This window comes from Schistocerca serialis, chromosome 2, assembly GCF_023864345.2.
Source record: "Schistocerca serialis cubense isolate TAMUIC-IGC-003099 chromosome 2, iqSchSeri2.2, whole genome shotgun sequence".
NCBI classification, from domain to species: Eukaryota; Metazoa; Arthropoda; class Insecta; order Orthoptera; family Acrididae; genus Schistocerca; species Schistocerca serialis.
The window spans coordinates 1040916582-1041060760 of record NC_064639.1 but is presented as its reverse complement, the minus strand read 5'-3'; the positions used below and the strand labels follow the sequence as shown (position 1 = coordinate 1041060760).

Here is a 144179-nt window from a genome sequence, read left to right as displayed (position 1 = left end):
TTGTCTACTCGAGGACTGAGAGAACCAATTATAATCTCTCTTATCAGGAATTCAGTATTTCATGGAAGACTTTCCTGAGATGTTTGTGATACACTTAAATGGACAGAATGACATAAACAACAAACACGTATTAAAAGCGGTAGCCTATACTCATCTTTCACTATTTTAAAGGGACTGTTATTGATCCACATATCACTGGTGCATTATCTGAACGAACACCAATAACATTAGCAAATTTCATTTTTTCTCAATTAGTGCAACTGACACATCAGCAATGCTTCTTGCCTTTGCGTTTTCCAAACTAATTAATCAAGGAAATGTTGATATAATGTAATTTTGTTTTTCGCTGAAATAGCACACTACAATTTCTAAATACACTCCTGGAAATTGAAATAAGAACACCGTGAATTCATTGTCCCAGGAAGGGGAAACTTTATTGACACATTCCTGGGGTCAGATACATCACATGATCACACTGACAGAACCACAGGCACATAGACACAGGCAACAGAGCATGCACAATAGGGCACTAGTACAGTGTATATCCACCTTTCGTAGCAATGCAGGCTGCTATTCTCCGATGGAGACGATCGTAGAGATGCTGGATGTAGTCCTGTGGAACGGCTTGCCATGCCATTTCCACCTGGCGCCTCAGTTGGACCAGCGTTCGTGCTGGACGTGCAGACCGCGTGAGACGACGCTTCATCCAGTCCCAAACATGCTCAATGGGGGACAGATCCGAAGATCTTGCTGGCCAGGGTAGTTGACTTACACCTTCTAGAGCACGTTGGGTGGCACGGGATACATGCGGACGTGCATTGTCCTGTTGGAACAGCAAGTTCCCTTGCCGGTCTAGGAATGGTAGAACGATGGGTTCGATGACGGTTTGGATGTACCGTGCACTATTCAGTGTCCCTTCGACGATCACCAGTGGTGTACGGCCAGTGTAGCAGATCGCTCCCCACACCATGATGCCGGGTGTTGGCCCTGTGTGCCTCGGTCGTATGCAGTCCTGATTGTGGCGCTCACCTGCACGGCGCCAAACACGCATACGACCATCATTGGCACCAAGGCAGAAGCGACTCTCATCGCTGAAGACGACACGTCTCCATTCGTCCCTCCATTCACGCCTGTCGCGACACCACTGGAGGCGGGCTGCACGATGTTGGGGCGTGAGCGGAAGACGGCCTAACGGTGTGCGGGACCGTAGCCCAGCTTCATGGAGACGGTTGCGAATGGTCCTCGCCGATACCCCAGGAGCAACAGTGTCCCTAATTTGCTGGGAAGTGGCGGTGCGGTCCCCTACGGCACTGCGTAGGATCCTACGGTCTTGGCGTGCATCCGTGCGTCGCTGCGGTCCGGTCCCAGGTCGACGGGCACGTGCACCTTCCGCCGACCACTGGCGACAACATCGATGTACTGTGGAGACCTCACGCCCCACGTGTTGAGCAATTCGGCGGTACGTCCACCCGGCCTCCCGCATGCCCGCTATACGCCCTCGCTCAAAGTCCGTCAACTGCACATACGGTTCACGTCCACACTGTCGCGGCATGCTACCAGTGTTAAAGACTGCGATGGAGCTCCGTATGCCACAGCAAACTGGCTGACACTGACGGCGGCGGTGCACAAATGCTGCGCAGCTAGCGCCATTCGACGGCCAACACCGCGGTTCCTGGGGTGTCCGCTGTGCCGTGCGTGTGATCATTGCTTGTACAGCCCTCTCGCAGTGTCCGGAGCAAGTATGGTGGGTCTGACACACCGGTGTCAATGTGTTCTTTTTTCCATTTCCAGGAGTGTATTTATGGTCACTGGTATCTGTAGATTCGTACAGAATTACACGAAATTTTTTTTCTGCAATATCTTTATGTAGTTCATCTTGAAGTGTGGTTTCAAAACAGTTTTTATTATTTCTGTGCACTTTATACTATGCAATTTCAAACCAACAGCAGATTTGGAATAACAAAATGTCCCTTTACACAATCCACCAAGATGATCGGATGTAACAATGGAACAATGTTCTGCAATGAACAACGATAATGTTCCTTTCACCTTGAGCACAGCTTCTAATTTTTGATCAGCACTACACGGCTTAAAATCTAATAGCTTTTGCTACTGAGAAACAACCTATGCCTGAACTTTCTAAGGATGGTTTTTTGTAACATTGAAGCTTCTCAATTTAAGATGGAGAAAATTCCACAGTATTTAATTCTGAAACTGCTGAGTGAAACTGAACGTACTGAGCCTAATTCCGGTTAATTCATTAAAATAGTGACCAAGGGCTGTTTTCTTTCAATTGGAACAATTGGAGTAACACAAAATGAAAGGACAGGGTTTGTTTTCAGTGTAATATTTAGTACTGCAATAGTTGTGGTACTTCATTCCCAGTCAAAACTACGTTTTCCCACAGATCTTTCTTCTTATTTCAACATTTGTTCCCAAGAAAAGTCTTATCTATCTGTATTTATACTTTCATAACTTTCTTATGTCATCACCTGTTTCCTCATCATTTGTTTCCAAGAAAGCCCAGTCCTACCTAAACCTGTTGTCACTATTCCCTACATCTCTTTATTTCCTCTATCAAAATAATTATTCCTCATTGAACAATACTCTTTGGCCAAACCTTTTTCATATAGCTTCTCAATGCATTTCTTCCCAACTCATCATAACCCATTTTGTTGTATAACATACCCCCTCTTAAACTAACTTAAATCTACTGAGCTCAGATATATAAACTAGAGAATGAGGTAATGCAGCAGCACGAAACAATTAACATAAACAACAACAAGAAAAATGCAAAGTAGTAAAGCAAGCAGCAGCATATTTAAATTAGCAAATCAAATGCAACATTATAACTAGTATAAGGCAATACACAGCAAACGAAAAAGATAAATCAGCGGTAAAACTGGCTTATCAGAGTAATACAAGGTAAAATTCAGTAGGACAATGTCTGACAGGTAGCAGCAGCAAATGCAATAACTTATACCTAAATATAAGAAAGCACAAGCAGAAAAAATATTACAGTAAAGGCAGCAATGCAGATAAGGGAAATGTCTATTCACATCTTAATGTCTATGTCACATGTTGACACTAGAGTGGTGCACCCAACAACTTATCAAAAAAAAAATTACCAAGTCCTTGAAATATCCTTTCAAGTGCTCTTTCTTATTGATCTTTCCTTTCCAAGTGCTCTTTTTTAAGAAGGTGGATTACAAAATTATTATTTAATGGATCTGTTGAGAGAAAGTGTTCGCATTAGCATATTTATGAATTTTATTTTATGAAACCAATGCTGCAGCGCAACTAGAAACCAAATATCAAATAAAATAAACAAATAAGTACAAAAAAAGCATAAAAACATCATTCACCAGCCAAATGCCATTTCATAAATCAGTTAAAATTGTCTCAACTCTCGTACAAAGACACATGTCATAATCAGGTGTGTAGACATAAACATATTTCTCATCACTGAGTAAGCATTTCAGTAAGCAGCACAAAGTATGAGTTCCACAGTGGTTGGGTGGTTGGTTGTTTCGGGGAAGGAGACCAGACAGCGAGGTCATCGGTCTCATCGGATTAGGGAAGGACGGGGAAGGAAGTCGGCCATGCCCTTTGAAAGGAACCATCCCGGCATTTGCCTGGAGCGATTTAGGGAAATCACGGAAAACCTAAACCTAAACCAGGATGGCTGGATGCGGGATTGAACTGTGAGTCCAGTGTCTAACCACTGCGTCACCTCGCTTGGTAGTTCCACAGTGTAATCATATGTTTTCAAGTAGTAGTGTGTCATGTTTGTGGTGCATTCTGCAAAGAAATGTCAATGGCGACGTCAATGGCATCTTTTTTTCTGCAGCTATTCGAGTGCTTGCGAGATTGCAGCGGGCTTCAGAGTGGCACAAGTAAAGTTGAAAGTCCACACAAAAATAGGTATTTTTCAAAGTGGCTAGCATACAGCTGGGCACAGCAGAGCATTACGTCAAGGTCACATATACTCTTTACCGAAATATTTACAAGAACAGTTTGAGCTGGAATAACAGTTTCATACCAATAAAAAAATCTCACAGGTTGGTAATTTACAAGAGAAGTGTTTAGAAACGAATTCTCATGAATAAAGTGTCCGAAAATTTCCGTCGGCATTGTGGTATTCACATTCACATATCTACTCCATTTCATAATGATCATAACCATATCTTGACATCATAATACACATCTTCGTTGTAATAACATCATCATAACAGATCAATCAAATCTCAAAATCGTTGTAGCTTCTTTCGATAATCTCAAAACCTCTAAAAAAAATTCTCTGCTCCTTTCAGTAGTGTCATCTACCTCAAGCGTACTTCAAAAATCATGAACCCATACAAAATACATCTCTCAAAGTTCTCACTGTATCACAATGGTTCCGAAAATATATGAACAATTCCCAAAATGCAGATAATTTACGATTTCATAAGTGTGAAGTAATCCAACTGTGCAATTACCTAGACATATGACAGTGACATAGTAAAAAAAAAGTTTGTCTCTTTCAGTTAAAAGATCAGATAGCTGTGTAATTCTGAGTTACAGAAATATGGTACTGATGTGTAAAACGGTATAAGCAAATACCATATTAGCAAGGGCTCCTTGTGCTTGCCACACACATGGTACACAAAGTAGGTGTACCCCCATGAGGGATAATGTAATTATACCCTCAGATGTTACAGATTTAAACTGCGGAATGAAATCTATCGCCGAAAACCATCTTTGTATCATAGTAGTTAAAAAATATTTCTAAAAAATGTTCCAAGTACGAAAGGTAATCACTCAAATGCGTGTCATGTAGTGCAAAACTATAGTTCTTGCTGTAAGACTATGTCTCTCATTGGCTAAAGGTAAAAAACATACCAAGTGTCGTAGTTGTCGTCGTTCATAAGCAAAGTTCCTCAAAAATCAGTGTACTTACCTTTGTCATATTCAGAAGTAAAGAGCTGTGCGTGTAAATGTCATAGTTATTACGCTCATTGCCATGACCTTGAAAGTATTATACTGTGACGTTTTGTTGTGTTACGAAAAATACCTGTCTCATTGTAGCTATGCAGCAAAAGTTATTACCAAAACATGTTGTACTTTCCAGAAAAACTGTCCAGACATAATACAGATACAGCGCAAAAGCAATAATGAGAATTATGTCACTCATTAGTAGCATCGTAGTATAATCGTGCAGCTGTTAAACAAACCAAATGCTGTGTCATCTCTGACCTCTCAGAAAGTACTTTTAATAAAAATATCTTTTCAAGTAAACCAAAACGTTGCAGTTAAATCTCATAATTAGTATATCTTCCAAGAATGTAGACTTTACAGTCTTGACATAATCGTGCAACTAACATGCATGATGTACACTCAATGAGACTGTGTCGTCCATTCCCCATAAAAGTGGACTCATAAAATTACTGTCTTAATATATTCCATAGGTTCTTGACTGGATAGTTGAGCCAGCCGGTCTGGCCATGCGGTTCTAGGCGCTTCAGACTGGAACCAAGTGACCGCTACAGTCCCAGGTTTGAATCCTGCCCCGGGCATGGATGTGTGTGATGTCCTTAGATTAGTTAGGTTTAAGTAGTTCTAGGTTCTAGGGGACTGATGACCACAGCTGATAAGTCCCATAGTGCTCAGAGCCATTTGAACCATTTTTTTTTTTTTTGGGTAGTTGACTTCAAAACATCACTGCATGCGAAATGTGACAAAGCGTGATAGTAATTTCAAGTGGAAGATTTAATGGTAAGGACTGAGTCAAAGAGCAAATTATTTATCAATAAACGGTTTTTACACGAGAAATATGGTGTAATCTTTTGTTAATTTTTTTGTGTGTGCACTCTAATAACCAATTAGGAGGAAAGCAATAAGAAAATTGATGAAGCCAAGCCTTTGGATATGTATCATTATTAGAATTCTTGAATGTTCTGAATTTATGCATTGTTATGAAGAGCTTATCGTGAAAGTCATCATTTCACAGAGTCGCAAATCTTGGTTGTGAATAATCAGTAGTGATGGAGGTTATAGGTCTTGTCTGCAGTTCCATGTCACGGTTTGGTGCACCTTACTGACTCCTTTAAAGATCTCCGAAATAACGTGTATTATTTATTGCTTTGTGAATTTTGTGTCCTAATTGTATCTACTGTTTCCTTAATGTTTTCCTGATTTTTTACATGTTGCATATTGGTAGATGCAACTGAGACAATTTTAGCCTACAAGGTGTCGTGATTTTCGTGCACAATGATCTGCAGTTCCTTTATGTCAGCTTCATGATTCTGTAATGTGTCTTCATGTTGCGAAAAGATAGGCTGAAAATGTTCAGAAGTTTGTGTTTTTATATCTCCAGAAACTATTTGATATTTCGATTCGATTTCGAGTGTCTCAGCGGTTAAATCTTACGTGTTTGTTCAAGCGTTTGATTCAATTGTGTCTTATTTTTGGGGCTCTTGCAGTATTCGTTCCTGATTTTGTACTGTTGCGTCTAACTTTTGAAGCTTCTTGTTTATTTGTTTCTGAATTTGAATTAATTGCAATAGCAATGCACGAGTGATTGAAACATGTTCTGTTGTGTCTTTCGTCAGTACACTTGCACCGGCAACATTCGTATTTTGAAAAGCAGAGAGTGTGTCTTGACTTAATTGAGGAAAGTGTAATGGAGCAAAACCTGAACCTACGGTGTTTGCAAGGTTGTGTTCTGTTATTTCATGTTCCTTTGGCAAACAGTTACCGACCGATCGATCGACAATAGTTTCCTGTTCACTGCTTGTTTCTCTTTCTACACTTTCATTTACTGTCTGGTCCATGTCCCTACGCACAATTATCAAATTACTGTCTTAAACATTAGTCTATTCGTGACAATAACACACTACTCTCATCTTCACTGAAATTTCTCAATTTCTTTTCAGCCTAGTGTTAGGCTTTTCGCACATCATGATTATTACACTATTTTGCACAATAACACACAAAAAACACAATCTGAACAAAAATTGAAAGACAATAAAATAGCATTCAAAATAACCAATAACTAATTAGTTGCAAACGTGACTTCGAAATATTTGGTGTAAATCCTTGTGCATGCCACAACTGCTTTGCTTATTACAATACAGCACATCAATAAGAGACTACAACTACAAAGGAAATTCTATAAACAATTAAGCACTAGCAGTAAGCAATAACTAATTTCTAATCATGCACTAATTATTCAAACTATGAGAAAATCAGAATATTCCAGTGAGGTAACCTGGCAGGGTCGCCAGGTGAAACTTCTTAATTAAGTTTTTACTTAAATTGCAATAACTAAGATGGAGAAACATCTACGTTATTTAATTCTGAAACTTTTGAGTGAAACTGAACGTATTGAGCCTACTTTCTCTTTACTTATTCTTATCATCTCAAAACTGACCCGCAATATCCTGGTGCAAAGCAATCTGACTGCTCAAAAAATGATAGACTGACTTCAAATAATTAATACAAAAGAATGGCCCTAAATTAGAAGAAATACTTACAATAACCCATACATTTCATAAGTCACTTACCTCACAGAAAATCTTCATTACACGAACTACATCAATGATGCAAGCACCAATACTGCAGCTAAATAAAAGATTCTGACTACTGAAGGCTCTCTAATAGGCATGTGGTTAGCAAAGGAAAGATTTTGTTGCAGAGCAAACAATGTATTTACCAGATTTTACAGTAATCAACTGACAACCAGTTCAAAAAAATTATATAATGATCAGTTATAAATGTTAATGACAGATACACATTCAGACCACTTGCTCACGCTAATACTGGAAACCTCCAACACTGCTAATTATTAACCTCTAACCTCCATCACTGCTGACTTATGACAACCAACTTCCATCACTGCTAGCTGTTCACCTCCAACCGCTAGTCCGACCAGCTACAGATTCTCTTACAGAGTGCACACAGCGCTGTCAGAGTTATTAATGCAGAGCGCTACATATTGCTGCCAACATAAAAAGACAGGCTACTTACAACATACGTCATCTGACATCTTTTAACCTGGCGTAATGTTCAGGATGGCAGAAAATGCACTGAGCTTTGATATCACTGGCTGCAACAGGTTTCAGCCAATATTTAAAAGCTTTGATTGATTTCCACTCACATTTATATCACTGAATGCAACTTTTCTAAATTTTCTACTTCTCACAGCCTCAATAGTTTACTTAAAAGCATATCCTATACAATGAGCTGACTGAACAACATTCCCAGTCTTTGGCATAGAATCAATACAGAGCACAGGTGCCTAGTATAGGTGGCCATGTACAGAGTTGTTACACAGGCAGGGCCCTCGCCCTAACAACAAAATATATTCAACTTCATAAAAATAAGGAGAATATCTGTAATTTTAAAAAAAATGTTACAAATCTTTAGATCTTTAGTAAGAGCTACAATCTGTAGAAGGTCATCAATTTGTGGGCAGGACAACTGCATACAGTTTAAAATTAGTTGGCCACAAAAGACGCACAAAAATGGATAACAATCTGGATATAGTAACAAACGTGAGTACGAATTAAATTTGGACTGAGGCCTGCTTGATAGTTTTGACATGACATGCCACTTGCCGCATGCAGGTGAAGTCTGTACTTTAAAAAATCGTCTTCAGTCTCTTAAATTATATGTAAAGCGTAAGCTATACTTACAATGACAAACATAATAAAAATACAGTTATTAGATGGTCAAACTAATTACAATTACAGTAAAGAATATTCCAATGTTGTACACATGATACAGTGCCTCTAGTCTGTGAGAGAGGAATGTTAGAAGGCCTGAGTTCCACCCACACAAATCAATAAAAATTAGGTTTGAACTTAAAACTCAAGTGTAATAAGAGTTATAAATAGGTATACAAAATAAGATCAGAAGACTAAAAATTATTGAGATATATTTCATTCTCCCTTTTTCCATGCCAGACCCTTGCAGCTGAATGAAGAACATAGACTACCTTGTTGCATAGAACATCTTTTTTCCTGTGTAACATGTGAGCATGGAAAAGACATCCTAGCAACATTTAAATCACTTACTCATTCATTGCAGTAAGTTTTTGTATGTGCATGAAATTTCCACATCAGTTTAAATATTTCACTATGGGAATTTTTAACTGTATGTTTCAACCAGCTACATAATTTGATATGCCATTTCTGTACAATGATATTTAGATGCTTATTCTGCTCTTAATTCCGTTTAATCTGAGAACAAAATATAAAACAGATATCCCTTGACGATAGGGCTACTGTCAATAAATGTAAGTGTAGCACAGACAACATACGAGTCTACCATGATGTTCTGAGATTGCAGCAGGAAGATGTCGACTTTATTACACGATATTTCGATTGACAACTAGGCCAACTTCAGGTGAGTAATATATAGCTCATCCTACTGTCAGTTTTGGAATTAAGAATTTGCATAAAACTTCGTGGCAAATTAAAACTGTGTGCTGTGTGCTAGACCAGTACTTTAACCTGGGACCTTGGCCTTTCATGGAGAAGACCTGGTCCAGCTGCCCTATTATTAATTCCTCACTGATATATTTATCTTAATAATCCCCTTATTCTTACCAATTTCGATATTGAAAAAAAAACGTTAGAATCCATTTGGGTATCGAACATAGGTGGTCCCTACCCAGCCAGATGCCTACGGCAGATGCTGACGTGATCGGTATAGGAAGCAGAAACTCACTGATACCAATATTCGAATGCAGGTCCCTCTTAACAAAATCTATATTTATATTTTACTCATATATACAAACATCTATTTGGTTCCGTTTGTACAAAGTGTGTTCAAAATGAAACTAGATTTCCGCTATAACATCTTCATTACTTATTGCACATTTTAAGGATTGTCCTCCTAAAAACAGTGCCCTCTACTTGCAATACAACATTCCCATAGTTTTCTCCACTTTTCTAAAGAATCGTGGAATGTATTTTCTGGGATGGCATGCAGGTCCTGAGTCTTCTCTGCTGTTTTAAAAAGACGCCTAGGTCCGGAAAATACCATATATGGGGCACAATGGGAATGTGATTTTTTGCTAGACAGCTGTGCGCAAGGAGTGTCTTGTGAGCCAGTGCATTGTCATGATGCAATATCGAAGTCTGGTTTTTGCACAATTCAGGCTGCTTCCTGCACACAGCATCCCTCAAATGTACTAAATTCCCTGAGAGACATCCTTGTTTAAGATCTGAACAGGTGGTATAAGCTTCTGATGGACAATGCTTTTAAGTCAAAAAACACAAAATCGACGAACCAAACATCATACTGATCTTTGACCGTCCCGTGACTGTTTTTTTTTTTTGGACAAATAGATCATTTGCGCACTCACTGCGACGACTGACTGTGCCATCAAAAGTCTCAGTAAACGTTTTGGTATGTTTGTAGCAAAATTTTACAGACACGTTATTCTTTCAAGCTCTTTCATTGTCATTTTGGCATTAATCTGGCGACTAAGAGTCAGAGCGAAATGCGGCAAATGGCAGTCTATTATCTAAGCCTGTCGTTAAGTGCGCTCAGCAGCAGCAGCATGTGCCATCCACTCGTTGTCGGGCTGTATCAAAAGATCGGTTTCTTTTTGAAGATGCCTCGTATTTAATATTCTGTACCATCTTTTCTGGCTAGAGTACACAGGCACACCACATGTTCTAAACAGAAGTTCAATTAGGTATGAAAATTATATACTCTGCATGTCTATGAAATATACTCGATTATTATATACTGTGTATGTCTATGAAATATATTGGATTACTTTACTATTGCATTTGTATTGCCTGTTTGTATTTTACTATACAACATTTGTATTTACTGTTTTGTTAAAGATAGATAATTTCCTCATTACAAAATAATGTAAAATCAATTTATTAAAAATTACTTGCAAATACATTCTCTTGACCTGTCCAATATCATATGTACAACAGTACAATTCTATGATTTGTATTGACTGTTTTGTTTAAGATAGATAATTTTCTCGCTACAAATATGTTAAAATCAATTCGTAAAAATTGCTTGTAAATATGCTCTCTTGACCTGTCCAATATCATATGTACAACTGTACAATACTATGATTGCCTGGATCAATACAATACAATAAAATACAATACATTATAAACACACTTACGATAATATAATGATTTTGTTATTTTGTTTTGTTTCTTTATAGCGTTTGGTACCATTTCTTGGCCATCACCATAACCATACAGGTGGTGTTACATTTCTTTAGTACATACAGGTGGAAGCCCTCAGACGCAACCAAGTGATCTTGCTGATATTTGTAGCCAGCTTGTGTACAGCCTGAAAAGAAGTATTCTGAAATATTTTGGCTCTTGTCCTACCCCTCTAGTTCATGTTGCACAATTGACTCAAAACTCAAGGGATCGATAGATAACTGAAAAATGATCATTTTTCATCGTAATGGTGTCTGCAAATGCTTATTTCCCTAGAAATGAAGGAAGAAACTTTTATGACTGCTGCTTATAGACCCATAAGGTAAACACTATACAATGGAAGCACTGATGGCATAGTGAACAAGGTATATGGCTGGGGACCAGAGAACTCGTCTTCACTTCCCAAATGCATTCTACAGTTTTTAAAATTTATATATTTTTTTGTATCGAAACTGGTAAGGTATGTAAATCAATAAGGTATAAACACAAGGTAGACCAATAAATTTGTCAAACGATTTGAATTAGTAAAGAATTAAAATTTTAAGTTTTGTACTACGAAAACAGTTCCAAGTAAGGCTACTGTGAATTTGTCACTATGGATCACAGATTGCCGACTGTGCGAGGGTTTGTTTACAATGAGGCATGGGACAGAATGCACTCATGGACCGTCCTGTTATCCTCGTTGCCTATTCGTTATATCGTATTTTGGTACTCTGAAAAGTGATTTCCTCTCGATACAAAGCCAATTTTCGTTTTGTCGTGATTTTTGTGGTTGACATCAGCTGTGTGTTGCTTGTTACTTTCGTTATTTACGATAAATTATTTCGTTTCGTTATTTCTTTTGTTAAAATTTCTAATTTCGTAATAAATGACGAAAGATTTAGTGAAGAAATGGGGCAACAGTGTGAACTGCGTGACATGAGCGTACTAAATTATTTGCCCTCTACTACATTCATAAAATTCATTTTCATACATACTGTTACCATGTTTAATATTTTGCAATGAGATACTTTGCACTGTAGCTGCAACTTGAAGTGAAAAAAATACTTTTGATAGAATCAGATTGATTACTAAGTGGAATTTGTTTGTAGGTTGTCACACATTTGTGATGTTTGATAAAGAAATGGACAACTTCCAGGCAATTAAACAGTGGCCAAACGCCTTTGTTTGTGCAGTATGCATCAACTAATGTATTAGAGTTGTTTATTGAAATATATTTTGTGGCAGGTTAATGTATTGTTTAGTAGGTCTGTGGCCTGTGTTTGAAACAGTTCTGCAAGCATCAGTGGTCAATATTTACGTCGTTTCGCTAGCTAAACCCAGTACAGGTAAGGTACTTGAACAATACGAGATCGAAGTACAAGATCGAAAAGAACCCTTCATATCTTGAAGGAAAAGGTATTGTGGGAGATATGACTATTGCACAAAACTCTGTACTCGACTGGGATCTAAACTTAACCCTACACAAACTAGTTTTTCAGGGGATGTGATGACAGCACATAACACTGTGTTCTTTATAGTAACTCTGGGTGCTATCTGGTGTAAAAAAAATGTCTGATGCTCTCACTTTCTAAAACACTTAAAAAATTCATATTATCTTCCCCAAGCTCCTTGTATAGTATGTGAAATTCCCTTTCTGTACCACATAATGATATTTTTTGACACAAATTCTTTTTGTGTTATTTTGCACTTCTGTCTTTCTTCTCTAATATACAAGCTGTACCTCCAAACTACACTTCACATCTTGTGAATATCGCAATTCTCGAGAAAAAAACACTTGAGTATAGCCATAAGAGGTGAGATCACACGATCTGAATTGACTTGACGTTCCTTGACGTGACAGACAGTGTGATTGATTGGTTGATTTATTTTGGCAGGGAAGCTAAAACAGCGTTGGTCTAACGCACCAATGCCGCACCAAAACCGAGCTTATTGTGCGGTATCTAGTAAAGCCAACCAATGCCCTTAAATGGAGCAAGGAGCCCCTTTACCAGTTTTTTGTTATACACAATTTCTTCAGGTCTAGATGGGGGCAAAGACTCCCTTCATAGGGCCAGAACCTGTCCTGACAATCACCAAGGCTATGATCAAACTAGAACTATGGAACTGGCTTAGAAAACAGCACGTAGAATACTTGACCTCGGCCTATAAACAGAAACATGGTAAGGTAATAATGCCCTAGCCATGTTTTAAAAGAAGTTCTGTATTCATGGGATTGAACAGGAAAGAGATTAAACTCATGACTGGACTGATGACCGGCCATGGGAATTTAAAAAAACACCTACATACAATGGGTATAACGGAAGAAGACCCTAAATGAGGGATCTGTGATGAGAGTGAAGAAACTGCATCACACATAATCTTCGAAAGCATGGCATTGAAGAGTAAGAGATACAGAATTTTCGGGACGGACAGTGTGATTACATATCGATGTGACAGTGGTGTGATGTGACAGTGCCCTGACAGCGATTGCCAATTGGCCTTAAGTCTCAACGCAATGGTGCCATGATGGCCAATATGAATTGGCCTATATTGTTAAAGGAGAGACAAGATATGACAAGTGCCAGACGAAAGTTAAACTGACATATGTTCGATTTGTCGAATCTCGTCCGTGTAACAAGAAGGTGACAACGAGCATGCTCCAGCAGAGGACTCCAGTTGCAGAAGTTCCATGTACATCCAATATGTATTTTACGTGTGCTACATCATTATCTTGGGCAAATTAGGGCGTAAAATTCATCAGTGGCACACCACGAAATACATCTCACGAAAGGGGGTAGAAAATAAAGAAGATATACCGAAACTGGCTGGTAGGAAAGAAGGACCAAGACTAACAGGTCTGCCCATATTCACACTGGACGACCAGATTAAAGATAAGAATAATATAATAAATGTCGGTAACACTAGAGAGAAATATAGCAGTAATTACGATTGCCCCCGTAAAAAAAATTACTCACCAACTTTGTCTTTCAAGATAGGTTATCTCAATATTGAAAGTATAAGTGGAAAACACGTTATTTTAAACGAATTTGCAAATGAAAACTTATTTGATGCATTATACTTAAGTGAGCACTGGTGTAAAGGAAATGAAATATCTTTTCATGTACTAGATGATTTCCAAATAGCAAAGAGCTTTAGCAGAGAGCAGCATATTCATGGGGGTGTATCAATTTACATTAAGAAATGGTTAATAAATTGTAGTAATGAACTAGATCTAGGATTTCTGTGCAGTGAGATACATTTTGAAGCTACGGGTACCATATATATCTGGATCATTTAAAAACTGGTATTGTATCTCTTTATAGATCACCAGATGGAAGTTCACTAATATTTTTAGAAAAACTTGAGACTTAACTAAATTTCTTTCTTAGTTCTCAGTGGAAGAAATATGGTATAGTGATTGGTGGTGACATCAATGCCGCATTTGATGTAAACAAAGACGTGCACACTGTAAATGAATTTAAAAACCTGTTATGGCAATTCATCTTCATTTTTACGAACTGCAAACCCAGAAGACAGTCCACTTGTCTCGACAACATACAAATGTCAATACAGATTTACTGTCTTCACATGTAGCTGTCTTCGATTTCTCAGACCATGAATCAGTTTTGGTAAAAATAGGTACAAATAGGCCTAATATGGACTATAAGGAGTTTAAAGAGCATAAAATAGTCATCACAAGACCAATAACGTAAGAAAAATTGTCCAATTTCATCGTCTCACTCAGTAATTATGACTGGTCACATATGTTTAACAATAATGCTCAGGGCTCTGTCAATACATTGTTCAATAGATTTTTTCATTCTTACTTAAATATATTCGAGACCAACTGCCCTCAATACAAGTGTAAAGTTAGCCCTAAAAGTAATAGTAATAGACATAGGGATAAGAATCCATGGTATACCACTCAACTAGCCAATATTAAAAGGAGGAGGTTGTTGTATCGCGATTCTTACAGACTTCAAAAAACTGATATGGCTAAATAAAGGTACTCAAGAGCACAAAAGGAATATAAGTACTCTTTAAATGGGGCCTAAAAAACCACATAACCTTGTCAGCACTGAGTCATCAAAAAATAAATGCAGAAAAGCATGGACTATAATAAATTCAGTGGCCAAAAGCAAGCAGAAAGCTGACGTAGAAATTTCAGCAGATGAATTTAATAACTACTGTATAAAATCTGATAACCAAATTAGGGAAAGCATTGGGAGGCCGCAAGAAATTGTAGCTGATCTCATTAAATATCATAATGTAGACTACACCCTGAAAGATAAATTCCTTTTAACAGAGGTCACATCAGATGTTGTTTTAACAATTGTAAATAATTTTAGGCCCTTTGATAGTGAAGATATATATGGTATTTCGTGTAATATGTTAAAAAAGATAATTGGGCACATAGTATCCTCTTACTAAATTATAAACAGATCTAATTGAAGGAGTATTCCCAGATGTATTAAAATTATACAGGGTAGTGCCCATTTACAAGAAAGGAGACAAAAATTGCCCATCTAGCTATCGCCAAATATCTCTGACACCTCTTTTATCTAAAGTTTTGGAATCCATCATCAACTCCCAGTTGTGTGATTATCTGACATGTAATAACATTATTACTGTGGTACAGTTTGGCTTTAGGAAGGGCAAATGCCATTCTCTCCCTGATTAAAAAAGTGCTTAATGCTTACGAGGGAAAAATTTTGCTCTGGCTGCCTTTTGTGATCTTAGCAAAGCCTTCGATTGTGTGGAGCATATTTCACTGCTCAACAAACTAGTTTATTATGGAATCACAAACAGTGAATTTGACAACATTCTGGAATCTTTTCTCAGCAACCGCAAACAAATTGTTTGTATTGGTAAAGAGAAATCACAGATAGCTGAAGTTAAGTGTAGTGTGCCACAAGGCTCAGTATTAGGACCTCTGCTATTTATCCTAATGACAAACGATCTACCATCTTACATAAATACTCACTCCATTCTCTATGCAGATGATACGACTTTTTCAGTATGAGCTCAGACATGGATATGCTCCAAACTGTGGCAAATGACACAATATCACAGGCATCAGTCTGGTTTCGAGGTAATGGGTTCCTGCTTAATGAGAGTAAAACGCAAAAGATTGTATTTAGTTTAAGAGATCTGCCAGTAGAAGACTTCATGGATAGTGTTAAGTTCTTAGGTATTGTTATAGATAGTAAATTGACTTGGGAGCCACATATTAAATACATTAGTGCGAGGCTGTGTAGAGTGGTATATTTGTTAAGGAATTTAAAAAACCGTGTACCTGCGGCCTATGTAAGATCGGCCTACTTTGCTTTTTTTTTCAAAGCATTATATCTTATGGGCTTTTAATATGGGGCAATAGCTCACACCTTCAGGACATTTTGGTACTTCAGAAGAAAGTTATTCGAATTATCACAAGCAGTGATGAACTGGCCCACTGCAAACCACTGTTTATCAACTTAAAAACATTAACTGTTATAAACATGTATGTTTACACTGCCCTAATGCATATAAAGAGCAACTTATTAGAATATCAGTGTAGAACAGATGTACACTCTCGTGGAACCAGAAATAGTAGCCTTACTACAGATTATCCAAGTCACTGAACAGCTACGAAGTGGTGGGTATGAATATCTTTAACAAACTGCCATTAGAATGAGTAGAAGCTCTATTTGATTTATTTAAAGACAAATTATTCAGTTGGTTAGCTGCAAATCTTTGCTACTAACTTCAGGAATTTCATGACTGTAAAATATCATAGTGGTACTGGTTTGGAGAGTGCTGCATAATTTCTTTAACTGAGCAATTTATGATGCAATGTTTTCATATTATTTCATTTTAAATATTGTATTTTATGGAAAACCAATAGTGACATATTGATCTTCAACCCATGTATACAGGGTGAGTCGCGTAAGATGTAACACCCCCATTATTCCGTTGGCAATTGCACGTATCGACAAGCGGTGTTCGGCGAATCATAGCCGATTATGGTGCACACACTTTGGTACATGCAGAATAATCACACCGTTTATATTGACCGAGATAATAAAGCAAGTACATGTTTTTTAAATGGGACGCTATACTTTTTTTTTACCATCATTCGAACGCTCTGGAAAAGACGCGTATAGCGATGTAACACATGTTGCTATTATGATTCAAACTTCGCTTAAAAGATGCTGGGAAATATTGTACGATTGAAGATCGAGGCGATCGGAAGCAGCTGCAGACTGTAAACGCGCCTCGCGCGACCCGCAGGCAGAGTTGCCGTGCTCTATGCAGCATGCACGGCCTACGCTACGTAGGTAAATCCTCATCCGCCCTGTTTTAAGCAAAGTTTGAATCACTATAGCAACATGTGTTACATCACTATCCGCTTCTTTTCCAGAGCGTTCGAATGATGGTAAAAAAAGTATAGCGCCCCATGTAAAAAACATGTACTGGCCTCATTATCTCGGTCAATATAAACGTTGTGATTATTGTGCACGTACCGACGTATGTGCACCATAATCCGCTATGATTCGCCGAAAACCGCATGCCAATACGTGCAATCGCCCCCGGAATAAAGGGGGTGTTACGTCTTATGCGACTCACTCTGTATATGCTGTATAACTTGTATATATGTAACTTGACTTTGTCAATTGCTGTAATAGCCAAACGACAATAAAATTTCATTCAATTCAATTCAGTGACACAACGCTCGTAAATAGGCAAAACTTAAATAGTCTGTCATGTAGAAAGTGTCAGAAACTGGTTGTAAAAGGAATTCTGTGTGTGAAGGACAACTTCTCGCTGCAGGAAAGGTGTGTGAAAATATCTGTAAAATTTATGACAGACGATATTCACTGATCATGCCTTGACCGTTTCAGGACGGAAACACAACACTAACTTCACCAGTGATTTCGCAAGAAGAAATTATTAAAATGCTTCATAGCGACACTGACAGTTTAAAATCAATCATCAGTGCAGAAGCATGAACATTGTAACCTGAAAGATTGGAAAAAATATTTTTGCAAAGCAGCTGAGGCGAGAGTAGTTTCTGTTTACAGAGTACCAGAGAAAGCTACAAGTGAAACTTTTCCGTTGAAATTTCTTTGCCTGCTTGGAAAGCTCAACAAAAGGAAAAGATAGTAGAAGCTCCAGACTTTAATATTAAAATCATAGTTGAAAGCAATGATGTGTCCAAATTCACTGACTTAATAAAAAAACTTTGGATTCAAAGTAACCATGCAACCCAGTAGAGTAAATGCACAGTCACCGATCTGTATTGATAATATTATAACAAATTATATATTTGAAGATGTTTATAAATCTGCATAGATTTAGGAATCTGTGACCACTCTACATAATTCGTTGAACTATCAAAAATTAACAAAGATATTTCATGTAACTAAAGCCATATGAAAAGGAACTTCAATGAAAAAATTCAATATATTTAGAAATACGTTAAGTGAGGTTGAATGGCCTTACAATAGCTGCATTTCAAATAGTAGTAACTTCAACCATGTTTAAGTAACTTTATTGAAATGTCTAATGAAACTTTCCCACTTAGAACCACAAGTAACAAAACAACTAATAAACTTAAATGGATAACTCATGGTATAAGAATTTCTAATGCCAGGAAGATGAAATGCCATATTGAACTGAAATATAATGAAAACAGTATGTTCATCATTACAAAGCTATATTTAAGAAAGTAGTGAAGGCAGCCAAACAACTGGCAAACAATATGTTCATTGTACAACATAAAAGCAAGACACAAGCAGTGTGGTCGTTGTCAAATCAGAGTTAGGTGATACAGTTAGTACTAATGAATTATCAGGGATTAAACTAGATAATAGCCTTATTGCAAACCCAGCTCAGATATTAGAGTGTTTAAATGAGTTCTTCATAAATGTGGAAAAGTCAGATGTTGACGTAGCAGAGTATCAGAGCATAGTAAATCCCTTTGGATGCCACCAAGAAGCTGAGTATCTTAGGGATTTATAATAAGTCACAATACAGGGTGTAGCAAATGTTATATTATCATTAAAAAATAAACACTCCGCTGGGTGGGATGGGATACCCATTAATTAATTAAAAGAGTGTTCGGCATAATAGCACCTCCCCTAACTAAAATATTCGACTAATCTTTTGAACAGGGATGCTTTCCTGATGTGTTGAAGTATGCCAAAGTCAGTCCTCTGTTCAAGAAAGGGTCAAGCGGAGCCATGGGGAACTATAGTCCTATTTCTATCCTTCCAGTCCTGTCAGAAGTGTTAGAGAAAATAGCTGCAAACCAGATCAAAAATTTTAATGTAAAAAATTTTTATTATTATCAGTATCCAATTTGGATTTCAACCAGAAAAAACAGTCTCGATGCTGTGAATAAATTTATCAACAAGATATGCAAATCACTGAATCAGAGGTGTGAAGTCGCAGGTGTCTTCGGTGATGTCACAAAGGCATTTGACTTTGTAAACAATGACTTGCTTAACTAGAAATTAGACAAATATGGGGTTAAATGCAATGCTCTGAATTGGCTCACTTCACACTTACACAACAAAAAACAAAGTGTAACTATCACTTCAGTGCAGTAAATTATTATTCTGAATGGAGTACAGTACAATAAGGTGTGCCTCAATGGCTGATTTTGGGGCCAATCCTATTCATATTCTATGTAAATGGCTTACCCATTAATATAAATTCCCAATCAGTTCTGTTTGCAGGTGACACTTCTGATTTAATTGAAGACGATGATGCAGAAATAATTCCGAGCTCCATTGTAAGCACACTGGATACCTTATAAAACTGGTTGCAGTTAAATGGGTTGAAACTGAACATTTCAAAAACCTTTTGGTACATTTCAAAACCAAACAGTCAAAACATGTGGAACTTAAAATACAAGTTGACACATTCAAATTTCCAAGACTAAATGTGGACAAGAGCTAAAGCTACATCACACATAATGACTTCCTATCAAATAAACTAAGCAGTTTTGCATTTGCAATGCAAATACTAGCAAATTACATTGATTTGAGTACATGAAAAATTGTATATCATCGTTATTTTTAATCTGTTGTGAGGTATGCTATAATTTTCTGGGGAAGTTCAAATAGTGTATCTCAAAGACTGAAACTGCAAAAGAAAATTGTCAGAGATATGTATACTACACAGCAAACAGAGCCTTGACACCCGTTATTTCAGAAATTAAAAATCCTAACTGTTCCCTCCATATACATTTATGAAATAATAAACTCCTTACACAGCAGACAAAAATTATTTGATGAAAATCATTCCAACCACACATATAACAAGAGAAATAAAAATAATTTTATGCTATTCATGCACCAGTTGAAATTATATGCATGGACTTCACAGTGTAAGGGGATGACAATATGTAACAAGTCAATGGGCAAAGACATATTTAAATGAAGCCATAGATTTTAAAAAATAGGCTAAAACATATTCTATGGGAGAAATGCTACTATTCACTAGAAGAATTCATAGAGGGTGAAATGCTAATTTGAGTGAGGGGAATTAAGTATTAGGTTTTAGTGTGTGTACATACAGGGTGTTTCAAAATGACCAGTATATTTGAAACGGCAATAAAAACTAAACGAGCAGCGATAGAAGTACACCGTTTGTTGCAATATGCTTGGGACAACAGTACATTTTCAGGCAGACAAACTTTCGAAATTACAGTAGTTACAATTTTCAACAACAGATGGCGCTGCGGTCTGGGAAACTCTATAGTACGATATTTTCCACATATCCACCATGCGTAGCAATAATATGGCGTAGTCTCTGAATGAAATTACCCGAAACCTTTGACAACGTGTCTGGCGGAATGGCTTCACATGCAGATGAGATGTACTGCTTCAGCTGTTCAATTGTTTCTGGATTCTGGCGGTACACCTGGTCTTTCAAGTGTCCCCACAGAAAGAAGTCACAGGGGTTCATGTCTGGCGAATAGGGAGGCCAATCCACGCCGCCTCCTGTATGTTTCGGATAGCCCAAAGCAATCACACGATCATCGAAATATTCATTCAGGAAATTAAAGACGTCGGCCGTGCGATGTGGCCGGGCACCATCTTGCATAAACCACGAGGTGTTCGCAGTGTCCTCTAAGGCAGTTTGTACCGCCACAAATTCACGAAGAATGTCCAGATAGCGTGATGCAGTAATCGTTTCGGATCTGAAAAATGGGCCAATGATTCCTTTGGAAGAAATGGCGGCCCAGACCAGTACTTTTTGAGGATGCAGGGACGATGGGACTGCAACATGGGGCTTTTTGGTTCCCCATATCCGCCAGTTCTGTTTATTGACGAAGCCGTCCAGGTAAAAATAAGCTTCGTCAGTAAACCAAATGCTGCCCACATGCATATCGCCGTCATCAATCCTGTGCACTATATCGTTAGCGAATGCCTCTCGTGCAGCAATGGTAGCGGAGCTGAGGGGTTACCGCGTTTGAATTTTGTATGGATAGAGGTGTAAACTCTGGCGCATGAGACGATACGTGGACGTTGGCGTCATTTGGACCGCAGCTGCAACACGGCGAACAGAAACCCGAGGCCGCTGTTGGATCACCTGCTGCACTAGCTGCGCGTTGCCCTCTGTGGTTGCCATACGCGGTCGTCCTACCTTCCCAGCACGTTCATCCGTCACGTTCCCAGTCCGTTGAAATTTTTCAAACAGATCCTTTATTGTATCGCTTTTCGGTCCCTTGGTTACATTAAACCTCCGTTGAAAACTTCGTCTTGTTGCAACAACACTGTGTTCTAGGCGGTGGAATTCCAACACCAGAAAAATCCTCTGTTCTAAGGAAAAAACCATGTTGTCTACAGCACACTTGCACGTTGTGAACAGCACACGCTTACAGCAGAAAGACGACGTACAGAATGGCGCACCCACAGACTGTGTTGTCTTCTATATCTTTCACATCACTTGCAGCGCCATCTGTTGTTGAAAATTGTAACTACTGTAATTTCGAAAGTTTGTCCGCCTGAAAATGTACTGTTGTCCCAAGCATATTGCAACAAACGGTGTATTTCTATCGCTGCTCGTTTAGTTTTTATTGCCGTTTCAAATATACCGGTCATTTTTGAAACACCCTGTATAACAGAATTATTATTATGATGTTCTTTGTTAACATGAACTGTTCTATGTTTGTGGTGAAATTTTACTGCAATTTTGATGTGTCTCCTGTACCTGAGCGAAATGATGTACATTGTGTATGTTATGAGACTAATAAACCACAATACACAAAAAAATTCATTTTTCAACAAACAGATGCCATCTTGCTTATTACTGATTTGAATGGTGATTATGTGTTGAACACCAGCTAAACAGGATGCGAGTATTGGATGAATATTCGATGCATGTTATATCTAAAGGAAGAGAAACAAACCTTTGTTGCAATAGGTAAGACACACAAAATAAAGCATTTCAACATGGGGAAATATTCCCTCACAGTGTCAGGAAAATTGTTGCCCAAAGTCTTTCTGTGCTTACAAGAAACTAATGACAAATTTGGTCTTGGGTTATAGAAGAGGTTAATCATTTAACTCATTAAGTGTCAGTTGATCCAAATCTGGGAAATTGCCAAAAGCGTTTTTCAAAGCATATGTCGAGAATGTTCTAAACCTGTACATTGCTCATAAAAAGTTTGTTGCTCGATTCTTGGAATGGACAAAATAATACCCTTATGTATGTTACCATTTTTATAGATGAGAGACACCAACTGACTTGCGTAGTAAAGGTGAATTCACACTTGCCGGAATGTCACCATTATGTTTTTGAATGTCAATGATCAGAGGAATTCATGAGCATTCACAGTACATGACACATCAATGTCAATAGAATGTCATGATGTTACAGGTACTTTGTAAAATACTCACCAGAGGCGCTATCTTGTAATTTGTGGTAGATCGTCATAAAATGCCAAAATTTAGTTTAAAACAGTGTGAAGTTATTGTTGTTGCATTTGATGATGAGGAACAGAGAGAAAACAGAATCTAGGATACATTTATTTATTTATTTCTTGTTCCGTAGATCCAGTTAGTGAGTCAATCACAAGGATATGGAACGTGTCAAATTGTACAGGTTTCAATTTAAACTTACAATAAATACAAGGGCAATTCAATGGTAAATTGTACGTAGTTTAAGTAAGACATACTATAAATACAGTAACAGATACAATGTCAGCTAGATAACATAACAACCATTTAACAGAAAAAGGAGTTTCAAATAAAGGTTAAGGATAAGAGCACAAAGTTAAATCAGATATTAGGCCTACATGAGTAAATACATGTACAGCCAATCTGTTGTTACAAAAAGTGTGTTAATGCCAAAATGCACAATAAAATCAATTCAACTACTTCTAGACACAATAAGTTTAGTGATGGTATACATTTTCTTTCAGATATTCATCCACAGTATAATAAGATTTCTCTGTCAGGTAATCTTTGAGAACTTGTTTAAATTTTGGCAGTTCTGTATGAACACATTTGGTATGTAGTGGTAGAGCATTGAACAGCTTAATGCTGGAGTAGTAAACACCTTTTTGTACCAGAGTGAGATGTTTCATTTCGAAATGTAGATTGTTTTTGTTTCTGGTGTTATAACCATGGAATTTACTGTTGTCTTAGTAGATGGAATAATTTTTGCACACAAAGGTCAGCAAGGAAAAAATATACTGTGAGGCAGTTGTTAGGATACCTATCTTCCGAAACAAGTGCCTGCAAGAGTGTCTTTGATGGACCCCACACATTATTCTGATTGCTTTTTTTTGGATGGTGAAAACTTTTTTTGCAAGTGGTTGGTTCCCCCAGAATATGATAGCATATGACATCAATGAGTGGAAGTAGCCAAAGTAAGCAATCTTAATAGTGTCAACTTCAGCCACTGAAGAAATTACCCGTAACGCAAACGTTGCCGAGCTAAGTTTTTTGCATAGATGAAGAATGTGAACTGACCAATTACATTTACTGTCTATGTAAGCACCCAGGAATTTTGTATCTTCAACTTTTTGTATTTGTTGATCTCTACATTTTATGTTAATTTCATCGGGATTACTTTGTGATGTATGGAACCTCATATAATGAGTTTTATCTGCATTGAGTGTGAGACCATTTCAGGAGAACCAATTTAAATGTCATTAAAAACAGTATTTGTAGTTTGTTCAAGATCATGATCAATCAAATCGTCAATTGTGGTATCATTGGCAAACAGGGTAAAGTTGCTGTTTGTCTCAGAACAAAGAGGAAGATCAATAATAAAGATGAGGAAAAGCAGTGGGCCCAAAACGGAGCCTTGAGGCACACCGCACATTATCGTGCCCCATTCAGACGAGGCAGGTTCTCCTGAAGAGCCATTTAGCATTACAGTCTGCTTCCGATCCTGTAGATATGATTGTAGCCACAAGCCAACAGTACCACCTAAACCATAGTATTCTGCCCTTTTCAAAAGAATTTGGTGGTTTACACAGTCAAAGGCTTTTGTAAGATCACAAAAAATACCCACTGGAGACATTTTTTTGTTAATGGCTTCCAAAACTTGGTTGCTGAAAGAGAATATTGTCTGTTCAGTACAAAGACAGGCACGAAAACCAAACTGATTTTTGCTTAAGATACTGTGGAAGTTGAGATGGTCTACAATCCTCCTCTGCATGAGTTTTTCTAGAATTTTCGAGAAGGTAGTTAATAGGGATATTGGGTGATAGTTTGTAACAATTCTTTTATCACCTTTTTTAAAGAGAGGAATCACTACAGCAAACTTAAGTCTGTCAGGGACAATCCCATCTTGTAGGGATGCATTGTATATGTTGCATAAGACAGGACTAACAAATTTATAACAGTGTTTCAGTATTTTACTAGAAATATTGTCCACACCAGCAGAAGTTTTATTTTTTAATGATCTAATTACTCTTATGACTTCGCTTACAGTAACTGGAGGTAAGGATAACTATGGGATCCTGTTGCTAATAGCTTTCCGTAGGAGGGACAATGATTCTTCCATAGAAGCATTACAGCCTGTCTTCTCTGCTGCTCTCAAAAAGTGGTTATTAAATATTTATGCAACCAACTCAGGTTTCTTTATGATACTGTCCCCTGTTTTAATCTCTACCTGAGACATGTTCCCTGTTGTCCTGCCAGTTTTCCTCTTTATTACATTCCATATAGTTTCAATTTTATTTTCTGAGCTTTCAATTTCTGATTTTATGCACATACTTTTAGATTTATTTATAACCTTCTTGAGAATGCTACAGAAAAGTTTGTAGTGTTGTCGTTTCTTTGGATCATTACAAGTCCTGAGAGAATTGTATAACATCCTCTTTGTTCTACAAGATGTTATTATCCCTGTAGTGATCCAAGACTTCTTGGCATTGCCTATATGACTATTTCTAACTAATTTTTTTGGGAAAGATGGACTCAAATACAGACATGAATTCATTTAAAAATTAATTGTACTTTTTGTTTACATCTGTTTCCCTAGAAACTGGGCTCCAATCTATCTCTTTTAGGCTATCATTGAATTTTTTTAGGCCCTGTTCATTTATTATCCTAAAAGATTTCCAAGAATGCTCGGAACTGTTGCACACACTGATGTAATTGAGCCTAAGCAATTGACCACCATGATCAGAAAGGCCAAGGATTGGATGTACAGTGATCTCACTGCATTTAGACTTATCTATAAATATATTATCTATCAGGCTTTTACTGTTAACAGTAACCCTGGTTGGGAAATCTACTATTGCCATGAGATTATAAGACTCCATTAAATGTACTAAATCAGCTTTACTATTGCTCTCATTTAGGAAATCAACATTAAAGTCACCAGTAATTATCAAGTTCTTGGACTTTGAGTACAGTATGGATAATAAAGAATCTAAGCGCTTAAGAAATACATTCAAATTCCCTGAGGGAGATCGGGTCGACAGAAGCATCCGATCCCACGCGTCGGCTTTGACCCGTGACGTAAGGGTGTTGTCGTGTGTGACGCCATGACGGCGCGGAGTTTGGTTTGAGTGTGGCTGTCCCCAGTTCTGTTTTATCTTATTTTATTTACTTTTCTGATCTGTTCGTTATATCTTGTGAGATTTTTTTTTTTAATTTAAAAACACTTATTACTTATTTTAATTATCTGTTTCCTCGAATTTCTGTTTTAGTTTATTATATTTATCTTTCTGATCTGTTAGTTCTATCCCATGAGATTTTTTTTTTTTAAAAGACAAAAAACACTAATCAGCTACTGAAGCATCTTTATCTTCTATGGGTTGCAGGGGTTACGACCCCTGGGGAGGTGGGTGGGTATTCATGCATGGCTGTCTTCACTTACGTCTTACACGTTGTAGCTATGCAAGGCGTCTAAATTTGTTTATATTTAGTTTGCCCCCCACCCAAAACACCCCATTTCCCGCGCTTGTCCCATTAGTGTCATTAGGCTTCTTGTGGAAAGTGTGTGTGTGTGTGTGTTTTTGTTTCCGCCATATTTGTGACGTCTTGGGTCAAAGCAGACGGGTGGGATCGGACGCTTCCGTATTTCCGGGAGATCTATACAGTGCTAACACTACAGCCGTGAAGTCATTTACAGTAATCTCAACACCACATACTTCAATTTGTTGCTCTATACAATGGCTCTTTAAATCTAACGCATTGTAAGATATGTTGTTTTTTACATAAATTACCACTCCACCTTTTTCCATGATGGTTCTACAGTAATGCGCTGCCTGACAGTAACCACTTAGCTGTAACCTTTCAATATCTTTCACATGATGTTCACTAAAACATAATACATCAGTATCTTTTGTTCCTTGTGGTTCCTCTAACAGAACAGTAATGTCATTTAATTTATTACCAAGTCCTGACACATTTTGGTGAAAAATCGTCATTTCTTTGGAATTAGGGACAGATGTAAACTTTTGCGTAAAAAATTATCTGTAGCTACAGACACAGTATGTTCATTACTAACAATTTCCTGAAACATTTGAGTTTGAAACCGAGTCTGACTTGATGGCTGGAGCCATTTAAGTGCGATTGGTTCCAACTTTGGAGTACATTTGTGGACTTCTTCCAATATTTTTGTTTTTAAGAGGGTACCTAATGCTCTTTTTCCTGATCTGTTCAGGTGCATACCGTGTCTTGTAAATAATTCTCGTCCAAAACTGCTTATATCTACAACACAAGTATTGTTAAAATGCTTACACAACTTTGCTAACTTAGAGTTCGTTTGTGAGATAGCCTCATTTACACAGGACTGTGGAATTAAGTCATGTCTCTTTGGAATGTTCACAACAAATACCTTAGACTGATGAAGCGCCGATATTTTCTTCCTGAGCGACTGTATGACACCATTCCCTTCGTTGCAGGCAATGTTGTTTGAGACATCTATTATGATCACACACTCGTTTTTTACTTTTTCAGGATCACACCCCGCTACAACTTCTTGAAGTTTAGCACCTGGCTTCACAATTCCACAAACATCGGCAGCATTAAAACTGCTTTTCACTATATCAGCCATGCCTCTACCATGACTATCAGGGAAAATGTGAAAACGATTTGTTGATGTTTCACTCACAGCAGACTGGATCACACCACTGCCACTTTCATTGCTGTTAACTGAGCGTTGTGGCTTTGGAAGATCAAACCTAATCTTTTTCCGATAGTTTATCGGTACACTCTTCTTACGATTGTTTTCACTTTCTGTGAGACTATTACAAGAACAAAGTACATCAAAATTGTTTACATTCTCGAACCTCGAAACATTTGCTGTAGACGAAATTTTAGTGCCGATTGTTTGACGCTTGTTGTGTACTACCTTCCATTCTGAGGATTTATCAGCGTCATTTTGCACCAATGTAGCCATGTTCTGGCGAAAGTTTTTGTCCTTCTGTCTGTCTTGAAGCAATGGGTCCATGTTTCGCTTCGAATTCAGTTCCTATTCTTAGACTGCTGATTACACAATGTAAACTGAAAATACGCTCATTATACTTTAATAATTCACTTTTGCACCTTACACACGAATTTTTAACGGCTTCACTGTAATTTATTTTTGGAGTAAAATCGCGGATATCTACGCACGCCGCCATCTTGAAAATGAAAAAAAATGAAAAATGTTAAAAAATTGAGACTGTGAAGGAGAGTCCCACACTCTTTACAAGGAGCTGCTAGAGTAGGAGTCATTGTTCTATAAATATTTCAGAATGTCTAAACGAAGGTTTTTCTTACCTATTAAGTAAGATACAAATAAAAATTAGGAAGAGAAATCCAAGATTTAGGCATCCAATATCACCTCAACAGAAGCTGATGGTTTGCCTATGGTATTTCTAGATGGGCCATTTTAGTGTAGGAGAGGATGGGGAGGGTTGGAACACTTTTTCTTTTAATCTATTTGAGGCAATCCTTTTAACTGTTTTCAAATTTTTTATTTCAAATATTGTTCTTTATTTATTTCTAAACTAAATATGTTTTTTATTTTTGTATGAAACTTTATATTGGTAGTAAATACAAACAAATTTATGATACCCTGAATTCTGTCTCAAGCCTCCCCTAGAGAGGGAGACTTGGGACAGTGGGATGGAAGGGTTGGGACATGTACAAATAGACATATGAAAATATACAATAATCACTTATAAATTAATGAAATAAACTGCATTGATACAAATTACAATGATCATTTTCTGAGTGAGTTCTTATCATCCATTCTGAAATCTATTCAAATTTTTTTCTGGAAAAAACAGTTGCAGTCCTCTTCTTTCAGATTCTCCTTTTTTTTCAGTGGTTCTGAAAGACATGAACAGTATCATCCTTGTTGACATTTGAAATGTCATCTACATCACGATACATAAATTCACAACTAGTATGTTTTCTTCTCAAAAATTTAATTTTGCTGTCATCACTGAGAATGTTCATTATGCAACCCACATAATGAATATGATTTAATTTTGTGACACATTGAACAAGCACATACTTTCCTTAGATATTTCCTCTTCTTGTTCTGAATCTGAGGACATTTCAAAAGTAGTATCATTGCCATCATCACGTAATTCATCCAGATCTTTACTATTGCTAGAATAAGTCAGCTTTCTTCTTTTAACATTTTTCTTTGCACACTTATTTGTTTTCCTCTTCAGAAGCTCTTCTTCTATGCTGATTTTTTCTGGGGTGTCTGTCAGTATGCGACTTTCCACTCCTTTTCGATTTCTTCTCACAATTTTTCTCATTGGAGCTTTTGGAAATGGCTGTATCTGCTCAGGTGATACAAGTTCAGTGTGGTCTGAAGTGTCTGTGTCTCTTAATACTACTTGCTGTTTGCTGCTACTTGAGCTGGGAGATGGAGACTCCACAGCAGTTTCAAATGTTGATATGATGCTAAGTTCTTCATTAGGAGAGGTCAATCTGTTACACTTGAACCAAGAAAGTCTGCCTCAGAAAATCTCTCGGAGTCAAAAGGACTGAAGCCACTCTTCCTAAAGCCTGACAATATGTTTCTTGGTGAAAATGCCTGAGTGATTGCACTTGTTGATATTGCAGATATGTCATATATAGAAGTGATTATCCTGGGTTTCACAGCATCCAAGAGTCACAGCCAGTGTTATAATATTTCTTCAGGGGCTCGAATATAGATACACCTGAAGGCTGCAGTTTATGACTACAGTGAGGAGGTAGTGTGAGAATCACAATGAGCTTGTCATTGAAAAAACTTAAGGATTCAATTGAAATGTGGCTCAAATACAAGAAGTGTTGGGTTTTCTGCATTTGAGAAGAACATTTCTTGAAATGATGCAAGTAGTCTATAAAATTAGTGGCATTCATCCATCCTGAAGGATTTGCGCAGAACCTCAAGATCCGGGTAGAGAACCACTGAACATATGTTCTTTGGAGTGGATTATAGGAAAAATGTAATGTGGTGGAATGAACAATATACTGGTTGAAATCATTGCACAAAGATTTACTAATTTACCTCTTTCTGCTGATGTTGCCTGGTTCACTTACTTGCTTTCTCTTTCAGCAATTACATTTTGTGGTGCTTGCACAGTAGTTAAGGATGTCTCTTTGCAATTATAATGAAGTTTGTCTAAAAAATTTATCTTTTTAAAACAGATCTCAAGATATCAAAAAATTCTGTGACATTCTTTTTATTGAAACTTGTCCTATGAGAAAGACTAGTAACTTCTGGCTTTCGTAGTGACAATCTTTTGTTTCGTTTCATAAAACCTTCCATCCGGTCTTCTCTTGCTATTTCATTAGCTGTCCAACCTTGGGGTATAGAGTGAAATTTTCTATTTGCAACAGCAAACTCATATGCAAGCTTCCAAGTTCGTTTTAATCCATGATTTAGTTTGGCAGATGTAATTAGATACTGAGCTAGGATGGACTCTTATTTATTTGTGAAGACTTGAGAATGATTATACAGATAACTGTATTTCTCAATATGATTGAATTTACTAGAAAGATTTACTGCATACCTCACTAGAGTTGATTTAGATATTCCATATGATTTTGCTGTTCTCGCAACCCTCCATCGTTTCTGATTGCTTCTATAGCACATTGTATTGCATCCTTATACTGTGGCTGTCTGACTGCTCTTTTCTTGAAGACAGGTGGCATATTGATGATAAGCTCCCAAAATAAACTGATAACAGTAAAGGAATACCAACTTTGAATAAGGGAGGGTTGGGACACTAGGGCCCAATCCTCCTATGTTTACAATTTTTTCTATTTGACACTAAAATACTAGATTTTGTATATGTAATGACAAAAACTTTTATTACATTTAAAAGATAAACTAATGAAGAATTTATAATAATACATGCATTTCTGTAAATTTAGTTACTTCACTGTGTAGCCCATTTTTTTTATTTAGATAGTGAAATTCATGTTGACTTACCTGTAGCATCGAAAATCAAGTCAGTCTGTGAAATTTCAATATGGCAATTATAAACAGGTGAGAATCAAAGATTATAGAGGTGAACTGAGCCAGAGACACCAACCACCAAGTTTTAACAGGAATGTCCCAAACACCCCCCCCCCCCCTGTCCGAACCCTTCCCGTCCTCCCCTACATGAACTGTGTTTACAGATATTTCTGGTACCTGCTGTTCATCGTCAGTTTATTACGAATCTTATTTTAAACTTATGCATGCCGCAGCAGCTTTACTTCCAGTTTTTCTTTTCGCTGTGCCACAGGAAAAATCATAAGTAAAACACATTGAACGATATATGTATTGTTTATTTTGCAATGCATTCCTTCATGTATAAAATAAAATAGCTTAACTTAGTATTGCCTTCCAGTACATATTAAGATCTTTTCGCAGTAGCAGTCAGTGGGGAATACTTTCTTATTAGTTCACACTATGTACATAGTGTAACAGTTGCTCGGCAAGTAGGCTAACTATGACCCACCAAAAAGTTCTTCCCAAGAAACCTTCATGTGGCGCTGATGTGTCAATCACGTTCCGATGATGACGTGTGTGAATGTCACCATTTGAACTACAGAGGCGAATCTTTTGACGTGACAGATGTGACGCTGACGTTCCATCGTGTGTGAATCCGTCTTAAAAGTAATATCGCCAAACTGCACACCTGTGTGTCAGCCGTGGGATGGTTATTTTTATCGCCAAGTCAAAAACTTTATTTCCAGGTTTCAAAATTGCATTGTGCTTCAGGAAATCCAGCATGAATTACTCTGTCATATGGACATGATAATAATTCATAGCATAGAGCTTATCAAACAAGTCTTTGGACTGAAGACCACAACAACAACAACAATTCACCATCAACTTTCAGCCCTGACTATTCCGGCGATGTTACCATATGAATGGCATGCGTCATAATTAATTCCCGAAAAAGCAATGTTTTTAAATGCACCAGTATACAAAGTCTGTTTTCCGCTGAATCCTCAGAAGGAACGATGTAGTTGGTGCGGAAACTGCATTCATTACCTTACCTGCTCTTGGTGCCGTGGGTATATTTGCTTCAAATATTTAAATGACATGTACTAACCATTTAGATTTTAGAAGGAAAGTGAGGAGATGTAACAGAGTGCGTGAAAGAGGCACTGTATAGCAACCAGGATTAAAATTTTTAATTATTTACTAATTTAGGTTGTTTGAGAAATTTATTTGCCTGCCCAATTATTAACTCCTCATTGATATATTTATCTTAATAATCCTCTTATTCTTACCAATTTCGATATGGAAAAAAAACTTTAGAATGCATTTGGGAATCAAACATAGGTGTTCCCTACCCAGCCAGATGCTCACAGATGATGGTTGACGTGATCGGTATAGCAAGCAGAAACCCACAGATACCAATATTCGGATGCTGGTCTCTGTTTTGACCAGAACTGAGGTGAAATCTTCCTACACCTTGGTTAGGGGCCTGAAGATGGCAAAGTAAATTGCTGAAACTGGTAGCCAAATAAAATAACTCTGGAAGCTAGACGGCTGAAAGGTGTTTGATTTGACATCCTGTATAGGACAGCCAAATCTTGGAACCATCTCAGAAAAGATGGACATACACTCTTGCTACTTGTCCTCCTTGAGTCAATCATGAGAAGAGTCACATGGGCACGAGATGAGGGATTTAATGGGTGAACATATGAAGGATTTGTATTTCGCAGACGACATAGTTTTATTAGCTTAAGGGCTTACAGAAAGTTAAATTAAACTCACTGAAAAAAAGGAGGAGAGATAGCTTGGCTCAAGATAAACATAGGTAAACCAAAGGGAATGAGAATAAATTCTGGGAACATAAAAGTGCTCCTGCTTGTAGGGGAGCATCAAGTGGAGATTGCAGTTCATTCCTGTTTCTGGGTAGTGAGATGACAGGAGATGGTGGAGCTGGAGATGATGTGAAGAACCACATTAAGAAGGCAAATGCTGCCTTCATACAACTGTATCCAATATGAAGAAACACAAACATCACATGCAAAACTAAAATTCCTATTTTTAATATAAATGTGGAGGCTGTAGTTGTGTATGCCAGTGAAAGTTAGAAAGTTGATAAAAAGATAACATCACAAAAACAGGATTCGTAAACAGCTGTTTCCGGCACATAACGAATATCTCGTGGCCAAAAAAAAAAGTACTGAGGATCTCTCGAGAAAAACAAATCAAACACCTGTGGAAGAAAACATACATGAGAGAAAGTGAAGGTGGCTGGGTCACACATTAAAAAAGCCAGATGGAGCAGTCAAAAAGAAGGCACTGGAATGGCTTCACCAAGGAACAAAGAAGACAGGTAGACCAAGAGGTACATAGAAAGGATGGTGGAAGGTGAAGCAAGGAGAGCTGGCAAGACCTGGACAGAATTGAGGGAAATGACCAAAGACAGAGATGAATGGCATGTTCTCCTGGATGCACTATGCCTTCATAGGGGCCAAAGGAATTAAGTCAAGTAAGTCGGTTTCCTAAATAAGAACAGCTCACACTCAATTCTACATTTCTCACACAGATGATGACCTTCTTTACACACTTCGCCATTTTCTCAACATGAGTGTAGGTCCTCCTCCACGGCACACCTGTCCTGCTTTTTCCATACCACATATCTCTCTCTCTCTCTCTCTCTCTCTCTCTCTCTCTCTCTCTCTCTCTCTCTCCCTACATTTATTATTTTGAGACAAACTTATTTCCACTTTACCATAAACATGTACCTATTATTTTATGTTTATCTCCTAAGTACACCTTTACACCACCTTAGCAAGTATTTGTTATAACTTGTAACTAACTTACTAGTATCTTCTTGTTGTTAGCAATTAATACCATTAATTTAATTATTCATTATAGATTTATATTAGGTTATCCAAAGGCATGCCAACTTGGATGCTCATAATATTCTTTTAACATAACACTGGAGAGTATATTCTGAATGAAATACATTGCAGCAGTGCTGGCCAAAATACAGAAGATTAATTTTTTATTTCTTGTATTTTTTTTGCATGGAGACACCAACTGGTGTCTTTTGCATTTTTTTACAAGTTTAGTACAGTCATATATACATATGTGATTACGTATACATGATACAAATATACCATTGTACCTAATAAGGCGCATATATATATATATATATATATATATATATATATATATATATATATATATATATATATATATAAAAAAAAAATAGAGGGAAACATTCCACGTGGGAAAAGGTCGATAGACACACAAACAAACACAAACATACACACAAAATTCAAGCTTTCGCAACAAAGACAAAGAGTCTTGTCTTTAAATATGTCTGCTTGTGTCTGTATGTATGGATGGATATGTGTGTGTGTGCGAGTGTATACCTGTCCTTTGTTCCCCCTAAGGTAAGTCTTTCCGCTCCCGGGATTGGAATGACTCCTTACCCTCTCCCTTAAAACCCACCTCCTTTCGTCTTTCCCTCTTTCCTGATGAGGCAACAGTTTGTTGCGAAAGCTTGAATTTTGTGTGTATGTTTGGGTTTCTTTGTGTGTCTATCGACCTGCCAGCGCTTTCGTTCGGTAAGTCACCTCATCTTTATATATATATATATATATATATGACTGAGGACAGAGCATGATCTGCTCAGTCAGAAGCTGATCAAGAAATGTGATGAACTTGAACAATACTAGAGACGCATTAATCTCAAACTGTTGGGGATTCCTGAGAACACAGAGAGAATAGAGATTAATTAGGGATCAGTCTCATCCGAGAGAAGCTAGGCCTGCGGGTGACACTGAATGCCATAGACAGAAGTCATAGAGTGGTGTGTAAGATGCCAGGATCTTCAAAACCTAGACCCATAGTAGTGAAGTTCGTGTTGTACAGGAAAAGATCTGAAATCTTAAAAGCAAAAAGAAGAAACTCACAAAGTCAAGTTGAACAATATAAGAGGATATCACTTCCGAAAGAATAAAGATTTTGAACAGTGGCATCTCAAGATTTGAGCTATAAAACATTGGCCAAATGAAGGGAGGCTAATGGTGAAGACCAAAAATTGTGGAAGATCAGTCTGAAATGCAGATGAGCTCAAATGCATGTGCCTTAGGAGCCAAAAACATACCAACACTTGCTGCCTCTAGTTTGTGTTTTATTTCTACGTCTTTACTTTGAAAGCAAACAATTTATTTTGTAATATTTTCTTAAAATAGTTTCCTGTTATTATTATTATTTGTTAGTTTAGGTGTACTTTTAGTAGTAATTAAAATTTTTCTGTTCAATTTCCACACTTCCAAAATCAATATAGTTTGTTATTTAACTGTTACTTGACTATTCTTGCAGGGCTCTGGTTTAGATGATTAATTTACTGTCTTCCTTCCATATCTGTTTACCAGTTTATCATATCACTGTTGCTGCTCATTATTAGAACCATTACTAGCACACACTATTTTTATTACATTTATCTTGCTTTCAGTACTGTTCCATACAGATTATTCTACCTTTGTTTAGCTTTCTTTCCCTGACACCAGTCAGTTGTAAAACCTTCCTTCCCCTGAAGCTACCTGCCACTTTCACTTCCAGGAACCTGCACTCCCCTGTCTCAGAGCACTCTGCTATGCGTTTTTCCCCCACCCTCACTGGTCCAGAGTCATTGATGTCCAGCAGCAGCATCCCCATGAGCTTTGTATCCCAGTGCTCTAAGCTCCATATTGCACACAAAGTATCCAGTCTCTGCCAACTCATATCAACGAGTTCTGTCATATATTTCAAGACATAGATACCCACATACTATTTCTGTTGGAGACCTGGCTCAAACCAAATATTTCCACAAATTCGATAAATCTAGATGACTACAACTTTTGAAGACATGAAAACTTAACTGAGGAAGGGGTGGTGCAGGACATACATGTGCTCTGATTTATCTTGTGGTGTGCTACACGCACCCAACAATAATAAAGACAAACAAATGGAATATATTTTCATACAGATCAAGTCCTTTAATGGAGGTTGCCTGCTTTGATACTGTTCTTTCAAGTGTCAAACAGACATACAACCATATAATTGTAGCTGGTGACACTAACATAAATTTTCTGTAAAGTACAACTTCCAGAGTGAAATTTAAGTGGATGCTTTCTTCTTCAAATGTATCACTACTTCAGCTTACTCCTACCCATCATACAAACAGTAGTCACTCTCTTACAAATATATCTGCAATGACATCGGCGAACAGAGTAATTTTTACTTCTTAAATATCTGCACCTGGCATGTCTGTTCATGACATAATTTTCATGACATACTCACTAGAATGTCCCCGAAAGAAACCACAACTGGCTGTATACTCAGATTTCAAACACTTTAGTTTTTATGTACTTGTAACTGAGGCACAAGAAATAGTGTGGGGGATGTCTTATATTCCCTTCTCAGACATAAACAAAAAACTGCATGGATTTACCGACAAACTTACTCAACTACATGAAAAATATCCTTCCATAAAAGATGGTTAAAGTAAGAAGGAAACCTTCACATTGGCTAACTGAAGAATTAAGATATGCCCCATAACTGAAAATCATGTTACAAAGGAACAGAAGTGAAACAGAGCCAAGAAAAGCAAGACTCAGGCTGACAACAGACACAGACCACCTGTCCTATGGAAAAACATGCATGGTCTGAGTGTAGGCAAAGTAGAAGCTGCAGCTGATCCCTTTGTCCCAGGTGAAGAACTGAACCAGTACTTCACATTACCTACAAACACATCTGAACCATTACAACTACAACTGAACCATCAATGAAAAAGAGGTTCATTGATTATTCAAGGGGGTAAATGACTAGTGACAAAAAATTCTATCTAAAGCATGTTACATACCCTAGAAAAAGCCATCATATGTACCAGATCAATGTCTACTGGACATGATGGCATCACGATCTAAATGATGAAGTTTATTATTGACCCACTACTGCCCACTATAACAGATATCTTCAACCACATCTTGACCACAAGTGTTTTCCCTGAGGCCTGGAAAGAGAGAATAGTTAAGCCACTACCTAAAAAGGATGTTGTCCTGGCACCCTTCAGATTACCAACCTGTTTGCATTGTTTGTGCACTGTACGAGGCCTTAGAACATGTACTATATGACCAGCTAACAAACTATCCAACTACAAACATATTTCTTGATGAATACCAGTCAGGTTTTCGTAAACATTGCAGCTCAAGATCTGCCTTGATGGAGGTAACATATGACCTGAAGCTTGCCATGGGTGCACAAGAAGCAACTGTCATGAGCTACTTAGACTTCAGCAAAGTGTTTGACACTGTTGACTTCTATATTTTACTTTCCAAACTTGGCAGCCTACATTTCTCACCAAGTGCATTGCAATCATTTCGCTCATACCTAATGTCTCACCAGCAATGTTATCATGTCCAGCACCATAAGGTCACAGTGGAGGCAGATAACATCAGGAATCCCCAGCATTCTGTATTAGGTCCTATACTCTTTTCATTGTAAGTAAATGATGTGCCATTCATTTTGTGCTATTTATGCTGATGACCTCCAGTTATATATAAGTGCAAAACCAATAAACCTGAAGACAGCTATCAAGAATCTCAGTACCAACATGTGTGCACTACAAAATGGCCACAGGATACAGGGTTAAAGTTCAACCCATCCAAAACCCAAACTGTACTGGTTGGTCATTCTAGGCTCATTAGCCGAAAATATTGGGAATTCCTATGATATTTAATCGTAAATGGGACAAGTATCAATTACTCTTCTTTAGCAAAGGATCTAGGAGTAATAATAGATGAAAATCTAAATTGGACTGAGCATGTAACTGTAGTCTGCAAGAAGGTGTGATCATCTGTCCACACCCTACAAAAATATAAAAAGCTCTTCCCTTTTGACCTGAAAAGGAAACTTGTAAAAACACTTATACTTCCAATGATTGATTACTGCAATGTTATCCTGCAACGCCTTTCTCAAGAAAGCCCACGGCGCCTGAACCTGGTTATGAAGCTCGTGTTCATTATATCTGTGATGTTCGACTCCTTTATCATATTTTACCATCATATGCACACCTATACTGGCTGCATGCAGACAAGTGCAGAGATTTCCATACCCTCTGTCTTCACTATTTTCTTATCAACATTCACTGTTCCTCATATCTCTGCTTATCCTTAAAGCTCTTGTCTGAACAACATGGCAGAAACAGCTGTTCCCATCAGAGCAAAATTCTTTTTTTTCCACTCCATCATCCAGCACTTTCTCAGTAACAGAAACCTGACTCTGGAATAACCTCCTGCATTATATTAGAGAACCAAATAACATCTCTATGCCAATGGTCTAACCATAGTGGTAACATCAGTTCCCGTCAGATCACCGAAGTTAAGCACTATCGGGCTTGGCTAGCACTTGGATGGGTCACCATCTGGGTCTGTCGAGTGCTGTTGGTAAGCGGGGTGCACTCAGGCCTTGTGAGGCCAATTGAGGAGCTACTTGACTGTGAAGTAGTGGCACCAGTCACAAAAACTTACAGTAGCTGGGAGAGCGGTGTGCTGACCACATGCCCCACTGCGTCTGCATCTGGTGACGCCTAAGGGCTGAGGATGACACAGCAGATTGTCAGTACCATTGGCACTTCAAGGCCTGTATGAATGGTGGTGGTGTTGTTGAATAACATCTCTAGCTTCAGAAGACAGTGAATGAAATATCTACTAAAATATCTACCATTGCTCCTGTAAGTGCTCATTACTTTTGTATATCTTACTTTCCAACCAGATCTTCCTCACTTTCCAGTGTTCTTAGCTGGTGCAGTATCCTTAAATTTCTTTTCTCCGGAACTTGCTCTATCAGAAGACATTTTTTTGTACACCTATAAATTCTTTTTATATTTCCACTATCAGTACTATTTTCATCATCATTATCATCATCATCGTCATCTGGTGGCAGTAGCAGCAGCAGCAGCAGCAGCAGCAGTACTGCCAGTATTAACTTCATAAGTTCATAGTCATTATTGATTACTCACATTGTCTCCATAGACACTCAAATAATTTTAATACTATCGTGTCATATTAAAATTGTTATTTCTTAGGTAACTATGATCTAAAAACAATTCTGTATGTGTGAAACCTGGTCTAACGTAAGAGAGGCCCTAATCTGCAGGTTAAATAAATAAATTTCCCAATGGCATAAAGTTAAAGATATAACATTCTTTCAAGGCATGAATGGCATCAAGAAACTATTTTTAGAGGTACAAATGAATATTACTGTTCTGACTGACTCTTTTTTATTTCAGTAAGCATTGTGATGTCTGTGGGAGAAAAGGCTATTAATTGCTGTTAAATCTGAAGCAAGGCTGCATTATATTCAATGGAGTGCTGCCACACATTCTCGAGTAAACATTTCTTTTCATGAGCTTATAATCCTGGTACATCTACATGACTGCTCTGCAATTCAAATTTAAGTGTCTGGCAGAAGGTTCATCAAACCACTTTCACACTATTTCTCGATCATTTCAGTCTTCAACAGTGCATGGGAAAAACAAAAATTTAAATCTTTCTGTGCAAACCGTGATTTATCTTATTTTATTATGATAATTATTTCTCCCTATGTAGGCATGTGTCAACAAAATACTTTTGCTTTTGGGGGAGGAAGTTGGAAACTGAAATTTCATAAAAAGATCTTGGCTCAATGAAGAATGTCTTTGTTTTAATGATTACCACCCAAACTTGCATATAATATCTATGACATACTAACCCCTATTCTGCGATAATACAGAACGAGCTCATTTAGTTGAATAGACAACCTTTAAATTTGTGGTATTTATCAGGTAAGTTTTAACCAAAATTTAATGGATTCCTTTTGTTACTCATGTAGAGGATCTCACACTTTTCAATATTTAGAGTCAATTGTCACTTTTCACACCATTTCACTTCTCCAACGATATATATTTTTAGGAAATAAAACAGATAGAAAGAAGGACGGTCCGGCTGTGAGTCTTTAATTAGGTTGCATTGTCAACAACATAACTGAAATACGAATAACACAATGTACATTCTTTAAAGGGGTATGGATAGTGACTGAGTTCATTCATAAGGGATGAGTATAAACAAGGATACACAAATTTCTTACAACAGAGTAGCTGTAAATAAGGACAATAAATTCTAAAAAACTAAATGAAAGTAATTAATGACATCTTAACAACCCCCCTCCCCTCCCCCCCCCCCCCCCCAAAAAAAAAAACACCCTCTGTCTCACCCAGGTCATTCCGTGTTGAGATGGACGTAATTTAAAAAAGTAATGAAAAAAGAAGAAAAACAACACAACACCACACACACACACACACACACACACACACACACACACACACAAACTCTGCTTTGTTTGCTCCCATCATCCCACATTATGATTCCTCAAACATCTTTCCATACTTTGTGAGTACCACTTTATACATTTACGTCTCCTCCGTAAGCCCCACTCCTCACAATAGGACTGTCAAAGAAAATTTGATAATAAAGTAGGAGGGGAGGATCAATCCACTGAAAATGAAACATGAATAAATATAACCATCAACTCATGTCCTTGAAGGTGTCACTCCACAAAATTCACAAAGAATGTGAATCCCTGAGGAAACATGACACACAATTATTACCACCCCATGCCAGTGGCATCAAAAAATGTATTCCATTAGCCATCTCTGGATACCCTGTCAACCCATGTACCTTAGTTTGGTTAATACAGGTGTGAGGCTGCCTAATTTCTACCTCCAATCTTCCTTTCCATTTCTCCATAAATATTTAAAATCCATCAAACTTACTTTGCAAATGAGTGTCACCCTTCTTTTTTTCTCTTCATCAAATGTTTGTAATAAGCTGTGATTAAAAGATTATATACAATTATATGCAAAACATGGAGTATCTACTTCATATGAATCTGTGTGTAGTTCAATACAATATTCATTCACTTCCTTTATAACTCCTGTTCAAGTACATCAGAATGTAGCTACCACATTATAGTTAAGATAGTGGCTTCTATTTCTAACAGATTTCTATTTATTTCTGGTTTTTCTTGACATGCGTCAGTAATGAGATGCTCTAATTTCTGAACCTGCTTATCTATTTTCTCATAACTCTGCATTTAAATCAGCACCATATCTTATTATTGGTTGTATGTAGCTTAGCATTCAAGTCAGTACTTGACTGCTTTACTTCACCATTGTTTTGTGCTATTTCAGCTCTCAGATCTGTATTTAACTGTCCTATCTTAGGGTATCTCAGAAATGCTTTGAATATTTCCTCCATCTTTCTGGTTACTACTGGCATACAGTTAAAAAGTAATAAATTTATAACAACTTTTTCTGCTATCAATAACTGTCAAAGCGAAGCTAACTTTGTTTAAAAAGAATTAGAAAAACAAAATCATCATAGCTGTATGAATTTCTCACTTTTTTCCTCTGGAACTGGAATATTGCTGGAAGTAAGAGGCTGTAATGCAACAACAATTCTTTTGGAATAAATACAATAAGTTTCTTCAGACACATTTTCCAACAGCACAGTTGATTCTTCCACATAAGAAATTCTTAATGCATGAACACCACAAACTATTCTCTCCAGATCTCACATAAGAATGACATGGATCAAATTTTACAATCTTCTGCTGTTTTTTCATGAATTGTTCTAGCATTCTGACACTGCAGCATTTACTTTTGTCTTACTGCATTACTGTAACCTAGGAGAATGATGCATGAAATGTGCATAAAAGGGAACTATAAAATGATGTCGTGACACACCACTCTTCCTCAGTGATATGCAACATCACAATCATTGATTTGAAGCAACTGAGTACCTGTATGCAGTGGATCCTCGATGAACAGCAATTGAATATATCAATGCATGTATATGTAACATTATAAATAAGGATAAATAAAGAAACAGTGGCATTAGTACTTGCAATGAATCACAGTACACAACAATTTTTTTTAAGGTTTGTTAATGATTTTTAGACATCACTTATACAGCCAGCCTCAGAAAGATTTTTAAACATTTAAATACAAAACAGCCTGAACCATTACAAAACAAGTCATTCATTTAATTTGAAATTACGTGAATGTTCAAACAGAATTTAAATACATTTGTTAACATAAACGCAAATCATGCTTATTCATTTTCTGATGTGTGGCACGTAGAAACACGCAACAGAAAACAATATTCACACTAGTTTTTGCTAGAGAAAGGACAAGAGTTTGACAGCTAATGTAAATACAATTCTCCGTTGCGTGTTTCTATGCACCACACATCAGTCAGCTATAGGTGAGTGGTTGCCTTTCCTTTATTTTATGTATTATTCCACCCAGGAATATCCATCATGGTTATTCATTAATGTATTATATGTATTTTTAAAAATTTCTTTTAGTATTTTTTTTATTTATACTCCTGCTTAAAAGTCAAACAGGAATTTATACACTTATGTCTTCTGTCGATAAAAGTGTCTGAAAATTCATTGGTAAAGAATGTCCAGACGACATCAGACAATGCATTAGTATCGTAGTGTCTCTATATCTTATGCCGTGGCTGAAAAAAATATGGTTAACAGATTCCTCACTTCCACATTCAAATGAAGGTATGATCATGTTGAGGAGGTAGAAGTGTTGTCAGAATCTCCCATGACTGAATTGAAGTCGTGCCACCGTCACTATAAAGTAGAAATTTTGGTGCCAAGGATATGATGAGAGGTTAGGTATCATTACAGTACAGTGTTTTTCTTTCATTTCGTAAGACCAATGGAAGTCTCCATTCCATCGGGCCGTAGTACTCCTTTTGATCAGGTGGCACTTTATGGTATTTCAATGAAATAGTGTATGTACACAGTTTCCTTCTTCTACTTCTTCACTTTCCTTTATTCCATTGTACGCCTTTACCCACAACATGATAGTCATCTTATTTAGGTAGGAAACTCTCGAAATACTTCTATGATGCAGTATACTACATAATTTTTGGTGTTGTTGACAGTGCAGCATTTTAACAGCATAAATGCTGAGTGTGAATCTGATAAAATAATGATTGTGAGTATTGATGTTACTTCTGGGAGCTTAAATTTCCCCCTCAACTAGTCTTGTCACCTACAAATGCAATTCCTGCTTTTGTCTTTTTGTTAAGTTGATATGTGTAAATCTTTCTTGAGGATGGCCATGATGTCATATTATCATCTCAAATTTCCTCAGTGTACTGTGGATGAATGTTCAGCTTCACTTAAGTGTTTGCATAGGGTGTGCTGAGGCAGTTCAAATTTGGGGAAGTGGTGGCGTATTCATACAAAGGTCAAGCAATGAAGGAAAAATCTGTTAAGGGCGGTAGTTTCTGGTAAAATTAATATCTGTCTGCCCAGCACTTAGAAGTGAGTTCTCTAATCTTTGTTAATAAACTATTGCGTAAGAAGTGGAAACATTTCAACAAGAATCTGGTGGTGTAATTCCTGTGTAGTGACTAGCACTTCATTTGCTTTCACCACCATAACATAAATTGGAGTGAATCCGAATGCTCCAATAATGACTTTGAAGGCTTTAGACTGACTCTTATCTATTTTCTCTACGCTATTTTTTTTTTTGTTGCTGAACCTTAGCGTATGTTTCTGTAGTCCATGTAAGGTCGTATTAGAGCACGATATATATTAATGAAGGTCTTGTGTCTGCTTCTCCACAATTCTGACACAGCATGAAGGACTTTTGTTGCACATTCATATTTTTGAATTACATGCTTAATGTAAACACATTAGCTTATGATTAATATAAAGCTCCCAGCTTATGATTAATATAAAGCTCCAAGTTCTTGAACCACCCTTTTACCCAATAATATAAAGTGTCCTAATCTTCTGCTTTTTATTTTCTTAAGCCTATGTCTAGTACACATGCACACAGATGCTTTATAAGGCAATTTGTCGAGGTAATTTTCATTCAGCCATTCGTTAAACATTATCATAGCTGTTTAGGAGCAGATACACCTCAAACAACAAGTTGGAAGTTGTATTCAATTTTTGAAATAACAAATGATCCAAGTTTGAAAGCTGATCTTCACTGTTCAGCATCTTATCTATGCAAGTATATAATGCACAAAGTATTTTTTATAGGAAAATAGAAGGTTGCTACTTACCGTAAAGATCATGTTGAGTTGCAGATAGGCACAATTAAAAGACACTTACATATAAACTTTCAGTCACAGCCTTCATGGGAAAAAGAGAAACACACACCATTCATTCACACAAGCAAGCACACCTCATGCACACTTGACTGGTCATATGTGTGTGGCCGAAAGTTTAATCTATCTTTTCCTATATTGTTAATATTCCTACCTCAAGTTTCCATTGTTTGACAATATAGTTTGTCTTTATAGTCAATAATTGTCTCTATTAATTCTGTCCGCCCCCAGTAGCTGAATGGTCAGCATGACGGATTGCCAATCCTCTGGGCCCAGGTTCGATTCCCGGCTAGGCCGGGGAGATTTTCTCCGCCTGGGAGTTGTGCTGTCATCATCATCATCCTATCATCCTCACTGACTGCAGGTCACCGAAGTGGCGTCAACTTGAAAGACTGGCACCCGGCGATCGGCCTGCCTGACAGGGGGCCCTAGCCATACGATTAAATAAATTATTATTAATTCTAATTTAAATGATACCTTTTAAGCAAAAATGGAACACTTTACAAAGCATATGGCTGTATACAGAAGTTGTTTCGAGTTTATAATTAAGTTTCTTAGCATTTTGCTATTCCCCCCATTTTTTTCTTTTACACAGACCTTCTGATGATATCCTACAAAGTTGAAACTGGTTACCATACCATTTATGTGACCTGATGCAGGAAAAATACAATAAAAGTATTCTGTGGATGGTAAAAACGAGAGCCAATTAATGTGAAAGGTTTCTTCATATACAGCTGTATCACATTCAAAGTATCCATCACTGGATAACTAAAACTGATTTTTATTTATTTAATCGTATGGCTAGGGCCCCCCCGTCAGGCAGACCGTTCGGCGGGTGCTGGTCTTTCAATTTGACGCCACTTCGGCAACCTGCAGTCGATGAGGATAATAGGATGATGATGACAGCACAACACCCAGTCCGCGGGTGGAGAAAATTTCCCGACCCAGCTGGAAATCGAACTTGGGCCCAGAGGATTGACAATCCGTCACGCTGACCATTCAGCTACCGGGGGCGAACACTAAAACTGATGTTTTAGTTGTAGTAAAGGTCAACAGTGACAAACATCAGTGGCACTACACATTTTAGGTAAAAGTATGAAATCTTTAGTGTAAGTGATTGAAAGTAGTGTGGAGGCCAGTGCGGGGTATCATGGTAACAACACTGACTGTTGCCTCTGGATCATGGGGTCCCATGTTTCATTCCCAGCAGAGTTGGGATTTTCTCTGCCCGGGGACAGGGTGTTTATGTTGGTCATCACCACCACCACCACCACCACCACCACCACCACCACCACCACCACCATCATCATAATCATTTGTAAGAGTGACTAGACTGGATTATGAAAAGAAAATGGACTGTGTAAAAACTGGGACTTTGTATGGGCACTGACGACCGCACAGTGGAGCACCCCACAAACCAATCATCATCATCATTAACACTGACTGTCAGCCATGCTATGTTGACATGTAGGGCATTATAACAGATGCACAAATAAGTTGTGAAGTGAGGATACCTGAGTGCAGCAGTAAACTACCCCACACAGCAAAGAACAATGTAGTAATTCTAGCCACCTCACTCAAGCAACTCTCTCTGTCATAGGCGATGTTACTAGACGCCAGATTTTGGAGAAACAAATGAACAGTAATGGAGTATGAATGAGGCTAAATTTGAGGACTGGATGTCATTCAGTTTGGGGAGTTAGTTATTCCTGAGTAGCTGCATCGTGATGCTGGAGCACTACCGGATTGCGAGATGACTGGGCAGCACCAGCAGCAGCCTCCAGTTCGAGACCAGGCTGCATCTGCTGTCGCACTGGGTCCTTCATGGGACTTGGTGCCACAGCCCCGCTGTGCCTGCCACTGATGACACTGAGGCCTAGGGAGGGACTTGGAATCACAACACCAGTCATATCCTCTCCGAGGGCGTGGGTTGAGACACACACACAGCTGCCTCTGCCACTGCAGAGCAAAGAACGGCAGGGCCACTGCTTGACATGTCATTCTGCCACGAAGTGCCACTATTGCAACTGGTTGTGCCAGAGTCCTGATGCAGCATCACTGGGTGCCGTCCTAGCAACTGATGCCACCTGCACAATCCAGAGCCGATGAGGAGAGATGTGCCTGCATCATGTGGAACTGAAGATATAATAAAGTTATATTGTTAAATTGACCACCACGTTTTCACTGGTTTCCCACCACCTATGACATCACCACATACGTACCACCCCTTACGAAACCAAATGAATCTATGGATTTGTCACAGTTTAGGAGTAACGGCAAAGACGAATGGTTAGTACCTGCATGTTGCACTGAGTGTAATTTACTCAGGCATTATGTAGCTTGCGCTGAATCAGTAGCAGAGCTCCTTTCCTTGTAACCGTTTTGGGCACATGGCTAGGCAATGAAGAGTGTCCAGGTGGCTCATGGTTAGAGAGAAGTTACTTAGTACAACACTATGGGACTAACTGCTCTGTGCGTATTGTTTTGTTGTAGTGCTATTTTTATCATGGGTAATGGATGTAGAGAGAAATCAGAAACACGAGGTGTCACCAATGAAGAAACACTGCAGTCATTAATGGATCAGGTGGTTCACTTGAGAGCAGATAATGTGGTTATGTTTAACCACTGCCTCATTATGTCTCCTGGATACTATCCCTAATTGTTCGCAAAAAAACCATGCACTGTTATGCTTCCTGTATCGTTGTTATGAACTAGCAGGAGAGAATCATGAGATAGGAATGTTGAAGTTGCAAATTCTAGGAGTGGGTCCAATTGTTGTGAATCTTGTTTCTCCAATCTCTGGTAGAGCATCTGAGGATACTTGGCATTTATCAGCCAACATAGGAGGTTTGCTAGGTAAACTGTTGTTGCAGATAACAAGGTTATTTTTGTCAGGAGAAGCAAAATTATTCATAAGGTGCACAGAAGCATTATGAAATACTGAAACTTTTGATCAGTTGAGACAGGGGGTGGAACAACGATACAGGAAGCATAACAGGGCACGGTGTTTTTGGGGACAGTTAGGGACAGTATCCAGGATACATAATGAGGCAGTAGAAGACTTTGAGGATAGAATTAAGAAAATGAATGTTAACATGTATGAGCTCCCATTGAATGAGGTGGTAATAAACCGGGCTGAAAGAGGCTGGCCAACGAACACTCAATGATTTCTTAAGGGGCCTGACACCAGAAATGCCTAGGAGAGTGCGCACAGGGGCATCAAACGATCTTCATGAAGGGGTTAGATTAGCTTTGGAATACGTAGAAATCAATAGGTCGACAGGGGTAAGAGAGTGGAAACAGGTATTGACATTGCATATTAAGTGTTTTAACTGCAGTCAAACAGAACATGTATGAAGACAGCTGGTGTGACAAGGGATGCCAACAGTTTGGTGGAAATGGTCGAGGGAATTAGTGGGCAGGATGCAGTGGAACCCTTCACGATGTGAATTACGGGGTTTAGAGGATAATGTTATACAACCATTGGGGGTCAGTAGTGATGAACAGTGACGTTGGGACAGCCATGTTTAGACAGTGTGTGGAAGTGGTGTCTCACATAAATGAGGGTACAGCATGGTCCTAGGGTTAGATTTTCTGAATCAACGCCATGCCATAATTGACCTTTGATAATGTGTAGTGGAACTGAGTGTAAAGACATTCCGACTAGGGGAAACTGTTGTCAATGTTAATCTGCTGTGAGGAGTGTCTAATATACAAGACGGTCCAGTTAAACTGAGAGCAATAGCATTGAGGCTTGACTTCCATGATCGTGTGTTGAAAGGGACCACAAAATCGCTATGGGTGATGTGGAACTGAACTTACCAGTAGGTGTGATACGTTTAATAGAACAGTTGGAAGGTAGTGAAGTATTAGACACAGCATGTAGTTTGGTGATAAAAAATATTGTACGTGTACAGGAAAGGGCTGGAGGAAAAATGGTACCTGTCAGTGTGGAAAGTTGTTGAAGTGAATATTATTAGCTACACTAGAGATTCCAAACGAGGAAGATTGCCACACGGAAGGTGTGAGCTATAAGGGGGCACAGGACACTGCTAGGACTGCATTTCATGAGAAGGTGAAGCATCTGAAAAGAGCAGAAGCAGCAAAGTTGGAGGAACTGGTGCTAGAATTCAAGGATCTGATTTTTCCAAGAGGGCCATTGCCTGCTATGGCAGTAATGCAAACAGGATTCCAGCTGAAAATGAAGCACCGGTATACCGAAGATCATTTGGAATGCCATGATTGTTGCAACCAGTTTTACAAGACTACTGCCTATTGGCTTCTGTCTCGGGTTGATGATGATGATGACTGGTTTGTGGGGCACTCAACTGAGCAGTTATCAGCACAAGTACAAATTCCCAACCTATGCTCAGTCCAATCTCACCGCTTTCATGAATGATGATGAAATGATGAAGACAACACAAACACCCAGTCATCTCGAGGTAGGTGAAAATCCCTGACCGCACCGGGAATCGAACCCAGGACCCTGTGCTCGGGAAGCGAGAACGCGACCACGAGCTGCGGACCCTGTCTCGGCTTCTTTGGCCAATGTTCATCTGGTGATTTTACTGACATTTCGCCAGCATGAGTGGCGAGTTCACTACCAGCAATGGAGGGAAAAGCTTTGACAATGCCAGCCACTCGTGCTGGCGAAATGTCAGTAAAATCATCAGATGAACGTTGGCCGAAGAACCTGAGATAGAAACCGGTAGGCAGTTTGTCAACAAGTGGCCATGAAAGCCTTAACAATTTTGTAGTTTTGGAACAGTTCATAGATCAACAGTTAGCTGATGCAATAATAGAAGAAAGTAATAGTGCATGGGGGCAGGACTTATAATTGTACCTAAGAAGTCTATGGATGGTTCACTGAAGTGTCTGTTTTGTTGCTATTATCACTACTTGAATAGCAAGACTAAAACAGATGCAATACCCTTTCCCGAATGTCACGGAGACACAGATAACCTAGGCAAAAACAAGTATTTCTCAACATTGGACTGAAAGAGTGGATGTCATCAATTAGAACTGGCTCCTGAAGATAGATCAAAATCAGCTTTTCCAGAAAATGGGGGACACTACCAATATACCAGGATGCCTTTTGGGTTGAAAAATGCACCAGTGAAATTCCAACAGGTGTTGGATGGAGTACCGAGAGGACTGAAATCACGCCAGTGCTTAGTATATCTTGATCGTATAATCATCCTTTTAAGGAATATGCAAGAACACAGACAATGCCTAAAAGAAATATTCGGCAGACTACGGGCAGCACGCCTCACACCCAACAATGAAAAATATCACTTTGCACTGGAGGAAGTTAACTATTTGGGCCACATCATAAGTAAGGGTGGTGTAACAAACAGATCCGAGGTTGGTGCATACAGTGCAAGACTTTTCAGTACAAGCTACTATGGAGTTACAACCTTTCCTTGGTCTTGCGAATTACTATAGAAGGTGTGTGAAGGGATTTGCGGACATTGCAACACTGTTTACGCAATTTTTGAAGAAAGGGGTTAACTTTGTGTGGTGGAAGGAATGTCATGGAGCATTTGACGAGTTAAAGAAGGTGTTGACATCCAGTCCAGTTTTGGTGTTTTCTGACTTTCAAAAAGAATTTATATTGACATGTGGTGTGTCAAACTATGCTCTTGGCTGCATTTTGAGCCTGGAGGTCGATTGGCAAGAACATCCTGTTGCCTTTGTTCTCAAGACAATTGAACGAAACAGGAAAAAATTACTCTACAATGGAGAGAGAGACGCTTAGTCTGGCATACGAAATAACGTATTTTCGTTAAGCTTTAAAGTGGTTACTAGGCTTGAGGGAACCGTCTAGTAGATTAATGAGATGGGCATTGAAACTCAGTGAATTTGGGTAATCCACAAGCCAGGAATGAAACACAGAAATGCAGATGGGCCAAGCAGAAAGACAGCTGTAATACAAGCACTGGGTCACGATCTTGCGGAATGGTGACCAGTACAGAACACTGACAAAGAATGTAGGCAGTATAAGAAACAGCAGCAATTTGGTATGGATGACGGATTATTGTGCAGATAGACAAAATTAGGACTGTGAGTGGCAGTTTCTGCCCTGTTAAAATTGGAAGCGTTATGTGAGATGAGTGATCACATTTTGTCAGGCCATGGCTGATGCAGGGTGATGAAAAGAAGGGTGCCAGAGAAGTATTGGTGAAAAGGAAGGAAGGATGGTATGGATCGATACATCAAGAATTGTGTGGATGGTGCATAGAGGGCCAATTTGAGTTGGAAGCAGATACTGCTATAAATATTGCCAGAAGCAGTTGAACCTTTTAGTTTCATTGGGTTGGATGTGTTAGGACCATTCAACTGAACACCAGTGCGTAATGCCTTTGCGCTGACCACAATACATCATTTTTCCTGTTATGTCAAGACGGTGCCAATGCTGGACCAACAGGCATTCACAGTCACACAGGTGTTAGTTAATAGGTGGACACTGAAGTTCGAAGTGCCACAGACAATAATTATGTACCAGGGGACGAACTTCATGTCAGAGCTGATGAAAGACTTGTGAAGAAATTGAGGACTAGCCCACTACATCTGCAAGCTAATGGAAGGACAGAGGGAGCTAATAGAACAATTGGGAAAATGCTTTGTTACTAAATAGATTCAAATCATTGAAACAGTGATCTTTGTCGTAAATGCACATTACTCTAAAGTACATACTAGCAGTGGGTTATCACCATTTGAGGTAGTGTATGGCAAAAAGATGCCATAACCTTTCGACACAATTGACCAGAAGAGTGGAAAAAAGGGAAGCAGTCCATGATTTTTCAAGAAAAGTGAAGGTGGTGTGGAACAGGGTACAAAGAGAAAATATGAAGGTTTGGAGAAATGGGAAGAGGCAGTGAGGCCTGTGGGGCATTTAACGCAGCACAAGGTGGGCCAATGGGTGACTTTGTCGAGTCCATATACGGCGAAGGTACAGTGTTTTTAACACGGTACCAGGGCCTGTACCAAACAGTTGAAACTACATCAACAATGAATGTGAAGCTGCAGTCACCAACAAGGATGACAATTGTGCATGTGGGACATCTGTGACCATTCAAGGGCACGCTAGAGGTGTGCTAGAGAAATGCAAATAAAAGCAAGGAAGGATATTAAGAGGAAAAAGCAAAATGATGAGCGCAAGAGATGGAAGTCTGGATTCCTCAGTCTCGTTAATGTCAAGAGAGTAGTTATGTGTATCAATTTTGAGCAGTTTATTTGTATGTACAGTGTAGGACATAATGTGGATAGTAGTACGTGTAGACCTATACATTTATTTGTGGTAGTCTTATCAGTAGAACAATACGATGATCACTGTTCAGAGACATCAGGCTTCTTGGGGGAGGGGAAGGGGGGAGGGGAGGAGTTGATATGGATCTCTGTCCTCAGGTTGCCACATGGAGGAGGAGAAGAACAACAATAGTTTTGGCAGTACCGTACCTCCTTGGCAGGGGCTCAAGAATGGAACTGCAACTGCATCACCTAGACAGTGAAGTGTGTTTTCCAGACAGCCAGATGTGTCACTTTCTAGCCATAAATGGTCTTTAAGTTTAGTATTTAATGAAGGGAATTACATTATTTAATGTGGCACAGCCAAAGCTGTAGTGGCCAGCCAAACAACTAGAGATCTTATGCAAACAGAATCTTACCTTTCCGAACGAAACTTGAGCCATGTCTAGACCACTCCTTAAGTGAAATGATAGAAGCCCAAGAAGGGCAGATAAGTGTGGCACAAACGCTATATTGTGTAGGGCAGTATTGGAACAGGAAATGTCAAGTAATAGTGACATTATGTGTCACAATTCCTAGCACCATGATTATTCTCATTTGATCCACATAGGATTTTTATATTTGATGCAATGTGGTATGAGGTGGTATATTGGATTTCCACAGCAAGAGACGACAGATAGATTGACTTATTTGATATAGTACTTAGGTAATAGTTAGGAACAGACTATCTGGGGTAATTGTACAGATAAAAAGTTTAGTGGTAATCAAAGTATAGCGAATAGTCGGAATAAGACCCAATGGACCGGGTCATGGAGGGAGGCAGTGTAGTGGCACTACCCAGCATTTTAGATAAAAGTTTTACATATTTAATGTGTGTTGGAAAGTGGCACAGAGATCACTGTGGAGTACTGCAATAACAGTGCTGGCCGTCAGCCACACTACGTCGACGTGTAGGACACAAACAGAAGTGAAAGTGAGTTGCAAAATGAGGATAGCTAAGCGCAGTGGTAAACTGCCCCGCACAGCAAAGAAAGATGTAGTAAGCAGTTCACTGCCAACACACTCGAGCAAGTCTCTTTGTTATCGGTGACATGACTAGACACCAGGTTTTAGAGAAAGGAATGGGCAGTAACAATATAAAAGAGGCTGAAACTGAAGACAGAATGTCATTTGATTCAGGGACTTAGTCATCGCTGGCAGCTGCACCATGACATGAGAGCACTGCCAGACCTTGAGATGACTGGGCAACACCAGCAGCAGCCTTCAGTTTGAGACCAGGCTGTGTCTGCTGCTGCACTGGGCCCTTCACGGGACTTGGTTCAATAGTGCCACCAGCTTGCTGTCAGTGATTGCTGCCACTGATGCTGAGGCCCTGGGAGGAACTTGGCATCATAATGCCAGCTGCCGTCCGCTGCCTGTCTGAGGGACGAGGGTTGAGACCCACGCACAGCCGCCTCTGTCACTGTGAAGTGAAATGCTGTGGAGGCGCCGCCTGGCGTGTTGCTCCACCGGGAAGTGTCGCTTTCGCAACCAGCCGTGGCCTTGCTTTTGCTGCTGAGCCAAAGTCCTGACACAGCATCGCCGGCTGCTGTCCTAACAGCAGACACCAGCTGTACCGTCCAGAGCTCACAAGGAGGTGTGTGCTGTCTCATGTAGAGTTGATGATATAATAAACTTATATCGTTAAGTTATCCACAGTGTTTCCATTGGTTACCCATCACCTACAGCATCACCACACACACATTACCCCTTACAGAGGTCGCCACTACAGGGTGGTCCATACAGTGTCATCCATTAAGTGACAGTTATTTTATAACATGACAGAATTCTACATCAAGAAAACTTTTATACTAAAAGAATTTGGTTTACAAGATAGTCACTGTGCTGACCTTTGGCAGTATGCCTAGTCTATGTAAAACTGCTTGTAGCAGTTTACACAAAAAATCTTCAAGATTTCAACCTGGGACACACTGCACTTGTTCCACCTTATAATTCTTAAAGAAAAAATGTTACACTAAGCAGCTACATGTACATACGGATTATGCATAAACTTTTTGCAATAAAACTGTTGTTCTCTTTTAATTCCAGTACTGTGTCTAATTCTTGTATTTGTAGAATTAAGAAACTTGAAGATGGTTTGATGACTACAGACAAAAATATTAATAAATAACAAAAATATTTCACTGATTTGGCATTTTGGAAAAAATGCCCCATTTAATGAGAAAACTTATGTACAATGTATACAGTTGTATTATAATTCCAGAACTTATACAGCAAACAACCGTAGTTGTGAAGTCCAGTTCTACAACATAGGTTCTGCCACCTCTTCATCACGGCAGCGGGCAGCTTGAAGTTCCCGCCGCACTTCGGGAGTGATACTCGGATGACTTTGATGTCGTAGCAGTCCAAGAACAGCTGCTTTTTGTTCTGAGCTTATGTCTCCTTTATAGCGCTGAACAAAAGTTAGCAGAGCTTGATGCCATAGGACTGGCAGCTCACGGCGATCACGCTCAAACCTAAAAAAGCGGAAAGGAAGGAATTTTTTGATGAGAAGTACCAGTTGTTTGGAACCCATGACATACAAGAAACAAATTTTATGCTAAACAGCACCCCATAACAGTCAAGGGTCTGGGGATACAACTCAGACTGGAAGAAAATATATTGAACAGAACTGCCAAAAATTTTGTAACCAGTGGGTTTACTTACTCCACTGTTAATATAGTTAACACTGCGATTTGTGTTGGCCTTGCAGTGGAGGTGTGTATGCTCTTATTTACAGACAGCTGTGAAACTGTCAATCTGCAAGGCCTCATCTGTTACTTGAGACATCTTGATGATTCAGGAAAACCAAATTAACAGATGATTAGGTTCCTAGTATGGAACAATATCTAGATGTCCAGAAAAAATCAAAATGGTATTTGGCATGAGTAGCTAATCTTGACTGTTTTGTGTATAGATCAATAAATGGATTCGGAAAACGATATTGAACTGTATAGTGATACCGAATGCACAAGTCATCATCGATTAAGTTGTAGATTCCAACAGTTGAAACCATAATGGTAACAAAAATAGTTGAGTAATATCCAATTTGAAGATGTGTTTCTGTTGCACAAATCTGAATACAAGTATAATGCCTGCAGCAAATGAAAATTTAAAAATAATATGACAGAAGTTAATAGGAAATATATAATGCAAACAAATCTTTAATATACATTTGGAACAATGAGGTCTCAATGAAGAAATCAAATAAATCATGTCTGAGCAAATGTCTACGTAACGCCGAGACACAGTGTTAAGAATCTTAATTACTATTTTTATTGTAAAATTTTGGTTAAACTAAATGGATGACACATGAGTACCAGCAATGCAGTATTTTATTTACATGTTCACGTGAGATTAATTCTTCCACAAACAAAAACTCCTCTACAATGCAGGTGCATTCTAGTAGAACAGGCATATAACTGAATACATAAACATAACACCTCTGCTCAGATTCAACCTTATAATAATACAGAATATATGGAATAACAGCAGAAAAAAAGATTGATATATCTGGCACTGATACATAACATGATAACAAAATCGTTCTTGAAGTATGCCATGGAAAAGAAACTAAAAAGTTAAAACCAAGAGGTTAAGAAAGACCATAACACAAACAAGAGGAGGCAGCAAGTATAAAGACTTTTAGCACAAATGTGTTAAAACAAAGAGATATGAAGTGATTAAAAGTCAATATAACCGCAGTCTGGTTTCAGTACAAGGTTTGAATAACATGTACAAATGGTAAATAACCTTTGGCTCCCTGTATTTGCCTGACCAGGAGTTAACTTCAACCTATGCATTTCCCTTTGTAAGTTCTCTAATGTCCCTAACCGAGTAAGTGATTTAACATTCCATGCTTTGGCCTTGGAAATGCCAGTTTTGTTTTTTCTGATGACAACATCCTCCTGAGTAGTTCCCACCCAGATATTGAAATGGGAGACTTTCTGCCTATGGAATATTTTATCCAAGAGGATGCCAACTTAATTAAACCATACAGTAGAGCTGCATATCCTAATGGCGTACAAAAAATTAATGGCATTGTTCATCACTGCTTTTTGCTGTTCACAGTTGCAACAAAGCAATGCCAATTTGTTTAACATTACAACAAGGCCAGATCAGTCAATCATCCAGACTGTTGTCCCTGCAACTAGTGAAAAGGCTGCTGCCCCTCATCAGGAATAGTAGGTTTGTCACGCCTCTCCACTTACACCTTTCCTGTGTTGTGCAACTACACTATGGCTATCTATCTCACTGAGGCACGTAAGCCACCCAAACTCAGAAAGGTTCACGATGTGTCACGAATTTACTTGACATAAAAAAATTAAGAATTGCACCTAGACTGAAACAGCTAAATTAAGTAGAGGTTGTGTATGAATCAAGTATAGGTTGTGTATGAGAAATTTTAGGCACTCAGCTGTTATGACTGCAAGGATAGTATAAGAAAAACTGCAAAAGTGAATGAGTGACAGTAATTTTACTTTACATGGCATGAGGAAAAGGAATCTGAGGTGGATTTAAAACGATTTTGTGAATGGATAGACAGGTTTGGTTCAATCCAAAGGCCTGAAGACCAACTGTTCTTTCAGCACCTCTGGCTCAATGTTTCATACCTAACAGGGATTTCCTAACATTTATCTTTGACAATTTTGGAATTTGAAGTTTTACTACTCATCTTCATGTAGAAGTCATAAATATGAATATCTACACAGGGACATTTGGACTAGAAGCTATACTTATGCCTGTGTGGATATTTGTATCTGATACAAAAACCATACTTCTGCCATTTGGAGGCACTTTGTGCTGATGATGACACTAACATGATTATGAAACTAATCAGTTACAAACTATTAACTGATAACTGGCACGTGAATGATTTTTTGTGCAAAATCTAGAGATTTAACTTTTTTGACAAAAGTAAGGTTTTCCATGACAATACTTCCAGCTTATCAACACTGACCCATAAAATAAAAACACAAAACTTCCAATTACAATGCATGTTGCTGTTTTGTGCAGTACTATATCAAACAGCAACATTAGCATCAATTTTAATAAATTGCCCAAGAAAAGTTTTGCACAACCTGCATACCTATGAATATATGTGGGCTTAGACAAGAGGCAAGTAAGAAATGAAGGAGAAGCCTAACGGGGGAAAAATACTGTGAAACAAAAACAAAATAAAAGGCAGTCTGTTGGAAACTGGACATCTTTGCATATTTGTGAAATTAAAATATGCTGCTGGATAATGTTCAATAACATGTTGGTCCACCCCACACAATGTAATGTGCAGATCCTCCTTGGCACACTATTTACACAGTGTCTATGCTTTTTCCACTCTCTGGTAGCAGCTCTGTGGTCATTCAGGGCACAAGTAAAGTTCCTGTAATGGTACATCCCATGGCCTAGGAGTAGCATCTTCCATTGCTAATCAAAATGTCCTCGGTCACAGGTTCAAAACCTGCCACTGCTTAAATTTTGATTAATAATCAGTAAGACTTCCAGCATAAGAAGTCACCCTCATTCTGCTAACGGCCTTGTCAAAGATGGCGGAGGAGTGGACAGAGGTTCATGGCACTCTCTTGTACTTGGGGTGGGAAACTGCTCCTAAAAGCAGAAAAATCATCAATGATAAATGACATGAGGATGCAGAAGGCAAACAGAAACTACTACATTAAAGACACACAACTTGTATCCACAAGACATGTGGCCTGTAATGTAAAAAGTATCATGATGACCTATCCACTGGCAAAAGATTCCAGAACAGTCCTCCATTTGGATCTCTGCAAGTGGACTGCCACAAGGAAGGTGACCATTAGAGAAAGCACGAGCAACCAACAAAAGGATAATGTTCTACGAGTCGGAGCGTGGAACATCAGAACCTTGAATGTGGACTGGGAAGCTACAAAATTTGAAAAGTTAAATCCAAAGGTCACTCTAGATATAGTAGGGGTCAGTGAAGTGAAATGGAAGAAGACAAGGATTTCTGGTCAGATGAGTATAAGGTAATATCAAGAGCAGCGGAAAATGGTATAACGGGAGTAGGATTTGCAATGAGTAGGAAGATAGTGCAGAGAGTGTGTTACTATTAACAGTTCAGTGATATAGTTGTTCTTACCTGAATCAACAGCAAACCAACAGTGACAATGATAGTTCAGGTATACTAGCTGACGTCGCAAGCTGACGATGAGGAGACAGAGAGAGTTTACGAGGATATTAAAAGAGTAATACAATATACGAAGAGAGATGAAAATCTAATAGTCATGGGGAACTGGAATGCAGTTGTAGGGGAAGGAGTAGAAGAAGAGGTTGGAGGATAATAAGGGATTGGGACAAGGAATGAGAGAAGAGAAAGACTAACCGAGTTCTGTAATGAATTTCAGCTAGTAACAGCAACTACTCTGTTCAAGAATCACAAGAGGAGGAGATAGACTTGGAAGAGACTGGCTGTTACCAGAAAATTTCAGTCAGATTACATCATGGTCAGGCAGAGATTCTGAAATCTGATACTTGATTATAAGGCATTCCCAGAAGCAGATACAGACTCGGACCACAATGTAGTAGTGATGAAGAGTAGGCTGAAGTTTAAGAGATTGGTTGGGAAGAATCAATGGGCAAAGAAGTGGGATACAGAAGTACTAAGGGGTGAGGAGATATGCTCGAAGTTCTCAAAGGCCATAGATACAGCAATAAGGAATAACTCAGTAGACAGTACAGTCGAAGAGGAATGGATGTCTCTACAAAGGGCAGTCGCAAAAATTGGAAAGAAAACATAGGTACAAAGAAATTAACTGTGAAGAGGACATGGGTAACAGAAGAAATACTTCACTTGATCGATGAAAGAAGGAAGTACAAAAATGTTCAGGGAAATTCAGGAATACAGAAATACAAGTCGCTGAGGAGCAAAATAAATAAGAAGTGCAGGTATGCTAAGACAAAATGGCTGCATGAAAAATGTGAAGAAATCGAAAAAGAAATGATTGTCGGAAGGCCTGACTTCTTGACTAAGCGTATAGGAAAATCAAAACAATCTTTGATGAAATTAAAAGCAAGAGTGCAATGCGTATTCCACTTGGGAAGGCAGGGGAGAGGGTGGATGGGTGGAAAGGGTATATTGAAGGCCTCCAAGAGGAGGAAAATTTGTCTGATGTGATAGAAGAAGAAACAGGAGGCAATTTAGAAGAGAGAGAGGATCCAGAATTAGAATCAGAATTTACGAGAGCTTTGAAGGACATGGTTCAAATAAGGCAGAAGGGATAGATAACATTCCATTAGAATTTCTAAAATCATAGGAGGAAGTGGCAACAAAACAACTATTCAAGTTGTTGTATAGAATTTATAAGTCTGGCGACATACCATCAGACTTTTGGAAAAATATCATCCACACAATTCTGAAGACCGCAAGAGCTGACAAGAGCGAGAATTATCGCACAGGCAACTTGACAGCTCGTGCATCCAAGTTGCTGACAAGAATAATATACAAAAGAGTGGAAACGAAAACTGAGAATGTGTTAGATGATAATCAGTTTGGCTTTAGGAAAGGTAAAGGCACCAGAGAAGCAATTCCGACATTGCAATTGATAAGGGAAGCAAAAATAAAGAAAAATCAAGACACGTTCATAGGATTTGTTGGCCTGGAAAAAGTGTTCGACAATGTAAAACGATGAAAGACGTTCAAAATTCTGAGAAAAATAGGGGTAAGCTATAGGGAGAGACAGGTAAAATACAATATGTACAAGAGCCAAGAGGGAATAATAAGAGTGGATGACCAAGAACGAAGTGCCAGGATTAGTCTTTCGGCCTCTACTGTTCAATCTGTACATTGAAGATGCAATTATGGGAATAAAAAGAAAGATTCACAAGAGGAATTAAAATTCAAGGTGAAAGGATATCCCAATGATATGATTCGCTGATGACATTGCTATCCTGAGTGAAAGTGAAGAAGAATTACATGAATTGCTGAACGGAATGAAAAGTCTAATGAGTACAGAATATGAATTGCCAATAAATCGAAGAAAGATGAAAGTAATGAGAAGTAGCGGAAATGAGAACAGCAAGAAACTTAACATCAGGATTGATGGCCATGAAGTAGATGAAGTTACAGAAATCTACTACTAGGCAGCAACATAACCAATGATGGACAGAGCAAGGAGGACATCAAAAGCAGACTAGCATTAGAAAAAATGGCATTCCTGGCTAAGAAGTCTACTAGTATCAAACATAGGCCTTAATTTGAGGAAGAAATTTCTGAGAATGTACAACTGTAGAGGACGACAGAGATTGGAATACATCCAGCAAAGAATTGAGGACATGAGTTGCAAGTGCTACTCTGGGATGAAGAGGATGGCACAAGAGAGGAATTTGCGGTGGGCTGCTCAAAAATGCTCAGAAGACTGATGATAAAAAAAGACACACTGCAAAGTCTCAACTGGTCCCAAACACACTCAGCTGAGTTTACATCAGCAAGTACCTCTGGCTGTTGCATTTGGTTGAGTCCTGCATCCTGGAGAAAGATGTCCATAAGGGGGGGTCACAGGATGCTCGTGTATTATCATTACAAGAGATAAAACCATCATATAAATGTTGACTACAGGCCTTGAAAACAGATTAGCATATCCTTTCCTGATAATATAATGTCTCCAAATTACCATCAATAGTGATGAGGAGTGTCTGAGATCTGCATGATACCAATCCAAAGCATGACAGGACCAAATCCCTTGTGAATCCATTGGACTGTGTACCTGTGAAGGACACTGGGCCCTCTAATACTTGGTGAAGAGAAGCTGATGTCAGGTTAACCCAGGCTTCATTCTAGGTGTTCCCTTGCCCACTTCCTTTGTGTAAGACAATGCTGGGGGATGTGTACCAATACTTGTAACAGACATCTGACACCCAAACCGAACAAGGCGAGACTGTTGCATACTGTTTGGGTCATCACAGCCCTCCCTACAGCCTCCTAGTGGGCAGTGCACAGTTCTGTTGCATTCTCCTCAGAGTACCTAACAACTATAATTTGCAGGTTGTTGTAACACACTTGTGATTATCTGCAGGTAACCATTATCAGACATGCATTTCGTCTCTTATGAAGAGGTTTAATGTTCAAATGCTATTGCTGACAGTCTTCTAGGGCATAAAATAACAATGCACACACAATGTAAGCTTCAGATGATCCTGAAAGGCACGTTGATAAACTGAACAGTGAACACAAGCTGTAATGTACTGCTCACAATTGGATACACAGTGCACTCTAATGAAATGCATTAAAACACACGTTCGCATTTACAGCCATTACAAAGGCCGCTGTACACAGTGAATGCCTGTGGTCATATCCTCTCAGACAAAATAATACATGTTACAGCAGTTCAAACTGGAGATAAGATAATATTAAAGCAATCCTTAGCAAAATGATAACCAAATGTGCCTGATATAATTTTACATCCTCACGTCCATTCAAGATCTACAACTTCACTGTATTGACATCACTCACATATGCTGCATGCAGCAGACCCTTCAGCCATATACCTTAATTGTCAAAAGATTGAGATCCCAACAACACCATAGATAGCATTTCCAAACATGGTACATAACAAAATAAGTAAGGAAACCATAGGATTCACACACTCCTGAAGTAGCTCTCCAGTTGTTAGTTACAGTATGGGCTGTTTTACAATGTTTCTATGATTTCAAATCTGAACAATGTGCACTAAAAACCAGATGCACTGATGGAGACACCGTCAAGTTTCATCCTGTATACAGGTCAGTAGTCATGTTGTACTGGTCAAAGCATCAGCGGGCATTTGTGGTGGAATGCTATTTATGGCATTTGTTACAAAAATGTTCCAACAAGATGGCACAACATGCTGCACACACAACAAGACCTTGCAAAGCTCTCCATGAAGTGTTTCGTGAGCACATGATTTCCAAATGTGCTTGTATCAAATTGCCGTCTTGCTCACCTGAGTTAAACATGCCAAACTTAATATGGGGTTATCTGATGGAAAGAGTGTACTCTGACCGGCTGAGAAGCTTACAATACTGAAAAGATCAAATTCACTATGAAAGTTCCAGAATTCCTCCAGCAGTTATGAAAGATGTGTTCAAAAATTGGGTTAAAAGCCTCAGGTGTAGTGTAGCTGCTAATGGTTATCTTTTGGCCAATGTAATGTTTTATAAGCAAACTCAAATAAATGTTGTGCCCTGTGTAAAACATTCAACTTTTTTCATGATTAGTTTGTGTGTTATTGAAATATGAATTCATCAAAACATTTTGAAACACCCTGTACAAGCATTTGTATACTACATACCTAGTTATCTAGAAATTACTTCAGTTATAGCTTTAGTTGTTCTTAATGGCATATATTTACGACTGGTGACTAACTGGAATCATAAAAATTACAAAAGTCTCATAGCATCAATATGAACACGCTCATTTTCACTGATTTAATAAATGTGTTTAAACACTACAAACAATTTCTCAATAATAATGCAAAAAAATCATTATCTGGATGCTTTACAGTGCATACCGTTACTGTGAAAAGACGGATTTGGAGAGCATATTAATAAACTAAGAATACATACCTTAGGAAGTGAAATACAACAGCATCAACAACTCTATATGGTAGAGCATACTTTTTATCCAAAAATATTCTTAAAAATATGGAATTGGCACCATTGTAATCCATTTCTGCAATCTTAAGAATAGCTGCTGAAGAATGCAGTATAGGTATGGAATTACGAGCTATGACAGAGCCAAATATTATGGCTTCCCTCAAGGTGCACGTTCCACTCTGCAATATAGAAAACTCATGTTAAAATTTCCTCTTTAAACCATGGAAATAAAGTGATACAAATAAATAACAAAGAATTATACTGCCAATGTTGAGTAGCATTTTAGGTACAAGCCAAGCAGAATAAACCAGTATTTATTATAATCTGTAGTGTATTTAATCACAGCCAGGTACATAAAAATGCAACCATAGTCAAGCTACGATAAAGGCTACTGCTCTTTAACACAATCAACAAAACAATTACTTAACATCTTACTCTGTTGTGAGAAACATTCTATGCTAACAAAACGAGAGGTTGAAAAGAAAGTTAATCATGAGCAGCACGCACTGTATTTGGACGCGCAATACATTTTTATATAATCTAAAATAGCAATAAGATAGTAAGCCCATTTTCTACAATATGTGTAGTTTACAGAGGTAGCTATATACAGCGGAGATTATAAACTTCCATGTCACTGGCTATTACAGTGTACATCTGAAAGCTATGAAGAGCACACATTTGAATGAAATGCAGTATGTCAGTTTTTCAGTCTATGTTGGGGACACATGAAATATTATGCAGCACACCTAGGCATATACAAAAATGACAAATCAACTTCCCTGCAAATACAATGACATCTTACTATTAATACATATAGTGAACAGTGACCGAAAATGAAATCATTTATTGATGGAGTCTAAAGCTAAATGTCATAATCAAGAAAAACAAAACTGGCACTATATGTGTAGCACCATGGAATGTTAAATCCTTTCATCAGGTAGATACGTTAGAGAATTTAAGAAAGATGGTAATGGAAAGTTCTGGTAGAATTTAGGAGTAAAGGAACAGTACAGGTGTTGAGCCTTCCCCAACACGCAAATAAACAAGCCAAATCCTTTTTTGTGCTAGAGTACATATAAATACATACGCAAACATGATCAGTGTGTTCAGTGCATGATGACATGGATGAATGGATTAGGAGGAGTTAGGATGGAACAGAGGAGAGAGAGACCTTGGGAAGAGGATGTGGTTGCAGAATGAGTATAGTTAAGGTCCAAGGACAGTGGACAGTGTGGAGATGGGTACAGGGCAGAAGGCTAGTGGAAGCTGAAAGGATAACTCCCATCTTTGTAGTTTAGAGAAGCTGGTGTTTGGGAGAGGGGGGGGGGGGGGGGGGGCAATCGAAGTGGCATGTGTTGTGAAGCAGAAACTAACTTCAAGCATGTTGTGCTTAGCAGTGTATTCTGCCACTGGGAGGTCAACTCTGCCATTTGGCCACAGTTCGGTGGTGACTGCTCATTAAGGTGAACAGCTGGTTGGTGATCACGTTGGTGTAAAATTATGTGCAGAAATTGCAGAAAGCTCACGTATGACTGCTTTCACAGATAGCCAGTGAAGGGACATGAGTAGGATCTGCTGGTTGGGTGTATTGGACAGGTCACACACCTGGCACTACCACAGGGATATGATCTGTGTGGCAAGGGGACAGGAGTGCATGTGGCACAAGGATGGGCTACAATTTTGCACAGATTAGATGGGTGATGGCGTACGACTTTGGGAGGAGTGGGAATGATTGTGGGTATGATGTTCATAATTTCTGGGCCCAATGATAAATAGTTGAAGCCCTGGTGAAGGTACAGTTCTGTTGTTCTACTGCGGGATGATACTAGGTGATAAGGGGGAAAGTACTCCTTTGCAGGTAGTTCTTGGGAAGCTGGTGGCAGGATTAGGGGTGTGTGATGATATGGTACAAGAAATCTTTCTGGGGACTAGGTTTGGGGGCGGGGGGGGGGGGGAGGGGGGGAAGCGGAGTAGTTCCTACCTGTACTTGAGAACTGAATTATTGTCAGTGTAAATTTGCTGTCCATGTGTGGCCACACTACAAGGGAGGGATTTTCTAGTGCAGATGAAAAGTAAGCTATCAAAATGCAGCCTCTGTTGTTGGTTAGTGGTCTTGAAATGGACAAAGGTATGGATGGAGCCATCAGAGAGGTGGAGGTTAACATCCATGAAGATGACATGCAGAGCTGTAAGAGGACTGGGTGAAGCAAATGATAGAAAATGTGTTGAGGCTGGGAGGAACAAAGATGGAGTATTTTCGCCCTGGTTCCAGATCATGAACATATAATCAATGAGCATGAACCAGGCAATGGGTTTGGTGTTCTGAGTGGATAGGAGGGTTTCCTCTAGATGGCCCACAAACAGGTTGACATAGGTGGTTGCCATGTAGATGCCCATCACTGCACAGTGGATTTGTTGTATATCTTTCCCTCAAAGTAGGAATTGCTACATGTAATGACATAATCAGTCGAATGAATAAGGAATGAGATGGTAGGTTTCACCTGCAAAGCACACTTACAAACTGGTGTTTTCCTCACCAAATGAGGATCCAGTACAAATATAAGGACCACAATGTATCCTCTTCAAACCCAAATACATCTGAACACCATCCTGCATTGGTCTTATGATTGATAATGTGGACCTGGATCTCTTCCTGTGGATTTGGAATGCTTCGTAGTATAGATCTTCAAATTGATGCTATCCAGTACACTCGCATTATAACTTTTGTGAGGAATTAATCTATTTCTGCAAAGTCATCACAGTGAACTGGTGTGTATTTCCCCATTGGTTGTATGAATCAGTGCACTAAGATGGGTCAATGTGGAGATACGGTAGAAATAAGCAATTGTGTTTGGAAGTGCCCATGATTGCTTCATGAATAAAGTCATTCCATTTGCTGATGTATCAATGCAGATGGTCCAACGGATATACAAGGAATGACATACTATGGTATATTGATAATTTTCACTTATGGACCGTCTGACAGCAACTGAATAAAACACAATTTTAGTGCCATACGCGTTTCGCCTTTATTTTCTGCAAGGCATCATCAGTGGCCTGGAATATGTACATATGTTAGCTATTTTATTTACATTTTTGTCACTATGCCTATAGGTTATAAACAGTTCTGGTGGTTGGTATTTCCTATTAAGTAGTAATGTTTTGAACTGTACTTATAGGTTGCGTAGACAGTTTCTTACATATTACGCTCCTGTTGCATTTTTGGTGTTGTTCTTCTTCCTATGAGCGCCAATTTGCTGTTTTTTCCGCATTCCACAGCACTATGCACTGAACGCTTGTTTTAATGCAATGTTTTGGTTTCTGTTGCCGACTGTCAAATGTTTTTGCCAAAGATCGAATATTACTGCCAAACGTATGAGTGTAACTATTGAAGTATCTGTGGTCTGTTCGTGTACGCATTTGTGTGTGCGTTTGTGTATGTATGTGTGTGTGTGTGTGTGTGTGTGTGTGTGTGTGTGTGTTTTTTTTGGTGTCGTATTAATTTAATTTTATTGTATTTATTTTTGTTTTTGTCCTGTGTGTGTGTGTGTGTGTGTGTGTGTGTGTGTGTTTTGGTGTGATATATATTTTTTTGTGCTGTGTGTGTGTGTGTGTCTGTATTTTGGTGTTATGTAATTTTTTTTTTTTTTTTTTTTTTTTTTTTTTTTTTTTTTTTTTTTTTTGGGAGGGGGGCTGTGTGTGTGCGCGTGTGTGTGTGTGTGTGTGTGTGTGTGTGTGTGTGTGTGTGTGTGTGTTTTGGTGTTATATATATATATATATATATATATATTTTTATGTTATCATTTCCTTTATTAAGTGTAGTAGGGAGCCTGTGCTGATGTGTGTTTGTTCATTTATCACATGTTTGTTTTCTGCTATGGCATTCTGGATGTGGAAGTTTTCTTGCATTTGTATAAGATGTTTGTCATGGTTGCTTATTCTCATTATTTTCATTTCTTGTTCCATGTTTGTAGGATGATGGTTGTAGTGTTTTAAATGTTCTGCAAATGTGGAATGGTTTGTTTCATACTTCCAACATCTGATATGTTCTTTGTATCTTGTTTCAAAATTCCTGCATGTCATGCCTATGTATACTGCATCACAACTTTGACATTCAAGTTTATATATTCTTGATTGTTGGAATTTGTCCCCCTTGGTAGCCGGCTGGCTTAGGTGTGATTGAAGGGTTTCCCAGGCTTATATGCTATTTTGAAGCCCTGTCTCTTTAGGATGTTTGCAACTCTGTGTGTTAGTTTATGTGTGTAGGTCATGGTGTACCATCTGGTTCTTTTCTGTGTGGTGTTGTCATTGTGTGTGTTTGTTGAGTGTGTTTGTAAGTTTTCAGCTTGTGAGTTCTTTTGTATTGTGGAAATGTTGTGTTTGTTTTTTATTTGTGTTTTTTTTTTTTTGATTGAGCCTGTGTACCACATGTGTGTCATACCCGTTGTTCCTAGCTATTTGTATGATCGTGTTCATTTCTTGTTCATAGTTTCTCTTGCTGAGTGGGATTCTGTTTAATCTATGTAACATGTGCCTTAGTGCTGCAAGTTTCTGGCTTTGGGGGTGGTTGGATGTGGAATGTATTATTGTGTCCGTGGCTGTTGGTTTTCTAAAGATGTTAAATGTATGTTTTCCATTTTCTTTTTTAATTGTAATGTCAAGAAAATTTATTTGATTTTCTTTTTCAAGTGTGAATTTTATGTTCTTATGAGCTTTGTTTATTTCTGAATGGAGTTCATCTATTTTTTCACTTGGCTCGTCTACCAGACAAATAATGTCATCCATGTATCTGTACCAATATATGATCTTGAAACTTTCATTTGTGGTTATCTTATCAAATATCTGATTTTCAAGGTGACTGATGAAAATGTTTGCTAGTGTTCCTGATATTGGGGATCCCATGGGCAGTCCATCAGTTTGTAGAAAATATTCTTCCTCAAACTGAAAGTAGTTTTGTTCCGTTGTCAGTCTGAGCATATCTGTTATTTCTTTTATTGCGTCTGTGGTGAGGTTGCTGTGGGATGAGAGATTTTGTTCTATGATTTCTATTGTTTCTGTGATAGGGATGGAGGTATACATATTTTCTAAATCGAATGAAATCAGTGATGCTGTGTGTGGTACCTGTATGTTCTGTATGTTTTCTATTAGGTTTCCTGTGTTTATCACTGTTCTGTTGTTTTCTACTTTATAGTGTTTTGTAACTAACTTTTGGAGGTGTTTGGCTATGCGGTATGTTGGGGCTTTCTTGAAGTTGATAACAGGTCTCATTGGCATTCCGTCTTTATGTACTTTCGGTTGACTGCGGAGTGTTGGTGCTTGTGTGTTTTTCTGTGTTAAGTAGTATTTCCGTTTGTCTGTGAGTGTGTGTTCAATGTTTTTCAGTGTTCGTTTCACATTTGCCTGGAATCGTGTAGTTGGATCTGACTTCAGTTTTTGTATTGCGTTGGTGTTTATGTATTCCTTGGTTTTTGTGATGTATTGCTCTTTATCCATGAGTACTGTTACATTTCCCTTGTCTGCTCTTGTTATTAATATGTTGTTGTTTGTTAACTTTTGTTTTAACCTTTTCATAGTAGCTGCTTCTGTTTGGTTGCTCTTATTGTGTGTCTGCTGTGTTTGTTTTATTATGCCTTTTATTTCTTCTTTTACTAGTTCTCTTGTCAGTCCTATGTTTATTTCACAATTGTTTTGTTGTTCTTCACGTGTAAGGATGTGTTCGGTTTCTACTATGAGATTTTCTATGTATTGATTGTTCACTTTGCTATTGGTGCAGTGTTTCAGATTAAACAGAATCCCACTCAGCAAGAGAAACTATGAACAAGAAATGAACACGATCATACAAATAGCTAGGAACAACGGGTATGACACACATATGGTACACAGGCTCAATCAAAAAATAAAAACACAAATAAAAAACAAATACAACACTTCCACAATACAAAAGAACTCACAAGCTGAAAACTTACAAACACACTCAACAAACACACACAATGACAACACCACACAGAAAAGAACCAGATGGTACACCATGACCTACACACATAAACTACACAGAGTTGCAAACATCCTGAAGAGACAGGGCTTCAAAATAGCATATAAGCCTGGGCAAACCCTTCAATCACACCTAAGCCAGCCAGCTACCAAGAGGGACAAATTCCAACAATCAGGAATATATAAACTTGAATGTCAAAGTTGTGATGTAGTATACATAGGCATGACATGCAGGAATTTTGAAACAAGATACAAAGAACATATCAGATGTTGGAAGTAGGAAACAAACCATTCCACATTTGCAGAACATTTAAAACACTACAACCATCATCCTACAAACATGTAACAAGAAATGAAAATAATGAGAATAAGCAACCACGACAAACATCTTATACAAATGCAAGAAAACTTCCACATCCAGAAAGCCATAGCAGAAAACAAACATGTGATAAATGAACAAACACACATCAGCACAGGCTCCCTACTACACTTAATAAAGGAAATGATAACATATATATATATATATATATATATATATATATATATATATATATAACACCAAAATACACACACACACACACACACACACACACACACACACACACACACACACACACAGGACAAAAACAAAAATAAATAAATAAATACAATAAAATTAAATTAAAACGACACCAAAAAACACTCACACACACACACACACACACACACACACAAATGCACACACAAATGCGTACACGAACAGACCACAGATACTTCAATAGTTACACTCATAAGTTTGGCAGTAATATTCGATCTTTGGAAAAAACATTTGACAGTCGGCAACAGAAACCAAAACATTGCATTAAAACAAGCGTTCAGTGCATAGTGCTGTGGAATGCGGAAAAAACAGCAAATTGGCGCTCATAGGAAGAAGAACAATACCAAAAATGCAACAGGAGCGTAATATGTAAGGAACTGTCTACGCAACCTATAAGTACAGTTCAAAACATTACTACTTAATAGGAAATACCAACCACCAGAACTGTTTATAACCTATAGGCATAGTGACAAAAATGTAAATAAAATAGCTAACATATGTACATATTCCAGGCCACTGATGATGCCTTGCAGAAAATAAAGGTGAAACGCGTATGGCACTAAAATTGTGTTTTATTCAGTTGCTGTCAGATGGTCCATAAGCGAAAATTATCAATATACCGTAGTATTACGCGCAACTGAGGAGGACAGGACCACAAAAGTTGAAGGAATGACATACTTGCAGCCATCTAACATGATGCAACAACAGTGCTCGTAAAAGAATCTAATTGAGAGATATCGAGGAGGCCCTGCCAGCAGCTATCACGTGCACTGGGTGCAACCGGCTGCAAGTAGCTGCACATGTTGGCACGAATATGCCTGCCGCAAGGGTTCTGAGGCCATCCTTGGCTCCTTTTCGGTGGATGGCTGATTTGGTGAAGGCAACTAGCACTGCACGTGGGATGTGACATAAGCTCACTATCTGTTGTATCATATTCATAGTTGATTGTGTTACTCTGCTTTGGAGCAGAGTGAAAGGCGTATACCAGAGGCTCAGATGGTATCCGAAGCGGATTTCTCACCCTCCACCATTGGTGCAGAATCGTAGGGTTCTAATTAATACGTCAAGTGTGAATTTCCTGTAGGAAGTGCTTACTACGGTAGCGGAGTCAGTGTGGCATGCACATGGGCATTTTTTACGTTAGAGAAACCTCCCTTGGGATCAAAAACAAACTGCCGGCCGAAATAAAACTTACAACAGCCAGTGTTATCAGAGGATCCTCATCCTCACAGACTGGATGTAGAAAAGGTTAACATGATATTTGTAAACTGCAGGAACATCCAAGAAAAGGTTCCAAAATTAGTATTGCTTACTGAAGGTTATAAAGCCCATATACGAGGTGCTATCCAAAATTTTTGGGATTGGTCCTGCCATCTGTTGAAAATCTTAACTTCAGACTAATGGTCACCATCACCCTCGAAGTAGTTCTCATCCGTATGTACACACTGGTCAAGCGCATCTGCCACTGGTCAAATGTTTTCTGGAAGTCCTGTTCTTTGAAGGTGTTTATCAGCGCCAGCAATGCTTCTTGAATCCTCTCTAGAGTGTCAAACCGACTGCCTCTGAACTTGAGTTTCAGTTTTGGGAATAGCGTGAAGTCACAAGGTGCCAAATCTGGCGAGTACGGTGGATGGGGTACAACCACCATGTTGTTTTATTGCCAAAAACATCCTGGTGAGCAAGGATGTGTGACAGGGCACGTTGTCGTGATGCAGCAGCCAGTTCCCTTGATGCCAAAGTTCGGGCCGTTGACGCCGCATGTTTTCACGGAGCTGTCACAAAATGTCACCGTGGTATATGGAATTCACTGTTTGGTTGGGTGGGATGAATTCTTTGTGCACAATTCGCTTGGTATCAAAGAAAACAATGATCATGTTCTTCAACTGTCTTGCTTTTCTGGGTTCTGGAGAGCCACTCAAATACACTCGTACGGCTCATGCTCTGTGGCCCAAACACTTGTTGAATAATTGCAAGGGGCTCTGTAGCAATTTTCCCGAGATTCGCACAGAATTTGACACACACATGCTGTTCTGTTCGCAGATCCATCGTTAAATCACCACACACCAAACACAGAGTATTTTGGAAATCACTGTGGACACGCAACCTGTCCTCCCAGCTGAATGCCACTCCGCACACTGACTCATCAGATATGCAGCTCTTGCCACCTAGCAGTGCAAAGATCTACTACTCCTACTTTCCAGATGGCAGCACAAGTACCGGAAATTTTGGATTCCACCTCGTAGTACTAGGAACAGAAAGTTGATTGAAACTTGAAGTGAATAGCAACAATATCCTAACTTTAGGCTGGAATATTTATTGTAATGATAGGTGGATCGCCAATAGTGGAGGCATATTTACTGCAGTTTTTTTTTTATTATTTTAGTCATCAGTCATCTGACTCGCTTGATGTTGCCCACCACAAATTCTTCTCCTGTGCCAACCGCTTCAGCTCGGAGTAGCACTTGCAACCTATGTGATCAATTATTTGCTGGATGTATTCCATTTTCTATCTCCCTCTATTGTTTTTGCCCTCTACAGTACCATTTAGTACCACGGAAGACATTCCCTGATGTCTTAACAGAAGTCCTCTCGTTATGTCCCTTCTCCTTGTCACGGTTTTTCACATATCCCTTTCCTCTCCAATTCTGCACAGAAACTCCTCATTCCTCACCTTATAAGTCCACCCAATTTTCAACAATTGTCCGTAGCACCACATTGCAAATGCTTTGATTCTCTTCTGTTCTGGTTTTTCCACAGTCCATGTTCAATTACCATACAATGCTGTGCTTCAAACATACATTTTCAGTAATTTCTTTCTCAGATTAAGGCCTATGTTTGACACTAGTAGAGTTCTCTTGGCCAGGAATGCCCTTTTTGCCAGTGCCAGTCTGCTTTTGATGTCGCTCCATCCATCACTGATTATTTTGCTGCCTAGGTAGCAGAATTCCTACCTGATGTTAAGTTTCTCACTGTTCTTATTTCTGTTACTTCTCATTACTTTTGTCTTTCACTGATTTACTCTCAATCCATATTCCATACTCATCAGACTGTTCATTCCATTCAGCAGATCACATAACTCTTCTTCACTTTCACTCAGGATATCAATATCATCAGTGAATCTTATCACTGGGATATCCTTTCACCTTCAATTTTAATTCCAGGCATGAATCTTTCTTTTATTCCCATCATTGCTTCTTCAATGAACAGTACGGGTGAAAGACTACATCCCTGTCTTACAATCTTTTTAATCCTAGCATTTCATTCTTGGTCATCCACTCTTATTATTTTTCCCTCTTGGCTCTTGTACACATTCTGTATTACCCGTCTCTCCCTATAGGTTACCCCTATTTTTCTCAGAATTTTGAACATCTTGCACCATTTTACATTGTTGAATGCTTTTTCCAGGTTAACAAATCTATGAACATGTCTTGATTTTTCTATAGTTATGCTTCCCTTATCAACTCCAATGTCAGAATTGCCTCTCTGGTGTCTTTACCTTTCCTAAAGCCAAATTGCTCATCATCTAACACACCCTCAATTTTTTTGTTGCCACTCTTTTGTATATTATTCTTGTCAGAAACTTGGATGCATGAGCTGTTAAGTTGTCTGTGCGATAATTCTTGCACTTGTCGGCTCTTGCGGTCTTCAGAATTGTGTGGATGTTATTTTCCCGAAAGGCATATGGTATGTCTCCAGACTCATACATTCTACACAACAACGTGATTTGTAGTTTTGTTGCCACTTCTCCCAATGATTTTAGAAATTCTGATGGAATGTTATCTATCCCTTCAGCCTTATTTGAACTTAAGTCTTTCAAAGCTCTCATAAATTCTGATCCTAATACTGGATCCCCTGTCTCTTCTAAATTTACTCCTGTTTCTTCTTCCCCCTCATAGAGACCTTCAATATACTCTTTCCACCTCGCTGCCCTTTCCTCTGCATTCAACTCTGGAATTCTCATTGCACTCTTAATGTTACCACCCTTGCTATTAATTTCTCTGAAAGTTGTTTTAACTTTCCTGTATGCTGAGTCAAGAAGTTAGTCCTTCCAACAATTATTTCTTTTTCAACTTCTTCACATTTTCCATGCAGCCATTTTTATCTTAGCTTACCTGCACTTCTTATTTATTTTGTTCCTCAGTGACTTATTTCTGCATTCCTGAATTTCCCTAAACATTTTTGTGCTTCCTTCTTTCATTGATCATGTGAAGTATTTCTTCTGTTACCCATGGTTTCTTCACAGTTACCTTCTTTGTAATTGTTTTCTTGCCGACTCCTGTGAAACTGGACTGTCTACTGAGCTATTCCTTATTGCTGTATCTATAGCCTTAGACAACTTCTCCTCACTCCTTAGTACTTCCGTATCCCACTTCTTTGCCCACTGATTCTTCCCAACTAATCTTCAGTCTACTCTTCATCACAACTACATTGTGGTTCAAATGGCTCTGAGCACTATGGGACTTAACATCTGAGGTCATCAGTCCCCTAGAACTTAGAACTAGTTAAACCTAACTAACCTAAGGACATCACACACACCCATGACCGAGGCAGGATTCGAACCAGCGAGCGTAGCAGTCTCGCAGTTGCGTACTGAAGTGCCTAGAACCACACGGCCACCGCAGCCGGCACTACATTGTGATCTGAGTCTGTATCTGCTCCTGGCTACACCTTACAATCAAGTATCTGATTTCAGAATCTCTGCCTGACCATGATGCAATCTAACTGAAATCTTCTCATATCCCCCAGTGTTTTCCACATATACTTCTTCCTCTTGTAATTCTTGAATAGTCTTTTCCTCTCTCATTCCTTGTCCCAATCCCTTATTACACTGCAACCTTTTCTTCTACTCCTTCCCCTACAACTGCATTCTAGTCCCCCTGGACTATTACACTTTCATCTCTCTTTACATACTGTATTACCCTTTCAATATCCTCATACACTTTCTCTATCTCCTCATTGTCAGCTTGCGATGTCAACTAGTATACCTGAACTATCGCTGTCGCTGTTGGTTTGCTGTTGATTCTAGTAAGAACAACTCTATCGCTGAACTATTCAAAGTAACACACTCTCTCTTCCCTACCTTCCTATTCACAACGAATCCTACTCTCACTATACCATTTTCTGTTCTCGCTGATATTACTCTACACTCGTCTCACCAGAAATCCTAGTCTTCTTTGCATTTCACTTCACTGACCCCTACTAAACTTAGAATGCAGGGTAAAGAACTCAATAATATCTTTGAGGTTGTCACAGATTCTGAATGTGAAATTAATGTGTGTGAAGGTAAGCTCCGTAAGTTGATCAAATATGGTAATCGGATGCTTTTATAGAGAGCGCAGGTCAGAAGTTGTAGTGGTAAAGCACTTCACACAGAATTTGCAGAATGCTGTTAATAATTCTTCCAGTCACGCTGTGGTATTGGGTGTGACTTCAACTAGCCAGCTACAGATTGGGGAAGTCATGGAACCAAAACTGGTGCCAGAGACAGGGAATTAAAGTAATATCACAGAACTCCTAGCAACAAACAGACCTGAATTATCAAATCAGTTAATACACAGGAAGGTATCAGTGATCATAAGGCTGTAATACCAACTATGACTAAGGGTTTTATGAGGAATGTTAAGTTGGAAGGTAGGAAGATATATTTGCTTAGCAAGAGTGACAGGATACAAACTGCAGAGAATTTGAGATGTCAGCATCAAATTTCAATGACGATGATGAAGATGTGGAGTACAAATTCAAAACCATTGTTCAATATGACTTAGACAAGTATGTTCCAACCAAGATCTTAAGGGACATGGGTGACCCACTGTGGTATAATAGGTGTGTTAGAAAACTGCTATGTAAACAAACAGAGATTCACCTCAGATTCCAAAGAAGTCAAAATCTTGTTGACAAACAAAAGCTGATTATAAGGAGAGCAATGAAACAAGTATTTTGAAACTAAAATTCTGTCCACCAATCTGAGAAAAAACCAAGTCTTATGTAAAATTAGTGAGCAATTCAAAGCCCTCCATTCATTCACTCAGTGATAGTTCTGGTACCAAAATGGAAGGTAACAGAAAGGAGTCTGAAATAGGTCTTCTGAAATTGTTTCATCGCGTAAAATTGTAGCATGGTCCCTCCTTTCAATCATCGTACAATGTCGAAATGACAGATACTGAGATAGCCAATCATGGAATAGAAAAGCAACTACAATTGTTTGATATTGAAAAGGCAACAGGACCAGATGAGATACCTAAAAGATTCTATAAAGATTATGCAAAAGAACTTGCTCCCCTACTAGCAGCAGTTTATCATAGAACATTGGAGCAATGAAGGTTACCTAGTCACTGCAAAAACAGTGCAGCTCATTTTCAAGAAGGGCTGTAGGAAAGATGCACATAATTATAGACTTATATGTTGATGTCAATCCGCTGTAGAATTATGGGACATGTTTTATGCTACAGAATTAGGACTTTTTGGAGAACGAAAATCTCCTCTATAAAAATCAACATGGATTCTGCAAACAGAGATCTTGTGAAACTCAACTTGCTCTTTGCCTCTATGAGGTCCACAGAACTGGGGACAATGGTGCTCAGGTCGATGTTCCTGGACTTCAGGAACACATTTGACACCGCCCTGCACTGCAAGTTAGGGGGAAAAAATAAGAGCTTATCGAGTATCACACCAAATTTCCATCTGGATTCAAGACTTCCTTGCAGACAGGACTCAACACATCGCCCTTAATAGAATAAAGTTGACAGATGAAAAGGTAATTTCTAGGTAAATGATCTAGCAGAAAGTGTTGGAAGCTCTTTAATACTGTTCGCAGATGATGTGGTTGTCTACAAGAAAGCAGCAATGCCAGAAGACAGTATCAATTTGCAGAATGACCTACAAAGGAATGATGTGTTGTAGGCTCTGGTAATTGACTCTGAATATGAGTAAATGTAACATACTGTATGTACATAAGAAAAAGAAGTCCCCCACTGTACAACTACACTACTGAGGGAAAACTGCTCGAAACAGTACCTACCATAAAATACCTGGGAGTAACTATACAGAACAACCTCAAGTCAAATGACCACATATAACAAACAGTGAGATTTGTAGAAAGAATCTTATTGAAATGTAATGCATCCACAAAGGAAGTGGCTAGTAAGGTAACTGACCGATTCGTGAGTACTGTTCATTAATACGAGATCCTTAGCAAGTAGGACTGATAGGGGAGGGGAGGGGAGGGGAGGGAAGGGGGGGGGGATGGAGAGGGGGGGGGGAGAGAGAGAGAGGGAGAGAGAGAGAGAGAGAGAGAGAGAGAGAGAGAGAGAGAGAGAGAGAGAGAGAGTCCAATGAAGAGCATGCTTCATCATGGGATCATTTAGTCAGTGTGAGAGTATTACAGTGATACTCAACAAACTCCAAGGGCAGGTATTACAAGAGAGGCACTGTGGATCATGGAGAGGTTCACTACTGAAATTCCAAGAGGGCATTTTCCAGGAAGAGTCAGATGGCACATTACTTCCTCTGAAATACATCTTATGAAATGGACAACAATGAGAAAATCTGGGAAATTACAGCCAATGCAGAGGCTTACAGACAATAATCTTCCTACACACCATTCAGGAGTGGAACAGAATAGGGGGGATTAGTTAGTGGTACCAGAAGTATTCTCTGCTACACATCATTAGTTGGCTTACAGAGTATGATGCAGTGTATGCAGATGCTGGATACAAGTCAATGTCAATCAGTTTAAAATCTGAAAGGAATTGTTACTGTCAGTGAATGCAGATTCATCTCAACCATTTTCCAAGTAAAAAGTGTGAACTGAACTGTATGCAATGGACACTTTGAGCCAGGTATCCCACAAAACAGGCCACCTCTACAGCTGAGGGGGTCAGCATAGATGGCTGCCATGCGGAGGAGTCTGCAAAGTGGCCGAAACAGCAGTATGCTGACCACGTGCCCTCCATACTGCTCCCGCATGATGCTGCAAGGCAGAGGATGACACAGCGGTCAGTAGACATCCCTTGGGCCCTCACAACCTGTATGAGGAGCGTATTTTTTATCTCACAAAGGGCCACTGCTGACAGTGGTACAACTTCAATGGTCCCAACAACACAAAAACTGGAAAGTAGGTAACAGGAGGCATGTAGTGTGGTTCAATGTGTCATGATTTGGCCTCTCTTCAAATGATGCAAAGCTTTGAGTGCACCGAGGACCCACTAAGGCATTTAGCATGGACAGTGTAGGTCAGGACATAATTTATTCTGCTATGCTTCAGGGGTATTTTTTGTACCTTAATTATGGTCAACTTATTTATGGTACCGTGACCAACAATCAGGACGTTTATTTGAACTGTCTCTGTGACCATGTATTTCTATTTATTCACAGCTTCATGATGAGTATGTTTTCTACACTTGCTTTTTCCAAGGTGACAACAGTTATGTGCACAATGTAGCATGTATTCTTTCCTGGTTTCACAAACATTCGGGCAACCTTTCACACCTTGACAAGCTTATTCAATCCCCTGATTTTAATCCCATGGATAATACCTGGGATTTCCTGGAACAGCTGGCAAAATATAGCAATAAACATCCCTGCAATTTGGTTGTTCTAATCATTTTGGATTCTTCCTCACCAAACTGAGGACAGCATCAAGGCGGTGGTGTTACACAGTATTAGTGAGATGTCTTTCAGGATGACTATTTTTTTTTGTGCACTTATGTAATAACAGAAATTACATGGTTTCTTTGTGTATTTTTAGAAAGGACTTCCACAATCACAGTGAGAAGAAAATAGAACCATTTCTGTCCTGTGTGGTGTAGGTAGTGTTGATTGTCACTTGCTCCAGTGAGTACACCAAACCACAGGGAAACGAACACGCATTCCTTTAAGTCCGCAGTAGACTTAGTTCACAAAGTGAACAATACACTAACAAGTCTGGGACATAGTGGAGTCAGTGTAGAAACACAACAGTTTCAAATTAGTACCACTCAGGACTGGAAAACAAACTGAGTCACCTTTGCTATGCAATTGGGAGGTACAAACAGCTACCAAGTACACAAATGCTGTGAACCCGGGCCACAGGCTCAGTGGCAAGCAGTCACCACCAGGTGGTGTCATATGATGTGCATATCTAGACAGTGGATCCCCTTATGATGGCAGCCGTAACCACCGTTCACAGCCTCAGCACATCTGACATGTCCACATCCATGCTAGGCAGGGAACCCAAATCACTATGGGATACAAAACAACCCAACCAATCACGTAAGTGAGTGACTCCTGCATAACTTGATGGGAAAGTAAAAATCAGCACTGACCATTTCTTCTGTTATCAAGTATATTTGAGAAACAAGTGTGTTCTGTCATTCTTCTGGAATTACAGTGAATGTGACAGTTACAGGTAGTTCACTCCCCAATGGTGTACTCTATTCAATTTAATCTTCTTACAAACAAAAAAGTGAAATTCTACATGACTATGCATCTGTACTAATCTTTTTGTCAAGCACACTATGGCACTTTGGAAGCCAAATGCCTCCAACACTTTTCACTGCATGACATTCTATATAATTACCGTTCTGCTTCAAGAAGTTGTTGATGAAATGATTTCTATTTGCCTTAAGACACTTTCTTGGTTCATAAATACATTACGATGAAAAGTTGCATTAAAGCAAAATGTTTTACAATATCTGAATCACTGTATACTACAGTACGACCTAATTAGAGAGAGAGAGAGAGAGAGAGAGAGACTAATCCCACAAAAAAGCAAAGAGCAAAGAGAGATATACTAACCTCACACAAAGGCAAAAGCATGCCTTTCATAAAAGCTCCAGGTTTAAATAAGGCCTTTCTCAAAGCTTGATATAAATGGAAATTCAACCGTTTGTATTCACATATGTCATCACGAATGCGAGGTAGCAAGACCAAATTGTAGAAACGTTGTGCCATTTTCTCCTTCAAATTTGAAGCAAATATTCGAGTTGCTTGGTACATGGCTGCAGCACTCCACTTTGGTGGATCTGACAAATTGTAAAATGGATAAATGAAAGTTAAAAAGAAAAGTTTGCTATTGTTATAATTAACTTAATACATTAATAAAATATCCATGAAAACAACATTACCTGTTATATAAAGTATTTGTTCCCAGTTCCGAAGATGAGGTATTATCTTGAATGCTTTGGGGAGCTTGCCAGAACGATATTTGGAAAGCACATCCCTTACACCTTCATACATCTGTCTGAGTCTTGGGTCTAGATCTTGCATAAGAATACCTAACAGAAAATTCACATTAGGAATAATCAAACAGCTGATATGTAATTTTATATGTAAGTTTCTTTATAATGGAACCTGCAGCATATGTTATGTCAGAGTAGGACATGTTGTTGTTGTGGTCTTCAGTCCTGAGACTGGTTTGATGCAGCTCTCCATGCTACTCTATCCTGTGCAAGCTTTTTCATCTCCCAGTACCTACTGCAACCTACATCCTTCTGAATCTGCTTAGTGTATTCATCTCTTGGTCTCCCTCTACGATTTTTACCCTCCACACTGCCCTCCAATACTAAATTGGTGATCCCTTGATGCCTCAGAACATGTCCTACCAACCGATCCCTTCTTCTGGTCAAGTTGTGCCACAAACTTCTCTTCTCCCCAATCCTATTCAATACTTCCTCATTAGTTATGTGATCTACCCATCTAATCTTCAGCATTCTTCTGTAGCACCACATTTCGAAAGCTTCTATTCTCTTCTTGTCCAAACTATTTATCGTCCATGTTTCACTTCCATACATGGCTACACTCCATACGAATACTTTCAGAAATGACTTCCTGACACTTAAATCTATACTCGATGTTAACAAGTTTCTCTTCTTCAGAAACGCTTTCCTTGCCATTGCCAGCCTACATTTTATATCCTCTCTACTTCGACCATCATCAGTTATTTTGCTCCCCAAATAGCAAAACTCCTTTACTACTTTAAGTGCCTCATTTCCTAATCTAATTCCCTCAGCATCACCCGACTTGATTAGACTACATTCCATTATCCTTGTTTTGCTTTTGTTGATGTTCATCTTGTATCCTCCTTTGAAGACACTGTCCATTCCATTCAACTGCTCTTCCAAGTCCTTTGCTGTCGCTGACAGAATTACAATGTCATCGGCGAACCTCAAAGTTTTTATTTCTTCTCCATGAATTTTAATACCTACTCCGAATTTTTCTTTTGTTTCCTTTACTGCTTGCTCAATATACAGATTGAACAACATCGGGGAGAGGCTACAACCCTGTCTTACTCCCTTCCCAACCACTGCTTCCCTTTCATGTCCCTCAACTCTTATAACTGCCATCTGGTTTCTGTACAAATTGTAAATAGCCTTTCGCTCCCTGTATTTTACCCCTGCCACCTTTAGAATTTGAAAGAGAGTATTCCAGTCAACATTGTCAAAAGCTTTCTCTAAGTCTACAAATGCTAGAAACGTAGGTTTGCCTTTCCTTAATCTTTCTTCTAAGATAAGTCGTAAGGTCAGTATTGCCTCACGTGTTCCAGTGTTTCTACGGAATCCAAACTGATCTTCCCCGAGGTTGGCTTCTACTAGTTTTTCCATTCGTCTGTAAAGAATTCGTGTTAGTATTTTGCAGCTGTGACTTATTAAGCTGATAGTTCGGTAATTTTCACATCTGTCAACACCTGCTTTCTTTGGGATTGGAATTATTATATTCTTCTTGAAGTCTGAGGGTATTTCGCCTGTTTCATACATCTTGCTCACCAGATGGTAGAGTTTTGTCAGGACTGGCTCTCCCACGGCCGTCAGTAGTTCCAATGGAATATTGTCTACTCCGGGGGCCTTGTTTCGACTCAGGTCTTTCAGTGCTCTGTCAAACTCTTCCCGCAGTATCCTATCTCCCATTTCATCTTCATCTACATCCTCTTCCATTTCCATAATATTGTCCTCAAGTACATCGCCCTTGTATAGATCCTCTATATACTCCTTCCACCTTTCTGCTTTCCCTTCTTTGCTTAGAACTGGGTTTCCATCTGAGCTCTTGATATTCATACAAGTCGTTCTCTTATCTCCAAAGGTCTCTCTAATTTTCCTGTAGGCGGTATCTATCTTACCCCTAGTGAGATAGGCCTCTACATCCTTACATTTGTCCTCTAGCCATCCCTGCTTAGCCATTTTGCACTTCCTGTCGATCTCATTTTTCAGACGTTTGTATTCCTTTTTGCCTGTTTCACTTACTGCATTTTTATATTTTCTCCTTTCATCAATTAAATTCAATATTTCTTCTGTTACCCAAGGATTTCTACTAGCCCTAGTCTTTTTACCTACTTGATCCTCTGCTGCCTTCACTACTTCATCCCTCAAAGCTACCCATTCTTCTTCTACTGTATTTATTTCCCCCATTCCTGTCAATTGCTCCCTTATGCTCTCCCTGAATCTCTGTACAACCTCTGGTTCTTTTAGTTTATCCAGGTCCCATCTCCTTAAATTCCCACCTTTTTGCAGTTTCTTCAGTTTTAATCTACAGGTCATAACCAATAGATTGTGGTCAGAGTCCACATCTGCCCCTGGAAATGTCTTACAATTTAAAACCTGGTTCCTAAATCTCTGTCTTACCATTATATAATCTATCTGATACCTTTTAGTATCTCCAGGGTTCTTCCATGTATACAACCTTCTTTCATGATTCTTAAACCAAGTGTTAGTTATGATTATGTTGTGCTCTGTGCAAAATTCGACCAGGCGGCTTCCTCTTTCATTTCTGTCCCCCAATCCATATTCACCTACTACGTTTCCTTCTCTCCCTTTTCCTACACTCGAATTCCAGTCACCCATGACTATTAAATTTTCGTCTCCCTTCACAATCTGAATAATTTCTTTTATTTCATCATACATTTCTTCAATTTCTTCGTCATCTGCAGAGCTAGTTGGCATATAAACTTGTACTACTGTAGTAGGCGTGGGCTTCGTATCTATCTTGGCCACAATAATGCGATCACTATGCTGTTTGTAGTAGCTTACCCGCATTCCTATTTTCCTATTCATGATTAAACCTACTCCTGCATTACCCCTATTTGATTTTGTGTTTATAAACCTGTAGTCACCTGACCAGAAGTCTTGTTCCTCCTGCCACCGAACTTCACTAATTCCCACTATATCTAACTTTAACCTATCCATTTCCCTTTTCAAATTTTCTAACCTACCTGCCCGATTAAGGGATCTGACATTCCACGCTCCGATCCGTAGAACGCCAGTTTTCTTTCTCCTGATAACGACATCCTCTTGAGTAGTCCCCGCCCGGAGATCCGAATGGGGGACTATTTTACCTCCGGAATATTTTACCCAAGAGGACGCCATCATCATGTAATCATACAGTAAAGCTGCATGCCCTCGGGAAAAATTACGGCTGTAGTTTCCCCTTGCTTTCAGCCGTTCGCAGTACCAGCACAGCAAGGCCGTTTTGGTTATTGTTACAAGGCCAGATCAGTCAATCATCCAGACTGTTGCCCTTGCAACTACTGAAAAGGCTGCTGCCCCTCTTCAGGAACCACACGTTTGTCTGGCCTCTCAACAGATACCCCTCCGTTGTGGTTGCACCTACGGTACGGCTATCTGTATCGCTGAGGCACGCAAGCCTCCCCACCAACGGCAAGGTCCATGGTTCATGGGGGGGGGGGGAGTAGGACATATGCACAGAATTAGTAGACAGTATGATGCTTGGCATTTTATTTTTGTAAATAAGCTTATTTTGGCTTTATTGGCTTCATCAGTACACCTGCAAACAATTGCATTTTACTTAATACATAACTAATAAAAGTTTTTTTTTACAATGGATGTTGTACTCATGTCCTGACATCTGTTAACTTTTAGTAAACAATTGCTGCTGTCCGTAGTTGCTGGAGGTAATACTTTTTCAGTAACGTTTTGAAGTTGTTCGATGATTTGATGTCACACATATATTATAAAAGAATTTTTTATTATTTTGATAGTCGTATAAATTCAAGTTTGACAGCTAGTTGTTTATTCAAAGATATTTATGTTGTTGTGGGTTGTGTACTATGGAACTGTTACTGGTGTGTTACAAACACATCACATGTACTGATGAAGGCAATAAAGTCAAAATAAGCTTATATACAAAAATAAAATATCAAGCAGCATACTGTCTACTAATTCTCTGCACTTGTATATCCACAATAACAAGTTAGGTACTGTACAACACAGTGTCATTTATTAAAGTGATGAACAGGTCACATCTTATTAATTATGCATTGTTTCATATCAAGTGGCAAAAGAACTGAGATGTTAACACAGCCACAATGGAAGCTATTTAATTATGTTACATCATGATTTTCAAGGTGCAGATAGGAGCTTTCTTCTTTCAGTACGAAATAGAGCAGTAAGGTGTGATGGAGTGTGAAGGACTCCCCCAGTCCAAAGAAGGTATTCCAGAGAAAAAAGGTATGATTACAAAAGAAACACATAACTTCTTTAAATATACATAATAACTGCACTCACTTCCTGCATCTGAAAACTGGGTCTGCAACTCAGTTTGCTTCAGAGCTATTGTTTCTGCAATTACATCACCTAGTGTGCGTTGTGGCTCTGGATTTTTGTTCATAAATCTCTCGTAATCTTCAACATCATTTTCATCCACTTTCTGCAAAAGAAGGCACAATAATGATATCACAAAACAGAATTTACACGCTGTTACATACACAAAAGCATGTGGACATTAAGACACTGTGTTTATTTTTCAAACAGATGAAATATCTAACTGAATAGTCATACTGGCAGATGGCGTAAATAAAGGAAAAAAAAGGATATATTGGACTAAAATCAGTTCTGGTTTAGAACAGCTACAGGTACCAAATATACAATATTGAATGCGATCTTAGTAACAGACTGAATTTTCTCATTTTGAAAGAGCTGAAAGGCTATCTGTTTAATTGTTAAAAAGCATTCAACAGCCAAGATTGCATAACATATTTTTTGATTTAACACAACCGTTTTTAACAGAGTATGCCTTAAAATCTTTTTGTTGTAAAACATGTCAGTGTAAAATGAACATGTATTTCTTTCCAGGTTGTAAATAATATTGATACCAAATTTGATTAAAACATTCCAGGGATTTAGGATGAGCTTTTTGCCCATGGCTTTGCCAGCATACACGCAAGACAAATGTATTTCACACACATTTCACCTGTGTCTAACGAATTTTACCCTGCAGTTTCATTTCTACACAGCTCAATGTTTATGATAATGTATCTTCTGAACTATACGCTGTACAATGATACAATTTTGCAGGAAGATCCAGTGGTATGCGTGGCTACTGTCTGCAAAATGTATTGTGCAGATCCGGTGGTTTGCGTGGCTACTGTATGCAAAATGTGTTGTGAATAGAATCAATAATAAGGTAGTAATAAATTAAAATGTCATGCATGATGCAGCAGTTCCTCACATGTCTCAGTGTTTACGATGTCATATCTTCTGAACTAAGTGTTGTACAATTATGTAAATTTTCTGGTACATTCAGTGGTATAGTTGAATACTGTCTGCACAAAGTGTCATGGATACAGTTATAAGTAAAGAAGTAATAAACTAAAATGTCATACTTCATGTGGCAGTTTTACTGCATGATCAGCAAAAATGTAGTAAGCGATAAGCTTTTTATTGATTGGCGACTCCATAGAGTGCTGTGTGGACAACGACCATGTGATACATAAAATTAGAAGGAAGGTCAGCATTGGCTGTAATTTTGATGATTTATTAACAGCAAAATCGATTTTCAATCACATAATTATCATCTTCAGGGCTGGCAGTTAAACATTTCACATAGTGATCAGTGAATAAGAAACACAAGACCAGAAATACACCTGAGTATAAACCAACTATTGGTAAGAACATACCTTTAGCGTACAAATTAAAGCTCGTAGGCACTGGTGTCTAGTTATTAGCAGTAACAGAAGCTATGAAACGATCACAATAACTGAAGCCGCTGTTTACAGTCACCTGTACAGCAGACCTCTGTGTGACAGGGGCTTGGAACGCTCTCTATGTGACATGTGTCACATGAAGACTTAACATTACATTATTTGGCAAGAGATTACCACAAAATACCAAAAGTGCACTTGCAAATCATTAATTGAACATATAAAATTTAAAGTTGTACATTAACAATGCATAGCAAAAAGGAAGGGGGAAATGCACATCTTGCCAACATACACAGGTGTGTTATTTTCAAAACAACTTAAAAAAGAAACATGCAAGAATAAAAATCAACAGGTAAATTACAAGGTGTCAGATTACAGGACTGGTAAAAAAGAAAAATATACAAGTAACATGACATCAAATGTAGCAGAATTTGTTATAACACAGTAACCACCATCTTGCGTGGGAAGTCAGAGGTGCAAAGTTCTTAATTTATGTAAAATATTCGTTGAAACTAAGAAGTCAAATACATAAATAATGGTGATTGTGCAATATATGCCACAATTTAACATGTCAAAATGTCATGGACACAATATTCTTTTTTATCATATTTAACGACATGATGACACACACATCTCATTCATCCCATTTCGACATGTTAACACATTATAATTGTTTCCGAGGCTTAATTACAAAAAATCGTAATTATGAAAAACAGAATGATATAAAAGCACATTGTGGATGCAGAGATTGTTTAGTGCACTCATCAATAAGAACTACTGTTAAAAACTGCAAAAAAATTAGTGATATGTTAGCTAGAGACACAAGTGTACAAAGCATGCTAGCCTAGTAGAAACCTCCACTACCACACCTATTATTTATAGAAAAAATTTCCTCATATGATACAAACAGAACTTGGGTATAGGAAAACAGTGTTCTCTTTGAAGTATGAAAGCTTTGTCCCAAAAAATACATCAGATTAGATTAGATTAGATTAGATTAATACTAGTTCCATGGATCATGAATACGATATTTCGTAATGATGTGGAACGAGTCGAATTTTCCAATACATGACATAATTAGGTTAATTTAACAAAGTACTTAAGTTAATATAACAACTTTATTTTTTTTGTGTTTCTTTGTTTTTCTTTATTTTTTATTTTTTTTTTACTCTGGTTATACACTTTTGCACAAGTACTGGGTCAGAACACATCATACATACATTTGCAGTTGATACCACAGAAATGAAACTGTCAAGCAAACAGTTTTGAATAATCATATCAAGGAGATAATTTTATTATCTGTCTTATACCAGCAGTGGGACCCCTTACAACATAAAAGCTGATTTTGAAAATACCCATATATCCAAAGTAGGCCATAAAAATTAATCTAAAATGAAAGGTGTGGATAAGTAGTAATATATATTGTGCATCCAGAAAAATGCCATAAGTTAGGGAAGGCTACAGTACAAATTATTCCCGAGATATACATCATACTGTAGACAAATTAGAACCAGATTATACACATTTTTCCACAATTACTTACTAAAGCAATTAACATGTGGTGACAAACCAACACCATGAAATAAACACACGTTTTCCCAATAGACCAGAAATTTAAATCGTCATCACTTTCATGTGTTTATGCGTTTTTAACGTACAATTTTAAATTTGAGATATTCAATTAACGATTTGCAAGTGCACTTTTGGTATTTTGTGGTAATCACTTGCCAAATAAAGTAGTTTTAAGTCTTCACATGACATGTCACATAGAGGGCGTTCCAAGTCCCTGTCACATCGAGATCTGCTGTAGAGGTGAATGTAAACAGCGGCTTCAGTTACGGTGATCGTTTCATAGCTTCTGTTACTGCCAATAACTAGACACCAGTGCCTACGAGTTTTAATTTGCACGCTAAAGGTATGTTCTTACCAATAGTTGGTTTATACTCAGGTGTATTTGTGGTCTTGTGTTTCTTATTCACTGATCACTATGTGAAATGTTTAACTTCCAGCATTGAAGACGATCGTTACGTGATCGAAAATCGATTTTGTTGTTAATATTTCATCAAAATTATGGCCAATGCTGACCTTCCTTCTAATTTTATTGATAAAAGTTTTTCCTTTCATCATTTTGCTAAGCTTTGAAATTTTGTGTAAAGTTTGTTGTAAATCTCTAAGTGCTCTCTTTCACAAATACTAGATGACTAAAGTATGGGTATTCTTGCGTTGTCGGCTACACTGTTTCTTCACCCCAACCCTCACTCCTTTGATGGATGGCTCAGTCTTACCCCTACAGTGAAACTTTCCACATAGCAAATGATATGTGTACTGAATTTCGACTGAAATCAGTCCAATGGTTTAAGAAATGTGGAACACACATACATACAGGTATACATACATCCATTTTTAAAATTTGTATGGATTGTGCTATATAAGTAACATAACTATCTTAGACAGTTACAGACAGGACTGTGGCCACTTATAATAAATAAAAGAAATTAATATTAATTCTCAATTACAGTTTTTTTTAACTATGTGTCTGTGTCCACCATTTTTTTTTATCTTCGTACATCCAAATTTAAATTGGATGATGGTGGGACATCAGCTGGTATAATTTTTTTTATTGAAAATGAAACTCCTCCAGCTGTATTTAAGATTTCATATTTATTTGGCTACTAGTTTCGACACTGCATCATCATCTTCGGGCCCGTACTCTTTGACGATATCAAAGCGTACGGGCCTGAAGATGACGTTGACGCAACATCGAAACTAGTTTCGGCATTGCGTCATCATCTTCGGGCCCGTACACTTTGACAATATCAAAGTGTACGGGACTGATGATGACGTTGACGCAACGTCGAAACTAGTAGCCAAATAAATATGAAATCTTAAATACAGCTGGAGGAGTTTCATTTTCAATAAAAAAATACAAAAATTTATAACTTGTTTGAAGACTCTGTTCTCCAATGCTAAAAATATGTGTATAAAAAGACGAGGGCTAGTAGAAATCCTTGGGTGACAGAAGAAAAACTGAATTTAATTGATGAAAGGAGAAAATATAAAAATGCAGTAAATGAAGCAGGCAAAAAGGAATAAAAACGTCTCAAAAATGAGATCGACAGGAAGTGCAAAATAGCTAAGCAGGCATGGCTAGAGGACAAACGTAAGGATGTAGAGGCTTATCTCACTACGGGTAAGATAGATACAGCCTACAGGAAAGTATGAATATCAAAAGCTCAGATGGAAACCCAGTTCTAAGCAAAGAAGGGAAAGCAGAAAGGTGGAAGGAGTATATAGAGGGTCTATACAAGGGCGATGTACTTAAGGACAATATTATGGAAATGGAAGAGGATGTAGATGTAGATGAAGATGAAATGGAAGATATAATACTGCGTGGAGAGTTTGACAGAGCACTGAAAGACCTGAGTCGAAACAAGGCCCCGGGAGTAGACAACATTCCATTAGAACTACTGACAGCCTTGGGAGAGCCAGTCCTGACGAAACTCTACCATCTGGTGAGCAAGATGTATGAAACAGGCGAAATACCCTCAGACTTCAAGAAGAATATAATAATTCCAATCCCAAAGAAAGCAGGTGTTGACAGATGTGAAAACTACTGAACTATCAGTTTAATAAGTCACGGCTGCAAAATACTAACGCGGGTTCTTTACAGACGAATGGAAAAACTAGTAGAAGCCAACCTCGGGGAAGATCAGTTTGGATTCCGTAGAAATGTTGGAACACATGAGGCAATACTGACCCTACGACGTATCTTAGAAGCTAGATTAAGAAAAGGCAAACCTACATTTCTAGCATTTGTAGACTTGGAGAAAGCTTTTGACAATGTTGACTAGAATACGCTCTTTCAAATTCTGAAGGTGGGAGGGGTAAAATACAGGGAGCGAAAGGTTATTTACAATTTGTACAGAAACCAGATGGCAGTTATAAGAGTCGAGGGACATAAAAGGGAAGCAGTGGTTGGGAAGGGAGCGAGACAGGGTTGTAGTCTCTCCCCGATGTTATTCAATCTGTATATTGAGCAAGCAGTGAAGGAAACAAAAAAACAATTCAGAGTAGGTATTAAAATCCATGGAGAAGAAATAAAAACTTTGAGGTTTGCTGATGACATTGTAATTCTGTCAGAGACAACAAAGGACTTGGAAGAGCAGTTGAATGGAATGGATAGTGTCTTGAAAGGAGGGTATAAGATGAACATCAACAAAAGCAAAACGAGGATAATGGAATGTAGTCGAATTAAGTCAGGTGATGCTGAGGGAATTAGATTAGGAAATGAGACACTTAAAGTAGTAAAGGAATTTTGCTGTTTGGGGAGCAAAATAACTGATGATGGTCGAAGTAGAGAGGATATAAAATGTAGACTGGCAATGGCAAGGAAAACGTTTCTGAAGAAGAGAAATTTGTTAACATCGAGTATAGATTTAAGTGTCAGGAAGTCATTTCTGAAAGTATTTGTATGGAGTGTAGCCATGTATGGAAGTGAAACATGGACGATAAATAGTTTGGACAAGAAGAGAATAGAAGCTTTCGAAATGTGGTGCTACAGAAGAATGCTGAAGATTAGATGGGTAGATCACCTAACTAATGAGGAAGTATTGAATAGGATTGGGGAGAAGAGAAGTTTGTGGCACAACTTGACTAGAAGAAGGGATCGGTTGGTAGGACATGTGTTGAGGCGTCAAGGGATCACCAATTTAGTATTGGAGGGCAGTGTGGAGGGTAAAAATCGTAGAGGGAGACTAAGAGATGAATACACTAAGCAAATTCAGAAGGATGTAGGTTGCAGTAGGTTCTGGGAGATGAAGAAGTTTGCACAGGATAGAGTAGCATGGAGAGCTGCATCAAACCAGTCTCAGGATTGAAGACCACAACAACAACAACAACAACAACAACATAAAATTTTGTTGACTACACCAATGTAAATAATTATTTTCCTTTTGTTGTTTAAATTAGAGGTAAACTATTAAACCTGGGGTGAACACTAACTCTTAAGTTTTCATTATTTCCCGAAGGAAATAAAAAACTTTCTCTTCAAATATGTTGGTTTAAGGGATATGAGTGGTTTCTACACAATAAAACTGCTGGTGGTGGCTTATGCAAGGTGCACATTATTTTTGTGCATCGGCAAATACAAATGATGTGAAATTGAAAAAGTTAGTGGCAGAACCACACACATTATATAAGAAAGTGTTGAAATTCACACATGCCATGAGAGTACCAAATACCAAAAGGCAAGTGGGGTAGCCTCTCTCAATTTTTGATGAAGGAAAAGGGGAAGTCAATAGATACTACTGCCCAAATGAGACCCCCAGGAGAGCAAAATTAAAGAAGAGAACTGTAAAAAGAAAAAAAAACTTATGCCCACTATAAAAATGATTATATTATGTAGAATGCAGAACATTACATTAAGAGGAAAAGTGGATGACAGTGATTTAGAATTGGTAAGTTCTGCTTGAGAAGGCAACTTCAGAGCTTTGCTGAAGTTCTGAATAGATGCTGGAGATGAGATACTACTCGACCACAGGAAAAAGTGCACTAAAAATGCTTCCTTCATTCATAAATCGATGTAAAATGTATTGAGAATTGTGGGTAATTAACAACAGACAATGTAATAAACAAAATTAAAAGAAACGAAAATTTCTCTATCTTGACTGTTGGACTACAGTTGTTTATATTAGTGAGCAATTATCCATTCATATTCACTATTTCGATGTGGATACAAATGAAGTCAAAGAAGATTTTCTCAAGTCTGTCCAGACTGTGGTTCTTACTGGTTAAAATATAGTTTGCAATATACTGTGAGAATTGGAGTACCAGAACTTACACATTTCGCTGTGCTGGTGACAAGCATACTATAGGGGGTCAATATGAGCAGTAAAATAAAAGGTGTCCAGGTCTGCATATCCAGTATTAAACCTGTAGCATTTTATACTCACTGTGGAAGCCATTGACTTAACTTACCCATCAGTAATGCCTGCACCATACCTACATAAACAAATCCTTTGGGAGTTATTTCAGGTGCAGCAACCATTCTCCAAGAGTCAGCTGAAAGAACATCTCTCTTCAAAGAAGAAACTCATTCAAAATATAGTAAAAAAATACAAGACAGGTGTAAAGACATGAAGCAATTTTGACTTTTTAGATGTCTTCCCATGTCTCCCTCTAATTTTGCAAATAACTGGCTGATAAAGGAGACAGACATGCTCACCTGCATTTCTGCTGCTCCAAGCTACGTATTGTCAGAATTCAATGTGAGCTTTATCATCCTTGTTGACATTCTGGGAATAACCCTTCATCTTGATCTTTATAACCCTTCATCTTGATCTTTACAGGCCATTGAAACTGATACTCTTTCGGCAATGAAGTTTGTCACCAGCCACAAAAAAGCCTCCAAAAGCAATGTAAAATTAGCACAGACACATTTAAAATAATTTTCAGGCTAGCAAACTGTCAAACCACTGTACTCAATTTTCAGACACAGTTGGAAGAAGAGTATTACTGCCTGTCAGTGTTTATACCTTTTTTCAATCATCTATTAAATGAAATGTCGTTAAGATTCCTTAGAACCCAGCTGCAAAGAATTGGACATCTACAAAAATTGCTGTCGCAGAACTTTTAGTGATACAGACATGGAGAATTTTGCAAAGTGCTGATGCACACAATTCCCTTGTTTTGTAGATTTGAAGGGAGAGCTACAACTTTAGCACAAATGGACGAAAATACGCCAAAGTCTCCAGTAGAAGCCTATCAAAGGGCAACGGCACTGCCAAGTATTACAGTCTTGTGTTATTGCCGAGCACATTTCCTGTAACAAACATCACTGCGGAGAGATCTTTCTCAACCTTGCCATGTCTGAAGACATATCTTTGCAGCAGGATGACAGACAATCGTTATATACAAAGACATCAGAGTGATTCAAGCCTCACTGCCTAGATAAATGAGATTTCACAACGTATTGAGTGAGTATAGCTAGGTGCATCTACTAGTGAAGTTGTCTGTTATTTTCCAACAGATGCTGCAGTAATGTGTGTGTGTGTGTGTGTGTGTGTGTGTGTGTGTGTGTGTTTTAGCATTTCAATTAACGGTAACAGAATTTTCACTAGGACATTCTGACAACCATACTTAAATCAGTAAATGGAATGGACAGTGTGCTTCATTTCATAATCATCAGCCATTTGACAACCATAGCTGGATAAAAGCTTTCTCCAGACTTTCCAAGCATTACAGTCTTTACTGAAATACATCCTCGCTGCTGCTCAGCCATAAACTGTACCTAGAGTGTTATTGTGTGTTTTACCACATGTGATTTTAACTTTGTGAGATTCTATCTTAACAATGGTTCCAGTTGTAATATGAATTTTTAGTACTAGGCCAAGTAATATACTACATGTACAATATGTCCAACACACCAGAAACAAAAAACATATGACTGTTGAGCAAGTATCCATGTTTACAAATTACAAATTAATTGTTGAGGTGAACGTAAAAGGACTCATTCAACACCATTATGATTTATCAGGCAAGATGTTCCCTGGAACATGAAACTATCTAACCAGTACGGTAATACTGTCAATCACAGATTTTAAATATGAAACAGCCAACGAATGGTACTTAAAAATGGCATAGGGTCTAAGGTCAAAATTATGCTATAGTGCAAAAATAAAAGGTAACAGTTGAAGGTGGTGTGGAGTCACTTCAGAACGTGTTATTTTGTATTTCTTTTCTTCTTTATTAACTGGTATTCCAAGGAGAAGCCTAATAATGTCGTATCATAGTCTACTGGTGACATAGTAATATTCTCTTTGTTGGAAGTCTAGCATTGCTGACATATGCTACTTTGTTAAAGAATGAATTTGAAACTAATGGCATATTCACTTATGTAGACAATCTACAGAGGTTCAACATACTATGGGGATGACGAAATAGTAGCAAAAATTTTCAGTAAAAAAATTACAACCTGTCAAGGTTGAAATTAAAGGCATGAAATTAACTAGTGTTTATGATCAACACACAATCAGAATAATAATTAATAATAATAAAAATATGTTGAAGCAAAATTACTTAAGACATGGAAATAAAATGACTCAGTCAAATGTGAAAAACAAACAATGGAATGTCCAGAGCAGACTCATCTCCTGAAGTAACTGAAAACCAGAGAAAACCTCAGTTCACTTGTACATAAGCTCCCCAATCATTGTAATCATCGGTGGAGAGTTTATTCATCCAACAATTAACTGGTAAAATTACAGTTTTGCTAGCAGTGGGTGTGATAAGACATCCTGTGAAACTTTACTAAATGCCTTCTCTGAAAACTACCTAGAACAGACAGTTACAAATCCCACTCATTATGGAAATATATTGGATCTAATGGCAACAAACAGACCTTACCTCTTTGAGGATGTCGACACCGAAACTGGTATCAGTGACCGTGATGTGGCTGAAGCAACGACTACCAAAGTATAAAGGACAAATGAAACAAGCAGAATATATACGTTCAGTAAACTATAAAACATCGGTAGTGTCATATCTCAATGAGGAACTTGAATTTTTCAGCAAAGGGCAGGAGCCTGTGGAGGAACTATGACTCAAGTTTAAAAGAATAGTTGACCATGCACTGGCTAGATATGTACCCAGTAGAACAGTTCATAATGGGAGGGAACCTCTATGGTATAAGTCACTGTACAGAAACTTCTAAAGAAACTGAGATTACTTCATAACAGGTGTAAAACAAAGTGTAGGGTTATAGATAGAGAGATGCTGAATAAACGTGTTTGGTTGTTAAGAAAGCAATGAGTGATGTCTTCAATGATTACCATAGCATAATATTGTCAAGTGATCTTCCACAGAACCCAAAGAAATTCTGGCCGTATGTAAAGGCTGTTAATGGCACCAAAGTTAGTGTCCAGTCCCTAGTGAATGAGACATGAAATAAAATTGCGGGTAGCAAAGCAAAAGCTGAGAAGCTTAACTTTCTTTTCAAATGTTCCTTTACAAAGGAAAACCCAGGGGAATTGTCCCAATGGAATCCTTGTACCACTGAAAAGATTAATGGAATAAGTATTAGTGTCGGTGTTGTTGAGAAACAGCTGAAATCATTAAAACTGAACAAAGCTCCAGGGCCCAATGGAATTTCTGCCAGATTCTAAACTGCATTTGTGGCTGAGTTAGCCTCTCTTCTAACTATAATTTATTGATGATCGCTCGAACACAAAACTGTGCCCTGTTCTTGGAAAAAGGCACAGTTCACACATGTCTACAAGAAGGGTAGTCGAAGTGATCCACAAAACTATCACCCAATATCCTCGGACTTTGATTTGTTGTAGAATCTTAGAACATATTCTGAACTCAAACATAATGAGGTATATGAAACAGAATGACTTTCTCAATGCCAAACAGCATGGATTTCGAAAACATCGATCATGTGAAACCTAACTCGCACTTTTCTCACATGGCATACTGAAAGCTTTGGATCAAGGCAACCAGGTAGATGCAGTGTTTCTTGATTTTCGAGAATCATCTGACTCAGTACCGCACCTATGCTTATTATCAAAATTGTGATCATATGTGGCATTAAGTGAAATTTGTGACTGGATTGAGGACTTTTTGGTAGAGAAGATGCCACATGTTGTCTTGGATGGAGAGTCGTCATCAGATGTAGTAGTAACTTTGTGTGTGCCCCAGGGAAGTGTGTTGGGACCCTTGATGTTCATGTTGTATATTAATGACCTCGCAGACAATATTAATAGTAACCTCACACTTTTTGCAAATAATGTAGTTATCTATAATGAAGTACTATCTGAAAGAAGCTGCATAAATATGCAGTCAGACCTCGATAAGATTTCAAAATGGTGCAGAGCTTGGCACCTTGCTTTAAATGTTCAGAAATGTAAAATTTTGAACTTCACAAAACGAAAAAACATAGTATCCTATGACTATGAGTCACTGTTGGAATCGGCCAACTCATACAAATACCTGGGTGTAACACTTTGTAGGGATATGGAATGGAATGATCCCATATGGTGCGGTAAAAAAAATATCATTTTTTAAAAGCTAGACATTTTCAAACTAGTTACCAAACAACTTTATCCCCTTCAACATACTCTCCACTGTTCGAAACATTTTGTGTAGTCATCTTTAGAAAAGGATGATATCTCCTCCCTCAATTTTTTCTTGACTTCTTCAATGTTGTCAAATCGGTGTTCTTTCATGCCCCTTTTCCATGCGTGGAAATAAGAAAAGGTTACATGGAGCCAGGTCTGGTGAGTAAGGTGTGAGGAGGAGTGAAGCCATGCCATTTTAAGCCAAAAACTGTCTAACAGAGATAGCTGTGTGTGCAAGAGCGTTGTCATTGTGGAAGAACCAGTCTCCTGTCTGCCACAAATCGAGTCTGTTTAGATGAACACTGTTGCGCAATCTTCTTAAAACTTCCAAATAAAAGATCTGATTTGTGGGAACGAACTCTGAATGAACTATACCCTTGGCATCAAAAAAGCAAATTAGCATTGTTTTTATGTTTGATTTGACAACATTTTTTTGGATGGCCTTTACTATTACTTTGTTTCTGGGTTGTAAACATAGCACCATGGCTCATCATCAGTAACGACATTTGATAGAAAATGTGGATCAGTTTCAAGCTGTGGTTTCAAAGCACAACATGTTTCAACTAGATGTACCTTTTTGATTGTCAGTCAGAACCTCAGGAACAAATTTGACAGCAATCCTTTTCATTCCTAAATCTTCCATTAAATTTCACTGAACAGAACTCCAAGATAACACACTAATCTCAGACAGTTGATCAACTGTCTGTCGACGGTCTGTGAGAACAGGCTCTCAAATTTTTTTCAATATTTCCATCGATTCGGGCAGTTGTTGGATGTCCAGAACAAGGTTTATCATCGATCGACATGTCGCCATTTTTAAATCAAGCAAACCACGGGTGCACTTGAGTTTTTCCCATAGCATCATCTTGGTAAGTTGTTTTCAACATTAAAACAGTTTCAGCATCATTTTTACCAAGTAGAAATAAGAAATTTCACAGCTGCACATTGTTGATTTAAACATGCTATCATAAAAAATGAAACAAGAACAAAACAGTGCTAGCAAAAACAATCACTGCAAATGAACAGAATAAGCCAGGTCAACAACACAGGCGGCACTGAACTGGCAATGAGTTGCGCTATATGTGCCTAGTGGCAGAAATGCGTACTAAACAAGCTCTGCCCACGGCAATGTTATTCCGGATCTTTTTGGGTACCCCCTCGTACGTTCAGTCGTGGGTAAAGAAGATGTTACACATTGGTTTATTACTAAAACACTGGGGAAGTGCAGTCAATCTACAACGGAGACTGCTTACAAATGACTTGTGCAGCCTGTTCTAGAATATAGATCAAGTGTGTGGGACCTGCACCAGATAGACCTAACAGGAGATACTGAATGTATACAGAGAAGGGCAGCACAAATTGTCACAGGTTTGTCTAATCTGTGGGAGGGTGTCACTGAAGTGGAAGGCTCTTGAAGATAGACAAAATGTCCCGAGAAAGTCTGTTAAAATTTTAAGAACCAGCTTTAAATGATTACTCTGGGAAGTATATTACAACACCCTACGTATCACTCACATAAGGACCGTGAGGATAAAATTAGAATAACTACTGCACGCACAGAGGCACTCAAACAATCATTCTTCCTGCGCTCCATACATTAATGGAACAGGAAGATACCATAATAACTGGTACAATGGGGCGCACCCTCTGCCTTGCATCTCATGCTGATTTGCAGAGTATACACATAGATACAGAATAACAACAATATGGAAAGGACTGATTGCTACTCACCACTTAGAGCAGGAGCTGAGTTGCTGACAGACACAAAGAAAAAGCATACTAGAGATATTTAAACTTTCACCAAAGTCCTTCCTCAGAAGTAGAACTCTCACTCTTTCACACAACAATAACTCTCAATATATTGGTACAATCTCTGGGTGCTAAGGCCCAACTTCAGGCCTGCAGTTGTGCTTTAGCAACTAGACACAGTATTCATTTGCATGTGAGTTGTTCTTGTTATGTGAATGTGTTCTGCTTCCGAGGAAAGACTTTTTGCAGAAACTTAAATATTGCTAGTATTCTTTGTCTTTGTGCCTGTATGTAACTCAACACCTCCTTTAAATGTGAAAAAATGTATTTATGCAGGAAGAAACAACCAAAGAGGATCTGAAGCACGTGTACTGATGGTTAGAGACGAAAGAAATATTGTTTATCACATAAAAATCACAAACATGTTACAAGGGGCGCACGAATAAACCTATTTGTATACAAAATATGTTGCATATTAATATGTATGAGGCTTGATAAGAAAGTAACAGGATTTTCATTTTTTTTAAGTACCTTTATTTGTTCATCAATGTCAACTTTGTCCTGTTCCAAGTAGTCCCCCTCAGATATAATACACTTGTGCCAGAGCTTTTTCTAATCTTGGGAGCCCTTCTGGAACTTATTTTTCATTACAGTGTTCAGCTCCTTCAACAATTCTGTTCTGACATCATCAGTGCTCACAAAATGACATCCTTTCATAGTTCTCTTCAGCCTAGGGGAATAGAAAGAAGTCACAAGGGGGCCATGTCCAGTGAATATGGTGGCTGAGGCAACATTACGTTTTTTTCTTTTCTTTTTGCCAAAAAATCATGAACAAGCAATGAAGTGGAGCAGGAGCATTATTGTAACGCAACTTTGGCACGTTTCTTATTGACTGTACGACCATAAGGCAGGAACTCACGATGCACTATCCCACTGTAATCAAAGAAAACAGTGAGAAGAACCTTCACATGTGATCAACCTTCACGAATTTTTTAGAAGTTCTGGATCATTGTCGAAATCATTCAGCAATTCCTACACGATGTATGCGCAATGTCATTTTTAGTTGAAATTCAACAATTTCGAACAAACCCTTCTGTCGCATGTTTCATGCCCCAAACATTAAAAAAAACTGCTCGGCTTGAGTAAAATGATATGCCGACATCATCAGCAACCTCTCTGATTGTGATTCAGTGACTTTCAAGAAGAATGTTCTTTACTTCTTCCACATTGTTGTTGGTAATTGATGCGCTAGGGCATCCAGGGGGTCGTCACCTTCACCAGCTTCTCAACCCTCTTTGAAACGTTTTATACCACTCAAACTCTTGTCTTATTTGTAGTAGATTTGCTGAAAGCCACAGTCAACATTTTGAATGTGGTAGAGAACTTTTTCAATTTTTTTTTTCAATCAAAATTCAATAAAAATTCTTTGATCCATATTTTTTGTAGTTAAAATTCACCAATTACTTGAAAACACTTACAACTTTTTTCCAAATTACAACAATAAACTAAATATCCACAACAGCTGAAAATGCAAATATACATCAGGAACACGTCTACCAACCAGGTTAAAAAAAAGTTTTGAAAATTGGACGCATAAAGCCCTTGAATTAAAAAATTCCCGTTACTTTTTGATCACCACACCACAGCTGTGCCTGACTCTTCTCCACAAGCGAGATTTGGTTTCTCCCAATGTAAATCTCACAGGCCCTTCCAGTAAGGAGGCGTAAGGCCATCACATTACATGGAGATTGTGTAGAAGAAAATGGTTTTGTAGCCAAAAGAGCAGGGAATAATATGATGTATTGAAATCCTGAATAAAACCAAGCTGCCTTCAGAAAAGAAAAAAAAAAAAAAAAAAAAAAAATTGTGTTGCATTACCCTTTGTATGCCCCTTGTATAAATTCTGTCTACAGCCATTATATCATTTTTATTATGCCAAAGTACAATTCGCAATCATAGCTCTGTCATCTGTGATGATAATGAAGCTGTAACTTTGCGATGTATGCTGGCATAATAAAAAAGGTATGAAGGCAATAGACAGGATTTATTGTTGTTTTCCAGACATTTATGCATTACTAGTTTCTATATATGATTATCATCAGGCAACGTAAACATTGTTACTACAGTAATAGGACCAGGAAAGATTTGTTTTATTTTACAGCCAAATTTGGTGTTACTTTTTGCCAATTTTGGGGCTATTTTTTGCCAAATTCACTGCTGTTTTATCTGCGAAAGTCTCTTCTTTGTCAGTTCCCGTGTTTTCGTTATATTTTTTTACCAATTTTGGTGTAATCCTTGTGCTTTTTTCCAGATTTGATGTTTTTCCACCAGATTCAGTGTTATTTTTTTCTGGACTCAGTGTTTTTTTCCAGATTCGGTGTTACTTTTTAACAGATTCAGTGCTTCTTTTGCCAAACTTGCAATAACTTTTTGCCAAGTTTTACTGCCTTTTTTTGACAATTTCCATGTGTTTACTGCCAGTTTAGACTTTTTTTGCCAATTTTGGTGGTATTTTTGATGTCACATTATAGACTTATGTTGGAAATGAACTGTCATTTTAAGATTATACGCCCTTCTATCAACTGACGTTGAGAAACGAAGTGCCTTGTAAGTTTGTAACCACTATAACTTTTTTATTTATGAATCAATTTTATTCAATTTGGTGTCATTGGAAAGTAAAAGAATAGATCTATAATATAAAAATTAGTAAAGTGCTGTGTCTAAGCAACAAATGCTGAAAATTTGTAATTAATGTAATTGATCACCAATCTTTTTTGCTACTTTCAGGAATTTTTTTCAGCAGAATCACAAGTTTCACCATCTGATTTTTTTTTTTTTCAAATAGTTCCTACTGCCGTACTATTCAATATAAAAAAAAACAGAAGGGTGTTTGTCCTCTATTGTTAGATCTTATACTTTTTCAATAATGATGTAATAATCAATTCCTTCAAATAGCTAATTAACAATACATGAAACAACAATGAAAAATTCAGTCTAGCAGCAACATTCACAAGCAACACAGGTTGTGTGAGTTATGTTTTTGTGTGTCTGTGCACTTTATATATCTGAAGGACTTTTTTTGTCTTGAATTTGTGCTTCTTACATAAGCAGCCATTCTGTCTGGTACGTTATCTGAAAGTACAGTTGAACCCCTCAATATGATAATGTTCGACAAATAGAGCCCCTCAATATGAGATAGTGAAAAGGAATGATTGAAATTAAAAAGAGAAAGAATTTGTCCAATCCATCCATAGCTGCGTAGTAACGTATAACCAGGGAGACTTAATTTAACTCCCATAAGTGCAATGGGTTGCAATTTTTCAACGCATTACAGTGCCCTCTGATGCTGTCTAATTTTTATGAAGCGATGCTAGACCACCCAATCATATTATAATCTACAAACGGTTGTTGCAGTATATGCTTTGTTTAATTGTGGCTTGTAATCAGATGTTTTAGTGAATTTTATTTACCAAATATTATAATGAGTGAAAAAAGATCATTTATTTTATTTAACATTGTTTTTTCATGTGTTTTTTATAACAATTATCATTAGAAATAATGTTATATTCATATAAATATTATTATTATTATTATTATTATTTATTAATAATAAATAATTTTGTGTCATACATAATTATATTATGGTCAATGATAATTCATTTTAAAACACATTAAATTAACACATTGACTGCCATGGTATAGTTGGGCCCTTGAGGCCATATACTTTTTTGCAATATCCTGCTTTAGTTTGCTCCAAGTAACCTTGTTAAGCACAAATAAAGTGAAAATATGGCATTTTAGTACCTTTTTTAAAATTTTTTTGTGTGAGTTACATATGATTCACATGGCCTCAGGGTAAAGGTACCAGGTGTGTCATTTGCTATGTCGCTAATAATTTTAAGTTTGTACTCCTGTCAGTTTTTCATTCCACAGCATTATTTGTGTACAGTTCCATGATCACTTTCCTGCATTGTTGCTACAGTCTTTATTCAGTGTTGTTTGCTCCGTAACAGAGTGATATTGTGGCAGGAGAAAATGTCTCGTAGAAGTTATGATGATGAACAAAGGCATGAACAGCAGCTCTTAGGTGAAGTTATGGACATAAGTGATGAAGATTCTGTGTCTTTATTTGGTGATAGCTCAGACAAATTTTTACTAGAGGAGACTGGAAATGAAAGCAGAAGTTCTGATAATGGAATCACATCAGTGAAGGTAGGAAGAAGAGTTTCATGTCCACATTCAGTCAAAGAACCACACCTCACAGCTGTAAAAACCAGGCAACAAAACACTTCTAACTGTGTTAGTGCCATAACTACTGCAGTTGATTCAGGTTCAACTGAAGTAAGTGTAATATCAGAAAGCTCTGAACATGAAGGTGACACACTTAGAACAAATTCTAATGAGATTGTGTGGGTGCCAGTTACAGGTAAAAATATGAAAATCTTTACATTTATTCATTCCAGTCCTGGTGTAAATGCTTCTGTTGCATTAACTCTCAAAGGCAAAACACCATACAATTTCTTCAAATATTTCGTAACTGATGAAATTTTGGGATATGTGACTCAACAAACTAATTTGTACGCAAAACAAGTCTTAGAAAATCATTCAGTAACTGTTAATTCATGACTGAAAAAGTGGACTGATGTCAGCAAAACTGAAATTGAACAATTTTTAGGATTTTTGTTATGGATGTCACTAAATGTAAAACCGAAGATTCCAAATTATTGGTCAAGAAATATGATCTATCACAACAATGTGAAAAATGTTATATTACACAATCGTTTTGAACTGCTTTTACACATGTAGCATTTTTCCGATAACAACCAGTGCCCCACCGGGAAACCGCTTATTCAAAATTCAACCTCTTATTGATAAATTACTGCAGAGATTTCAAAGTGCAGTTGTACCAGAGAAAGAAGTTTGCATCGATGAAACACTTGTGCCATTTCGAGGAAGACTAAGTTTCATTCAGTATATAAAGAATAAGCACCATATATTCGGAATTAAATTGTTCAAACTTTGTCTAAAGGGTGGCTACACCTGGAATATGAAAGTTTACTATGGGAAGAATGTGAATCCTGGTGTTCCTCTTGCCACTTCTGTTGGCATGAGCCTTATAAGTGTATTACTAAACGAGGGCAGAATTTTATACACAGAAGATTTTTACACAAGTGTTCATCTAGCACACCAGCTTCCTGAACAATCAACACATTCAGTTGGTACTCTAAGTTCAAACAGAAAACTGAATCCTCAAGGTGTTGTACAGGCAAAACTGAAGAAGGGGAAACACAAAGAAAAGGAAAGTACTGCAGGTGTAGCAGTACTGAAATGGAAAGATAACAGGGATGTTCTGATACTGAGTACTGTTCATGAAGAATAAGAAGCAGAAGTTCAAACTAGGAAGGGCACAAAGAAAAAAACCAGCAGTGATAACTGACTATAATCAGTCAAAATCTTTCATAGATCTTTGTGACCAAATGAAGTCGTACTCTCATTGTCTAAGGTGGGGTGTAAAATAGCAATGGAAGCTTGCAATTGAATTGTTGACAGGGTCAGCACAGGTAAATGCTCATTTGATTTACCGATACATCAACAAGAAGAAGATCTCAATCACAGAACTCAAAGAGGAAGTGACTTTGAGACTACTCCATACAGAAGATGCCGATGAGCCTCACTAAAGCCACCGTGTTACCTGCAGATTGTGCACTTGTGAACGTGGGAGCAGCCAGATGTAAGTGTACAGTGTGCTACGAAAAAATGAAGAGAGTATTCGGACGAGAGCAAGCTGTCAAGAAAGTCAAACAAACTGCATGGAAATGTAAGAATTGTGACTCATACTTTTGCGTTGAGTGTTTTTTCATAAAGCACAGTGAATACAGGTGTTAGAGAAACAAAGTGGAATGACCCAAATTTTTCCATTTCATTGTTGTTGCAATTGAAGAATGTCAATGCAGTTGAAGAATGTAAATAAAACTGTACGTGATTTGCAATCCACTGTGTAAGTAATATGTCAAACTAAATAATAAATAAATCTAAAAACAAAGATGGTGTAACTTACCAAACGAAAGCGTTGGCATGTTGATAGACACACAAACAAACACAAACACACACACAAAATTCAAGCTTTCGCAACAAACGGTTGCTTCATCAGGAAAGAGGAAAGGAGAGAGAAAGATGAAAGGATGTGGATTTTAAGGGAGAGGGTAAGGAGTCATTCCAATCCCGGGAGCGCAAAGACTTACCTTAGTGGGAAAAAAGGACAGGTATACACACGCGCGCGCGCGCGCACACACACACACACACACACACACACACACACACACACACACACACACACACACACACACACATATCCATCCGCACATATACAGACACAAGCAGACATTTGTAAAGGCAAAGAGTTTGGGCAGAGATGTCAGTCGAGGCAGAAGTACAGAGGCAAAGATGTTGTTGAATGACAGGTGAGGTATGAGCAGCGGCAACTTGAAATTAGCGGAGGTTGAGGCCTGGTGGGTAACGGGAAGAGAGGATATACTGAAGGGCAAGTTCCCATCTCCGGAGTCCTGACAGGTTGTTGTTAGTGGGAAGTATCCAGATATTAATAATAAAAAGAAGAAAAATGGTTCAAATGGCTCTGAGCACTATGAGACTTAACAGCTGTGGTCATCAGTCCCCTAGATCTTAGAACTACTTAAACCTAACTAACCTAAGGACATCACACACATCCATGCCCGAGGCAGGATTCGAACCTGCGACTGTAGCAGTTGCGCGGTTCCGGACTGCGCGCCTAGAACCGCGAGACCACCTCGGCCGGCTAAAAAGAAGAAAAGTCCAATACGAATGAGCCATGTGAGTTATATATAACTCACAAATTCAAATGTCAATAACTACTCTTGAGCTCTTGAAAACCATAGGCCATGAACGTGATTTGTTACTGGGGCCATAACCTACAAAACAACAACTAGTCACAGCATGCTCCTGTGAATTACAACTGCACCACGAAGCTTTAAATGGAAAAATGTCCGTGAGTTGTATTTACCTCGCGTGGCCCAAAGAGAACACTTCCTTTGAGTTATATTTAACTCATGTGGCAGTCAATGTGTTAAAATTAAGTCATATTTATAACTCCACTCTGAAGGTTTTTTTATAATTAGTTATCACTCTTTAAATTATTATTTATTCACTATATGATATCATCAGTTCACTTATAAATTTAAAAAAAAAAAAAAAAAAAAAATCGAGATTTGTATATTAATTTATTTACTAAACATAATTTATATACTTAAGTATGTAGTACTTCAAACCAATCATTAATCCACTCAATTTTAACAATATATAACCAAGTAATAAATAAACAATTATTAATTATTTTTGTCATTGATTTTGTTATTGATAGTTGAAAGTTAATTTTTAAGTATTTCATTTTAAAGGCTGTTAAAGACATTATCAATACTACATTTTTAAGGTTATGAGTGTTTTACATATTTTCACAGAATTTAAACAAAAAAAAATTTCTTTATGTATGTATATGATACCATGAACCATGGACCTTGCCGTTGGTGGGGAGGCTTGCGTGCCTCAGCGATACAGATGGCCGTACCGTAGGTGCAACCACAACGGAGGGGGATCTGTTGAGGGGCCAGACAAACATGTGGTTCCTTAAGAGGGGCAGCAGCCTTTTCAGTAGTTGCAGGGGCAACAGTCTGGATGATTGACTGATCTGGCCTTGTAACATTAACCAAAACGGCCTTGCTGTGCTGGTACTGCGAATGGCTGAAAGCAAGGGGAAACTACAGCTGCAATTTTTCCCGAGGACATGCAGCTTTACTGTATGATTAAATGATGATGGCGTCCTCTTGGGTAAAATATTCCAGAGGTAAAATAGTCCCCCATTCGGATCTCCGGGCAGGGACTACTCAAGAGGACGTTGTTATCAGGAGAAAGAAAACTGGCATTCTACAGATCGGAGCGTGGAATGTCAGATCCCTTAATCGGGCAGGTAGGTTAGAAAATTTAAAAAGGGAAATGGATAGGTTCAAGTTAGATATAGTCGGAATTAGTGAAGTTCGGTGGCAGGAGGAACAAGACTTTTGGTTAGGTGAATACAGGGTTATAAATACAAAATCAAATAGGGGTAATGCAGGAGTAGGTTTAATAATGAATAAAAAAATAGGAGTGCTGGTTAGCTACTACAAACAGCATAGTGAACGCATTATTGTGGCCAAGATAGACACAAAGCCCATGCCTACCACAGTAGTACAAGTTTATATGCCAACTAGCTCTGCAGATGATGAAGAAATAGATGAAATGTATGACGAGATAAAAGAAATTATTCAGGTAGTGAAGGGAGACGAAAATTTAATAGTCATGGGTGACTGTAATTCGTCAGTAGGAAAAGGGAGAGAAGGAAACATAGTAGGTGAATATGGATTGGGGGGAAGAAATGAAAGAGGAAGCCGCCTTGTAGAATTTTGCACAGAGCATAACTTAATCATAGCTAACACTTGGTTCAAGACTCATAAAAGAAGGTTGTATACCTGGAAGAATCCTGGCGATACTAAAAGGTATCAGATAGATTATATAATGGTAAGACAGAGATTTAGGAACCAGGTTTTAAATTGTAAGACATTTCCAGGGGCAGATGTGGATTCTGACCACAATCTATTGGTTATGAACTGCAGATTGAAACTGAAGAAACTGCAAAAAGGTGGGAATCTAAGGAGATGGGACCTGGATAAACTGAAAGAACCAGAGGTTGTAGAGAGTTTCAGGGAGAGCATAAGGGAACAATTGACAGGAATGGGGGAAAGAAATACAGTAGAAGAAGAGTGGGTAGCTTTGAGGGATGAAGTAGTAAAGGCCGCAGAGGATCAAATAGGTAAAAAGACGAGGGTAACAGAAGAAATACTGAATTTAAGTGATGAAAGGAGAAAATATAAAAATGCAGTAAATGAAGCAGGCAAAAAGGAATACAAACGTCTCAAAAATGAGATCGACAGGAAGTGCAAAATGGCTAAGCAGGGATGGCTGGAGGACAAATGTAAGGATGTAGAGGCTTGTCTCACCAGGGGTAAGATAGATACTGCCTACAGGAAAATTAAAGAGACCTTTCAAGAAAAGTGAACCACTTGTATGAATATCAAGAGCTCAGATGGCAACCCAGTTCTAAGCAAAGAAGGGAAGGCAGAAAGGTGGAAGGAGTATATAGAGGGTTTATACAAGGGCGAAGTACTTGAGGACAATATTATGGAAATGGAAGAGGATGTAGATGAAGACGAAATGGAAGATAAGATACTGCGTGAAGAGTTTGACAGAGCACTGAAAGACCTGAGTCGAAACAAGGCCCCGGGAGTAGACAACATTCCATTAGAACTACTGACAGCCTTGGGAGAGCCAGTCATGACAAAACTCTACCATCTGGTGAGCAGGATGTATGAGACAGGCGAAATACCCTCAGACTTCAAGAAGAATATAATAATTCCAATCCCAAAGAAAGCAGGTGTTGACAGATGTGAAAATTACCGAACTATCAGTTTAATAAGTCACAGCTGCAAAATACTAACACGAATTCTTTACAGACGAATGGAAAAACTAGTAGAAGCCGACCTCGGGGAAGATCAGTTTGGATTCCGTAGAAATGTTGGAACACGTGAGGCATTACTAACCTTACGACTTATCTTAGAAGAAAGATTAAGAAAAGGCAAACCTACGTTTCTAGCATTTGTAGACTTAGAGAAAGCTTTTGACAATGTTAACTGGAATACTCTCTTTCAAATTCTGAAGATGGCAGGTATAAAATACAGGGACCGAAAGGCTATTTACAATTTGTACAGAAATCAGATGGCAGTTATAACAGTCGAGGGGCATGAAAGGGAAGCAGATATTATTCAATCTGTATATTGAGCAAGCAGTAAAGGAAACAAAAGAAAAATTCGGAGTAGGTATTAAAATTCATGGAGAAGAAGTAAAAACTTTGAGGTTCGCCGATGACATTGTAATTCTGTCGGAGACAGCAAAGGACTTGGAAGAGCAGTTGAATGGAATGGACAGTGTCTTGAAAGGAGGATATAAGATGAATATCAACAAAAGCAAAACGAGGATAATGGAATGTAGTCAAATTAAATCGGGTGATGCTGAGGGAATTAGATTAGGAAATGAGACACTTAAAGTAGTAAAGGAGTTTTGCTATTTGGGGAGTAAAATAACTGATGATGGTCGAAGTAGAGAGGATATAAAATGTAGACTGGCAATGGCAAGGAAAAACGTTTCTGAAGAAGAGAAATTTGTTAACATCGAGTATAGATTTAAGTGTCAGGAAGTCGTTTCTGAAAGTGTTTGTATGGAGTGTAGCCATGTATGGAAGTGAAACATGGACGATAAGTAGTTTGGACAAGAAGAGAATAGAAGCTTTCGAAATGTGGTGCTACAGAAGAATGCTGAAGATAAGGTGGGTAGATCACGTAACTAATGAGGAGGTATTGAATAGGATTGGGGAGAAGAGAAGTTTGTGGCACAACTTGACTAGAAGAAGGGATCGGTTGGTAGGGCATGTTTTGAGGCATCAAGCGATCACAAATTTAGCGTTGGAGGGCAGCGTGGAGGGTAAAAATCGTAGAGGGAGACCAAGAGATGAATACACTAAGCAGATTCAGAAGGATGTAGGTTGCAGTAGGTACTGGGAGATGAAGAAGCTTGCACAGGATAGAGTAGCATGGAGAGCTGCATCAAACCAGTCTCAGGACTGAAGACCACAACAACAACAACAACATGATAAATCAAACGAAATAAATAAACCAAATTAAAATAAACATGATTCAATTCCACAATTGGAGGTTTTATGTATTATGAATCTTATTACACTCCTATAGTAGCATCTGATTGACTTTCGTAAAATACGTCACACTATCAAGTTGAGGTGTTTTAGAATATCATATTGAGGGATTTTACATATCAGGGGGTACCATATTGAGGAGTCTGACTGTAATACAAAGTTGTTCCATAATGTGAATATATTAGAGATCACTTAATAAAGTGGTCATTAACTCTTTCTCATTTCCCCCTTACAGATTCTTCATAGTACGTTCTTGATTAATTAGAGAACAAGAAAAAGTTTCAAACCATCCAGTTCCTTTCTGCGACATACACAGTTGATTAAAAATTACAATGGAAAACAAATGTCCTTTAGGTTTTGTGTCAGCAGTTGTGTGTCATAAGAAAAGTAGTAGCAGCAAAGAGCTTGGTTTAATAGAGATGCCAAGCCTGAATCAAGCCGATATTCAATTATTGAAGCTATGAAGCACCTGTGAAAATATTGAGACTTTGTTCTTCTCACAAAAGTTTCTATTTGGGAACATTTGAAGGCAGACAAAGAATTTGCCATGACCCTTTTAAGAAGCACAGTAAAAAGACTGCTAAGAAATCTTTGAAACCTATTACTTTAACCATGGCAAGGAAATATTTTATTTACATTTTATCTCCTATGGGGGATAACCTTCCAGGGATGGATGAATGTGAAGTTGAAGAACAAGATCAAGAATGTATACCAGATCCATCTACAGCTCTTCAAAAACTTAATGAAAGTTGTGAATTACTTGAAATTTCAGCATTTAAGGTTACCAAGAGAGCACAAGGCGGGCGTCTAGAATACATTCGTTCCAAGTCCCGTTGTTTAGCTTTAAAATTCCAGCAAACAGCATCAGAAGTGCTACATGTTCCAGTGAAAAATGTATCTGAAGGAACTGGCAGTGCTGAATGTACAGACTGTAATATTTTAATGCAAAAACTTAAGGAGAAATTCTGCAGAAGTTCTGTTAAAGAAAAACTACAAATACTTGCCTTAGCACCAGCTTCATGGAGTAAAGAAAAAAATCCAAGTGTTTTTAAACACTACCGAATACATGGTAAAGAAATTGAGGGTATTGCTAAAAGAAGATGGTATTTTGTCGAAAGGGAGTTATAAAAAGGGAAACAGAATAAGTAAGGATGTGGAAAAATATGTCCAGAATTTTTACTGTGAAGATGATATAAGTCTCATTTCTGCTAATAAAAAAGACTATCTGTCTGTCACTTCAGAAAATGGCAAAAAAGTGTATAAGACAAAAAGACTAATTTTACATAATCTGAAAGATGTATACTTAGCCTACAGAGAAATATACCCAGAAGATAAAATTGGTATTACTAAATTTTGTGAACTTCGGCCAAAAGAATGTGTTACTGTAAACAGTCGTGGAGTGCATAACGTATGTGAATGCACGTATCACCAAATGTGAAACAACCGTACACTGAACTTCTACAGAAACTTGTGTGCAATTTGGAAAATGAGGAGAGAATGCTGCATTGCTGTTCTCTGTCCTGACAAATATGAACTGCGCAATTTTTTAATGTAGCTGCAGTCCTTACAAGATTGTGAAAATAATGTATTCAGACAATGGATGCAAAATGATCGACCTACACTGGAGACATTGATGAAGACGACTGATGAATTTGTTGAGTATCTCATGCAAAAACTTCAAAATTTAACACACAATCATTATGTATCAAAATCTCAGAGTCACTACTTCAAATCAAGCAAAGAAACCCTCCCTGATACTACATGCATCATCATAGTGGATTTTGCAGATAACTATACCTGTTTGCAACAGGATGGCGCACAAGGATTTCACTGGCAGAACATTCAAGTCACTCTTCATCCTTTTGTGGTGTACTTTAAAACAGATGATTGCATTAAGTCAATGTCACTGTGTTGTATAAGTGACTGTTTGCAGCATGATACAAACACATTCTAGGTTTTCCAGAAAACTGCTCTCACTTATATACTGGAACAATTACCAAACATCCAGCATGTTATGGCAGTGATGGCACTATATAAAAACTTAAAGAAATTTCTAAATTTGTGCCATCACAAGCAAGATCATGCAGTAACTGCAGAATGGAATTTTTTTGCCACTAGTCATGGCAAAAAATGCATGTGATGGAGTTGGTGGTACTATTAAATGTTTAGCAACAAGAGCGAGTTTACAGCGTCCATATGACAGTCACATTTTACGTCCAAAAGATCTGTTTACATTTGCCGGACTCATGTTCCAGGAATAGAAACCTTTTATGTTACAATAGAGGAGATAACAAAGTTCACAAACATGTTACAAAAATGATACGAGACTGGTTCTACCATTCCTGGGACAAGAGTAAATCATTTTTTCAAACCACTGAATGAAAACGTAAGTCGCTGATAAAGTGTGTTTCATCATCTACTAAATTCATTCAAGTTCCTCTTGGAATTCAAAACACTGCCTATAACACAATTAAAGAAGAAACATGTCACAGCTATCTATGATAACCAGTGGTGGCTTGGAAAAATTCTAGAGATAAGTGAAGAACACAGAGATGCAAAACTCAAGTTCCTGAGTCCAAGTGGCCCTCCCTCAACTTATTCATGGCCACTTCACACTGATGTTTGCTGGATACCTTATGAAAACATTTTAATGACTTTGCCTGCTTCTAGTGCAAGCACAAGTACTGATCGTTTACATACTTTTGAATCAGATATAATATTGTCCATTGAAAACTTGTTTGAAAGAATGAATGCTTTTTGGAATTTTATGAAAACTGATCATCATTTGTGACCAATAAGTAGGAGTCACAAAATGAAACGTGTATATTATTATTTATGGTCTTCCTGTTTTAAAAGATTAACAGAACAAAGACCCTTCTGTTTTTTTATGTTGAAATGTATGACAATAGGAAATCTTTGAGACAAGATTTAAAATGGTGAAACATGATTTTGATGAAAAAAATTCATGAAGTTTGTAATTTTTTTTTTGAAAACTGACTTTAGTTACACATTTGCACATATTTATATGCACAATTGCAGCATTTTTATAGTTCAGTGATATAGTTGGTCCTTTTATCTTTCTAATGGCACCAAATTGAATAAAATTGATTTATAAATAAAATGCTAGACATTTCAATATGGCCCCCCGACTACAGTTTTGATCTAAAAATTTTGAAAAATTATTTTATTACTTTCAATTTCTGAACTTTTCACAAATATCTGTGACATGATGGCAACAAGATTTCTTTATTTTGGGTGATTTTAAATGAAATGAGCCTTAGAGGTGAATGATGAGAGCAGGAAAATCGTGACGGAAGAAAGAAATTACAAGCCAAAATGTGGGAAACAATGTAGATTCATAATCACTCATGTGTCTGAAGAAGCACAAGAGTTTAAATATCTGAGGGTTGTAGTAAACAACAGAAATGATAAGAAACAAGAAATAGAACTGAGGATCAGAGTGACATGCAGAGCATCTTATTCACTCATCAAATTACTGTCATTCAATTTTTTTTTCAAGAGGAACCAAAATAAGGATACATGAAACTATAATCAGAACAGTATAACTATATGAGACAGAAAAAAATGGAGAATACACAAGTATACAGAGAGGAAGCAAAACATTTCTGAAAATTAAATCATGAGGAAGATATCTGGACCAATTTGTGAGGAGAGAGAATGACGAAGAAGAAAAATCAAGGAGTTTATGGAGATATAAAGAGTAATATACACAATTTATTCATTTTCAGAGCTCTAAAGTATTACTTCTCCAAATATGTATGAGGCATGAAACAGATCCATAAGTTCACCAAGTTTGTATTTTGCATTCTACAGAAGTTCTATGAGTGCTACGTGGTCACACAACAGATGTCCAAGAGGTAGTCACATTCATTCCATATTTTATGTAGCACGATCTTGTCAACAGTCATCTCTGTTCCAGAGTTCTTGGCAGTAGGGAAAGGTAAGCATAGTCTTTAATGTACCCCCCTGGAAAAAAGTCACAAGACATTAATCAGGCAACCTAGGGGACCAGAGGATCAGAGCCACATCTTAGTGATGGGGAAGTCTGTCATTTAGGTAGTGACAAAACTCATGCTCCACTGATGGTATACTCCATCTTGTTGGAAGATGAAATTCTTGGAATCAGCACTCAGTTGTGGAAAAAACCACAACTTTCAACACATCAAGGTAAGAGGTACCCATCATAGTCTTCTCACAGAAGAAAAGTGACCCATAGAACTTAGTCAATAACATCGCATAGAAAACATTACCTTTGATGAAACTCAAGAGAACTTTCAATACTCCACACTGTCACATTGTGGTGACTGACCTTTTGAAATAAATGTAAGACTGCTTGATCACTGAATATCAGCTTGGAGACGAAGAAACTCTTTTCCTACTTTGTTGCCATTTTATGAAGACCCTGCACTCTTAATGCCAACTGGTGGGCACAATACAAACATGGCAAGTTTACGGTTTTAGTCATGTATCAATCATATTCATATGTGAAATATTTAAGAAAAAAAGAGACCTTTGAAAACAAATGGATCATTTCCTGTAGCCCTGTACAAGAAACCAGATGTTGTCATGGAAACCAAGACAAGGAGATTGAGATGGGCCAGTCGCATCTATAAGAAAGAGGAGGGATCACGACAGAGAGAAGTTTCAGTGAAGAAATCTGGACAACAACCTTTAGGCAGACCGAAAATATGACAGGGAGACAGGTGGCCTAGGCCAAGGATCTTCAGATATTTGGAGCAAGGGAAGTAGATGACAAGGACAGAATGTCGTAAGGGGGGCTACTTGACGAGACCCTGCAGTTTGTGGGGCCAGTGACGATGATCAGTCAGATTGAAAAGGAAGGTATATCAATTAGTAGCAATGACTTTCACTGAATATTTCTGAGGTTCCAGGCAATGTGTGCATAAAATATAGTAGATTTTGTTTATGAGAACTTGCTCTCCAGTATCGCCTTGTCTGCTGACTCAAATTATACAATTCTCTCACACTACTTTAATTCTCATTTTGTCCACCTCTGCATAGTGGTAGTGTTTCCACTTATCATGCAGGGGGGCCTGGTTCGATTCCCGGCAGGGGACTGGGTTTGGTGTCCATCATCACTGACCCGCAAATCGCCGAAGTGGCGTCAACTAAAAAGGACTTGCAATATGTCGGCCAAACTCCCCCACGTGGGGCCTCCTGACCAACAATGCCATATGCTCATTTCATTTTTTACTTCTCATCCACTTTCTCTCACATTTTCTCTTTTCCAGCAACTATCAACTACCCTCACCACATCTTCTATTACAATTTATTGCATACTTGCTTTCTTTTTCCTTCAACCTCCCTTTTCACATTTCTCCACTTTTTGGTTTTTCACCTTACATATTTTATGTTTAATTTCTTTTGCCAAATCTACTGACATAAATTTCTTATGTTTCTGTTTATTGTTTTCCATCCATTGTTACTTCTGCGCTCCCTTCACCATTGCATCTGCCACTTGTTGGATACAATGGTTCTCATCCAGTCACTGAAGTTAAGCATCACAGGGCGCGGTTGGTACTTGGAAGGGCGACCATCTGAATACACGACACCAAAGTGATGTCTAATTGAAAGACTTGTAGCAGGCCACTGAGCCACACAAAATAATTATATAGTATAGTGGTGCATCTAACTGCTCAGTTTTTTAATTTCAAATATTATATTAGTATTTCATATAATGGAACCAAACTTCAAATGCAGGAGTCTACTGTCAAATCAAGTGATAAGTTTTTACTCAAGTTTCTGGAGGAAAGTACCTTCACTCCTTCATTAATTTGCTGAGATGTCACTGTCAAAGATTTCTACTTGCTGCCCTCTCTCAAGGATTGAGATCTGACTCAGAAAGACATCTCTTTGGTTATCATTTATCTGACAATCTCACAACTGTAGTTCCCTTACAGGTTTAAACAGCCCACCAATAATGAGATGGCTGGCTATGAGAAACATTTAATATATGTCTATAGCTTCAAAACATTTAGTTGAAATGATTTATGAATCTCCCCCCCCCCCCCCCACACACACACACATCCTGAAACTGAAAAAGGAGTAAAATAACTGAAGTGAAAGAGAGTAAGTTGTTTCTGCATAAGTACTGACCACACAATACTGAAATAATGCTGTGTAATAATTTAAAATATAGTTTGATGAAGTACAGCAACATTAATTTTTAATGTTGCAGTCACCCACTCTCTAGAGCAATGTTTCCAAAACTGTGTTCTGAGTTAACTCTCGGGTCCCATGGAGGTCACTCAAAGGTTCTGTGAAACCTGCACAACTTGTTTTTTATAATATTTAACAAAGCAACTCAAAAAAGAAATTAATACATATACAAAGGTAAAAAACTGAACAACAACTAAACCTTGCTTCCACTTACAAATATGAGAAGTCAGTATGTGTGTGACACAGAGGGTGAATAAGGCTGTATTTAACATAGGCCAATCAGCAGCATTGCAGACAGAAAACTCTACAATGAAGGAATGACAGCACAAGGCATGATTATACTAAAACCATCACTGTCATCCATCTCAGAGTACATCCGTACCACAGCAACCTGTATCACACAGTCCTCTATCGCCAGAAAGGTCTGCCACATGATGCTCAGTAACCTTTATAACTTTAATCTATATATACAAAGAAGATTGTTCATATGTTAGTTATAGAAATCTACAGTTATTTAGGTAGCTTGATAAAATTTGGTGTATTTGACAATAAAAAAGGAACATTAATTTATCTATGTCTGGCTCCATGGCTGGTAATTTTAGTATAGTTTTAATTTTATATTATCAATATAATTCATCATTTATTTAGCCTTAAGAGGTAGTTGCCACTGCAATTTGTCTCACAATCCTTCCCAATATTTGGTTGCAGGATAGAGAGATGGTTCAAAAAAGGGACCATGATGCATTCTACTACAGAACTTGACTATTATGTTTGAGAACCAATACCTAGTTCTTTTGGTAGCAGTGAATAAATATTTTAAAATAATTGTCATTTTTGCTGGAAACAACTCATTTACAGGAGGACACATTAAAACATACTATATAAGCAAACCAGTGAGTCTACAATAATAGTCAACATTAAAAAAAGGTTCCACTTCTCAAAAAGCAAGGAATGCTGGTCTAGAGTATAATTGAGTTTTTCAAATTTGAGCATAATTTTAAAAAGGGTTTCACTTCCCAAAAAGTAAGAACACTGGTGTTACACATAATGGATGTTTGCAAATTTGAGCATAATTTTAGCAGTCTGTGGATAGTTCAGCAAACTTAACAAGTGTGCACTTTTAATGGAAACTTACTATCTCTGAATAATCTGCCACAGACAAGTCATCATCAGAGTCAATTTCATCAGCTGATTCTTCTGTTGCATCATTTCCAAGTTTTGGCAAAATAGGACTTTTCTTTGATGCAGTCCCAGCATCTTCTTCAAGCTCTTTTTGCTGTTCTCGGGCTTGTTGAAGAATTTTCTGTGACAAGTTAGCTTCAACAAACTGAAAAAAATAAACAAGAAAAAGTTGTATTTTACTATTCAGAAGTAGTTAATACTACATGGAGGAAATCCGGTAAGGTGCAAATCGCATAATGAAACCTAAAAAATCTCATATTTGAAGTTTCTTTAACTTTTATAAATGCTAACAATTCATTAGAAAATATAATTAAACATTAAAATCTGAACTTACATAAAAATTTTCAAACTGTGTTTAATCTGAATGATCAGAACTAAATGACACTATTCACGTTTAGCAAGAATGCAATACTGGATCTCGCCTGAAATCTTGGTTGCAGTGGCAGGTTGATCTGCACATAGCTCAAGATCTACGTTAGGTTGAAAGGTAACAGTTTACAACTGGTACAGAAAACGAATGTGAATGCCAAATAAAGTTTGTGGCAGATGATTGGCCTGCAGCACAGCCTAATGTTTATGTTTATGCCATACATTAACTAACTTTTTGCCACAAAATCTAAAATTGTAAGAAAATGTATATCAGATAATGGAGAAGTCTCTGATAAGTATATTAAATCACATGATGTACATATACCAAACATACACAATGAAAAATGCAAGGGAACTCTTACCTATGTTTTTGAAAGATCTGTACAATTTTACATACGCACACATGAAAAAGGTCACACATCTCCATGACAACAGTGTGATAACACAGTTTTGCTCTACCACACAAAGCGGTTCTGTTTAACAAATGACAAAAGAGTGTGACTTTCCAGACAATGTAAAAATAAATTCATTAAAGTGCAGTGCAATTCCACAACTGGTCAGTGGCACTTAAGAAACAGATTCACACAACAAGCCAGTGTCAAATTTAAATAAAATCTATTGACATCTTCAGAGCATCATTTGAAAGGCTGGATAATTATTCTGATATAAAGAACCTAGTATACTGTTACAAACAAATAAGAGTGTACAAGGGCTGAACATGTGAAATGTCCCTCAGTGTGTGATAAATGGACTATGTTAGACTGCAAATAAAATTCAGTCAACTATTTGTCACCTATGAACACACACATGAATGACAAGGGAATACTACGGAACAAAGAGTATACAAAGCTAAATACAAAAATGGGGCAAAATTTGTGGAAGTCATTCTAGTTAGAACAGTTGCATCACATTAATATTTTCTATTACCACGTAAAAATGCTCAAAAGATATGTATTTATGCTTTACAGTGTATACAACATCCAGCTTTCAAAATGAACACTGAAGCAGTATCTTGTGGAGATATAAAATAAAATTTCACACTTTGACAATATGGACAAGAATACAGAGTGACGTTTACATAGCACACAAAATCAGCCACTTCCTTCTCACACAACCTGAGAATTGGACATCGCAAATTATGGGCAATAAATTTTATAAAATTTTTAGTTCGCCATACACTGTACAACAACTATCAGAGTATGAATACCGTTAAACATTCTGAAATACTGTAAGGTTCAATTCATTGTATCTGCGACTGTTTCTGAGTGGAGAGCTGTCATCTGACTGACAGTCAATTCTAATTTCTACATGCTCACTGTCTTGCATCTGCTGTAAATAATAATGCGACTTTGTCACCATGTTCTGAATACTGTCCGCCATACTCCCAAACAACAAACCTAAAGTTTTTTTCAATTCTCTGATGCTCCCTTTTCCTTTCGAGACGGGCACGTAACGCATGCCATACTTCGCACTCATGAAATTAGGCCTAATGGAATATTTTGTTCTGAAGAATATTATTTTAGTTTGAGACATTATAGAATTCTAACATGTCAAAATTTTCCGTAAAACATGTAATAGAACTCTTTTTCCTTTTAGGCACAAATGGAACAAGGAATATGGTTATCTTCTTTACTGTCCATGCGTTCAATTTCAACTTTTATTTAATTAACCAATAAACAAAAATGCTGCACATACAACACTCCCTGTGAAATCATTTTCATCCATACATATGCTATATTAATTCTGCTAAACATCCTGTTTTCGCTTTGTTGCAGTGACATTTTATATCCTAAATGTGTGTGAATGTGGACAGAGACATAACTTTCAGCACAAAATACAGGCAAACAAAAATACAGATTGCAAGTCAGCTTACACTGGTGCCTGTGAACAATCTTTTGTTTTGTTTAAACTACGTAAATATTGATAAAATTTGGTAAATATTATTGGATTCTCACATTTTCGTCTTCGTCCTTCCGAACCCTAGTTTTCGTACGATTACTTGGTTTAGCAAACTGGTCCTCTTCAATTTGCTTGTCTAAAGCTACCTTCGGAGCTCTTCTCCCAAGTTTTATTTTCTTGGCTTTACCCATACTATAATGTTTATACCAACAACACACGTTTCCCTATTCCACATGGATCACTCACAACACATACCTCTGTTTACTCTGTCTGTGTCAAACATCATTCGAAAAACAAACCACTAGTCATATCTATATTAATATATATCTTTGCAGAGCACACAATGTGTCTCTACAACCACTGTCGACTTGGCAGTGCAGTTGGCTATGTAACAACGTAAAAACATCACAGGAAAATATATAAGTGACGATTAGGTATTACGAGCTTTCCTAGGAAGATTGCCTCTTTTAGAGGCAATTCGTGATTATTTAGTCTTTCGTGTCACATCTAATGAAAAACTCATTTCGTTTGTAAAAGACCATACATGTAAAGTAATACTATTTAGCATATAAATTATTGTTTAAAATGATGTGGTCGAGACCTTCTGGACAAACTCGGCAGAATAATATTATCAAAGTGGGTTAAATGTAAGGACAGGTAATAAAACATTGAGTAGGTACCGCAAATCTGTGTCAATCATTAGATATGCTTTACGACGACACAAAAAGTTAATTTTTGATACGTGTTTGCAGCAATCACGTGTACTGAGCTGAGATATAACGTTCGAATAGCAATTTCTCGTTTCTGATAATTACAGAAAAAACTTGTTTAGTTTTAACTGTCCGGGTTGCAAGAAATATGATGGTAGCTGCACTGTATCGTAACAAAGCTGCTTGCTACAGCAAATGCCACGTTCTCTTTCCATGTCGTTTATGCTTCGCTCTTTATATTTGATTGCGAAATTCCACTGCTCTACACTGCTATTCTTAAAATATTCATTATTCTTAGAACGAGTTAATATTTTTGTTGTAAAGTCTTTGATGGTATACAGTACACAACTACCAAAATTTTGAGTATTGAACATGTAGCAAGTCTCGGAAAATTCCTCTCCCTATCTAAATTATAGTAACTGCAAATCTTGGTTCTACATAAATCAAAACGGATGCTGGATATAGTAAATCACGAAGTCTATTATAATGCTGTAAGATTTGCGTTCCATCTGATTGACAAGTGGCAGGTAAGGGAATTTATTAAAAGCAATTCAGTGATTGTTTAGTGCGAATTGTATGGAGAAATGTGGATAACATCTTGGTGCCTATACCTTACGCGCACATCTCTGATTGTTTAGATTATAGATCTTACCAACTAGAAGGATATGTTTATAAGGTAACTGGACAAAATACTAGTCACCCGTTAAAAGAGCATCTGGTCGATTTGTAGCGGCATAGATGATGTAGAACTGGCATCAGTCTGTCATGTGACCACCCATTGTTGACTTGAGTCATGCCAATGAAGTTCAGTGTATTAAGTAGTAGGTTGATTGGTGATTCCATGGAGTACTGTGTGCACCACGCCCATATATGTTATATTAAAAGGAAGGCCAGCGTTGGTCGTAATATCGATGTTTTATTGATTGCAGAATCGATTTTCGATCACATACTGATCATCTTCGGTGCTGTACACATTAAACTCAGACATTGGTATTAAGTTATTACGACCAATGCTGACCTTCCTTTTAATATAACTAGTAGATTGTATCTTGTACGCATTCAGCAGCGAGAGATGGTCGATATGGCGACGTGACAGAATGCCAAAGAGGGTCTAACTTGTTAGGACATGCCCATGATCACTCTGCAAATGAACTTGCCCGATTTGTTGGTGTAGGTCTATTACCCTGATCGTCTGATATGTGTACAAGGTACATTATACTGCTAGTAGTTACCTGAGTAAGAATAGTGGTTGTAAAAAAATCTTAAAGACAAGAGCAAAAGACGAGTGTCACGAATTGTCAGTTACAGTTAGTTTCAAACATGACAGGAATTTCTGCTGCAGGTGAATGCAGGCCCATCTCAGTCAATTTCTAAGTGAACATTACTGAGGATATTGCAATGGATATTTTGAATAAGGTGTTTCACAAAAGGCCATTGCTCACAGAAGTTCGAAAAGCTGCATGTCTTCATTACACCACATTGAATTAGACATTCCATCGATACCAAGGAAAGTGGTTTCTGGTATGTCAAAAGAAGTCAAAGATGTTCATTTCATTTAAGGGTAATGCAGTGGGAAGGACGTTACATTGTTGCATTACTATACTGCTTCTAATTATAGTTTTATCTAGAACATTAAATTAAAAATTTTCTATAAAGATTCTCTTAAATGGAGTACAAGGAGATGCCCAACAGAAAGTTCTTTAATTCAGTTATAAACTCCACTACGTTATCTACATGATATTTAATACGCTGTGCCAAGTCTTTAAACACATATGTATCCATTTATGTATCTGACCCCTTTCATATTAATGTTAACCTTTTGAGGTTTTTGAAGAGGTTTTGATTTTTGGTTCTAATCTCATTTTATTTTTTACAGTATTTTTTGTGAAAAGAGAAAAATTGATGGACTTGGGACATAAATAAATATGTGTGTTGTGACATAGTTGTCCAAACACCTAATTTTTTGAAGAGGTCTATGCAAGATGTTCTAGAATTAACACCAGATATAATTCTTATTACAAGCTTCTGTATTCTGAAAATACTGTTCCTGTAACTTGCATTTCTCCAGAAAATTATCTATAACTGCTTAGTGAATGGAAAAATGCAGAATAAACTAGCATCTTCATTTTTAAGTCGTCGATGCCATCATGCTTACTGTAGTCGTAAATGAACTTAATTGCTTCATTAATTTAATGCAGTGGATTATTTAGTTGATGTTGTAGTATATCTGAATTCCTTAAAAGGTTACACTTTCTGCTTCTTGTATTTTATTGTTTGAGAGACATATTTTTATAGCTCTCGGAGTTTTATGAGAAGCTCTGAATTCTGTAATGCTGAGTCTTGTAGAAATTCGATGACAAATCATTTGCCTGGAACCAATCTTTGGTGTTCATGAGTATTTTATTAGCTGCCCTTCCAGTAAGGGGATAAGATCTATTTATGTTCATATAATTGTAGCATCTGCACAAAATTCCAGATTTCTGTCTTAAGAAACAGCAAGATAATTTATATCAGAAAAAACAGAGGACCCAATATCGACCTTTTGGTACACCACATCCGATTCCAGCCTGTGTTGAGTACCTATTGTTATGTGATTGACATGGAACTGATATACATTGCTTTCTGTCGTTCAAATAAGGTGAAAACCATGCACATCTAGTGCTCATTATTCTGCAATATACGAGGGTTGGAACTTAAATAGTGGCAACTATTTATTCACAATCGATACAAAAGAGTTACATGTTTGCACATGTTACTGTCCTTCAAAGTAGCCACCAGCGTTGTGTAGAACCCATTGGCAGTGATGTGGAAGGCATAGAGCACTGTTAGCAGAGATTGTTCTGTTGATGGTACAAATGGAGTGGTCTGAAGTTATGGTGATTCTCGTGGACGATTGTGATGGTGTTATCCTAACACATAACGTTCCTCCACGGCAGACAGTCAATTCACAGTATTACTGTTAGTTTTTGGAGCATCACCTGTGACCAGCCTTGTGAAAGAAGAGGCGACACTTTCTGTGCAACCCACCCATCATTTTGCATGACAATGCACGAGCGCACACAGCGAAAGCTGTGGCTGCTCTGTTCAATCGATAGGACTGGGAAGTACTGTACCATCCACCATACTCCCCAGGCTTAAGTTCTTGTGACTTTGATTTGATTCCGAAGATGAAGGAACCACTTCGTGGTATTCGCTTCAGGACTGTTCCAGAGATTTGATGGGCAGTAGACAGCTCCATTCACACCATCAACAGAGCAGTTGAATTTAGGGACACTAAACTTCTAATTGTTGTTATTTATAGGTCCCCAAAATCTGACGTCAGAGCATTTCTGCTCAATCTAGAGAGGGTTCTTTGTTCACTTTATAGGTAGTACCAGAAATTATTTATATGAGGTGACTTCAATATTAATTTTGTATGCGATTGTGCAAGAAAAAAGATGATGGTAGACCTCTTAAACTCATATGATCTGGTGCAGATTGTGTTTTTTCCAATTAGGGTGCAGGGGAATCTTATCATGGTCATAGACAATATTTTCATTCGTTCTTCATTACTAGATAGGCATTCTGTTAGTAAAAGTGTGAATGACCTTTCAGACCATGATGTACAAATTTTAACACTAAAAGTCTTTTGTACTTAAACAAATGTCACATGTAATCACAAACTATGTAGGAAACCTAATACAATGGCAATAGAGAGTTTTTTTCAACCTTATTAAGGAACAAGAGTGGCAGGATATTTATAGTGCCGGTAACATAGATGACAAATATAATGATTTCCTTAACACGTTCCTCATCTTATTTGAGAGTGGCTTTCCATTAGAACGTTCTAAACAAGGTACTCACACTACAAGGCAGCCTGGGTGGCTGACTAGTGGGATTAGGATATCATGTAGAACAAAGTGGGAATTATATCAAAATGTTAGAAGTAATAACAATCTAGCTACATTAGCCCATTACAGACAGTGTTGTAAAGCGCTTAAAATGTTATTAGGAAGGCAAAGAGCATGTGATATGCAAATAGAATAGCTAATTCACAGGATGAAATTAAAATCATATGGTCAGTTGTGAAGGAAGAGAAGCTCAGAAATGGGCACTTCGGGCAATAAGTGAAGTAAGTTCACAAACCTCTTGTCGACCCCTGTTCATTAGTCTGGGTATTTCGACATTGCCCTCTCAATATGTATGTATGTATATATATATATATATATATATATATATATATATATATATATATATATACATATATATATATACTTTACTGTCATTTCTTGTTAACAATATCAGCTTTTTCCCAAGAAGTAGCAGCTTTCATTCAGATAATACTCGGCAGATATCCAATCTGCATTTGGATTGTTCTTTCTTAACTCTTGTGCAGAAAGATGTGCAGTATACTGCTGCATCCACTTTCAATAAGCTACAAGAACAAAAATCTTAGCAGTAATCCACTCGCTTTCAAATCGAAACTGAAGAGTTTCCTCATGGATCAGTCCTCCTGTTCTGTTGAGGAGTTCCTTGAAAAATTAAGCTGTTTCTTACGTTACATTGTTGATTGCCTTTACTTAAACTTATGGTTTGACTTTTTTGGATTCATAAACATTTTATTTTATCTGTTATTACTTAGTACTAACACGTCCCATGAAACTGGAGAATTGTTCTGCAGTTTGATCCTACAGAACTAGACATGTACACAAATAAAAATAACTGAGTGCACCAATGGACTAATGAAGTCTAAAACACACAATGTGCAGAGAATGTACTTCAACTCAGTTCTCTGATGTTTTGGGGATGTTTTTTTGTACCATCTCTTGGGATCACTTATTCTAGTCGCATGAACATGCACCAGGATGACATCTTGGGTTGTCGGGTGTTCTGCCGGATATCAGCGTCGTACTTGCACGATATTTCGGTCACGTAGCTCGTGACCTTCATCAGGTGCGACCTGAGACTGCTCCTCGAGTGGACCTGGTCCAGTATTTATGCCTATGGCCTTCCCCCTCCACCAACGGCTGCAGGCGCTTCCTCTGCGGTCCGCGCCCATTCCCTGCGACCTGCTGGAGCGTTGCTGCTCCGTTTTCGCACTCCGAGTTAGCATGCCGTGCGAGAAGGACCACGCTACTCAGGCGCAGGGTGCGGCGGACCGCCGCCCGGCGGGACTGGCCCGGGCGACCGAGCCAGCCCCGTCGGCGGCCCCATCCGGCCCCCCATGTATGACGACGCAGCAATTGATGACTGACTATGCAACGGCACACCCAAGGCGCATTTGCCCGCTCACGACAGAGCAGCTGTTCCTCGTTTTAACCCGATTATCAAGGGGCGTGGAGTATCCCCAACACGATACGGACGAACGAGCACTCCGCTGGTTCTATCAGCACCTGGGGTCAATCGATTTTGTGGAATTCGAAGGTGAGAGAGTACTGTCAGGAGCCCTGCCAGGCGTGTCGAATGAAGACGCCATCGTTCTGCCAGTGGGGGCCCCGATGAGTGTTGCGCCACCAGGCCCAGTTGCAGAAGAAACTGGTGTTCTGCTGACTGCCACTCCGGTCTCTTCCAGTGAAGAGACCACAGATACACTGATCGCTGCACCGCCAGGCGTGACGACAGAAGACGTCACAGTCCTGCCACGTGACAGCACGATCCCAGAGGCTAACCTTGGCGACTTGCTCGAGGCGGAAGCCATGGACACAACGCAGCCCTCTAGAAAGAGGCCTGCAGCGGCGGAGGAGGACGAGTCCTCCGAAATCTCTGATTCTGCTTGCAGGAGGAGTCAGAAGAAGAAGATGCCGGAAGCTCCTGCCCCCTCCGAGGCAGAACAGGGGACCAACGACGGCTTCGTTGTCCCGAAGCGGCGGCACACTGCTCGGGCCAAATGGCTCGAGACTGTGCAGCCGCTGCCCACAGCGAACGCATTCGCCGACGTACCTGACGAGCAAGAGGCCATGGATGCTGCTGAGGCACCCTAGAGGCGGGCACCCACTCCGCCACCAATCACTGTATCGTGGAAGGACACGTACCAGTCCTTCCTCGAGAAGTTCCAGGCGGTGACGACCTCCGCCAAGATCAGATGTGCTGGTCGGGACTTGTACAGAGTCTGTATCAGCACAATGGAAGAATACCGAGCCGCCATGCAGCTCATAGAGGAGGAGAAGCTTCACTGCTTCACCCACAATGCGGAGCCGGTGAGGCAGCTGAAGGTGGTTTTCCGCCGCCTCCTGCTGAAAATGGAGACCGAGCACCTCTAGAGTGAACTAGCTGGGCTGGGCTACAAGGCCAGCTCGGTCACACTCATGAAGTCTCCTAGGACGAGGAGACCCATGCCACTGTTCTTAGTTCTCCTTCTGGACAACTTCGAAAACCGGAAGATATTTCAGTTACAGATGGTGGCCAGGATCGGAGTGGAAGTGGAGCCGCTCAAGGCCAAGGCGAGGCGCGCCCAGTGCTTCTCCTGCCAAGGCCTTGACCACGTGGCGCGCTACTGCACGATGCCTGCCAGCTGTGTCAAGTGCGCCGACTCTCACCAGAGTCGGGACTGCACTAAGAAGAGGGAGGAGGCGCCCAAGTGCTGCAACTGTAGCGAGCCACATGTGGCGAGCTACAGAGGCTGCGCCGCCTTCAAGCGCCGCCCACGGCAGCAAGCACGTGCGGCACCCGCACGAAAGGTGCAACCAGGCACCAGCTTCGCCTCTGCCACCAAGGGGGAGTCTTCAGACGCCCCCAGGGGGCGGCAGGTGGACTTCCCGGCCATCACGGCGCCTAACCAGGCAGCCGGCTCCCAGGACGACCAACACCAGGGCGGATGGCAAACCCGTCCCCCCACCACAGCCACGCCTCAAGCTGCTAGGCGTGCGGTCCCGCGAACGGACGCAACTATTCTTCCGCGCCCCACCACCCCTGCACCCGCCACTGCGGCGCCTCCAGCTACAACACCAGGACCCGAAGCAGCAGACCTGGGAGCATTGTTGGACTCCCTCTCTGCCCTGCTACAGCAACTGCTGGTGCTCGTCACCGCTGTAACGGGGGCCCTCCAGGCCGCTACCATCGCCACGTAGCCACACCATGGATAACGTCCTTATCCACGGCCTGACCATCTGTGGCTTCAACGCCAACAGCCTGTTTCCGCAACAAGGTGAGTTTCGTCAGTTCATGCAGGACGAGGCCATCGACCTGTGTCTCATCTGCGAAACTCACCTCAAGCCAGGAGTTCACGTGAAGGTAGCAAACTATGTTTGCTACGGGAACGACAGGCCGACGGCAGGTGGGAGTACCGCCATCTACGTCCGCACCTCACTCCGGCACCACAAGGTGCTGCTCCTAACCATGGCCACCCTGGAAGCCACCGGGGTGAACGTCACCACGGCTGCGGGGCAAATAACCTTCGTGGCCGCATACAGGCCGCCACGTGGACACCTCCAGGAGGCGGACGTCGACGCGCTGTTGGCGTTTGGGGGAAGGGCCTTCATTGCAGGTGACTTCAATGCGAAGCACCCGGAATGGAACTCCCGCCTCACGAATGTCAGTGGCCGCCGACTTCTTCGCGCTCCCAGAGGAATGGCGACCTGGTCCTGGGTCGACGGGAACACACCATCTTCCCGGCCAGGGAGCGGTCTGACGTGCTCGACGTGGCCGTCATTAAGGGCATCGGGCAGCACACGACCGCCACCACGCGGTGCGCGATGTCGTCCGACCACCTGCCGGTGCTCTACGAAATCGACATCGCTGGAGCCACGCTCCCGCCACGTCGGCAGACGGACCTCGCAGCAGTGGGGGCGGATGCCGCCCTTCAATTCTTCACCCGCCAGCTGCTGTAAGCAGCGGACGCGGCCTCCCCTCCCCCTCCACAGTGTACCAGGGACTTCTCCCGTAACCTGCCGCCTCCCATCCGGGACGCAATACGGGAGAAGAACCGCCTCTTCCGGGAGTGGCAGCTCACCCACCAACCCGCGACGAAACGGCGCCTCAACCGCATGCGGAGAGACATCAAAGCGGCGGCTGAGGTGCACAGGAACAGCGTCTGGACGGACTTCGTCGCCTCCCTCAACCCTGAGGACGGCAGCGCGTGGCGGACTGTGAAGTCCTTTCTACGCAGAAGGCAGCGCGTCCCACCTCTGCTCGTCGGACAAGACGTGGTCTGCAGCCCGGACGGCAAAGCAGCCGCCCTGGCGGACAACTTCGAGCTGTCATTCACCCCGGTGGATGACAACATAGACGAAGAACACCTCCACCAGGTTGAAGAGCAGCTCCCTGTGTTCCTGGAAGCCAGGGACGACGCAGACGAGATCGACCCCATCTCCGACGAGGAGGTGGCCGCGCAGATAACAGCGCTCAACACCAAGAAGGCTGGCAGTGCTGACGGCGTCACCAACCATCTGCTGAAGAGCCTGCCGGCGGGTGCATACCCGTTCCTGGCGGGCATCTTCAATCAGGTGCTCCGCTCTGTATGGAAACATGCAGAGGTGGTCGCAATCCCCAAGGCGAACAAGGACCCACGGCACGCCGCCAACTGCAGGCCCATCAGCCTGCTGCCGGCACTCTCAAAGGTGTTCAAGCGCCTGTACGCCAGACGACTGCTCCGCCACGTGTCAGTGGAAGGCATCATACCCGACGAGGAGTTCGGCTTTAGGTGGGGCCATTCCACCGTCCACCAGCTGATGCTGGTAGAAGAAGCCACGCGCGCCCTGGAGACTCGGGAATACCCTGGGGTGGTGTTCCTGGACGTCTCCAGGGCATTCGACTCCGTGTGGCACGACGGCCTCGTGTACAAACTTTTCGTGCTCAGGGTACCGACGTCGCACGGAGACCTCCTCCGCTCATACCTAGCCGAGCGGTCCTTGCATGTCAGGCTGGACGACGGGACATCCACCCATCGACACATCCGTGCTGGAGTGCCGCAGGGGTCCGTCCTTGGGCCCCTATTGTACTCCCTATACACCGCCGACGCTCCGCACTTGACGCTGGTGAAGTTGGCGCTATATGCCGACGACACTGCGCTGTTCGTGCAGAGCATGAAGGCGGTCGAGATGCGCCGTCTTCTCCAATGAGGTTGCGAGGCCGTTGGCGCCTGGTCGACCAAGTGGCGCCTCTAGCAAAACGCGGCGAAGAGCCAGGCGGTGGTATTCACGAGACGACCACTGCCGCCTGATCTTCCACCAGTCATTATCATGGGTAGCCCCGTCCCATGGAGCAAGACTGGCCGCTACCTGGGTGTCACATTGGACCACAAGCTGACATGGAAGCCGCACATCGAGGACGTCAGGGGCAGAGCGATAGGGCGCCTACGCGTCCTGTACCCTCTGCTCAATCCCTCATCTGCGCTGCCGCCTCACCACGGCATCACGCTGTACCTGGCGCTGGTACGTTCAGTGCTGGAATACGCGGCTGTGGTGTGGGGCAACGCGGCCGAAACACACATCAGCAAGCTGCAGAGGGTGCAGAACAGGGCGCTCAAGCTCGCTCTGCGCCTGCCGAGGTTATACTCGACTGCTCGGCTACACGAGCAGACTGGAATCCTCCTCCTCCACGACCGTTTCAAGCAATCGGCGCGGGCGTTCTACGAGCGGACCGAACGGTCCGAAAACCGGCTCATCAGGGATCTGGGCCACCCTGCACCCCACAGGCCAACAACATGTTGGCCTGACCTGCTGCAGGAGTGAAAACTTCCGCAACAGAGACAGGACATCTACATCCAGGAAAACCTAGAGGCCAATCCATGAAGAGAGGCAGCACTTCCAAAACGTAAGGTCTACACAGGAATAGCAGAAGACTGCTTAGCCTGCTCCTGCACGGGTCAGGGCAGACCCGTAAGGTAGAAGAGTGAAGTGAAGTGAAGTGCTGCTCCGTTTTCCGTCCGCTGCGGTTCTAGGTGTTCCCTCTGCGGTCCGCGCCCACCAAACCCGCTCCTGGGGGTTTCATCTACGGTCTGGGGTACCAAGCGTTCCCCCTGCGGTCCGCGCCCGCTCATCACGACCTGTTGGAGCGTTGCCGCTCCGTTTTTCGTCCGCTGCGGCTCTGGATGTTCCCTCTGCGGTCCGCGCCCACCAGTTCCACTTCTGGGTGTCCCTGGCGGACTGCCAGGCGCATCAGACCGAAGATGGCACACCCAGAAGTGGGACTGGTGGGCGCGGACCGCAGTGGGAACATCCAGAGCTGCAGCGGACGGAAAACGGAGCGGCAACGCTCCAACAGTCGTGGTGAGCGGGCGCGGACCGCAGGGGAACGCTTGGTACCCCAGACCGTAGATGAAACCCCCGGGAGCGGGTTTGGTGGGCGCGGACCGCAGAGGGAACATCTAGAACAGCAGCGGACGGAAAACGGAGCAGCAACGCTCCAGCAGGTCGCAGGGAATGGGCGCGGACCGCAGAGGAAGCGCCTGCAGGCGTTGGTGGAGGGGGAAGGCCATAGGCATAAATACTGGACCAGGTCCACTCGAGGAGCAGTCTCAGGTCGCACCTGATGAAGGTCACGAGCTACGTGACCGAAATATCGTGCAAGTACGACGCTGATATCCGGCAGAACACCCGACAACCCAAGATGTCATTAGATTGCCGGGAAAGCATGAAGAGTTACGTGCACCAGGATGTTTATGTCAACAATCTGGATGACCAAGTGTTGCCTTTTCTTCTACAGTTTCATGATGGGAATGTTGTGGCCACTCCCATCTTCCAAGGCAGCAACAGTTGTTTTTTCAGGTCAGCATGTGTATGTTACTTGTTTGACAAACACAGGCATCCTATCACACCTCGACTCCCCATTAAATCACTTGATCTTAACCCCATAGAAAATGTCTGAGGCTATTTGGAATACTAGGTGAAACATAGCAATCAACATCCTCACAATTTGTTAACACTATGAGATCTAATCTTCAATGAATACCGATAGATCAGCTGGATGTGGCATACCTGAAGAAATTTGTGTACTCTCTTCTCACTGAATTGAGACTGTTATCAAGGCTAGAGGTGATGAGACATGATATTAGTGTCGTGTCTCATGGGGGGGTGATTATTTTTTTTTGCTTTTATAAGTAAGCTGAAGATATTAAAATAACTTACGGTTTTGCTACCGGGTGACGTCGTCGACCACGGCCGAAATTTCGACAGGAGCACACCCTGGCATTCTCAAGGCAAAACTGCAAGGAGGATGAAATGTGCAAGGGAATTTAATACCTCGGTTCACAGAGGAGAAACAAGGAAGATACCACACACAGAACTAGTAACTGCAGAGTCAACACACAACCAAAGATAACCAACATCAGAAATATCTATAGTGACTATTAATCAACAGGTGAGGTAGCACTAATTCTGTCCCTCTGTTTTTCCGGGAAAAGTTAAGGTCTCACAAGTTGAAGATATATTGTCAGAGATAATCCAAACAGGACTGAATTTCTTTCACATTCAGTTTAACAACGCTAATACCCCTGGTATGTAAAACACTTTCAAATGTTTGAGAAATATGATAGTAGTTCAGTGCTACAACTAAATGTTTTTGTGAACTGGTTAAATTTCAGTCCCAGTCCACCTATCTAAGTTTAAGTTTCTGTGGGGTGAATGCCAGTGTGATGTATTTAGCAAGACCACAGCTGATGATCTCATCCACTCTTGACCATCTGAACGACTGTATTTCTAATGGGGTCACTGTCTACAGAATATGGAAGCTTTATTTTCTTTCCTTAAGTACAGAGAAACAGCAATGGGGAAAGTAAAGTTTGCAGTAAAACTGTTGGTATTTATCACTGACATTGTCAACATTATGACTTCAGTATTATATTTGCACTCACAATCGGAGGTGTAGACAATGGATTGTGTTTTAAACATAACTTTTTATATCTTTACTTTGCAAACCACTGTGAAGTCCCCAGCTGTCGCTTGATACTTACCTGCAGAGCGGCAAGTTATGTATTAGCTTCTCCTGCATTGCCTTAGTAGTGTATTTCTTAAATTTCGTGCGTGTTTTTCTATTTCAGAGGTTCAATATCACGTTTTGTTGCTGCAAATGTAAATTCAGTCATGTGTAGCCCACTAGTTATTCATTTGTTTGTTTTGAAGAGCCAGGGACCTTTAGTTTCAGTCCAGTAAGCCAGTCAGTCAAGCTCCAAATGTCGCCTGGTAGGCATCTGTAGAGCGGAAAGTTAAGTATTAACTTCTTCTGTGTTTTCTTAGCGGTATATTTCTTAAATTTCTGCGTGTTTTTCTTTTTAAGAGGTTTAATCTCGTCTTTTTGTAACTGTAGAATGTAGAGACAAGGAGTCTGTAATACAGTTATTTCTTGTGAACAGGTGCCTACACAGTTCATAGCCTCCATTGGTGACCCATCAGCAGTGTAGCAAATTGCGTAACTAGGTGTCTGTCTGTACGTTTATGGTCAGTTCTCAAGTTAGTGATACTAGGATGGATAAGGACGTGTGCATGCTGTGTGCAGATGTAGGAGAAACTGTCCGCAGTTCACAAACAGCTGAATGTGCTTTTGGCGATGGTCAGACATCTGGGCCTTTGGGTGCAGCAGTGGTGGAGAAAATGGCATGTCACATGCGACACTTCGTTTATTTTGTCCATGGGCTCTGCTGCTGAGGCACTTCCTTGCATATCAGATGTGGTGGATCGGACCTTACAGTGGGATGAGTGGTCCAATGGTAAGGCATCTGTGTCGCTCAAGGTGGATGGCCAATGTGGAGGCTGGCCACCTGGCCTTGCCCATTCACCCTGTAAGTGGACAGATGCCTGTTCCTTTAGCAGTGTCTGACCAGGGACGTGGAAGCAGGGGTCTGCTTGTTATCAGGAGCTCCAAAATTGTGTTTGTTATGGAACCACTTAGGAAGATAGCATTCAGGGCCAGAAAGAATGCCAAAGTGCACTCAATATCTCTACCAGACGGCCTCATTCGAGATGTGGAGGAGCCTCTGGCTATCAAGCATGCAGGGTGCAGTTATCTGCAAGTTGTCGCTTATGTTGGCACCAATGACGCCTGTCGCTTGGGTTCTGAAGTCGTCCTCAGTTAATACATGTGTCTGGCTGACATGGTGAAGGCTGCTTGCTTTGTGTGTGGTCTGCAAGTAGAGCTCAAAATTTGCAGCACTGTTCCCAGAGTTGATCAGGGTCCTTTGGTTTGCAGGTGAGTGGAGGGTCTTAATCAAAGGCTTTATCGACTCTGTGACGGCACTGACCACAAACTCCTGAAGTTGTGTTATTGGGTGGGGAATTGTAGGACTCCCTGGATAGGTCACAGTGCACTACACAAGGGAAGCGGCTACTTGGGTAGCACAGTACTTGTGGTGTGCACATCAAGTTTTTTATGCTTGGCTGTAGTTTGCATCTCTCTAATGAACACTCACCAGAAACCGCGCAGATAGTGAAATCAGACTTTGTTCAGAGTAATGACACTTCAACTGTTAAAATTTATCAGTAAATTGTTGAAGTATCCCTAACAAAATTCCGGAATTACTGTCCTCCAGGAAATTCCTTGTGCTCAAACTATTCTCAGGACCCAGGGCTAGCTGAAACCCTAAGTAGAAAGCACTGAGATATTTAGCAATTCTTGGAATGCATGCCAAAAAGACAGATTAGACACCATATTTACACACAATATGAAGGGGAGTGTTCATTACAGTTGACAAAAATATTGTCTCTATTGAGATCTAATCTGGGAGAGACAGTGAGGTTGTCTTTTCTTGTATAAGAGGTCAAGGTGAAATAAAGTTAATTATTGGATTTTTTACCTGGCACCCGATACCGCTGTGACACTTTTAACGTCATTCAAGGAAAGCGTTCAGTCAGTAGTGCAGAAATACTCAGATCATGCAGTATTAACTGGATGCAGCTTTAACCTACTGAGTGTGGACTGGGACACCTGTGGATTCATTGCAGGGAGTACAGACAGACAATCTTGTAAAATACTTTGGAACACGTTTTCCGAAAGCTGTATTGAACTGCTTGTTAGACAGCCCACGCACTGGAAATATTTTAGACCCAGTAGATGCAAACAGACCTGATCTTATCGACGGCATCAGTAAAGAGACAGGGATTAGTGAGCACGATGTCTCCATAACGACTATGGTTACTGAAGTTAATAAATCAGTCAAGAAGGCTAGGAGAGTATTTCTGCTAGAAAGAGCAGATAAGCCGTTGAGAGTTGTCAATTCGTTGTCTAACGATAATGTTAGACAATGAACTGACAACATTTAGTTCCAGTATGATGGATATAGGGCAATTATGGGCAATGTTTAAATGGATTGTAAACTGTGCTTTGGAGAAGTATGTGCCGAGTAAGTGGATAGGAGGGACCTAACGAGATCAGCAACGAAATTCGGAAGACGTTGAGGAAGCAAAGGCTATTGAATTCTGTGTTCAAAAGAAAATGCGCAAACAACGACAGGCAAAAGTCTGTAAAAAGGTCGATGCTTGAAGCAAACAGTTACCACCGTCATGCGTTAGCAAAAGCTCTTGCTGAGAACCCGAGAAAATTTTGCTCCTATGTAAAATCACTGAGCAGGTCTAAGGCTTCTGGTTGACCAGTCTGTTGTGGCACTAGATGACAACAAAATGAAAGCCAAAGTTTTATTTGAGCATCGAACAGATTCCCATATGGACGACATAGTAATAAGCATTTATCGTGAAGCTCTCACCTAACGCATAGTTCCAAGTGACTGGAAAAAGCACAGGTGACTTCTGCATAAAAGAAGGGTAAAAGAACAGATACACAATATTACAGACCAATACCCTTAACATCGGTTTACTGCAGAATTCTTGAACGTATTTTCCATTCGAATATAATACATTTCCTTGAGGTGGAAATGCTTCTGGCCACGAATCAGCACTGTTTTGGAAAGCGTCGTGCAAAACTGAGCTTGCTCTTTCCTCACATGATATCTTGCAAAGTATGGATAAAGGGCAACAGACGGATTCCATGTTCCTAAATTTTTGAAAAGCATTTGACACTGTGCCCCACTGCAGACTGTTAACGAAGATACCATTGTGATACAAAATAGGTTGCTGGATACGTGAGTGGCGTGAAGACCTCTTACGTAACGGAACCCAGTATGTTATCCTCTATGACGAATGTTCATCAGAGACAAGGGTATCGTCACAAATGCCCTAGGGGAGTGTGATAGGATCGCTGTTACTTTCTATTTACATATATGATTTGTCGGATAGGATTAGCAGTAATTCGCAGATGTATACTGTGATGCTGTGGAGTATGGGAAGGTGTTATTGTTGAATGACTATAGGAGGGTACAAGATCTGCTAGACAAAATTTCTAATTGATGTGATGAATGGCAAGTAACTCTAAATGTAGAGAAATGTAAGTTAATGCGGATGGGTAGGAAAAACGAACAGGTTATGTTCGAATACAGCATTGGTCTTGATCTGCTTGACGAGGTTATGTCTATTAAACAGCTAGGGAGAATGTTGCAAATTGATATGAGGTATTATGAGCGTATAAGGACTGCAGTCGCCGCGCGGGATTAGCTGAGCGGTCTAAGGTGCTGCAGTCATGGACTGTGCGGCTAGTCCCAGCCGAGGTTCGAGTCCTTCCTCGGGCATGGGTGTGTGTGTGTGTTTGTCCTTAGGATAATTTAGGTTAAGTAGTGTGTAAGCTTAGGGACTGATTACCTTAGCAGTTAAGTCCCATAAGATTTCACACACATTTGAATATTTTTTTTTGAAGGACTGCAGTCGAAAGTGCGAGTGGTCGACTTCGGCTTATTGGGAGAAGTTAGGGGAAGTATGGGCATCTGTAAAGGTGATGGCATATAGGACACAAGTCTGACTCATTCTTGAATATTTATCGAGTGTTTGGAAACCCCTCCAGGTTTGATTAAAGTAAGACATCGAAACAATTCAGGCGCGGACAGACAGATTTGTTACCACCAGGTTCATGAAGTAAGCAAGTATAACAGAGATGCTTCAGGAGCTCAAATGGAAATCCCTGAATTGAAGGCGATTTTCTTTTAGAGGATCATTATTGAGAAAATTTAGAGAAGAGGCATTTGAAGCTCACTGCAAAAGATTCCACTGCCGCCAACATACAGTTCGCGTAATGACCATGAAGAAATAGAAAATGGGACTTGTATGGAGGCACATAGATAGTCGTTTTCCTCTCGCTGTGTTTGTGAGTGGAGGAAAGGAAATGACTAGTAATTGTTCAGGGTACCTTCCACCACGCACTGTACAGTGGCTCGCTGAGTATGTATGTAGATATAGATGGGCATGTCAGAGGGTACTTCTCATTGTACCAGTTAGAGGGCTTCTTCTCATTCCATTCACATATGTTATTTCGGAAAGATGATTACTTAAATACCTCTGTACTCACTGAATGTTTTCCATTGTGAAACATGTAGGAGCAATACAATTGTGGTTGTAGTATATTCCTATATTCCGCACTTAAAGTTGGTTCTTCTACGTTTTAAGCAGGCTTTCATGGTATAGCTTGTATCAAGTATGTAGCAGTTCAGTTTTTCAGTATCTCTGTAAAGCTCTCCAGTATGTCAAACCAGAGACGATTTTTGTCGGCCTTCTTCATATACCTTGTTAATTCTACTTGTTATAGGTCCCACACCCTTGAGCAATATTCTAGGACAGGTCGCACAATTGTTTTGTAAGAAATCTCCTTTGTAAACTGATTGCTTTTTCATAGTATCCTACTGATGAAATGTTGTCTGTCACCTGCTTTACCTACGACTAAGGCTATGTGATTGTTCCTTTTCATACCTGTACAGATTCTTACACACAGGTATTTATGAGAGTCCATTTGTGACTCAATGATATTGCAGGCATGAGGTACTATGCTTTTTGTTTTATGAAGTGCACGGTTTTGCATTTCTGAATAAGTAAAAGAAGGTGTGAATCTATGCACCACTTGGAAATATTAAAATCTGACTGAATATTTGTGCAGCTTCTTTCAGACAGTACTTCCTTAAAGATAACTGCATCATTCGCAAATCGTCTGAGATTAGTATTAATGTTGTCTTCAACAAGGTCTTTAATATACAGCATAAATAACATAGGCTTCACTGGGGAAACAAGTGACGTTACTTCCACTTCTGTCGACGATTCTCCAACCAAGATGACCTATCATACTTCTGATGGTAAGTGTAGGTGTGTTACAGAGCTGAATGCTTTTCAGAAGCCTTGAAATATTGAATATACGTAAGTGCTGTGATCCATAGTTTTCTTGATGTAATGTAAGAGAAGCACATGCTGAATTTCACGTGAGTGATGTTTTCAGAATACATGCTGATAGGCACACGGAAGGTCATTCTGTTCCATATATCTCATTATGTTTGAACTCAAAATACGTTCTAAGATTCTACAATAGATGGGTGTCAGGGATACTGGACAGTAGTTTTGTAGATCACTTCTGCTACCTGTCTTGTAGATAGATGTGATCTGTGCATTTTCCTACTACTGGGCAGGGTTTTTTTTAATTTGAGGGATCTACAGTGTATTACGGTTAAAAGAGAGCTAATTCATTTGAAGATTCTCCATACCATCTGATAGGGATTCTATTGAGCTCTGGAATTACGTTTAGTTTTCGCAATTTCAACTTTCTCAACGCCTCTGACACCATAATCTATCTCAGTCAACTTTACAGTGGTCTGAGAATTAAGTTGGGACAAAACTTTTGGATTTTTATTTGTAAATGAACATTTTTGAAAATGGGGTTCAGCATTTTTTGCTTTTACTTTGCCACCTTCAAATTAAATTCCGGCATCATCTGTGAGTATCTGTACTCTTTCATACTACTGACAATCTTTTCATGTAACCAAAATTTCTTTGAGCTTTGTGAGAAATCTTCGTGTAACATTCTGCTGTGGTTGTCATTAAAAGCTTCATACACTGCACTTTTAACAGTGAAATACAGTTTATTCAGTATCTTTCGTTCTATAGCCTCATGCTTTGGTTTCCATCTGTTATGCACTATTCAGTTTCCTTTGCAGTTTCTTTGTAGTGACAGTAAAATGTGTAGCGTCCCTCTCATTATGACTTATTCTACTAGGTACTTATCTATCCAGGAGATAGTCCACTGTGCTTTTAAACTTGATCCACATTTTGAAATGACATGAAAGTCTACTCTTTTCTTAAATATCATCTACTTTTATTATCTCTTATTACAAATGGCTGATCGTTCCTGCTGACGTATGTAACCTACCTACAGTTTTGAATGGGTATTGTAGCATCTAACTCTGAACTAGTGAAGATTAATAAAATGTACACTTCGAGAACTATTTTTACCTAAACTGAAAGAAAAATGTCGTGATATAACTTATGAAGTTCGCAGTAGTGTGCTTACCTACCACCTAAGTGTTATCACTACTGGTGACATATCAGACGTAGTTGTCATGACATCAAAAACGCTGCCAGACGCAAATATCAACATCCGACAAATATTAAGTAAATGAATGTGTGCAAAGAACATGTGAGGAATACTCATAAAATATCAAGAGGGCATATGTTATTTACCAAAACAAAAACTAAAGAGATATGACTTGGTGTTCCTCACAGCAATTAATAGATGGGCAAATACTAGAGTGGAACAAACAAGGACCTCAAATCCATATTAACTAAGGAGATTCCTCCAAAGTATCAACTAACAATATAATTACTATTTCCTTGTGAATATAAGGTATAATACTATCAACCTACACATAAAATGAAGAATCCATCCATATTGGAACCGACACATAGCAAGCTGTATCGCAGTAGGTTGTGTGGGGATGGAACAACTTAAAAGTAAGGTAGCTGTGTGAATTCTACCAAGGCAACAAAATATATATATCCACTAATTAAGGAATATACTGATCCAAAGAAGAGCAACAAATGTGAGTGAAAAAGGAGTTGTTGAATGGCCTCATACTACAAACTAATCACACAATGGAACAATACTAAATCAAAACCTTCTAAATAATGAGGAAAACCAAGACAATAAAACAAACAGTGTAGTAGCACAAGCCTGCAATGCCAGGGCTCTCGACCCATTCAGTAAAGCTTGTGACTCACTACAGTAGCACATAACAAACTCAAACCTTACAGCTATCACCAGACTGACATCAATCCAAAATGCACAAAAATAATAAAATACGAGTATATGGTAAGAACATCATAAAATTCCCCACAAGGTGTGTGGTGAAGTAAAGGTCACAAAGCTAGAACTGTGCTAAACTGGCCAAACAAAACTTTTAAGATGCAGTCTAGAAACACTGAATACCCAACATGTGACGTGGGGAATATGTCAGTTTATGTCTAAAAATGTAAGCAGCTAAAAATGGTATGCAAACGAGTTGATTACAACAAATCAAACCACAAGGAAACAGAAACAACCTCCCTGTCTAAATATCAAGGAGATTTCACTATCATAAGGAAAATCCCATCATACATGTGTATCAGATTACAAAAGACCAAAACATGATCATTAATAAAATCGTCCTACATACCAATAGTATGGAGCATTATAAAAAGAGATCCAGAGAATTTCAGAAACAACAAAGATGTGTGAGAGATATCAGTATTCAAAGCAAGGGTACCTACTGTATGTCATATCCAGACAAACCAATGCATTATCATAAAAGTAACACAGCATATGCACACTAAGACTCAAAAACAAAAGACTACAAATAGGAAAAGTGTAGAAAATCGGAAACATAATGGTCAAAGACATAATGGCTTGAGTTAATATGGAAGTACACAAATATAGTTAAACCAAGATAACAACTATGAGTTGTTTAGCTTCTGTTAAATGGGTTTGTGTGATGGACAGGGATTTTATGTTAGATCTTATTGGCCCTCTTTTACATTTTTTCGTCTAAACTGCAGGTTTTACCATAGTTTGATGATCGTTTGTTTTTGGCGAATGGATTTCATTAATGACTGGGCACTACAGCGTTTCTTTTATTGCACACTTGGACCAGTATAATACGGTGTGGTTAGAAATACAGGACATCTTATTTTAAACAGTGCTTGAACTGAGAGTCTAGTAGATTGTCATGATGCTTTTTACATTTATTGGTAAACATATGACCTAATCTTATTAGTTTACAGAGTAGTTTCATCCTTCCCATGATAATTCTGTCGATTGGGTGTTCCCATCACTAGTCTAAGGGTACTTTGTTTTATGTAAGTGCTTGTCATGTAACAGTTCGGAGCAATCAGCTTGACTTTTGATGGGAAGTGGTAGTTTTTAATATTTTTCTTAGGAATACATGGCTTTGCTGTCACTGATTAGGCTTCCATTATTTTTTTTTCATTATCTGTACTGCTGATACTATGCTTTGTTGTCACTTGTTGGGCTTCCATTTTGTTTTCATGACTCATATTGCTGACACAATGCATTATGGCAGATTCACCCTGGTATAGTCAGTTCTGTAAGTGGGCTATATAGTTATTAGCTATGAGTTATATCACGTAATTCCCCTTGGGCGTTTTCTGTCCTTGCAGATGATGCTGTCATTTGAGATCACGTAAATGTACTGATAGTAATTTTGTGACTTCTTAATATAATGCTATGCAACAATTATGTATACAGAGATGTAGTTTGATATAATTTATTACAGTTTTCCTGATATAAGAGAAAATCGTTACAACTTTTTCTGTAACATAGAGGGGGAGGTAATTTGTTATAGTACGATGTCAGTTTCTTACTGTTGCGTGCAATTTGTTACAATCTGGAAAATCTGTTACAGTTTGGGTCAATGTGTTACAGTTGTGGGCAGTTGGTCACAGTTTGGGTTAATTTGTTACAGTTTCAGGGCATTCTGTTACAGCTTGAGAGCATTTTGGTACAATTTTTGCAGTAACCTTTCCGTGTGCTGGTGTATTATTATGCACACTCCAACTGGATTAATAGTTCCATACAATCTGTTAACAAGTGCTTTATAGTGTTGGAATAGTCCACTATTATTTCTCATTATACATAAATGTGACAAAATAGTGCAAATAGGCCAAGATTTGTGATTTGATTGCAAGTACAATCAAATTTAGAAGGTGTGACTGGAAGTGAGGACATGATCCTGTGACCTGAAGTGTCACCGTCTTGGACCTTTAGAGTATCTAAGGAGACCTGATAGACTTAATTGATCAGTCCACTAGGGTTGCAGGAAATGTTAATATTGCTTCCTCTAATGTGTTAAACATCCCTCTGTTATTAGGGAGCCATATGAGACCAGCTGACTTTGGTGTATAGTTGTTATTGGAGCACCTTGATAATTTCTTTCCTAACATCACTAATGTAAATTATACCAAAACATTCCTTAGTAAGAAGAATTGAAATGTCCTTGCACCTATTAAACAACCATTTTGTGACAATATTATGGTGGTTAAAATCTTATCAAGTGGAATGTCAAGAACAACTGGATCATGGGCAGCATATAATGTTAAAGAAGGAAGTTTGTGGTGCATTTAACAACCATCTAAGTGATAAATTCTCCAAGTTTATCTCCGCAAGACCTGGTGTCATGGTGAAGCTACCATTTCTCCTACATAGGGACAGCTCTGTGGTATCTAGAGAAGTATTGCAAAAACATTTGCAATGAGGCACTGGAAACCATTTCCATAACATATAAAAATCCTGTGGGTATTGTTACACGGCGTTTTGTCTCCATACTATAATGTAACATATTTTATAATGTGATGTGCACATCTGAATAGTCGCCGCACAGGATTAGCCGAGTGGTCTAAGGCGCTGCAGTCATGGACTGTGCGGCTGGTGCTGGCGGAGGTTCGAGTCCTCCCTTGGGCATGGGTGTGTCCTTAGGATAATTTAGGTTAAGTAGTGTGTAAGCTTAGGGACTGATGACCTTAGCAGTTAAGTCCCATAAGATTTAACACACATTTGAACATTTTTGAACATCTGAATAGTGAATGTATTCAGCTCTTTAATGATGCACTATAATTGTGGACTGTATTCTATACTGCCAAAGATTACTCAGCTGGTTACTTCTTTTTTTTCATCTCCTTATATTATAGTGAGAGGAGACTGTTGTTTCTTGCAGCCTTGAGAGCTGTACCTAGCTGTTTTGTGCAATGTAGAAGTTTATTTAAAATGACCGAGAGGGTAATAAACACGTGTGGAGCTGAAAGCAGCCTACCTAAGCTGGTAGGACATGTAGAATTTGCTACATTCGATCTCAGCACAGCAGTCGATTTAGGGCAGCCTATTTGCCATAAAACTCTATTGTGCAGGATACCTGAAGAAATTCTTTCAGAAAGATAACATATGAAACCTGGTGTATCTGCCAGAATAGGAGAGGTGTGCCACCAGCTGTTTCTCTGTCATCATTCTATGAAAGAATGCAGTTTTGAAATTTTACTAACAGTGACTATGGTTGACTCACAATAATTAATTCTGCAGGCATGCTTTCCCACTAATCTCTATGTCTAAGCCCTTCTTTTGGTCGAAGTTCGAAATGTTTCATGGATTGGGGAAGATTTCTGCCTTTCTCCCATTGCCAGACAATTATTGGTTAACCATGAGAAAGTCCACAGGAGTAGGAGTTCGTTTAACTGATTTACAAAATTATTGTTTGTCAGTCCTCACAAGGCCTGCTACAATTGGCTGGCGAGATGCCTACGAGCAGTAGAATCACGCTCTCATTTGTTTACACCCCTGTGACAATGTTACATTTCTTAATTACAATCCTGTGTCCACTTATTAAATGTTTAGATATTTATCTTAGTGATTAATTCATTTATTCGTTGTTTTATGGTAAAAAACCAAATTTATAGTGACTACTAGTTTTTTTGTAGTTAGATGAGCCCCTTCATTAATATATCGAAGTGTGGTGTGATACCTATTCTTTCACGCTTGATTGGGTCACCCCTAGTAACTTTCCTTCAATAAAACGTTTCCACTGCCTGACATTGTTTCTCTTAAATTTGCATTACCCTACGGAGAACTTCCCTTCCCTGTAGATAGCCAGAGACTGAACTTACAGTGTCTAAGAATATGATAAACAGCTCAACCTGCACCTGACATTATACTGCATAAAATAGAACTGGTCGGCGTCAAAACGGATAGTCTCATTGATCAGATGCCTGAAATATTGTAGGAGCTTCGTGTAGATGGCTAGAACCTTTCAGACATGGATGTAACAAGAGTTTGCAGGTATTTTTCAACAAAATGGAGATATGATTATCTAACATTGAACATTGAACCTCAAGAACACTGCTGGGAAAACAGAAAAGTAATTGTAAACAATGACAAGACATCCAGAGTAGATTGTTTAACGTGGATGAGCTCCAATTGCAGAGTAAACATATATGATGAATTTATTTATTAAATCACAAGCCTAGAAATGAGCAAAAATATCGGTAACAATCTTGTCGACTTTATAACATGTCCTGAAATGTGTCTACAAGAAACTTTTACATCTCCCTTGGCCAAAAGTTGTGGTATTACTAGATTGAAGCCAAACTTTATAGTTTTGCGACAGACAGTGTGTTCAACCTTCTGCAACCCTATTTAACTGTATTAAAATTTAATTTAATGTAATTTAATTTAATTTGATATTTAATATCAACAAACAGTATTTGCAATGTGTGCTGCAGTACTCTGTGCCAAATATTTCCATGCCAAATAAGTACTTCACTCAGAAAGCCAATATGGAGCGAATTGTACAAATTCTCAGCTTACACTAAGTCTCTGTTCTTAGAACCACAGCTGTGGATTGTTAGCATGGGAAGGAGGACCGACCATATTTCTGCCATTCTTCTGCCAGAGTGACGTCATAGCCAGCAGTCTTAGGAGCCATCTTGTGATATCATAGTCCGACATCTTGGCAGCAATCTTAGTGACATTGTAGTTCGACCTTTTGTCCTTGAGAGAGGAAGGCAGTTGTTATTACTTCTCCCTCGATCTCGGGCAATGGCAGAAGTGTGTGCAGGATTTTCCACAATTGACGTTACACACTTCTAGAGGTGGCAGAGGTGACATACTAGATCAAGTATTACATAGGAACCCATGTCCAGAAACATCATCCAACGACTCTACAGAGTGTCAAAGTTATAGGTGCTGGCACCTGTGAATGTAAACACATAAAGTTTGATTCCGTGAAGATGACAAAAATTTTCTAGGAAGGTAGGGAAGAATGAACCATCAGTTTGAAGTAAGAGTCCCTGTACCGGAAATGAACGGGTCGTAAGTTATAAGTGAAAACCATTCAGATACCTCTGACAGTGGAACATATGTGCTGGTACTGTTGTTGCTAAGATTACACGGTAGACAAGACCACCCAGTTGGCCGTGCAGTCTAACGCATGGTTTTCCTGGCGGGATGAGCGCTGGTCCCCGGCACGAATCCGCCCGGCGGATTTGTGTCGTGGTCCGGTGAGCTGGCCAGTCTGTGGACAGTTTTTAGGCGGTTTTCCATCTGCCTCGGCAAATGCAGACTGGTTCCCCTCCTTCCGCCTCAGCTACACTATGTTGGCGATTGCTGCTCAAACAAGTTCTCCACGTAGGGGCACACCACCATTACTCTGCCATGCAGACATAGGGGTTACACTCGTCTGGTGTGACGTTCCCTGGGGAGTCCAACAGGGTCTGAACCACACGATAATCCTGGGTTCAGTGTGGGGCAGTGGAGGGTTGAAGTGGACTGTGGTAGTCGTCGTGGGGTTGTGGACCACTTCAGCTGTGGTGGGGATGGAGCCTCTCCGTCGTTTCTAGGTCCCCGGTTAACATAACATAACAGGGTAGGCAATTTTCAGAGGTTGTCGTATAGATCAAAACAAGAAAAACTCTCCAGTAAACACAGGCTCTAAAATGCTTACCTTAAGAGCTAGGAGGACTTGCTCAATATAGGAGATGTGTTCCTCACTAGCGAAAATGAAGAAGTTCTCATAGCTCCTCTGGTATGCATTGTAGAGCCTATATTTACTAGATATTTTGTCTTGTCTTGGTCCATTGTACTACCTCTGGAAGTTGCATACCCTACATTCTTCGCAAAAACAGTACCAGTGGATGTATTTCACTGTCAGAGGTATCAGAATGGTTTTCGCTTGTCATTTGTCATTTGTTTCAAAACCAAGTATCCTTACCTCGGGGTGGTACATTTATCGTTCTCGATCAAAGTCTGTAACATCATCGTGGAATCGCCATGTATATACGTAAATGTACAGGCACTAACACCTATAACTTTGTAGCGTTGTTGTATGACGTTTCCAGACATAGGTTCCCATATAAAATCTGATCTACTAAGTCTCTTCTACCACTGAATTATGAAACATGCTGTATATTTAACTTGGCTGTGGAGCACTGCCCCTTCCAGTAAACATGTAAGTCTGACATGTTACATGTCTGAGGTGTATATGATCACACACATATATTCAAACATTTCCTGCTGCAGCATCAATGTATATGTATTCTGAAATATCCATAAATTTTTCTGTGCAGTGTACATGATACTGCAGAATTCCTGTCGCATATGGTCTTGTGAGATATAGAACAATTTCCAGATTACATCTGTGTAAATCTGGCTGTTCGTCTTATGTTCCTATGCCATGTATCTATGCAAGAGGGTTACAGGCTCCCCCAGGGACCGAGTTTATGCTTTGTGCAGGAGGGACCGGCCTGCGAGAAAGGGCCGCATTAATGAGGCTAGAAGGGCAAGATGAGGATACAGTGTGCTGCTGAGAGCCAAGTGGTGAGCGTGGCAGAGTGTATTCAGCTGGTACCTGCCTTATGCAGCTCACTGGGACGTGCTGGTGGCGTATGTGAGGGTACAGTGGTTCACAGAGACAGCTAGCGCCCGAACACACGATGCAATGAGTGCGCTATTAACAACATCAAATGCTCCTTAAACAAATACACCATGCAATAAGCGTATTAATCTTTTAAAACACATCTTGGAGTCCTTAATAGCTGCAAGTGTTATGTTGACACTCCAAAAGCACTATGTTTGAGCAGTGTAATTACGATGTAACTACAGTGAACCATGGTGTTAATGTACAGGGTGTTTCAAAAATGACTGGTATATTTGAAATGGCAATAAAAACTAAACGAGCAGCGATAGAAATACACCGTTTGTTGCAATATGCTTGGGACAACAGTACATTTTCAGGCGGACAAACTTTCGAAATTACAGTAGTTACAATTTTCAACAACAGATGGCGCTGCAAGTGATGTGAAAGATATAGAAGACAACGCAGTCTGTGGGTGCGCCATTCTGTATGTCGTCTTTCTGCTGTAAGTGTGTGCTGTTCACAACGTGCAAGTGTGCTGTAGACAAATGGTTTATTCCTTAGAACAGAGGATTTTTCTGGTGTTGGAATTCCACCGCCTAGAACACAGTGTTGTTGCAACAAGACGAAGTTTTCAACGGAGGTTTAATGTAACCAAAGGACCGAAAAGCGATACAATAAAGGATCTGTTTGACAAATTTCAACAGACTGGGAACGTGACGGATGAACGTGCTGGAAAGGTAGGGCGACCGCGTACGGCAACCACAGAGGGCAACGCGCAGCTAGTGCAGCAGGTGATCCAACAGCAGCCTCGAGTTTCCGTTCGCCGTGTTGCAGCTGCGGTCCAAATGACG

The 144179-nt window shown here is 39.1% G+C and overlaps 1 protein-coding gene and 1 pseudogene across 1 annotated transcript; one reads left to right on the top strand and one right to left on the bottom strand.

Moving 5' to 3' along the window:
• Nucleotides 1-38393: 38393 nt before the first annotated feature.
• On the top strand, nucleotides 38394-38512 carry LOC126459528 (5S ribosomal RNA; annotated as a pseudogene).
• A 15162-nt stretch (nucleotides 38513-53674) lies between these two features.
• On the bottom strand, nucleotides 53675-117252 carry LOC126458461 (bystin). The gene is made up of 7 exons (XM_050095532.1): nucleotides 117018-117252; nucleotides 114647-114838; nucleotides 83201-83342; nucleotides 78812-78961; nucleotides 78483-78709; nucleotides 62111-62319; nucleotides 53675-54012 (listed from the first exon to the last, which is right to left on the bottom strand). The coding sequence occupies exons 1-7, from the start codon at nucleotides 117150-117152 to the stop codon at nucleotides 53799-53801; spliced, it is 1269 nt and encodes a 422-aa protein (XP_049951489.1). The 5' UTR covers nucleotides 117153-117252; the 3' UTR covers nucleotides 53675-53798.
• Between the last annotated feature and the right edge of the window lie 26927 nt (nucleotides 117253-144179).

Excerpts from the sequence above, each read along its gene's own strand:
- LOC126458461 (XM_050095532.1), bottom strand. The coding sequence starts at position 117,152 with ATGGGTAAAGCCAAGAAAATAAAACTTGGGAGAAGAGCTCCGAAGGTA. Across the intron at positions 78,962-83,200 it reads CCAGTTTTCAGATGCAGGAA|GTATTCTTATGCAAGATCTA; the intron begins GTGAGTGCAGTT and ends ATTTTCTGTTAG. Across the intron at positions 78,710-78,811 it reads ACAAATACTTTATATAACAG|ATCCACCAAAGTGGAGTGCT; the intron begins GTAATGTTGTTT and ends ACAATTTGTCAG.